The sequence below is a fragment of the Pelophylax lessonae genome (genome assembly GCF_965119305.1).
Source record: "Pelophylax lessonae genome assembly, chromosome: 4".
In the NCBI taxonomy this organism is placed as follows: Eukaryota; Metazoa; Chordata; class Amphibia; order Anura; family Ranidae; genus Pelophylax; species Pelophylax lessonae.
In genome coordinates this window covers 527936095-528080273 of record NC_138771.1, presented here as the reverse complement: position 1 = coordinate 528080273, position 144179 = coordinate 527936095, and the positions used below count along the sequence as shown (strand labels likewise).

General features: G+C 44.2%; 2 protein-coding genes across 4 annotated transcripts in view; both read left to right on the top strand.

The window, feature by feature from the left end:
- Positions 1-28726, top strand: part of SAMM50 (SAMM50 sorting and assembly machinery component) — a 34449-nt gene extending 5723 nt beyond the window's left edge. Inside the window, exons 3-15 of the mRNA XM_082257002.1 lie at positions 868-969; positions 3335-3422; positions 12899-13005; positions 13201-13331; positions 13887-13974; positions 17564-17692; positions 18802-18873; positions 20159-20245; positions 21778-21848; positions 21948-22015; positions 22985-23131; positions 24341-24482; positions 28521-28726. Of these exons, the coding sequence (XP_082113128.1) occupies positions 868-969; positions 3335-3422; positions 12899-13005; positions 13201-13331; positions 13887-13974; positions 17564-17692; positions 18802-18873; positions 20159-20245; positions 21778-21848; positions 21948-22015; positions 22985-23131; positions 24341-24482; positions 28521-28566 (1278 nt within the window). The 3' untranslated portion in view covers positions 28567-28726. The remainder of the gene's footprint in view (positions 1-867; positions 970-3334; positions 3423-12898; positions 13006-13200; positions 13332-13886; positions 13975-17563; positions 17693-18801; positions 18874-20158; positions 20246-21777; positions 21849-21947; positions 22016-22984; positions 23132-24340; positions 24483-28520) is intronic.
- A 13531-nt stretch (positions 28727-42257) lies between these two features.
- Positions 42258-135615, top strand: PARVB (parvin beta). 3 transcript variants are annotated; one of them, XM_082256873.1, is made up of 13 exons: positions 42258-42417; positions 77199-77288; positions 79357-79427; positions 98934-99036; positions 101497-101637; positions 110618-110733; positions 115766-115824; positions 120637-120656; positions 124194-124255; positions 124347-124415; positions 124820-124921; positions 127376-127448; positions 135076-135615. In XM_082256873.1, exons 1-13 carry the CDS (start codon positions 42300-42302, stop codon positions 135150-135152), a joined length of 1101 nt encoding a protein of 366 aa, XP_082112999.1. In that variant the 5' UTR covers positions 42258-42299; the 3' UTR covers positions 135153-135615. The 3 variants fall into 3 exon arrangements, with proteins under 3 accessions (XP_082112999.1, XP_082113001.1, XP_082113000.1); XM_082256875.1 differs by lacking the exon at positions 42258-42417 and adding an exon at positions 62601-62615; XM_082256874.1 differs by lacking the exon at positions 42258-42417 and adding an exon at positions 73638-74016.
- Positions 135616-144179: the final 8564 nt, after the last annotated feature.

Genomic DNA, 144179 nt, shown 5'->3' with positions numbered 1-144179 from the left:
TATTTTGTCATAACCCACACCAACAGAGTGCTCACATGACACGGTGGTTCAGGCATTGTCACACTGCATAGGTGTGATGCCAAATTCCAGCGTTTCACAAAAAGGCACAATTATTTAAAATGTACAAATATTTATTGTTTTATAAATTCAATACAGTTTTATATTTTTAGGTTTAGTGAGAATTTAGTAAGTTATGTTGTGTTTGTGTGTCTGAATAATGATTGAAAATTTCTGTTTTGATAAACATTTGCATAACTATTACGGTACCTATAAAATCAATAGCACCATCTTTTTATGCTCTTAGTCCTGTACTTTCCAAGCATGTATGGTTTGGGGGACTTTTGGTGCACAGTGGGGGACAATGCATGCTTGCGCCTGACACCCTCAAAAGTTGTTTGTCTACACAGAGCAATATAGTGGAATTCGGTAAATCTTGTCAGTCTTTTTTATTAATTGAAGCAGAATTTTACCTCAATTGGGAACTTCTGCTCCTTCCAGTAACACCCCCCCTCCCCCTCCACATCACATGTCCCAGGAGACTGCGGGACAATTAAGAGAAGTGCAGCACATCATTCGCAGTGGGAAGTCAGCTGTGAAACGCCAGGAAGTCCAAACTGGCTTCCCACAAGTAGGATGGCGACACCAGAAACCCGAAGACTGGGACCGCTGAAGAACCAGCCCAGGTGGTGACAGAGCTGGATCCCTGGACCAGTATTCGTAGTTGCTTACTTTTTTATTTTTATTTTTTTATAACTCTATAAGCTCCTCTTTTTAACTTATGTTAAAAGCCTATTAAATGGTTTAGCCAGGCAAAACCAGAAAATGTTATTTCCACCATTTAAAAACCTATGTTCTGTCTTTTTTCAGGTTGTGGTGCAGCGGGTGCGCTTTGAAGGTCTCGGAAGGACAAAGGATGACCTTATCATGCCTGAAATCAGTGATGTTTTTAAAGCAAAGAACCTGATTGATGTATGTATGGCATTTAAAAAAAAAAAACTTCAGCGGTTTCTTTTACTGCAGACACATTTTTTTGGGTATTTTATTGTTAAAAAAGCAAAGAAGAAGTTAGTGTATGCAACAGCAAAACTGTGATTGTGTCAGTGACTGCATTAATAGCCCCTGAGCATTGGTGTCTGTGATTGCAATAATAACCTCAGAGAATTGGTGTCTGTGATTGCAATAATAACCTCAGAGAATTGGTGTCAGTGACTGCATTATTAAACCCCAAGCGTTGGTGTCAACGACTGCATTAAAGTGATTGTAAAGACTTTTTGTTATGTAAAAAAAAATTTGTACTTGCCTGCTCTGTGCTGTTAGTTTTGCATAAAGCAGCCCAGATCCTCCTCTTCTTGCATCCCTCTTGTGTGCTCCTGGCCCCTCCCTCCTGTTGAGTTACCCCACAGCAAGCAGCTTGCTATGGGGGCACCCAAGCCGAGTCACAAATCCCTGTGTCTTTTCAGGCACGGAGCCTTGACCCGCCCCCTCTCACCTGATTGGCTCCGGCAGCTGTCAAAGTCAGTCAGCCAATCGTGCCGCGCTGTGGTCTCAGCCAATGAGGGGAGTTCAGGGCAGCTGAGACAGTTCTGCAACATTGCTGGATAGAGAGAGACTGCATTAAGATAAAAAAAACTGCTTTTACAATCCCTTTAATAACCCCAAGCATTGGTGTCAGTGACTGCATTAATAACCCCAAGCATTGGTGTCAGTGCAAAAAAAATCATACCTCCCCAATTTTAGACTTTCATAAAGAGCAAAAAGTGGGCATGGCTACATAGTGCTGAATATTGGGTATGGTTAAATAGAATCTGAGTCTATGCACAGTATGCAATGCACACATTTGCCACAGTGCTACTCAGTAACCAGCAACTGTTGAAAGAGCACTTTGGTTAGAAGTATATCGGGAGCAAAAAAACAGGATTGCTGTTCAGCAGTAAATTCACATAGGAAAAATAATGTTTTTGGGATGAAATGTATGTAAATTTTATTTAAATGAGTACCTTAAAGTGGTTGTAAAGGCACAAGGTATCTATGCATGAAGGTAAAAAACATTCTGTGTGCAGAAGCCCCACAATCCCTTCTTATACTTACATAAAATCCCTCTCCATCCAGCGATGTCCTCGAGAGCCTTGCCTCGCCTCTCCAGGGACTCCCACTCCTGATTGGCTTTTGACAGCAGTGGAAGCCATCGGCTCCCGCTGCTATAAATTACAGCCAAGTGAGCCAATTGGGACGGAGGGGATGGGACCGAACCGCGTCTCTGTGTGTGAATGGACACACAGAGCTGCAGGTCTGTAGTGCGCCTGCTTGGTTGTCTCAGAGCGCCACCTGCCTGTTAAGCCCCGTACACCCGATCAGATTATCGAACGATCTGTCATCCGTTTTTTGTGGCATGCTAGTCTGATGTGGAAAGTGAAGAGGTTATTTTCATACGAATTTTCCCGTACGACAGAATTCCTCTTCAGAAGTGATGTCATGTGTTGGATTGTTTTGTATGTGTTCTTTCGTCTCTGAGCATGCCTAGTCTTGCTTTTAAGATTTTTTTTCCGTCAAAAAATCGGACGTTTTATTACGGACGACAAAAAGTTTATAGCCTGCACATCAGGATTTTGTCAGCCGAAAAGTCGGAGTTGACTGTCGAAAGCACCATACTAACAATCCGAAAATTGGCAGGTCGGACACATTTTCCCTACAGATTTTCTTATCGCGTGTACGGGCCTTTAGTGTTAGGAAGCAGACTCTGCTCCCTCCAGCATGGTGCCCACATCTCAGTCACCAGCTGTCCCACCCCTACACTTTTCCTGCCCTTCGTTTTGGCTATGCATACATGTTAAAATAGTACTCAGGAGCCTATAAGTCTGTGTTCTTCCTGGTTGCTCTCGGTGTCCTGGTTCTCTGGTCCTGTAAGCAATTCCAGCTGTTATACATCTCACAGCACTGCCATGCTAACATGTTTTGGCAAAATCTAACCAGGGGGGGCTGTTGGGCAGCTTATAGTAGCAGTAGAGCAGACATGGATCCCCAGCAGTGTAATGATACTCGCATGATACAGAAAACTGCCAAGCTGCAGCTGTGAATAGTAGTGTTTACCTGCTGGCTGAATAGTGTGTAAATCACTAGCTGAAAAAAATGAAAAATGTTTACATACAGTATGTATTGCATCACTAAGATGCCCTGCACTCGCATACAGTGATGCAGAGAGCAGTGATCACATCAGAGCCACTCTCTGCATAATTTGGCTCGGGGATGGTGGGGGAGCCCTGAGTTCTGAGCTGGACTTTCTTTTATTTTTTTATCCTACCTAAAATTTAGAGGATATTTTATTTTTGTTTTCCAGGTTATGAGGAAATCCCACGAAGCCCGAGAGAAGCTCCTTCGTATGGGGATATTTCGACAAGTGGAAGTCTTGATTGATACCTGTGAAGGTAAGTACATCCCTAAGCCCAGTTAAAAACAAACTGAATACATAATTGCAGTGCAGTTTCAGATAAAGTTCTTTCTATAAAACTGTTTGTTTTTAGGGCTAAATCAATCACAAGTTTTTGGAGTAATCAAATATAAAACTGAGCCATTCTGTGGCTACACCTCCTCTTTAGCATGTCACAGCAGAGGTGGTCTGACTCAAGAACAACAAAAAAGCTATGCTTCCAGTGCCAGTAAAAGGTCCTGCACTGCCAACTGTGCCCCCTCCCAAAGCAGAGCAGGGGCCGGAGCTTATAGTGGCATATGCAGGGGCCATGTACTGACACCAAGCCAATGGTTGTAGCACACAACAGTGAACGGAAGAGTTTAAAAGAGGTGCTTGTACTGTCCCACAGTAAAAGATGCAGCTAACCGTTGCAAAGAAAGAAATGCTCCAGCATCAGTGGTATCTCTAGAAGGAAAAAAGTATTGTGTTATTGGGAGAAAACATGCAGTTGCATTCTAATAGCCGGTTCACATTAGCGCGACTTGTCAGCCTGACAAGTCGCGCTCCCTCACGGTCCATTGACCGCTACAGGAACCGTTCTAATAGGAGCGACACAAGTCGCTCCGACTTAGAAAAAGGGTCCTGTACTACTTCGGGGGGGCGACCTGGAGCGACTTGCATAGACTTCCATTATGTGAAGTCCCTGCAAGTCGCTCCGAAGTCGTGGTGCATGGGAATGCACAAGTCGCCCCCGAAGTAGTAAGGAGTCGTGTCGCCTCAGTGTGAACCGACTCTTAATCTGAACCAGGCAAACTATTGAAATGCATATACACAAGCCTCCCCACCCCCCGACTGGCTGTTTAAATAAGCATCCGTATTGTGTTCTTGCTCTCTATCCTATTGCCAGCAATCTTCTAGTGGTTGAGAACTGTGTGCTGTATAGTAGGGACTGACTGGCTCACATTTTATTATCTTTTTTCTTTTTATTAAAGTCACATCTTATAGTGATTCTAAAGGCAAAAGGTTTTTATCTTAATGCATTCTATGGATTAAAGTAAAAAAAAAAAAAAAAACTTTTGGGTGCGGCTACTTATACTTACCCAAGCCCCATTTCGATCCAGCGATGTACAGGAGAGCAGCAACTCTCCATGATCTGTCCTTATTTGCTCACACAGGAGTGGGAGCCGTTGGCTGCTGCTGCTGTCAATCACAGTAATTGAGCCAATAAGGAAAAAGTGGGGGGTTGGCCGAGCTATGCTCTTTGTGAATGGGCAATGTCTATTTACAGAAGCATGGCTCGGGAGTGAGTCTGCTTGAGTGCCCCCATAGCTAGGGGTTTTGCTATTTGGGGGCCCTTGGTGGCGGTGAGGAGCCAAAACCACCGGCGGGGGACCCGAGAAGAGAAGGATCAAAGGTGCTCTGGGCAAAACTATTGCACAGAGCAGGTACGTATAACTTGTTTGTTGTTAAAAAAAAAAAAAAAAAAAAAAGACAGCCTTCAAAATCACTTTATTTTAAAAGGTACAATTTTTATATAAAAAAAAAAAAAAAAAAAATATATATATATATATATATAACAACCACGTTATACTTGCCTGCTCTGTACACTGGTTTTGCTCAGAGCAGCCCTAATCTTCCTCTTCTCAGGTCCCCCACAGGCGCTCAAGGCTCCTCCCCTGCCAAGTGTTCCCATAGCAAGCTGCTTCCTATGGGGGCACTCGAGCATGCTTGCTCCCATGCCACCTCTGTGTTTTTTTTTTTTTTTTGGGACACATAAAACGTAGCATAGTCTCGGCCCCTGCTCCCTCCTCCATGGCTGTGATTGGCAGCTGCTGTGTCTCAGCCAATGAGTGGGCAGAAAGAGAAAATGACAGCGATTCTCGTGCACATTGCTGGATCAGGCTCAGGTAAATATTGGGGGTGTTGTGGGGGGAAGCTGGATGCAGAAGGTTTTGCCTATAGAACCACTTTAAATTCTTTTTTTCATTTTTTTTTTTTTTTTTTTTTTTTTTTTATTTTTGTTTATTATTTTTTTTTTTTTTTAACACATGCCCATCTCAGGACGGCATGCTCTCATTTCTTACCAACTTCCTAGCTACAAAGAGGGAGTGTTGCAGGAAGATTTTTGTAGGCTTATCCATAGCATCCTCTGGGTAGATACCCAACAAGCATTGTCTAGGGTCTAGCTGAAGTGGGGAGCCCATGGTATCATGCAGGAAGGCCACGACTTGCTGCCAATAGGCCTGAATTCGGGGGCAAAGCCAGAGGAGGTGGTGGCACGTACCCTGGGCGGAATGACACATAGGGCAGTCCCGGGAAAAATCAGGTCGGTATCTTGCCAGCCTGGCTGGAGTAAGGTAAGCACGGTGGACTATGAATAACTGAGTCAGCCTATCAGAAAGTTTAGGAGACACCTGCCGGCACGTCTCCAGCGCATCGCTCCAGTCCTCATCCTCAACGTCTCCTACCTCCGACTCCCAGCCAGTCTTCAGGGCATACGCTATAGAGGTGGAGGAGGGCGAGTGCAGCTCTGAGTACAGGATGGAGATCAAATGGCTAGGCTCAGTGCTTTTTTTTTTTTTTTTTACCAACTTCCTAGCTACAAAGAGGGAGTGTTGCAGGAAGAGGCATGCTCCCATTTCTGGTGCCGTTGTGGGATGAACACTAAAATATGACTTCCACTGGTATCCAGTGATTAAAAAGCAGGGTGGGCACAGATCTCAAATTATTTTCGGTGTCGGATTTAGGAGACCAACAGTATTGCATAATGCCAGACCTTCCAGCTTAGGAGAAAAAGTTACTTTTTACTATGTAAAGCTGTAAACTGCTCTCCTGGATGCTACTCAAATGTCCTTGTTTGAATAAAATTTTAGTATTCTAACTTCTTCAAGATCCTTTTATAGTTCTGCACTGCAATGTTTTGCTAGGAAATGCATTAAAATATATATATATTTTTTTATCTGTGAAACGCTAAGGCCTCATGTACACTGCTACTTGTAAACGGACGTTTAGGAGCAGTTGGGCGTTTTTTTTTTCAGAAGCCCCTGAACCCTCCTCTATGTTATCTTATCTGTCCATGTACACGGAGTCGTTTACAGTCATTTAGAGGCTGTTGAATTCAGTGTAGTTTTTTGGGAAGCAATTATTTGCGTCCAGGATGTTCAGTACGTGTGTTTACCGGCGTTTCAAACGCAAAACGCTCACCCGCGTTTAGCGCTTGCGGTTTTCCTGTTTAAAGGGGAATGATTTTTTGACCTCCAAAAAAAGGATCTGAGCGCAAATGCCCGCTAAATGCCGCTAAACGCAACACAACGGACGTTTTAAACGTCCTTTACATAGCTGTTAAATTCCAGCGTTCAAAGGACTTTTTAAAACGTCCCGTGTACATGTAGCCTTACTTCTGCACTCTCCCTCCAGTGCTTTTGCATAGCTGAGTAACAGACACACCCTCGCAAGCTTGAAGTAGTGTGTGTGTGTGTGTATATATACGGTTTGTGATCTTTTTTTACATAAACTCAAACTTTTTAGCAAAAATAATACATATTTCGTTCATTGATGGACACCGCTCCAGAATCTTCTTGACCATTGGGTTATGCTGCCCCCTACAGGAGTAGGACACTAGGCAATAAAAAGCTTTACCACGCCTATGGGGCAGTCCCAGGGGGTATACTCCCACTTCCTGCTATAAGCATTCAGTTTTTTTTTTTTTCTGCCTAGTCAGGAGTAAGGACCTAGTTCCTTGCTGTGATCTCTGGTCCTAGCATTTATTGTCTATTTTAACTGTTTTTTATTTCCTCCTTTTTGTTTTCTGTTCCTGCAAAAACTTCAATAAACTTCTGGACTGGGCGACGGAATGGATATTCTAGATCCTTATGGTCTCCCCAGTCCAGGCCAGTGACCCGACCTCAGCTTTGCGCTAGGTCGGCCTCCACTTAACGGAGGCTGGCCGGTGAGTTAAACATCTTGTTAAGACACATAGACCTGGTCATGACCTGAGTGGCAGCGTGCCTCTGGTCTGCAGCACCCCCATTCTGATGGTGCGGTGGTCTGTCTGGAGTGGTGCCCATCCTGTTTCCATGGTGTGGTAAGTAGTGTCTCCCTCTTCCACTGGTGGTCTTTTGGGGTGGACGTGGGCCTCTCCCCAATACGGTTGGACCCCCAGATTCCCATCCTTTCCACAGAGCGTCCCCCCTCATTTATTGGGGTCCCCCTGTGGACCACCCCCCATTTACCCACACCTAGCTCCCACCTCCCCAGGGGTGGCCATACATGTAATTAGGGATGCACCGAAATGAAATTCTTGGCCGAAGCCGAATAATAATAAAATGTTTGGCCGAAGGCCGAATACCGAACGCGGTGTTTCACATTTTTTCCATTTATTTTGCCAATTTTTTGTCCTCTCTCTTGTCCTCTCGTGTCTCTCTCTCTCTCTCTCTCTCTCTCTCTCTCTCTCTCTCTCTCTCTCTCTCTCTCTCTCTCTCTTGTCCTCTCACTCTCTCTCTCTCTTGTCCTCTCACTCTCTCTCTCTCTTGTCCTCTCACTCTCTCTCTCTTGTCCTCTCACTCTCTCTCTCTTGTCCTCTCATGTCTCTCTCTCTCTTGTCCTCTCATGTCTCTCTCTCTCTCTCTCTCTTGTCCTCTCATGTCTCTCTCTCTCCCTAAATGTTACTGTAGGGAATGGGATTCAGTGCACACTGCAGCCTTGTACAATAGGGTTAATGTTAGTGACACTGTAGGGATTGGGAAGGATGCTGGGAATGGGAATGGAAATCAGGAAGCATGCAGGCAGCATTGTAAATTTTAATTGCAGATACAGGGCACTGGGCAGGTCAGGGTTAATGTGGTAACATCAATTACTCAGTGACAGTCAGTCAGTGTCAGTGTGGACTCGATCAGATTATACAGTCTCTCATAGTGGTGGTAGTAGGAGGTGGACTAGTTGTAACCTGGAAAGGAGCACAGCCGCATACATACATTACTCACTCGTGCACTGCAGCCCGCCCCACACATTCAGTGAGTCTTACTCTCCTCCCTAGTTTTTTCAATGGCACATTCAGGAAGCCAATCACGCCGTGAGTAGCGGCACAGCGCAACCAATCAGGTGTGCAGGCACGCGTGATTGGTTCGCTGTGCAGCTAATCACGGCGTGATTGGCTTCCTGAATGTGCCATTGAAAAAACTAGGGAGGAGAGTAAGACTCACTGAATGTGTGGGGCGGGCTGCAGTGCAGGAGTGAGTAATGTAATGTATGCTCACCGCTGAAGTGTCCCGGCTTCACGGAAGTCTGTGAGTCCTCCTGTCCTCCTCCGAGTCCCTTCCCCCTGTAAATATCGTGACCTCAGCGATATGGATATCGCCTACGGCCACAGAACGATAGTCGATATCATACCGACTATCGTTCAGCCCTATTATTCGGCACAAAATTATTCGGCCTTTTGACTTATTCGGCCGAACACCGAAAGTGCTATTTTTTTCTATTTTCGGCCGAATAATGTTCGGCCGCCGAACATTCGGTGCATCCCTACATGTAATGTCTGTGTGGGGGTGTCGAGCGGGGGAGGGGGGGGGGGTGGCGCTCCGCCAGCTGCTGAAAACGCAGTTTTTGGGGGGGATGGTCTTGGTGGGGGTTCCTGCCAGGGCCACTCCTTACTGCCCATTCGTTTCTCGGGGTCCCAGGAGCAGAGTGTAGCCACCATTTTGTCGTCAAAGGCTGCTATATATATCAGCAGCCATGTTTGTGTGTTTGTGGCCATTTTCTTGTAGTTCCCCATTAAAATAAAGCGGCGGCCATGTTTTTTGCAGCCTAAAGCGCAGTGATTCAGTGTTCTTTCCTGAACCTTTTCTCCCTGATCGCTGCACGGCGTGCGGCTTTGGCGCTCTGCTCTGTACTTGAGTCAGTGATGGGGAGTCCCTGTGGGTGCAAAACGGCCTCCTTCTTTCCACTATAGTAGCAACTTGGTGCACTGGGACTTGTGGTGCCGCTTGTGCAGCGGTGGGTTTTTTTTAGCAGTATTTTCTTTTGCTAGTGGTCCCCGGGTTAACCCATGGAGGCCTTCTGGGTCCCAGACCGCTTTGTCTGCTATGACCGCGGTCCTAGTGTCACTGGTGTTCAAGGTAGATATGGTCCTGCAAAAGAGGAAGGGCAGAAAGTGTCCCCTGCCTTCACCTGTATCCTCTGTCTCCTCAGGTTCTGGGGTTGATCTGGCCGCCGTGGATGCGAGTCTCCCTACTGGGTCTGCGTTCATGCACACTGAGTGCTCTGATAGTGAGGATGATTCCTCTTCCACTACGGCCACGCTTGAAAAGGCGTGGCCGTAGATCCAGTTTCGGTCTTCGCATCTGGCAAGGTTCTATCCTTCCAGCCTGCGATGGTCCCCAGATTGCCTGCGAGGTCTCCTCAGGGCGGTGCAAGACCTGCTCTTACAAGGGTTTTTTTTACCGGTTCCAGAATCGGAACGCTTTCAGGAGTTTTATTCAAACCTAGTTACTGTTTCCAGGAAGGAAGCTAAAGTTCATCCAATCCTGGACCCCAAGGCCTTGAATCGCTTTGTGCGGGTACAAAGATTCCGGATGGAATATAATCGCACAGTAGTGGCATCCCTTCGTCAAGGGGATCTTCTGGTCTCTATCGATATGAAGGACGCTTACCTTCATATCTCAATATAAATCGGGCATCAGCGTTTTCTTTGCTTTTCCATGGGCGAGGAGCACTATCAATTTCGTGGCTTTACCCTTTGGTCCCGCCTCAGCTCCTCGGTTGTTCACAAAAGTTTTGGCCCTGGTTTTAGCGTTGCTGCGGCAGAGGGAGATTGCGGTACTGGGGTACCTGGACGATCTCCTTCTGTGAGCAGGGTCTCTGATTGCCTTAAAAGACAACCTGGACATTACTGTGTGAACCTTGCAAGAGTTTGGGTGGAAACTAAATTTCCAAAATCTGCTCTGGTTCCCTCTATCAAGTTGGACTACCTGGGTCTGACGCCCGGGTGTTTCTTCTGGGGGAGAAACTGCAAAAACTGCAGGATGCGATTCAGCTCCTGTTGGACAACAGTCGGTCATCTCTGACTGTTGCATGCGGGGGGGCTGGGCCTCATGGTGTCTACCTTCAAGGCTCCTTTTGCACAGTTACACAAGACCTCTAGAGAGAGAGAGAGAGAGGTTCTTGCCAAATGGGACAAGAATTTGAAGACTCTAGACAATCTGATCCTGCTGATTTGGGGTACAAGAGGGTCCCTGATCTGGTGGCCTCAATCTCCGGCTCTTCGACAGGGAAGATCTTTCCTTCCCCTTTCATGAACGCTTGTCACCATGGATGCCAGCCTTTCCGGGTGGGGAGGTGTTTTGGTCATGGATTGTTCTGGGGGGGTCTGGACTCCAGACTACTAATCAACGTGCTGGAACTTTGGGCGTTCAAACGTTGTCTGGCCCATTTAGACGGTTCGTCTTCAGGGGTGTCCGGTACAGATTCAGTCGGACAATGCCATGGCCATGGCATATGTCAATCACCAAGGGGGCACAAAAAGTGTCCTTGCGTCTCAAGAAGTAACCGGCATTCTAAGGTGGGTAGAACAATTCGTTCTAGTTCTCTCTGCCGTGCATATTCTGGGGGTGGAAAATTGGCAAATGGATTACCTCAGTCGACAGGCATTGGACCAAGGGGAATGGTCTCTTCATCCGGAGGCATTTCACCAGCTGTGTCTCAGGTGGGGAACTCCCGAGGTGGACCTGTTGCCCTTTCGTCTCAACAGGAAGTTGCAGAGATTTGTGGCAAGGTCTCGAGATCCTCTAGCCGATGCCACAGACTTGGAGCCAGTACAGTATGATATACTATTTTCCCCCTCTAAAACGTCTGCCGAGAATTCTACGGAGGATCGAGGTTGAAGGAATTCCGGTCATCCATGTGGCCCCAGACTGGCCTTGCCAGTCTTTGTGCATGAATAGAGTACGGCTGGTCGCCAATGTCCCTTGGCGACTCCCTCTCGGAGAACACCTGTTGGCCCAAGGACCAATCTTCCATCCTGCTTTACAGTCACTGGCTTTAATGGCTTGGCTGTTGAAAGCCAGGTGCTGAAGGATAGAGGGTTGTTGGACTCGGTGATTCCCATGCTGTTTAAAGGCTGGGAAATATACCTCAAGCAAGATTTACCATCGCGTTTGGAAAGCATATATTGCTTGGTGTGAGTCTCTGGGGGTTTTCTCCCCGTTTATTTTCGGTGGCTTGCATTTTGGTGTTCCTCCAAAGAGGTGTGGAACAGCGCCTGGCCCTGGGTACCATCAAGGGCCAGGTTTTGGCCTTGCCAATTTTTTTTCAAACGTCCTTTGGCTACGCATTCCTTGGTTCGCCCCTTTGTTCAGGGGGTTCCCCACTTGGCTCAACCTGTGCGGTCTCCGTTGCCTCCGTGGGACCTCACGGTTCTTCAGAAACCACCTTTTAAAAATATTCAAGATTCCTCTGCTTACATTGTCCCAGAAGGTAGCCTAAACTCCATGTTACCTGGTTGGCTAGGTTTAGCCTTTGTGAATTTCTGCTGTGTTTTTCCCACCCCTCGTTTTGACACTGCTTTGGGACATCCTAATGGTCAAGAATATTCTGGAGCTGTGTCCACCAATGAACGAAAGAGAAAATGTGATTTTTGTCTTACCGTAAAATCTTTTTCTCTTATGTTCAGTGACGGACACAGCACCCACCCCTCTATTGAATTGGGTTATTTTTCTTCTGACACTGCTTGCAACAAAACTGAATATAGCAGGAAGTAGAAGTATACCCCAAAACAATATGGTGATGCCACCTCTCTCCTTCGCTTAGAATCCAAGCTCCCTGACCACACTTCCCACGGGACTCGGATATGGCGTCTCGGATGGCTAGAGTCTTGCTGCCCAAAAAGGACTGGGGTAGCCCAACAGTACTACAGGTAAAAAGAAACAAAAAAGGGTGCACCGACCTAGCGCATTATCCTCCATATGTTAGGAATAGTCCATGCATTAGTCCATAATCCTGTTAAGATGATGGCTGACGCGTTTCGAGGCTCAGCCTCTTCCTCAGAGCCACTGTGTCATGACCTACTCATAAGTTTAAATGGCAATCAATAACTCCTAAGACCTGAGGGAGGAGGTTCGAGTTATTTATTGCTATTTAAACTTATGCATGGACTATTCCTAACATTGGAGGGATTGAGCTTGATATGACTATTTTCTACCTTTTGTTTGTGAGTAGCCATTTTACATGTTGTACTAATAAAGCCTATTATTGAGGATAATGCGCTAGGTCGGTGCGCCCTTTTTTGTTTCTTTTTACCAGTAGAAGTATACACCCCTGGGATTGCCCCATAGGGGTGGTAAAGCTTTTTCTTGCCTAGTGTCCTGCTCCTGTAGGGAGCCACATAACCCAATGATCAAGAAGATTCTGGAGCTGTGTCCGTCAATGAACATCAGAGAAAAGGATTTTACAGTAAGCCAAAAATCCATTCTTTTTTTTTTTTTTTTTCATGTTTCCCAGGTGAAGATTCCCTTCCGAACGGCTTGGATGTCACCTTTGAGGTCACAGAGCTGCGGAGGTTAACTGGAAGTTATAATACGATGGTTGGCAACAACGAAGGCAGCATGGTAGGGACTGTGCCTAAATGACAGTTGTGTTTATGGACTTCAGAAAATGTTCCTTACAATCTAGCAAACAGATCTATTAGATGTAGACCATTTCAAAGTTAAAAAAAAACACGTTTCGCAAATTTTTTTTTAATTTGATTCACAATTTCTATTGTATACTTGGAGACGGATTACATGTCTATTATTCTTTTGTAGGTCTTGGGACTGAAATTTCCCAATTTCTTCGGTCGAGCAGAGAAAATGACTTTCCAGTTCTCTTATGGAACCAAAGAGACCTCCTATGGCTTATCATTCTTCAAACCTCAAGTTGGGAACTTTGAGAGGAAGTAAATATTATAGAAGTTTTTGCTAATAAATGATTTCGGACTTGATGAATTTCCGCTGATAATTTAAGTGCAACTCCAGGTTTGGCCTTCCCCTTTTGACCACGCTCATGCCCCTTTGTTTTGTCTATGGTTCTTCAGTGACCAGTCCAAAGGTCACAAGTCGCATTCTTCCTTCACCAGTGGACTGGTCTTGGAACACTTTAGAGACCTGCACCATCCAGTGAGTCCAGGGTGGCTTGATGTCAAACCCCTAGAGGGTGGGTCCTTGACGCTCTGGGCTCATAGGAAGTGGGTTGAATGATGCTGGGCGTCATTGAACTTAGAAGACTGGTATTGGACTGCAGAGTAAGTCTTTGCAGAACAGTATTAGCAGCATTTTCTTGATTGGTTGATCTGGGTTATTGCCCTTTTGCTCATCTTTGGTATGTTTTATTGCATTAGATTGATAATGTGTATAAAGGTCTTAGTTTCTTAATTAGAACACATCTAGAAATCTAACTTCTTGGAAGTCGTAGCTTACAGGACCAATTTGATCTTGTCTTTCTTCTTGTTCAGTTTCTGCCTCAACTTGTACAAGGTAACCGGCCAGTTTCCATGGAGTTCCCTGCGAGAGACAGATCGGGGCGTATCTACAGAGTTTAATGTACGGAACTTTGAGTATCTTTTTTGTAGACCAGTTTATCAAATAAAATAGTGACAGACAGTTTATGGTGCGCAATATATGTAGATAAGCTGATCTCTGATTTATTACAGGATGACCATTCTAATTCACAGGCACATCTCTATTGTGATTTTTTTTTTTTTTTAAAGTTGGCTCCATAAGGTGAAAATATGGTTTGTAAATCAAAATTGCACTATCCAAAAAGTACCTTTCTCTGGTTCCAGATTGGGCTTGTTTGCACTGACTGTGTTGTCAGACTTTTACAGTGCTGGACTTTACACAATACATTATTTTATTTGGACTTGTTTCTGCTAATAAGCTCTATCTTGTTGGGGGAAAAAATCCTGCTTGCTGCATTTTGGGTGTGCCGCCCTGCAGGGTGCCAATCAAGTAATTGAAATCAGATGATTAAAAATGCAGCACAAGTATAAACACAGAGCAAAGTGTGCTATATATGTTGTGGTATGAACAAGCCCTCCAGCCTTTCCTTCAGTCTTACACATTTGTACCGGCTTCTTTCCTGTACTAAAGCTGCCTACTCTGACTTCAGTGCATACTGTGAGCTTCTCACAATGTGCATTAGAAGCTGCAGTAAGGTGGAGCATGCCTCATTTTCTGGCTGGAGGATGTCTAGTATCATTTTAATGCTTTCCTACCCAGCCTGATTGTTCCTAGACTGCTTATTTCATTCATTGGATTTCAGTTTTTAGCCATGGAGATGCAGCATTAGGTGCGGGCATTGTCTAGGGCCCACTCCTCCAGACTGACATCCACCCAACGAGGCATTTTGATACTTGCATAATTTTTCCCAAGACCAGCCCATTGCTTGCATCTAAATGTGTTTGAGAGAAATACTAAAGCAGAGTGCCGTGATGTTTTTCGGAAGCTGTGTGCAGCACTCTGCTCACCCTCCCACCAGCTATACTCTGTCTGCATTGCATAGACATGAAAATGAGAGGGTTTTTTTTTATTTTTGTTTAATAATGTATTTAGCATGTTGATGAGGTGGGAGGGGGAGCTAAGGAAGGCAAAGTGTAAGCAGATTGAATTGCAGCTTTAACATGGGCCTCAACTAAAAAATACTTCTTGTGCCTAGGCACCCCTGTGCCCTGGGCCTCATAGCCATGTATCGGCAGTATGAGATCATCTAAGGCAGTGGTCCTCAACCCTGGCCTACAGGGCCCACTAACAGGCCAGGTTTGCAAGATAACTAAAATACATCCCAGGTGATATCATTTGCTGCTCAGTGATTGCAGTACTCTAGTCTGCATCTCCCCAAGGTAATACTTAAAATCTGGCCTGTTAGTGGGTCCTGAGGACCGGAGTTGAGGACCACTGATCTAAGGCACTGTGGCTGTGACTGTTAGTAAGACCAGATTAAGAGTAAGATTTTGTGATGTCATTGCTGTTCCACTCATTGTACTCCTTGCTGAAGAGGAAGCTGTATCTGAGGACCAAGGAAGAGCTCGGGCATGTTCGGACATTAATCTGAACCTGCCTGAGCTATCCCGCCAGGTTGCTGTCAAAGCCAATCATAGGCATTCCCTGCCCCACAGTCGCACATGTTTATGCCCCCTCATACATGAGGCTGCGGGGCCAGGATATCTTAACCACCTATGATTGGCTGTCGGCTTTGACAGCTTCCTTTTCAGATAGCACAGGCCGGTTCAAATTCTTATCTGAACACACCTAAGCTGATCCCTACTAGGGACCTGCAGACAAGCATCGCACTGCGTCTGTTTCATTTTTTTTTTCACCCTGTGGGTCTGTACATTCTGTAGCTCTCCTACTGCAGTGAGATTATTGCTCCTCATGAGTGATCTCTGATATGAGAAAGCAAAGCCTCATACTAAGGACACCTTTGTGCAAACAAGGCATGGGAAGTCACTAAGGAAATACTGCAGGCAATACTGTTGACGGATCCTTAGTCTTTTGCATGCTTTATTTGGCACAGCTTTCACAGTTCAGGGCATAATTATTGTAGGCTGTAGTTTTCGGTTTGTGAATATAAAGTGTATCAAGAGGAAATGTTGAATTCTCCTAAAAACTCTTTCATCAGAGTGCAGTGCATCATTTTTTGCAATGATGGAGCAGATATTACTTTAGATATATCTTTAGAAAAGATATTTCTCTTCATAGGGACTTCTAGTTATGTTATATACAGCTCTGTACAGGGTATTATGATGATGGGTAGAAGATGGTGGGGGTCTGGTTTGGAGGAATCGGGAACACACCTTCAGCGTAAACAGAGTCGTCCGGAGGATTTAGTAACATGGTGCAAAGCAGCAATCCTATTCAACTTTTATTTATCCTTGGGTGAACATTTTTCCTAAGCTGTTGAAGACAGTTTTCTCCTCATTAGGGAAATGTTTAAGAGGGTTTTTGGGTAGGTGAATTACTAATTCCTATGCACAACCTACATGTTTTTCTGCCTGTTTTACCAGCTAAGGCTGGCCATAGACTGTAAGAATCTCGGCCAGTTCAGCAGAAATTGGCTGAGATTCGAGCCATGTATGGGCAGGCTGAATGTACCCAAGTTGATCGATCAACTTTGGTTCAACCTGCCTGCTGGATTTTACATGTGGTTATTACTAGCAGCTAATCTATCTGCTAGCAATTATCACTGTGTTCTGTTGGGGACGGCTTCCCCTGCCCCTCCACAGTAGAACAAAATTGCTTGGCAGGAGGGATCTCCCCATCAACACTGACCAGCCTGTGGTTGCAAGAAAGAAATTCACTCCATCTATGGCCAGCTTAAGGAACGTGTTTAGAATAAAGTTTTTTGTTTGTTTTTATTTTTCCCTTTAAGGAACAAGAATGTTGGATTGGACTAGACATCTGGTCAGCATACTTATGCTGGATCAGGAGCTGATTAGGCATTTAATCAAAAATTAAGATCCTTTCTTAAACTCATTGGTTGGGGGGCGGGGGGGGGGGGGGCTTTGTTGCTTGGCTTTGTTTGTAGATATGCACAGCATACTTGCAGACTATGGCATTTACTTACCTCCTTCTGTTCCGTCATCCAGCGATGGCTGGTTCAGGATCCTGTCACCACTGCATCTCCTGCCCAACTTTCTCCGTTGCCAATTCTTTTAAGTCCATGGGCAATCCTCTGGCCATTTGGGTGGTCACTGATGACATGCCTGCCGGAATTGCGTTTTCTGTTTCTTTTCTCAGCATGCCAAGAACAGATCGAAGCTGTATATTGCATGGGGCATGCACAGTGCAGTGTAAACGGAGAACAAAAAGTCACCAGGAGAGAAAAGGATACGTTTTTTTTTGTTTGGTTTGCTTGTCTCTTCTGCTGAAAAACTCTACCCTCTGATCATTTTTTGTTAAGCAAGTTTTGCTCTGCTTTAATGGGTCTTTAAAAACAATTAGTGACTGCCATACTCCAATTTGAAGGGGCAATGAAATATACAATGTACATCTTTGAAGCCTCTCCTCTGGGTTGGTCATATCCTACCCATGCAGAACTCCATCCTGGCTGATTCTCTTTAAATGGTTATGTTAAACCTTCATCTATTATCACTGAGTGTCTAATGGTGTTGTCTTGTTTCTCTAATAACAGTTCCCAATCTGGAAGACCAGTCACACATTGAAGTGGGAGGGAGTTTGGAGAGAACTTGGTTGCTTGGCCCGAACAGCCTCGTTTGCCATACGAGAGGAGAGTGGACACTCGCTCAAGTCTTCGCTAGCAGTAAGCAGCACTTTTCCTGAAGGCGATAGATCTGCTGTGTGCAACCTTTTTCCACTAGTGGACAAAATGCATGTTCTGGGGTATTTTTGAATGGAGGAATTCATCCAAGAATCTCTTAAGTGAGCAACTGCTCAGTGACTAATTTCCTGCTCTTATTTGGAAGAGAGGAGATCCATGTATGTTTCTGCTACACAGTTAAAGTATATCTAACCCCAAGAACAAAAGTGTAATATATTGTAGCTTACCAGCCCTCAGAAGCATTAGTTGTGGGTTTTTTTATTTATTTATTTTACCTGGCCTGGAATGACATTGCTCCCTCTGTTAGTCTGTTTGAGCCACAGAATACCTCCCCTTCTCATCTCTATAACAGAAGGATGGTCTGTAGTTCACAGAACGGAGAACTAACTTAACTGATAACATTCAGAGGCAGAGAATAGAAGAAGATATCAGCTCACAGGATATCTGGCAGGATCAAAGGGTATTTGGTGCCCTCGCTGAACAGATATACCAACATATTTTTAGAGGTTTATTTGACAGACCAAATTGGAGCAAATATGAGTAGTTCATTGCTTGGATTTCCATATACTCTAACCTGCAGCATTGTAGGATTGAAGAAAATTGATTGAGCAGTTTCTCTACTAAGAATGCACTTATTAAAGCTGAACTCCAGGCACATAAACCTGAATTCAAATGTATTCCTCAATAGGCGCAAAGGATATGAATCTACTTTGTGTGCACCAAATGTCTTTGCAAACCCAGATCTTGGAATGGAATCGGCAGGCTCCACCCACTACAGGCTGCCTGCTGAACACTGCAGGAGGGGAGGGGGCGGAGACTAGACCAGTCACTCTGCACAAGATGAGAGAGCAGCAGTGACTGGTCTTTAATACAGGAATCTGCTACACAGAGGTAAAGATTCACACTGGATTGCTGCACAGATCAAGATTAACACAAAGCACACCAAGATTCAAGGAAGAATACACAGGTCTCTCATATTTAAACAAACATTTGTTTATACCGGAGTTCAGTTAGTTGCATGCTGGTTAGAATGATGTACTTTGCTGCGGACTGTACTTTAATAATTATTAACCTGTAATGCTTCATTTCAGCATACAATGATGATTGATAGCCGCAACTCTACAATCCTGCCTAAAAGAGGTGCCTTACTGAAGATAAATCAGGTAATCATTCCAAATCGGTACAGTATAATCTAGAAGTAACTGACAAGCTGGCTAAAGACGGATATCTCCCCAGGAACCCTGTGAAGGGGCGGCTTAGCTATACTGTGCACCTGCCTATCACATTGATATAGGCTTGTTGGACATCTCGTTTTTAAACTTCTGGGCATTAATATGGAGGAGTTACCCCCTTTGTGACTATTATGACCTCCACTCTTCTGGGAAGGCTTTCCACAAGCTTTTGGAGTGTATCTGTGGTAGTTTGTAACCATTTTTGAGGTCGGTACTGATGTTGGATGAGAAGACCTGACTAATAATTGACATTCCAGTTCATTTTAAAGGTGTGCTATCCACTCTAGTTCCTCTACATCAAACTGATTAATCCACAGAGAAAGGCCCTTTCCCAAATAGTTATCACTAGATTGGAAGTGCACAATTTACTAACATGTCTTCGTATGATGTAACGTTAGAAGTACCCTTTGCTGCAAACACCCAAACTTGACCATTTGAAGGGGTTTCTTCATAGCTTTGGCCATAAAGTAAAGTTGTGGTGGTCCAGTGTCCATACAATTTTCGACCATATAGTGCATGCCTGTCCCCACACAGTACTGTGCCTTCTGCAATCCTGACTTGACCCTAAGGCACCTTTCATACAGGGCAGGCTCAGTTGGAGTCTGCTTGCTCAGCGGGAATCTGTCTGCTGATCCCCACTGAGCCTGCAGATGGCTGGTGCATGTCCTGTCTGCCTATGCAGAGTGGAAACAGACACAGCCCGCTCTCCTTAATGGGCTGTTTTGATGTAAACGGACTGCATGCCACCCTTATCCGCCATCCAGGGATTTTAAGATTGATTTCAGCAGGTGTAAATGGGCACATGTCCATTTACACCCACCATTCCATAGAGGAGACCAGAGGGACCGATTGGGTCCATCTGAAAAACGGACAGGCGTACCTAAAAGGTCCGCTAGTGTGAAAGGGGCCTAGGAGGCATGTGTAGTTCCTTGAATTTCTCTTGGAGGAGAACAGTATTGGTCTCTCCCTCTCCTCCAGGTTGAGGAAACCCACCAAAAACTGGGGAGGACATAAATACACAAACATTGCCAGTGAGCCTAGAACCCAGGTGCTACCATTTAAGAATGTAGACCCCTGCTGCTCCCATTTAAAAAAAAAAATGTGTTCATTACACATCTGCTAAAGGTGTATACAATTATGTTTACTTTGAATGATGACTTTGTATTGCTCTTTTGAGAGGTCTGTATTCCCTGTCATCCTGATGTTTGTCTCACAGGAGCTAGCCGGGTACACAGGAGGAGATGTCAGCTTCTTAAAGGAAGACTTTGAACTGCAGCTGAACAAACAACTCTCATGGGACTCTGTAAGTTCACTTTATAGATCAATAAAAACCTTCAATAAAATCAGATCCAAAACACAAGGGGTTTATTTGTCATCCAGGACCACGAAGATCACTCCTTTGGCCCAGGGCCAGCTGTGTATTTAGAACCACACAAATTCCATTCTAATATTCTAGTATTAGGTATTCAAATTTACATACAGTGGGTGTCAGGTTTGTTAACATTAATACAAGATATGGAAATCATTGCTTCAGTAAAATCAGTTTTGCAAGCAATAATACGATATCTTATCGTGTTTTGGTGAAAAGAGCAGAACTGAAAATCCAGTGGGGCAAAATGGAATGATAGGCGGCACTCCGGCCCCATAATTGCTTCCAAACCCTACTTATGTCACAGCGGTGTTTCAGACAAGTTGTTGCAAAAGCAGACATATTGGAAATTCCTTTATAATTATCAGTTCCTAATAAATTGTTCATCTACAACTAATTGGCATACATTCCAGATGACTAGTTAAAGGTGCAGTTCTGAGTGGAAGGTGGTTGTATTTTGAAGAATCCTTTCAACCAAGAAGCCAGTCTGAGTTGGAATGTTTTGTCTGTTTTTAACTGTATGATCAACTTTTTGTTTATTCATTTAAATCGCACATACCAATCATCTCCTACCTCTGGAATCAAATTGTTAATATTACAGAGGAGTTCCAGCCACCTGTGGAAAAAAATAAGTCCATAGCTACAAAGACCGTAGCTGCATACTTTTAAAAAACAGCCACGCTCACCTGTCCCACGATCCAGCGGAGGACTCAGCCAAGCCATCTTCACCCTCTGTCCTCCCTCAGCGGCGCTGGCATTCTTCACTATGGGCACCTGGCTGTGACAGCTTGCGGCTTCAAAAGTGACAATTGAGGAGCGGGGGACGAGTCCTTAAAGTGGAACCCTTTTTTTTTTTTTTTTTGGTAGAAATTGTTTGTTATGGAATAATTTATTGCAGGATGGTTTGTCTGAAATCTCAAGAACAAGTCTAGTGAGAAGTGCCCATGTCTGTGGGTAGATTAAGTCCACTGCTTACTTGGCCTTCAGTGGGCTCAAGCATATAAACTAGGCCCTTATGCAAACTCCACCCCTCCCTACCCCTGGTATCATGACTTTCCATATTTTCCTTCTCACTATACCCTGTATGAGTAGATTGTCTGTCTGTCTCACAAGCTCTACTGTCATAGAAGCCATGATTTCCGTACATGGCACCGATGATGATCAGAAAGTCTGAAAAAAAAATGGCTCTAATATTAGGCTTTATTTGCACTATACACCAGTGGTTCTGCATGTGCATCTGGCTGATCACAACAGAATTATTTGCATGGCTCCGCCCACTGACCAGAAATGAGGTAATGAGAAATATTACCTCCTTTTTTAAGAATACTTTACTGTGCTATGCATTGATTCAGTTGAAGAGCTTTTTGAGTTCCTTATCACTATAAACTGTATAGTTCTATTGTCCTATTTTATTTCAGTAATACGCTTTACATAGGTGAACCATAATTGAGGCTTTTCTCCAACAGGTGCTTTCTACTTCCCTGTGGGGGGGCATGTTGGTTCCATTAGGAGATAAACCGTCCAGTATTGCAGATCGGTGAGTTTAACAGATAATGCTCCATGATTAGGCAAAAAAAATAAAACATTTTTTAATGTGTGTGTTTTTTTTTTTTTTTTTTTCTTTTGTGCCTAAAAGATTTTATTTGGGAGGACCAACAAGCGTGCGTGGATTTAGCATGTACAGTATTGGACCTCAGAGCGAAGGTAAGCACATTTTAAAGGGCCAGTAAATATTAACCATAAGGGGTGTCACTTTAATTAACTTTATGACTGTAACGGAACCGCAACCCTCACTACTTCCGTCAGTATATGGCTTTCTCCCAGTTGTGAACATAGATATCAGATTTTCCCAGACACCCCCATACAAAGCTAGCCGACATCTTAGCTTGTACTGGAATCTTCTCCTTTATTGAACAGTTTCACACTCCTTTTATACACACATGAGCAAATCCCCCCTGATCAAATTACCCCATCAGGTCAGGGGTAGCCTGATTACATTATCATATGCAGATGAAATTGTATACAGAAATATAATTAACATATCTAAAAAAAACAACCAACACAAACAGTATACTATTTCCACTCAGCAACTAACAGATGACAATGATTCAATCAACCTGATCCAATTAACTAGCAGACGGTTGTCCTGAGCTCCTGAAATACAATACACAAATAGGGAGAGCCTGTCTCTGACATTGAAGTTCAATACACATTATCATAAGTGTAAACACTAACCACATTTAAAGCAATCCAAACCATTAGGTCTCTGTCTTTCACTCCCAGTGACGGTGAGTACCATCACAATGACCTAACAATGTCTGTTTACATTATCTAATGATAACATTTTTATCAATTCACTGGACACTAGGCTAAAAAGCAGAGGAACATTGCTCCTCCCACTGTGAGCCATTTTCTTTTACACAGGAAGAGGTGGGGTATTTTAAAGCTAAACTCCAGAAAATCTAAAAATTCTCCCTTGCAGTGGGAGTTTAAAGAAGACTCCCCTTGCATAAAAGCTGCTCTCCTGCTTTGAGATATGTTTATATAGAGTAGTTTGTATGTTTGTTTTTCTACTATTGCGAGTCTCTGTGACCTGTGTAGAAAGTTACAATAAATGCCCATGTTACAGAACTAGTAGTCGGTTATGTATTTAGTTATTGTCTGTCCTTACAGGTGACTACCTTGGTGGTGAAGCATACTGGGCTGGCGGTATTCACCTTTACACCCCACTACCTTTCCGTCCCGGACGTGGTGGTTTTGGGGACCTTTTTAGGACCCACTTCTTCGTTAATGCTGGAAACCTCTGCAACCTGAATTATGGTATGTATATAGAATAGATCAATGAACAATCAGTGTCATTTTGACCAAAACCAATTGAACTACGTTTATTATTTTAATTTTTTTTTTTTTACATTCAAGAGTAACTGACCCCCCTGATCAACAAGAGATTGCTTGCTAGATCACCTGGCTGCTTGTACTCAGAATATTGTTAAATTAGAGTTTATCGAAAGACAACAAAATGAGGGGTAGAGGACCTCCGCTATGAAAATTCATTACATAGATTCTCTCTGAAGGTCAGGAGTTTGGGGTTAATATAATGACAAAGTACAGATATATCAAATGTGGCTCCAAAAAACTGTAATAATCTCTTTAAGGTCCCTGAAGAGGACATGCAGCCACGATTTGAGTTTAGAAGAAAGGAGGTTTAACCTTAGATTACAGAAATGGTTCTTCACTGTTAGACCTGCCGTAGACGGATCAGATTTCTTTCCTGCGGCCACGGTGTTGACAGGGGAATCCCTCTCGCCGAGCTATTGTCTTCTCCCGGAAGGGGAGGGGTGGGGAAGCCATCCCCACCGAGAGAAGAGCGTGATTGTTGCTAGTGGCTACAACAGCCGCTTGCAATAATTGCATATAAAATCTGATAGGCTGGTTGTACCCAAGTTAATCAATCGCTCAACCTAGGTAAATTCCGCCTGCCCATACATGGTTCAAATCTAGGCCGGTTTCTGCTAAACTGGCCAAGATTCAAACTATTTATGGCTGGCTTTAGGGCAATAAAAACGTAACTCCCTCTCCTAGGACGTCAAGACAAGAAGTATGTCACCAGCACACCAAGGATCTCCAGAATGGCTCCAAAGTTTTATTCAGCGATCACATCATGGTTACAATAGCAATGTTTCTGAGCCTCACAAGACCCATTTATCAGGCATATAACACAAATTGTCACTATTGTAACCATGATGTGACTGCTAAATATAGCTTTGGACTCATTCTGGGAATCCTTGATGTGCTGGTGTCATACTTCTGGCCTTCAATGTCTTCTGTTTGCAGTCGGTTGATCGCTGCATCACCCATTTACATTTACAGTCAACTTCAGGAACGTGTGTGCTGGGGATATTGTACTTGGACTCCCCTAGGAAGTGGCGCAAGCTGAGAGTGTCGACCACTTTAAAAACAATTTAGTTGTCTTCCTGCTGAGGATGGCACCGTTCTCATCCATTATGTGTTCTCATCCACCATGCTCAGGTGAAGGTCCAAGGGCTCACATCCGAAGGCTGGCAGAGTGTATCCGCTGGTCGTATGGTGCAGGCATTGTGCTTCGGCTGGGAAACATCGCAAGACTTGAACTGAATTACTGCATCCCTATGGGCGTCCAGAGCGGAGACAGGTCTGTGTGCAGATGGCATTGGATTAAGACCTGACTTCTTGTATTTGTTCTGTGTTTTCCCTGAAAACAAAATAGCTCAGTGGATTGCCAAGGAAGGATGGCATGAGTAGCTTGAGCCAAATGGTGTCAGTGCTTTACTCCCAAAGAGAACCTGTTATGACAGAAATATGGGACAGCCATCAATACCTTGTAATGAAAGCTTAAGCAAGCTGTTGGGCAGTCATCCTTGTCCATTTTCCTCTCTTATTTAATCACTGGCTTAGGAAAATGATAGTTAGTCAAAGGGGCCTTTCCCCAGTCAGCAACAATGAAGCAAGGATGAGAATGACAGGCCCAGAGCCAAAACGTACTTCACTTACCATAGCGAGGGTAGGGGGTTAAAGCTTCTGTCAGGTTATTTTGCTGGCTCTGTCCCTCCCTACTGCTGAGAATACCCCTCACTTCCTGATAGCACAGGGGAACTGTCTGAGCCTCTCTATTCTAATGACCACCTCACCCTCCGTTTCTTGTACAGAGACCAGAAGTGAAGAAAAACTTCCTCAACGGGGAGAAGGAAATCAAACCCAACAGGAATTTTAAAAGCAGAACTCCAGTCAGCATTTGTTATTGTTAACGTTTGCTGACATTTTAATGATTTGTTCTATATATACTTTAAAGCCGAACTCTAGGCACATATAAAGGACACAAATTAATGCAGATCTGCAATCAGTGTATGTATCTGAATTTTACCAGGTACTAGCCTCTTGCAGCATGCTGATAGGAGAAGAGAGCTAAGTGACAAATCTCATTACTGTGCTGCTTCTCCTTTCACTGTCTCTTCACATGCTGGAGCGGGTCCAGGATGACCTGGGCTCAGCGGATTTAATAATTCTGGCAAGCAGACTGAGAATATCAAATGTCAGAAAAAAAGAATTGCAGGGAAAATCTCTGGATTGAAGCTGCATATTCTCGCTATATATATATATATATATATATATATATATATATATATATATATATATATATATAATCTCATATAAAAAGGTAGTAAACTCTGCTTTGCAACTTTTACCTACAGGTACGCTTTATACTAATGCTTATACTTAGGAGATATTCACATGTTTTGCAGCCGTTGTCACCGGCGCATGCACACTGTGCTCTGAAGGGAAAGCATACTGAGCATGCCGTCCCTTCAGAGCGCTGTGCCACAATCGTGCCTCACATGCGCGTGAGTGACGTCATCGTGGCTTAGCCATTCAAACAGCCTTAGCCAGTGAACCTGGAAGGAAAAACAAGTACAGATGGAAGTCCTGTCAGTTCAGACAGCATGCTGCTGGAGGGCTTACAGGTAAATCTTTCATAATGTGCTAGTATGTGTTGCATGCTAGCACATCATCGCATTACCTTGCTGGGGGGCCTGAATTTTTTTTTTTTTTTTAGGATTTACTACTGCTTTTAACCACTTAAGCCCCAGAAGATTTTACCCCCTTCCTGACCAGGGCCTATTTTGCGATTCGGCACTGCATAACTTTAACGGACAATTGCGGTGGTGCGACGCTGTACCAAAATGAATTTGACGTCCTTTTTTTCCCACAAACAGAGCTTTCTTTTGGTGGTATTTGATCACCTGTGCGATTTTTTTTTTTTTTTTTTTTTTTTTTTTTTTTTTTATCATGCGCAATAAACAAAAAAAGAGCGACAATTTTGCAAAAATAACAATATTTTTCACATTTTTTATATGAAATTCCCCCCCAAAAAATGTAAAAATCAAACTTTTTTTACATTTTGGGCCAATTTGTTTTCTGCTACATATGTTTGGTAATAAAATCGCAAAAAGCGTATTTTGATTAGTTTGCGCAAAAGTTATTGCGTTTACTAAGGGAAAGATTTTTGTCATTTTTATTGTTTGTTTTTTTTTAACGAGTAATGGCGGTGATCTGCGTTTTTTTTTTTTTTTTTTTTTTTTTTTTTGCGGGACTGCGACATTGCGGCGGACAGATCGGACCCTTGGCTGACATTTTTGACACTTTTGGGGGTACCAGTGACATTACTACAGTAATCAGTGCTATACATATGCACTGTTACTGTAAAAATGACACTGGGATGGAAGGGGTTAACTTTATTGGAGAGGGAGGGGTTAAGTGTGTCCCTAGGGGCGTGCTTCTAACTGTGATTGGTTGTGGCTGTGTGTGTAACAGCAGAGATCAACGGTTCTACATAGCAGGACCGTATGATCTGTGCTGTTACACAGGGAAGAATGACAGGCAGCTTTGTTTACATTAGCCGCCTGCCTTTCTCCCGCAGTAACCGACGATCGTGAGTGAACGGCGGACATCGGGTCCGCCGGTCACTCGCGCGGGAGGGTCCATGAGCAAATAAGAGCGGGAGCGCGCCTCCGGCAGCGCGCGCTCGCTCCCTAGAGCCTCACAGGCTAGCGACGTAGTACTACGTCGCTTTGCCTGTGAGGGGCTAACTGCCGACATAAATAGTCGTTAGGCAGTCGGCAAGTGGTTAATATGCTGTTCATTTTTATCTTGATGTCCTTGGCTGGGGTTCTGCTTACCTCTTAGGCCCGTTTCACACTGGTACAACATGCGCTCCGACTTTGAGAGAACATGTCGCATGACATGTAAAAATGAATGGTTTCCTGTGTGAGCCGTCTTAACTGGTCCAACTTGTGTCAGTCTGACTTTTGAAAAGGTTCCTGCACTACTTTGGTCCAACTTGGGTCCAATTTCAGCCCATTGAATATCATTGAAATTGTATTCAAGTCAGATCAGCATCTTAACTAATCCGACTTGTGACATTGAAAAAAAAAAAAAAAAAATGGCCTGGTATGGGTTTTGGGGGGGGGGGGGGGCAAAATTAAGGTAGGGGGGGGAGAAATGGAGTGGGGTCAGAGCCCCCCCTCCCCCTTTATCCATCCGTGGCCATTTTTTTTTTTTTCAATGTGGCAGGTCACAAGTTGGTCTCTCCCCACCCCAAAGCACCTTGTCCCCATGTTAATGAGACAAGGGTCTCTTCCCCACAACCCTGGGCTGTGGTTGTGGGGGTCTGCAGGCAAGGGGCGTATCGGAATCTGGAAGCTCCCTTTTAAGAAAGGGGGCCCCCAGATCAATTAATATGGGGTACCCCTACCAATTCACCCCCCAAAAAAAACAGTGTAGGTAACAAAAAACATAGGGTGGTTTTTGCTGTTCTAACAGTTCTTGTATAGCTATGGGGCATGGCCATGCAGTAACGTCACCCAGAGACCCCTGATCAGGGACGTCCTCGCCCTGGCACGATGGGTCTGTGAAGTCAACAAGGGGGCGGGTCTCCGAGTGACGTCACCACATGGCCACGCTCCATAGCTATATAAGAAGCTGTCAGAACGGTGGCAGTGTTCATCGGGGAAGCAACGTTTTTTCTCTTATTGCGGCAGCAGCGACTGCCATCGTGACTGATAGATCTACATTGGGGGACATTATTAATCCTTAATAAAGGACTTGTGAAAAAACACCTCATATTTTTTGCTACACTACACTGGGTTTTTGTGGGTGAATGGGTAGGGGTATTATGTACCTCCTACTCATTCATGGTGGGGGGGGGGCAGGATCTGGGGACCCCCTTTCTTAAAGGGGGCTTCCAGATTCCCATAAGACCCCTGGCTGCAGACCCCACATCCACAGCCCAGGTTTGTGGGGGAAGAGACCCTTGTCCCCCATCAACATGAGGGCGTGTGGCCTGGTATGGTCCAGGAGGGGGTTTCCCCTCAAGATTCAAGTCGCACTGATCTCAAAGTCGGATCCAAATCAGATTCTTGTTCATTAAAGTTGCATGGAAGTCGGATTGATGTCAGACCGACAGTCACCCGACTTTCATGACGCACCAGTGTGAAACGAGCCTTAATCTCCTTTTTATCTTTAGGCTATTCTTTGTCGTCTTTGATATACTTGTGTTAGTCTTTCTGTATATGGGATCTGGATAGTAGAATGCTTCAGGAGACATTTGTACTGGATGTACAGTATCTATTTTTTCCTTTTTACTATTGTAAATGTTTATATTTTTTTGCTTTAGGATATGTGATGGAGTCCAGTTTGGAGCCGGCATTCGCTTCCTCTAACCGTTGGCGGGATCTAATACAAAAGCACTTCAGATGGAAACCTCTGCACTATTTAAAAAACACAGTTCTGTTTTTCTTAAAATTCTTAAATTCTGTTTGTGTACCATGTTTTACCCACAAGTTTATGCAGAAAGCTGTTCTAATAAAACAAAAAAAGTGATTTTTTTTTTTTTTTTTGGTCTTGTAATTTCTACATATAAAAAGTGATTTTTTTTCCCCCTCCAGTGTTCTTTATAGTTTTGCACAGTTGTACAACTCATCTCCTGCACCAAAATTGCTTACTCTGATTTCACTTTACACAGTGAGTTATTTTACAATGTGTATCAGAAGCTGCAGCAAGTCAGATAGTCTGCCCCATTTCCTGTCTGGAGGATATCCAGCATCATCTAACCCTTCCCCCAGCCTAACTGCTCTTGGCCCTCTCCTTTCAGTCATTGGATTTCAGTTCTTTTAATCAATCATTCACATGATCACAATGTAAACAAACTGTCATGAATGAATTTCCATTCATGAACAGCTTGCTTATGATTCTAATCTGTTAATGGTCTGGCTACCTGTACCATGTGATTATCTATAGCCAATCACAGATCACAATCATAAGCATGTTCATGAATGTTAACACCATTCATGACTGCTAAAGCTATTGCTTATACAGTGATCATCAATTTATTAACAATAACAAAAAATCCCTGATCACCCCCAAGAGTAGTAGTGTCGCTATGGTGACACTGAACTACTCTGACAGGATTTTCAAAAACAAAAATAGTAAAAATAGAAAAAAAGGTTAGAAAATTAAATAAATAATTTATATACATTTTTTTTCTTTTACATACTGGCACCAGTCAGTGTCCCTGATCACCGTTAGACCAATCATATAATGACGCTGTAGTGCACTGGTGACAAAAAAAAAATGTGAAAATAACATTTTATTTTAATTTCTTCATTGTTTAAAAAATTGTGACAAATTGCAACTTCAAAAAAAAAAAAAAAAAAAAAAACTCACCATGCCTCTTTACTAAATACCTTGGACTGTCTACTTTCCAAAAATAGGTAATTTGGGGAACATTTGTACTGTCCTGGCATTTTTGGACCTCAAGAAATGAGAGGCCATTGGTACATCGGGATTGATTAATTTTTAAATATATAACGTAACTTGTAGACTCTATAGAACTTTTTTTTTACTAAACACATGTAACAGAATACACTGTGGCCTAAATTTATGAAGAAATTTATTTTATTGGATATGTTTTAAAACCAAGTTAGTAAGGTATATATGTGTGTTATATTTATATATATATATATTTATATATATATATATATATATATATATATATATATATATATATATATATATATATATATATATATATATATATATATATATATATATATATATAATTACAAATTTTTTTTTTCAAAAAAATAAACTCCGTTTTGATTAAATACCATCAAAAGAAAGCTCTATTTGTATGCAAATTAAATGTATACACTTTTTTAACACAGTGTTGCATGACTGCGCAAATGACAGTTCAAGTAGCACAGTGGTGAATAGCAAAAAAATGGTCTGGTCATGAAAGGGGTAAAACCTTTTTGAAGAATATTCTATTGTGATGGAACAAAACCTCCCGGGAATGCAGGAATTCTCAAAGAGCATGACCATGACTTACAGGGACAACTCATTTTTTCTTTTTAGGTGGTCATTTATATATTAAGGTCTTAGGAAGATCTCAGAAGATAGGAATGAATCTGTGCTTTGTAGGGCATTAGGTTTACTTTCAGATGACCCCACTAGCAGATTATATTTACATTCCCCGTGCTCTCCCGCTGCTCTATTTGGACACCCAAAGTAAAGTGAGGAAGTAATGTATGAGCTCCAATTAGCTGTGTGACAGCGGTGGTGCCTGAATGAAAAGCGCCAGTGCCGTCACATACTTCCCCGTACCTTGAAGTACTGGTAGCTCTTTAGCTTCCAACAGCTGATCAGATCATCAGGAGAGGGAAGGAAAGGTTAGAAAAACCCGGTGGCGACCCATTAACCACTTAAGCCCCGGAGGATTTGGCTGCTCAAAGACCAGGGCCTATTTTGCCATTCGGCACTGCGTGACTTTAACGGACAATTGCGCAGTCGTGCAACACTGTACCTAAATGAAATTGACGTCCTTTTTTTCCCCCACAAACAGAGCTTTCTTTTGGTGGTATTTGATCACCTGTGCAATTTTTTGCGCTATAAACAAAAAAAAGAGCGTCAATTTAGAAAAAATAACAATATTTTTCACATTTTTTTCTATATGAAATTCCCCCCCAAAAAAATGTAAAAATCAAAATTTTTTAAATATTTTAGGTCAATTTTTTTTCTGCTACATATTTTTGGTATAAAAAAATCGCAATAAGCGTATTTTGATTGGTTTGCGCAAAAGTTATTGCGTTTACTAAGGAAAAGATTTGTCATTTTTATTGTTTTTATTTTTTTTAAACTAGTAATGGCGGGCGATCTACGATTTTTTTTTTTTTTGCGGGACTGCGACATTGCGGCGCACAGATCGGACCACTGACTAACATTTTTGACACTTTTGGGGGTACCAGTGACATTACTACAGTAATCAGTGCTATACATATGCACTGTTACTGTAAATTTTACACTGGCAGGGAAGGGGTTAACTTTATTAGAGATCCAGGGGTTAAGTGTGTCCCTAGGGGCATGCTTCTAACTGTCAAGGGGCGTGGCTTTTGATGTAACCACAGAGACATAAGATCCTACATAGTAGGATCGTATGATCTCTGCTGTTACACAGGGGAGAATGACAGGCGGCTTTGTTTACATCAGCCGCCTGCCTTTCTCCCTCTCCAGCAGGAGATCGTAAATGACCGGCGGACATCGGAGTCGCCGTGAACGAGCGGGGGCGGGAGCGCGCCTCTGGCGGCGCGCGCTCGCCCCCTACAGGCTCCTGGGCGAGCGACGTAGTACGTCGCTTTGCCCAGGAGTGGCTGACTGCCGCAGTAAATGTACTTGCAGTGGTCGGCAAGCGGTTAAAGGGGACCTGTTCCTTTGTCCTGTGTGAGTAAAGAATGAATTTTTTTTGAGGTTAAAGCTTAAAGGGTATCTCCCACTTTCATGGGGGAAAAATAGCAAAAAAAAAAAATATATATATATATATATATATCATTCACAATTGCGACACAAGTTATATTGTAATTGAATGTTATTAAAAATGACCTTTTCAGTCCGCAGCTCTGTAATTTTTTGTAAAGTGCAATGCAATATGGCTATACCTGGAGCTGTTCTGTACACAGAATGTATACTGACCACACCCCAGAAACATAATTTCCTGCTTGTTTGATTGGCTCCCCAATTTTCCCAGAAATCTGCACTAAGATACAAGTCAGATTTCTGGCATCCCCTGCAACAAAAATGTCATTTTTGGTGAGATACTCCCAATAGGAACACGTCTAAAGGGATGCAGGTCCAGCTGATTTGCTCATTAGAGCCCTGATTCTGCAGCAGCTGGTTGATAATTATGAAACCACTCCCATTAGACCCACTTGGCACAGAGGAACAAACGGGGATTTCTTCAGAATAACAAAAGGAAGGAATCTGCAACAAAGTGTGTTAAAATCCTTGTAATGTACAGAGATCACCCAGAGGGGAATGTTTTTCTCTTAACCTCCTTAGCGGTATTCCCGAGTGTGGCTCGGGGTTAATTTTCAGTACCAAAAGCGGTTAACCCCAAGCCACGCTGCGATTCCCCCGGCGTCCTCACTGCCTCTCTCCGCTCTGTGCATGGCCGATTGCCGGCACTTGCCTTCCGGTTCCCTCCCTGCGAGCGTTGCGACGCAGGGGGGTGGAACCGGTGGCAAATTCAAAAGTGTAAATACACAAATGTCATGATACAAAGCTGTGATCCTAACGGATTACACTCAGGGTTCATACGGTCATGAAAATCCTGGAAAAGTCATGGGATTTTGACATGACACTTTCCAGGCCTGGAAAAGTTATGGAAAATGAGTAAACCCCACTAAGTTTTGGAAAAGTCATGGAATTTTGTGCAACAATTTAATTTAGAAAATGCCCCCTGTATTCTGTGGGAGCGGGGACAGTAAGTGGACTATTTTCTCTGTTTCGGGTTTAGGCGGATTAATCAGCCGCAGCGCACCGCACAGCTGAAACCTGGTCACTGGCCTCTTCAATATGAATAGACCGTGACAGGCTGGGAACTCTGCGGCGGATTGATCTGCTGAAACCTGAAACTGAGAAGTGCACTTACTGTCCCGCGCGCACTGGGGGGTGTCAGCCGGACCACCTGGATCGCCGCACTGGGGGGTGTCAGGCCGGTGTCCGCCAGGCCACCGCATCGCCGCACTGGGGGGTATCCGCCGGCCACCCGCATCGCCGCACTGGGGGGGTGTCAGGCCGGTGCCCGCATCGCCTCACTGGGGGGGGGGGGGGTGTCAGGCCAGTGTCCGCCGGGCCGCCCGCATCGCCGCACTGATGGGTGTCAGGCCAGTGTCCGCATCTCCGTGTGAAGAACTTCTTAGAAGGCAGCTGCAGCGACAGGAAGAAGGTCAGTGCCTGGGGAGTCTCATTTTGTGTGCTGGATAGGAGGGGGGAATGGGGGCAGCTGCATATAGATGAATTGAACTTTCCATATTTATTCCTCATGCTGTCGCTGAATGCTTGTTACTCCTTTCAGCGACTGCAGGGGGAATATGGAAAGTTCAATTCATCTATATGCAGCTGCCCCATCCCCCTCCTATACAACTGCCTTTGCTGCCCCCCCGTGCTCTTTAGCCCCCCCCCTCAGTGCTAATAACCCCCCAGTGCTATTAACCTCCTCTCTTTAGCCCCCTCAGTGCTCTTTAGCCCCCCCAGTGCTTTTGATCTCCCCCCCCCCCCTCCATGCTCTTTGGCTCCCCCAGTGCTCTCCATCCCCCTGTACTCCCTGGCTCCCCCCTCATTTTTTTCCAGTCCCCCCCCCCCCCAGACAGTGCTCTCCAGTTCCCCCCCTCCCCCTGTGCTCTCCATCCCCCTGGTTTTCCCTGTTTCCACCCCCCTGTGCCTTCCAACCCCCCTGCAATGCTTTCCAAACCCCCCCTTAATTCTCTCCAGCCCACCCCCCCTCCATGCCATTCAGCTCCTCCAGTGCTCTCTGCTTCCCCCTGTGCTCTCCGGCCTCCCTAGTGCTCTTCTATCTTCTATCATGTCCGCAGTTCTTGACCTTCTCTTGTATCACGTCCGCAGTCTCTGACCATCTCTTGTATCATGTCCGCAGTCTCTGACCATCTCTTGTATCATGTCCGCAGTCTCTGACCATCTCTTCTACCATGTCCGCAACCTCTGACCATCTCCTGTACCATGTCTGCAGCCTTTGACCACCTCCTGTATCATGTCCACAGCCCCACACTTTTTTTTCCCAGGACTTGACCCCTGAGTATAGACAAGAGTAAGCGCTGCATTTGTGCATCTGTGCCATCCATACCAGTCCACCTGCACCTCCATCATGACTGTGGCTTGGGCCTAAAGAGTAAGTGCTGCATTTTGTGCATCTGACTGTGCCATCCATACCAGTCCGGGTGCACCTCCATCATGACTGCCTAAACTGAAGCTTTTTCCCCAAGCAGGAGCGGCCATTAATCTTCTTTCTCCAGTTACAGTATATTGGTCAAATTACAAGTTAACTTTATGGGGGTAACACAGTTTCAGCTAAAGTTAGTATGTTCACAGGGTAGCAATGCCAGGGAAATGCAGCTTTAAAATGTATGGCTTCATGATGAAAAGTATGAGAGGTGGCTGGAGAAAGATCAGGACCCGGGACATGCTAAATGTACAGTGTGTGTCGTAAAACGTTTGACATTTCGAACATGGGAGAGGCAGCGCTGTCTAGCCACGCTAAAGGTGCAAAGCACCAGTCTGCAGCTGCGTGCTCGACAGCTTCCAATCCGATCGCTGGCTTTTTCACCCATGCGCCTGAAGTGACAGCTGTGGCAGCGGTGCTTCCATCTCATCCACTGTAAAACAAGGGACCATTTTGAGTCACGCTGTATCCAGAAACGAAACCCTAACTGCAGAGGTACTGTACACTACAAAGCTTTTCATTTATTTTAGTAAAAATATGCTGGGTGTGACATGGATTTTCTTCTTATTTACCCTGTATACATAGACATTTCATGAAACTTTAGGTCATGAATATTTACGTGAAGTCATGGAATTTTATTGGTAAAAATGTGTAAGAACCCTGTTTTCAGCACAGGATTTCACCTGGTGACTTTTCCAGTGCCCTGCCTGTGCTTTTCCAATGCTTTGTGCCTGGAAAATTTTGGACGACCACGGCATCCAAAAAGCGTATTTTATTTTTTGCGCAAAGGCGCTTTTAGACGAACTGGAAAACAGAGACAGCGAAACAGGGTTACTTAAAGAACTGAGCGATAGCGATTCGTGGGAAAATTCATCAGGTACGGAAAGTGACGACAGCGACGATTCTGATGCCTCTTTCTGGCACATAGCTCCGTTGGAAATTCTGAAGAATCATTTGATATACTTCCCAAATTCCACAAGCTATGTGCCAGAAAGAGACATCAGAATGGTCGCTGTCGTCACTTTTCGTACCTGATGACGAATTTTCCCACGAATCGCTATCGCTCAGTTGTTCAAGTAACTCAGTTTCCCTGTCACTGTTTTCCAGTTCGTCCAAAATCGCTTTTGTGCAAAAAGAATGCTTTTTGGGTGCCATAGTCGTTCTCTATTTTCCAGGCACAAAGCACTGGAAAAGCACAAGCAGGGCACTGGGAAAGTCACCAGGTGAAATCCTGTGGTGAAGTGGCATGATACAGTGTAAACTGTTAGGATCACAGCTTTGTATCATGTCATTTAGTGTACTTACATTTCTGAAATTGCCGCCGGTTCCACCCCCCTGCGTCGAACGCTCGCAGGGAAGGGAACCGGAAGACAGGTGTCGGCATTGGCCGAACACACGGGGAGGGCAGCGGGGGATTGCAGGGGAAGGTGAGAACTGAGCCTGTGATCTCTTCTCCACCTATAACTGAGCCTGTGATCTCTTCTCCACCCAGACCCGAGCCTGTGATCTCTTCTCCACCCAGACCCGAGCCTGTGATCTCTTCTCCACCCAGAACTGAGCCTGTGATCTCTTCTCTACTCCTCCCAGAACTGAGCCTGTGATCTCTTCTCCACCCAGAACTGAGCCTGTGATCTCTTCTCTACTCCGCCCAGAACTGAGCCTGTGATCTCTTCTCTACTCCACCCAGAACTGAGCCTGTGATCTCTTCTCCACCCAGAACTGAGCCTGTGGTCTCTTCTCCACCCAGAACTGAGCCTGTGATCTCTTCTCCACTCCACCCAGAACTGAGCCTGTTATCTCTTCTCCACCCAGACCTTAGCCTGTGATCTCTTCTCCACCCAGAACTGAGCCTGTGATCTCTTCTCCACCTATAACTGAGCCTGTGATCTCTTCTCCACCTATAACTGAGCCTGTGATCTCTTCACCTCCAAGAACTGAGCCTGTGATCTCTTCTCCACCCAGACCTGAGCCTGTGATCTCTTCTCCACCCTGACCTTAGCCTGTGATCTCTTCTCCACCTATAACTGAGCCTATGATCTCTTCTCCAACTATAACTGAGCCTGTGATCTCTTCTCCTCCAAGAACTGAGCCTGTGATCTCTTCTCCACCTATAACTGAGCCTGTGATCTCCTCTCCTCCCAGACCTGAGCCTGTGATCTCTTCTCCACCTATAACTGAGCAGGTGATCTCCTCTCCACCTATAACTGAATCTGTGATCTCTTCTCCACCCAGACCTGAGCCTGTGATCTCTTCTCCACCTATAAATGAGCGAGCCTGTGATCTCTTCTCCACCTATAGCTGAGCCTGTGATCTCTTCTCCACCCAGACCTGAGCCTGTGATCTTTTCTCCACCTATAACTGAGCCTGTGATCTCCTCTACTCCCACACCTGAGCCTGTGATCTCTTCTCCACCTATAACTGAGCCTGTGATCTCTTCTCCACCCAAACCTGAGCCTGTGATCTCTTCTCCACCTATAACTGAGCCTGTGATCTCTTCTCCACCCAAACCTGAGCCTGTGATCTCTTCTCCACCCAGAACTGAGCCTGTGATCTCTTCTCCACCCAGAACTGAGCCTGTGATCTCTTCTCTACTCCACCCAGACCTTAGCCTGTGATCTCTTCTCCACCTATAACTGAGCCTGTGATCTCCTCTCCTCCCAGACCTGAGCCTGTGATCTCTTCTCCACCTATAACTGAGCAGGTGATCTCCTCTCCACCTATAACTGAACCTGTGATCTCTTCTCCACCCAGACCTGAGCCTGTGATCTCTTCTCCACCCAGAACTGAGCCTGTGATCTCTTCTCCACCCAGACCTGAGCCTGTGATCTCTTCTTCACCCAGAACTGAGCCTGTGATCTCTTCTCCACCTATAGCTGAGCCTGTGATCTCTTCTCCACCCAGAACTGAGCCTGTGATCTCTTATCCACCTATAACTGAGCCTGTGATCTCTTCTCCACCCAGAACGGAGCCTGTGATCTCTTCTCCACCTATAAATGAGCGAGCCTGTGATCTCTTCTCCACCTATAGCTGAGCCTGTGATCTCTTCTCCACCCAGACCTGAGCCTGTGATCTTTTCTCCACCTATAACTGAGCCTGTGATCTCTTCTCCACCCAAACCTGAGCCTGTGATCTCTTCTCCACCCAAACCTGAGCCTGTGATCTCTTCTCCACCTATAACTGAGCCTGTGATCTCTTCTCCACCCAAACCTGAGCCTGTGATCTCTTCTCCACCCAGAACTGAGCCTGTGATCTCTTCTCCACCCAGAACTGAGCCTGTGATCTCTTCTCCACCCAGAACTGAGCCTGTGATCTCTTCTCTACTCCACCCAGACCTTAGCCTGTGATCTCTTCTCCACCTATAACTGAGCCTGTGATCTCCTCTCCTCCCAGACCTGAGCCTGTGATCTCTTCTCCACCTATAACTGAGCAGGTGATCTCCTCTCCACCTATAACTGAATCTGTGATCTCTTCTCCACCCAGACCTGAGCCTGTGATCTCTTCTCCACCTATAACTGAGCCTGTGATCTCTTCTCCACCTATAACTGAACCTGTGATCTCTTCTCCACCCAGACCTGAGCCTGTGATCTCTTCTCCACCCAGACCTGAGCCTGTGATCTCTTCTCCACCCAGACCTGAGCCTGTGATCTTTTATCCACCTATAACTGAGCCTGTGATCTCCTCTACTCCCAGACCTGAGCCTGTGATCTCTTCTCCACCCAAACCTGAGCCTGTGATCTCTTCTCCACCCAAACCTGAGCCTGTGATCTCTTCTCCACCTATAACTGAGCCTGTGATCTCTTCTCCACCCAAACCTGAGCCTGTGATCTCTTCTCCACCCAGAACTGAGCCTGTGATCTCTTCTCCACCCAGAACTGAGCCTGTGATCTCTTCTCTACTCCACCCAGACCTTAGCCTGTGATCTCTTCTCCACCTATAACTGAGCCTGTGATCTCTTCTCCACCCAGACCTGAGCCTGTGATCTTTTCTCCACCTATAACTGAGCCTGTGATCTCCTCTACTCCCAGACCTGAGCCTGTGATCTCTTCTCCACCCAAACCTGAGCCTGTGATCTCTTCTCCACCTATAACTGAGCCTGTGATCTCTTCTCCACCCAAACCTGAGCCTGTGATCTCTTCTCCACCCAGAACTGAGCCTGTGATCTCTTCTCCACCCAGAACTGAGCCTGTGATCTCTTCTCTACTCCACCCAGACCTTAGCCTGTGATCTCTTCTCCACCTATAACTGAGCCTGTGATCTCTTCTCCACCCAGACCTGAGCCTGTGATCTTTTCTCCACCTATAACTGAGCCTGTGATCTCCTCTACTCCCAGACCTGAGCCTGTGATCTCTTCTCCACCCAAACCTGAGCCTGTGATCTCTTCTCCACCTATAACTGAGCCTGTGATCTCTTCTCCACCCAAACCTGAGCCTGTGATCTCTTCTCCACCCAGAACTGAGCCTGTGATCTCTTCTCCACCCAGAACTGAGCCTGTGATCTCTTCTCTACTCCACCCAGACCTTAGCCTGTGATCTCTTCTCCACCTATAACTGAGCCTGTGATCTCCTCTCCTCCCATACCTGAGCCTGTGATCTCTTCTCCACCTATAACTGAGCAGGTGATCTCATCTCCACCTATAACTGAATCTGTGATCTCTTCTCCACCTATAACTGAGCCTGTGATCTCTTCTCCACCTATAACTGAACCTGTGATCTCTTCTCCACCCAGAACTGAGCCTGTGATCTCTTCTCCACCCAGAACTGAGCCTGTGATCTCTTCTCTACTCCACCCAGACCTTAGCCTGTGATCTCTTCTCCACCTATAACTGAGCCTGTGATCTCCTCTCCTCCCATACCTGAGCCTGTGATCTCTTCTCCACCTATAACTGAGCAGGTGATCTCCTCTCCACCTATAACTGAATCTGTGATCTCTTCTCCACCTATAACTGAGCCTGTGATCTCTTCTCCACCTATAACTGAACCTGTGATCTCTTCTCCACCCAGACCTGAGCCTGTGATCTCTTCTCCACCCAGACCTGAGCCTGTGATCTCTTCTCCACCTATAAATGAGCGAGCCTGTGATCTCTTCTCCACCTATAAATGAGCCTGTGATCTCTTCTCCACCTATAAATGAGCCTGTGATCTCTTCTCCACCTATAAATGAGCCTGTGATCTCTTCTCCACCCAGACCTGAGCCTGTGATCTTTTCTCCACCTATAACTGAGCCTGTGATCTCCTCTACTCCCAGACCTGAGCCTGTGATCTCTTCTCCACCCAAACCTGAGCCTGTGATCTCTTCTCCACCTATAACTGAGCCTGTGATCTCTTCTCCACCCAAACCTGAGCCTGTGATCTCTTCTCCACCCAGAACTGAGCCTGTGATCTCTTCTCCACCCAGAACTGAGCCTGTGATCTCTTCTCTACTCCACCCAGACCTTAGCCTGTGATCTCTTCTCCACCTATAACTGAGCCTGTGATCTCTTCTCCACCCAGACCTGAGCCTGTGATCTTTTCTCCACCTATAACTGAGCCTGTGATCTCCTCTACTCCCAGACCTGAGCCTGTGATCTCTTCTCCACCCAAACCTGAGCCTGTGATCTCTTCTCCACCTATAACTGAGCCTGTGATCTCTTCTCCACCCAAACCTGAGCCTGTGATCTCTTCTCCACCCAGAACTGAGCCTGTGATCTCTTCTCCACCCAGAACTGAGCCTGTGATCTCTTCTCTACTCCACCCAGACCTTAGCCTGTGATCTCTTCTCCACCTATAACTGAGCCTGTGATCTCCTCTCCTCCCATACCTGAGCCTGTGATCTCTTCTCCACCTATAACTGAGCAGGTGATCTCCTCTCCACCTATAACTGAATCTGTGATCTCTTCTCCACCTATAACTGAGCCTGTGATCTCTTCTCCACCTATAACTGAACCTGTGATCTCTTCTCCACCCAGAACTGAGCCTGTGATCTCTTCTCCACCCAGAACTGAGCCTGTGATCTCTTCTCTACTCCACCCAGACCTTAGCCTGTGATCTCTTCTCCACCTATAACTGAGCCTGTGATCTCCTCTCCTCCCATACCTGAGCCTGTGATCTCTTCTCCACCTATAACTGAGCAGGTGATCTCCTCTCCACCTATAACTGAATCTGTGATCTCTTCTCCACCTATAACTGAGCCTGTGATCTCTTCTCCACCTATAACTGAACCTGTGATCTCTTCTCCACCCAGACCTGAGCCTGTGATCTCTTCTCCACCCAGACCTGAGCCTGTGATCTCTTCTCCACCTATAAATGAGCGAGCCTGTGATCTCTTCTCCACCTATAAATGAGCCTGTGATCTCTTCTCCACCTATAAATGAGCCTGTGATCTCTTCTCCACCTATAAATGAGCCTGTGATCTCTTCTCCACCCAGACCTGAGCCTGTGATCTTTTCTCCACCTATAACTGAGCCTGTGATCTCCTCTACTCCCAGACCTGAGCCTGTGATCTCTTCTCCACCCAAACCTGAGCCTGTGATCTCTTCTCCACCTATAACTGAGCCTGTGATCTCTTCTCCACCCAAACCTGAGCCTGTGATCTCTTCTCCACCCAGAACTGAGCCTGTGATCTCTTCTCCACCCAGAACTGAGCCTGTGATCTCTTCTCTACTCCACCCAGACCTTAGCCTGTGATCTCTTCTCCACCTATAACTGAGCCTGTGATCTCTTCTCCACCCAGACCTGAGCCTGTGATCTTTTCTCCACCTATAACTGAGCCTGTGATCTCCTCTACTCCCAGACCTGAGCCTGTGATCTCTTCTCCACCCAAACCTGAGCCTGTGATCTCTTCTCCACCTATAACTGAGCCTGTGATCTCTTCTCCACCCAAACCTGAGCCTGTGATCTCTTCTCCACCCAGAACTGAGCCTGTGATCTCTTCTCCACCCAGAACTGAGCCTGTGATCTCTTCTCTACTCCACCCAGACCTTAGCCTGTGATCTCTTCTCCACCTATAACTGAGCCTGTGATCTCCTCTCCTCCCATACCTGAGCCTGTGATCTCTTCTCCACCTATAACTGAGCAGGTGATCTCCTCTCCACCTATAACTGAATCTGTGATCTCTTCTCCACCTATAACTGAGCCTGTGATCTCTTCTCCACCTATAACTGAACCTGTGATCTCTTCTCCACCCAGAACTGAGCCTGTGATCTCTTCTCCACCCAGAACTGAGCCTGTGATCTCTTCTCTACTCCACCCAGACCTTAGCCTGTGATCTCTTCTCCACCTATAACTGAGCCTGTGATCTCCTCTCCTCCCATACCTGAGCCTGTGATCTCTTCTCCACCTATAACTGAGCAGGTGATCTCCTCTCCACCTATAACTGAATCTGTGATCTCTTCTCCACCTATAACTGAGCCTGTGATCTCTTCTCCACCTATAACTGAACCTGTGATCTCTTCTCCACCCAGACCTGAGCCTGTGATCTCTTCTCCACCCAGACCTGAGCCTGTGATCTCTTCTCCACCTATAAATGAGCGAGCCTGTGATCTCTTCTCCACCTATAAATGAGCCTGTGATCTCTTCTCCACCTATAAATGAGCCTGTGATCTCTTCTCCACCTATAAATGAGCCTGTGATCTCTTCTCCACCCAGACCTGAGCCTGTGATCTTTTCTCCACCTATAACTGAGCCTGTGATCTCCTCTACTCCCAGACCTGAGCCTGTGATCTCTTCTCCACCCAAACCTGAGCCTGTGATCTCTTCTCCACCTATAACTGAGCCTGTGATCTCTTCTCCACCCAAACCTGAGCCTGTGATCTCTTCTCCACCCAGAACTGAGCCTGTGATCTCTTCTCCACCCAGACCTGAGCCTGTGATCTCTTCTCCACCTATAAATGAGCCTGTGATCTCTTCTCCACCTATAAATGAGCCTGTGATCTCTTCTCCACCCAGACCTGAGCCTGTGATCTCTTCTCCACCCAGACCTGAGCCTGTGATCTCTTCTCCACCCAGACCTGAGCCTGTGATCTCCTCTTCTCCCAGACCTGAGCCCGATAGATCCCTGTGTCCCTGGGAAGGGCAGTCCCGATCACACCCCTCCTCTCCTCTCCCCTCCCCGGCCGGCCTCTTCCTGTCCCTGCACTGAGTTATCACATGAGGACGATCCGATCCGGGGAGAGATCAGCCGGCAGAGATGTCCGCAGCCTCCCCGCTCCGATCCCCGACACTGCAGCGCAGCCGTATGAAGAAGGATGAATCTTTCCTGGGGAAGCTGGGGGGGACCCTGGCCAGGAAGAAGAAAGCCAAGGAGGGTGAGTTAGGGAAGGAAGCCTGGGGTGGGGGTAATGGGCAGGCTGGGCTCAGGGTGCGGGGAGGAAAGGGTTAATGGACTTTATGCTGGGGGTAGGCTGGGAAAGGTTAATGGGAGAGTGTACAGGGAGTGGGCAGGCTGGGAAGGGTTAATGGGAGCGTGTATTGGGGGCAGGCTGGGAAGTGTACTGGGAGGGGGCAGGCTGCGAAAGGGTTAATGGGAGTGTGTTGTGGGCAGGCTGCGAAAGAGTTAATGGGAGTGTGGACTGGGAGTGGGCAGGCTGCGAAGGGTTAATGGGAGTGTGGACTGGGGGCAGGCTGAGAAGGGTTAATGGGAGTGTGGACTGGGGGCAGGCTGAGAAGGGTTAATGGGAGTGTGGACTGGGGGCAGGCTGGGAAGGGTTAATGGGAGTGTGGACTGGGGGCAGGCTGCGAAGGGTTAATGGGAGTGTGGACTGGGGGCAGGCTGCGAAGGGTTAATGGGAGTGTGGACTGGGGGCAGGCTGCGAAGGGTTAATGGGAGTGTGGACTGGGGGCAGGCTGCGAAGGGTTAATGGGAGTGTGGACTGGGAGGGGGCAGGCTGGCAGGAAAAGGGTTAATGTAGTATGGGGTGGAAGGGGTTGATGTCCATGCAGTAGAGATGGAGGAGTGGACTATAATTGTGGCTGAAGGCACAGGGGAATGAATGGGAGGGGAGGCTGTGGTCAAAAAGAAAGTAATTGTGAGGTCTTCTGACAGGAAGGGGTTAATGATGTGTGCTGATAAGGTGGGTGGGGGTCAGGCTGGAAGAATGTAGTGGGGTCTGGTGATGGTTAGTGGGGGGGGGGGGGGGAGGAGTTTGCTCTGAGAAGAGACAGGAGAATGTATGGAGGACAGTTGGAAATGTCAGGACTGTATAGGACTGGTTGTGTCCTCTCTGATTGGAGCATCATACACTGAGTTGCTCTGGTTTGCTGGTATGAATGGTTAATGACAGATACAGCATTGACGGTGATGACTACAAAGTGACACTACACTCTAGTAAATAATAATAATAATAATTCTATTCAGGTATGTATTTGTTACTCCAAGAAAGTCCCTTCTATAAATCTCAGCTCCTCCAGATTCCTGGTGTATGCTGCTGTGATCGGACTTCCTGTTACAGGGTGGCTACCTTCCTTCTCCATGGTCATGGTATGTAGGAATGTAGCCACCCTCTCTTGCTTGCTCCTGAGATGGAGTGATATTATAGACTGTGAATAGTGTGCATGTGACCGCTACTAACGTGCGTTGCTCCTTCCAAACAAACAGAAGTGAGGGGGGAAGTGAGAGGTCCAAGAGATCACAGAGGATGTTCTAAGGAGGCAGAAAAAACATGCTAAGAAACCATTTCATGAAAATGACACATTAAGTAGTGGATGTGTGTGGATTGTTTTTGGATAATAAGGATTTTGTTTAGTGTCACTTTAAATATGTATGAGACATATTTATTTAGTTCTTTAAGTGCATAATCTGGGAGTGGAGGAGATAGGGGGAGGGAGACCTGTAATCTGGGAACGGTGGGGGGCGAGGGTAATCTAGGAATGAAGGAGATGTGGGGGAGGGGGGGGTAATCTGGGAATGAAGGAGATGTGTGTGTGTGTGTGGGGGGGAGGGGGAGAGAGAGATCTGTAATCTGGGAATGGGGGGGGGGATCTGTAATCTGGGAATGGGGGGATCTGTAATCTGGGAATGGGGGGGGAGAGATGTGTAATCTGGGAATGGGGGGGGGGGGGGAGAGATGTGTAATCTGGGAATGGGGGGGGGAGAGATGTGTAATCTGGGAATGGGGGGGGGGAGAGATGTGTAATCTGGGAATGGGGGGGGGGGGAGAGATGTGTAATCTGGGAATGGGGGGGGAGAGATGTGTAATCTGGGAATGGGGGGGGAGAGATGTGTAATCTGGGAATGGGGGGGGTGGGAGAGAGATGTGTAATCTGGGAATGGGGGGGGTGGGAGAGAGATGTGTAATCTGGGAATGGGGGGGGGGGGTGGGAGAGAGATGTGTAATCTGGGAATGGGGGGGGGGGTGGGAGAGAGATGTGTAATCTGGGAATGGGGGGGGGGGGTGGGAGAGAGATGTGTAATCTGGGAATGGGGGGGGTGGGAGAGAGATGTGTAATCTGGGAATGGGGGGGGGGGGGTGGGAGAGAGATGTGTAATCTGGGAATGGGGGGGGGGGGGTGGGAGAGAGATGTGTAATCTGGGAATGGGGGGGGGGGGAGATGTGTAATCTGGGAATGGGGGGGGGGGTGGGAGAGAGATGTGTAATCTGGGAATGGGGGGGGGGGGGGAGATGTGTAATCTGGGAATGGGGGGGGGGTGGGAGAGAGATGTGTAATCTGGGAATGGGGGGGGGGGTGGGAGAGAGATGTGTAATCTGGGAATGGGGGGGGGGTGGGAGAGAGATGTGTAATCTGGGAATGGGGGGGGGGTGGGAGAGAGATGTGTAATCTGGGAATGGGGGGGGGGGATGTGTAATCTGGGAATGGGGGGGGGGTGGGAGAGAGATGTGTAATCTGGGAATGGGGGGGGGGGGTGGGAGAGAGATGTGTAATCTGGGAATGGGGGGGGGAGAGAGATGTGTAATCTGGGAATGGGGGGGGGAGAGAGATGTGTAATCTGGGAATGGGGGGGGGGTGAGAGATGTGTAATCTGGGAATGGGGGGGGGGGAGATGTGTAATCTGGGAATAGGGGGGGGGGAGATGTGTAATCTGGGAATAGAGGTGGTGGGGGCATTTATTGGTTTCACAGCTGAAAAAGCAACACAGACCGACTGTACTGCCAGAAGCGGACAATCCACACTCATTGGACAGCCATTGGAAGTGAAATCTGTTAGGATTTATGTAGAGATTTATTAGGCCCCTTTCACACATTTTTCATCCATCTGTTGTCGGATGAAAAACGGATATCAGTGCATCTCTATGTAAAAACGGATGACAACGGATGATCATATGTTATCATCCGCTTCTGTCAATGTCCGTTTTTTGGAACGGATGAATGCCCTATTTTTCATCCGTCAAGTAAACGGATCGGACGAAAAATGGACAAACAGTCCGTTTTTCATCCGTTTTTGCATTGGTAGTGGATGAAAAACTGATACATTTTGACGTGACTGAACTGATGAACTGAACGGACCGTATGTGTGAAAGGGGCCTTAGAGCTCCATTTAAAATGGCAATAAACATGAGCAGATCGGTGTCTGGTCACTCATATAGAGATTTTTCTATTTCAATCCACTTTCCTTTACTTAGGCCAGGTTCACACTATTGTGTTGACAGCTATCACATGTGAGTCGCACCCCATTGCTGTGCAGATCACATGCGATGCAATACAGATTGTATGGCTGAATTTGCATCGCATTCAGACTAAAATGGTGCCGGAGCCTTTTTTTGGTCCACACTGGAATTGGATCACTTGGGTGTTCACACGTACATGATCCGATTTCAGAGTGCGATCTGCGAACCGATTTGGGGGTGTCACTAATTTTCCATTGACACAGAGGTCAGTGTGAACTTCCTGCGGGTGACATGCAATGTGGGAATCCGCCCTGAAATCGCACTGGTTCCCGCATCACACAAGAATGATCCCAGCCTAAATCAACTAAAATGAAGGCAGCCTCCCACCATCACTGCACAATACGTGAATATCCTCTGTGAATCTTACTACAAGCCATTTTATAAGGATTTCATGAAAATTGCTACATGTAGTCATCTTTAACCCTTGCATGCTGTCTCCCCGCAGCCCTTTAGGTGCTGTGATTGGCTCTTACAGCAATCACATAATCGGGAGAATGTCCTGCTGGTTCCCGATCAGAAACTGTGAGCTGTCAGTGTGAGCTCAGTGTGCGCTCTCATCACACCCTCAGACTGTGGGCGATGCATGTGTGTGGTGGTAGGGTGTTAAAGCCCGCTTATTCTGCTGCCCCATATATGCAGTCAGGAAAAGGTTAATCTGGTCATACACCCAGCAAATTTCAGGGCCCATTGACCATAAAGCTGGGTACACACGGATCCAAGTTCAGCAGGGACCAGCCAAATTTCATCCTTTGTTTAGCGGTTAGATTGGCTTCTGTTCAATGGGACTGCTGGAAAACGATGGCGGCTTCCAGCCAATCTACTGTACAATGTATAGAGGGGCCATTCACAATGGAACAGGCGTATTGCAGCATCACATTTTATCACTTGCATTTTAGTATGTGCTTCCACAGCGCACAAGTGTGACTGGCAATCTACCACCCGTGAGTTCAATCAGCCACCTCAATTTTAATTGATCAAGCTGGGATATAACCTGATAAATTAAAAAAAACTCAATCAAACCAGAAAAATACTTCAGTTGTGTTTAATGCGATTAGATCTTATCATAACAGCCAGCACCCCCGACCAGCCATGATCTGCCTGCATTGCATAGAGAAGCACAGAGACCCCATTGATGGCATCATTGGTCTGAACCAAGTTATGTAATGTAAATTAAGAGATTTTATTAAAAAAAAAAAAAAAAATTAACCTGTTTAAAAAGGTTGTAAACCTCAACGGGGGGGGGGGGGGGATGGGGAGGCAAAAAAACCCCTGTAAGACAAAGGCATATTAAGCTAGTATACATCGCATACTAACTTATTATGTAATACTTACCTTAGAAGGAAACCCTCCAGTGGCGCGCTGACATCATCTCCCCGCCCACCTTGTTTCTTCCAGGTTCGCAGGCTCTGGCGCTGTCATCGTGGCTCTGGCCACTCACATCACTCCCATGCACGCGGGAGCCGCCGTTTATGGCACGGGCTCTGTAAGCCTGGCACAGTAAGCTGGACCTTTACAGTGCATGTGCCAATGACATCATTAGCTGCATGCATTCGGAGTATCTCCTGAACCAGGGCTTGACGAGGGTTTTTTTTTTTTTTTAATCTAGGAGCCAGTTTTTCAAATCCACTGCCTGGCGCCCGGAAAAAAAAAGAAAGCAAGAAAGAAAGAGAAATGGAAAGAGGAGGGGAGGGAGGAGGAGGTCGTCATCCCCTCAGCTCTATGGTGTGTACAGAGGAATCCTCCACAAGTGTGGGACTCCCCTCCCCACCACCTCCACCTTCCTCACATACACCCAGAAAATGGCCTGCTCTGCTCCCCCACACACGTGTCTATGGTGGGGGGGGGAAAGTCTCCCACACCTGGCCAGTCAAAGGTAAACTGTGCCCCATAACTATTTGTAGGTGGTGCTGTTCCCTCAGGAAGGGCAGGATGGGTTCAGTCTGCTCTCCCACCTCCCCCGGGGGCTGAGGAAGCAGTGACACCCAGGCAGTGGGACGGGGAATGGCTGACAGGTGAAATTCTGTGCAGAGCCCGGGCCCAGCGCACCATTCCCCGCCTCACATACCACTTAGCTGCAGACCTGGCACTCTTACCTGAAGTCAGATAGATGTGTGCCGGGTAACCGCAACGCCGAGGGCTGACAGTGGCAGGGGTCGAGCAGTGCATCCTATGGATGTGCTAAAAGTGGAGAAGAGGCGGCTGGTTCTGATTGGTCAGAGCAGCGCCATCCATGTAATAGTGCTGAACAATTAGAATGCCTCTTGTCCGTACACTGAGAAGTATGGATGGGAGCCGTGGGGCTTTCAAATCTCTGGATCAGCGAAGCGGCGTCCCGATGTCTGACAGCAGGCGGCTGACAAAATCCTAGGTGCTCAGACTCAATTTCTAGATGGCAGTGTGACTTGGTGCCTGGGATTTGTCGAGCCCTGTCCTAGGTGCAAGTTTAGGAGATATTCACAGTCCCCTTATTATAGGCTTACCTATAGGTACAAATACAAAAAGGACTTCACTTCCTCTTTAGTAAGGGGACGGTGAAACCTAAGGATAAATTTCGGCTTTAATGCATGCATACCCCCTCACCCCTGCACCCTTCACCCTACAGTACCCCGGTTTTTTGGAGGTCTACATCCTTCCACGGCCTGTGGCAGCTGAGGATGCCCAGTGGAGACCCCTGGTGGTCCCTCATTGCTTATTGCCCGTGTTTTCATAATCGTTTTGTGAGTATAATGTGTATACATGTCTATTGCAATAAATTGATAAGATAATGCGCTAGGCTAGTGCGCCCTCTGTCCATTTCCCTTTTCCACCCCTGATTTTTGGGCAAGGATATCCAGAAGTGGACAGAAGAGTCTGTTTTCCTGGGTTTTACATCTGGTGTGTTTGTGTCCCCCTTTCCTCCCAGAATGGTGCCCGGCCCTCCTGTCCCCCCCCCCCTTCCTCCCAGTATGGTGCCTGGCCCTCCTCTTCCCCCCCCCCCTCTTTCTTCCCAGTATGGTGCTCGGCCCTCCTGCCCTCTCCCCCCCCCTTTCCTCCCAGTATGGTGCCTAGCCCCCCTCCCCCCCCTCTTTCTTCCCAGTATGGTGCTCGGCCTTCCTTTTCCTCCCAGTATGGTGCCCGGCCCTTCTCTCCACCCCCCCCCATTCCTCCCAGTATGGTGCCTGGCCCTTCTCCCCCCCCCCTTTCCTCCCAGTATGGTGCCTGGCCCTTCTCTCCCCCCCCCCCCTTCCTCCCAGTATGGTGCCTGGCCCTCCTCTTCCCCCCCCCCCCATTCCTCCCAGTATGGTGCCTGGCCCTTCATACCCCCCCCCTTTCCTCCCAGTATGGTGCCTGGCCCTTCTCTCCCCCCCCCCCTTCCTCCCAGTATGGTGCCTGGCCCTCCCCTTCCCCCCCCCCTCTTTCTTCCCAGTATGGTGCTCGGCCCTCCTGTCCTCTCCCCCCCCCCTCTTTCCTCCCAGTATGGTGCCTAGCCCTCCTCCCCCCCCCTCTTTCTTCCCAGTATGGTGCTCGGCCCTTCTCTCCACCCCCCCCCATTCCTCCCAGTATGGTGCCTGGCCCTTCTCTCCACCCCCCCATTCCTCCCAGTATGGTGCCTGGCCCTTCTCTCCCCCCCCTTTCCTCCCAGTATGGTGCTCGGCCCTCCTCTCCTCTCCTCTCCCCCCCCCCCCTTTCCTCCCAGTATGGTGCCTGGCCCTTCTCCCCCCCCCTTTCCTCCCAGAATGGTGCCTGGCCCTCCTCTCCCCCCCCTCTTTCTTCCCAGTATGGTGCACGGCCCTCCTCTTCTCTCCCCCCCCCCCTCTTTCTACCCAGTATGGTGCACGGCCCTCCTCTCCTCTCCCCCCCCCTCTTTCTTCCCAGTATGGTGCTCGGCCCTCCTCTCCTCTCCCCCCCCCTTTCCTCCCAGTATGGTGCCCGGCCCCCCCCCTCTTTCTTCCCAGTATGGTGCCCGGCCCCCCTCTCCCCCCCCCCCCCCCTCTTTCTTCCCAGTATGGTGCTCGGCCCTGCCCTCCTCTCTCCCCCCCCCTTTCCTCCCAGTATGGTGCCCGGCCCTCCTCTCCCCCCCCCCCCCATTCCTCCCAGTATGGTGCCCGGCCCTCCTCTCTCCCTCCCCCCCCCCCCCATTCCTCCCAGTATGCTGCCCGGCCCTCCTCTCCCCCCCCCCTCTTTCCTCCCAGTATGGTGCCTGGCCCTCCTCTCCCCCCTTGTAGTCACACATCGGAGTGTACATTATTTCATGTCATTTCCTTTGTTCTCTCCTTCCTGCCTCCATGTCATTCCATTCCCCTTCTTATATCATCTATATGTCAGGAAATGCTGCACCAGCCATTCTCATCATCAATTCCTTCCTATTTGACTTCATATGAATATTCTTCAAGTCTTTATATAGAGCTGACACATTGCTATTCTTATCTACTTCTCTGATTCCCATCAATCTCGTATTGTGCCCTATGTATGGGACTTGGCACGTATGAGCGGACTGGCCTATAGCAATGTTCTTGGTCCTGGATGTGGCTTGTCCCGAGTCGGATGATTCGGTACAGATCCATAACACCCAACTGTCCCTGATTTAAAACAAAGACCCTTTGTCCCTCATTTTGGTCTGATCTATATAGCTGTAAATAAACTGTACATTTTATCTTACAAAAAGTGTTTCCCAGTGCTAAACCTTTCATCCAATTTCTAAATTGCTTCAAAGGCCAATATAAAGGAATAATAGTGGTAAAAGCACTTATGGGTTAACTTGCATATTTTGTTTTTGTATAATTCTCCTTTAAGGGGGTGTGTCCTATGCCTGCATACTTTTGCTAATAGGTGTCCCTCCTTTCCTATCTTGAAAAGTTGGGAGGTGTGCAGTTGGGAGAGTTTGGGGACACATTTGCTTTGAGCAATGTGACAAAAATTATTCACAAATTGTATCTTTGTTGGATCAGCGGCGTCTGCTCGGTCAGTGTCCAGCACAGGACAATATGGTGACATTTTCATTACCTAGGGCGCTCTTCTGTTTTCAGGAAGCTATGTAATGCACCCTGCTGGCCCCTCCCACCAGCTATGATCTGTCTTCATGTCATACAGGAGCACAGGGACCCAGTGATGTCACTAGGTCTAAAATAAAATGTTTTGAAGATCAGTTAAAAAAAATGCAGCCTGTTGATTGGGGAGAGGAACCAGGAAAGGCCAATTATGCACAGTTTAAACTTTATATATGGGAATTAAATGCGGGTTTCCCCCATCCAATTCGCACCGGTCTGGGGTGGCTGCGTTTTGCATTGAAGAAGGGACCGGTGCGTCTCCTGGTTCCATTCTGACCTGATTCGCACCTGAACTGGTGAACAGGGACATCCTGGACCCCAGGCACGAACCCACGACCGCATATGTGTGAACCCGGCCTAAAGTGGGATTAAACCCAAAGCAAACACTTATTATATTGCAGCTCACCAATTCTTAGATGTGATGGCTGTATTCGTGTTTACCTTTTGATCTGCCCAGTAAGTGTTTTTTTTTTTTTTCAAAAGGACAAGCTTTTCTGCAGATGTAGAAGTTAGAAGGTTGAGACAAACCATTTATTACTGACAAGGGTGCTTACAATGATCACATTTTATTTTCATAAAACCTTTATCCCAAATAGAGGGGAAAAATACTGTGGCTGGAACTGCTTATAAAAAATGTTAGCTGGAGTTTGTTAGTATATTTGGGGCGGCTTTTTGTTGGGGGTGCTATTCAGGTACTGGAAGTATGAGCGGGGCCATAAATGCGGTGTGTGATGTGGGCGTGACCAAAAAGTGGGTGTGGCCCGCAAATGGATGTTTCTTCATGGACTATGGCTTGTAGTGTAACACTTTTCGCCCATTGTGTAGACCAAATAAGACCTGGAGTGAACTGAAGAGACTGTGGGATTAAAATGAAATGAAAAGCCCCAGCCTGTGTCAAGTTCAGCAATAGCCCCCAGCACAGCAAAATAATCTACTCCCAGCAAACCACAATAATTAACCCACAGTAGGACACAGAAATCAACCCCTAGTACAACACTGTAATTAACCAGGGCACATGGATCAATACTTAACCCTCAGCACGGCTGCTAGTACATCTAAACTCCCCCCGACTGACAATGTTGTACAGATGTGCCCCCTGTGTTCCTTCATCCAGAGTGGGGAAACTCCAATACAGATCACCAGGTGAAAACAAAAGAAAAAAAAAATGAATGTATTTACTACATCTAATGATTTCTAATCTGTATTCAGTTTCAGGTTTATTACCACTATAGGCCCCCATGTCAGTACATTGCGGTGTGTACCACAACCGACTGAGAATCAGAGCTGCAGCATTTTAATGCAGGGCAGGTGTGTTGTAGAGCAGTGGTCCTCAACTCCGGTCCTCAGGGCCCACTAACAGGCCAGATTTTAAGTATTACCTTGGGGAGATGCAGAGTAGAGTAATGCAATCACTGAGAAGCAAATTATATCACCTGGGATGTATTTCAGTTATCTTGCAAACCTGGCCTGTTAGTGGGCCCTGAGGACCAGGGTTGGGGACCAGGGTTGTAGAGGAGCATTGGGGTGCCATTGAAGATAATTGGCACTGCAACACCTGTATGGTGCGTTATCATGCTTTACGATAAGACATATTTTATTGTACACAACCCAAGGTGCTGCTGTGAATGAGCTCTAAGTGCCGGTCCACATTGGTGCAACGCGGGAACCCTGCAAATCTACTGCAGATTCCCGCATCACACCCAACTCGCAGGCAGTTCACACCGCCATATGCGAACTGCTGGGAGTGTCAATACAAAGTTAATGACCCACCCCCCCCCAGATTAGTTTGCATATCGCAGAGTGAACTATCAGTTCGGACAGGAATCAGATCACATCAGTGTGAATCACCATGCGATCCGATTTTGGTGCGGACCAAAAAAAGGGACCTGTGCGACTTTGGTCCGAATGCAATGCAAATTCAGCCATGCAATCTGTAAGGCTGAATTTGCATCGCATGTGATTTGCATAGCAGTGCGGTGCGAATCACAAGCGATGTCTCCCATCGCATATGTGTGAACCGGCACTAAAACTGCCATGGCGGATTTGTTCTAAGACAGATCCCTTTTTATGTCCTTTGTTCCACATTGTGTATATACGATTGGTATAAAAGCACACATGAATAGCGTAGGCTGGCACAGACTGAATGGACTTGTAATCACAGTCATATTTTTTGCACTGCTCAGCTATTTTTATATCGTCTCTCTGACCTTGGATGTGTGAGGGGGACCATGGAGGAGGAATATTGCGTGCCAAAAACTGAGTGTGATGATGTGTAGAGAAGTTCTCTAGGGAGCCAACACTCCAATGAATCATAAACAGTTTAAAGTGAATGTCAACCCTACCAATGATCTTCGATTTGCTCCTTTTTGGTCTGTTAGAACAAAACACTTCCAGCAATTTATCTGTTTGAGAAGTCAGGGCTCGGCAAACCCCAGGTGCCAGGTCGCCATTGCAGCCAGAAATTTTGACCTGGAGCCTGGGCTAATGCCTGAATGCTCCCCACACCCTGCACCTGCACCTGCCCCCCCCCCCTCTTTTTGCTTGCCCATCTGTGGGCCCAGGGCTGGCATAGCGGGTGCCAGTGGGTAGAGGGGGCTGGGAGAGGGAGGAAAGCGGACACACGTCGGCTCTCCTCCCCTTCTAGTTGACCTGGAAGTGACATAATTTTCACGTCCCCATTGACAGTTTCTCTGGCCATCAAGGTGTGCATTGTATTACATTCATTGGAGCACGGGAGACAAAAAAAAATGTAAAAATCAATTTTTTTTTAACATTTTAGGCCAATTTGTTTTATGCTACATATGTTTGGTAAAAAAAAATCGCAAAAAGCGTATTTTGATTGGTTTGCGCAAAAGTTATTGCGTTTTACTAACTAAGGGAAAGATTTTTGTCATTTTTGTTGTGTTTTTTTTTTTTTTTATAACGAGTAATGGTGACAATCTGCGATTTTTTTTTTTTTTTTTTTTTTTTTTTTTTTTTTTTTTTTTTCGGGACTGCGACATTGCGGCGGACAGATCCGACCCTTGACTGACATTTTTGACACTTTTGGGGCTACCAGTGACATTACTGCAGTAATCAGTGCTATACAAATGCACTGTTACTGTAAAAATGACACTGGCAGTGAAGGAGTTAACTTTATTGGAGAGGGAGGGGTTAAGTGTGTCCCTAGGGGCGTGCTTCTAACTGTGATTGGCTGTGGCTACTGGTGTAAGAACAGAGATCAACGGTCCTACATAGCAGAACCGTGTGATCTCCATTTTTGCACAGGGAAGAATGACAGGCGGCTTTGTTTACATTAACCGTCTGCCTTTCTTCCGGTGTAATGGACGATCGCGAGTGTCCGCCGGGCACACGAGGGGGGGGTCCATGACCGCGCGGGAGCGCGCCTCCGGCGGTGCGCGCTCGCTCCCTAGAGCCTCACAGGCTAGCGACATACATCGCTTTGCCTGTGAGGGGCTGACCGCCGCAGTAAATAGTCGTGCAGCAGTCGGCAAGAGGTTAAAGGAGAAGTTCACCTTCGGAAATATGTTACATGTTCCACCCAAAAGATTTTTTAGTTAAAAAAAAAAAAAAAAAACTGACTGCTAACTTTTTTTTGGCTGGCTCCTAGATTCAAAGCAAATTTGTCAAGCTCTGCGATAAGTGCCAAAAATACCTGTTGGTCCTGCCAGAATTCTTGCCAGCTGATAACTTCCTCTGCTGACTGTTATCAATTACATTCTGCTCTGTTAATCTCTGAGGACTACAGAATCGCCCCCCTCTCTTCTATAAACAATGTAAAATTGAGGGAGTGTTGTCACCGTAGAACCAGAAGTGTTACTGGTAAAATCACTAGGTGGAAATAAAAAAGGGAAGGAAGCCTAAAAAAAACGAATGCAGCCATCCCATCTAAGGACTGATAAGATATTACATTTTTGTTCTTGGGTATAGATAAACTCTAAGGCCCCTTTCACATATGCGGACCGTTCAGATCCGCCTGTCAGTTTTTCAGGCGGGTCTGAACGGATGCCCCCATGCATCTCTATGGGGCAGCGGATGTCAGCGGAGACATGTCCGCTGACATCTGATCCGGACGGATGGAAACCCTATTTTCCATCCGTCTGGCGGATTGGATCAGATGAGAATGAACAGGCGGTCCGTTCTAATCCAATTTCCCCCATAGAGGAGAGCGGGGATCTGACAGCTCCATCTCTGCACACAGAGCGGAGACGGAGCTGTCATATGCCTGCTTAGCGGGGATCGGTGGATCGATCCCTGCTGAGAAAAACGGGGTCCATCGGCGGAACGGACATTTGTGAAAGGGGCCTAAAGCTTAAACTCTAAGACCTCAACATCACCACATACAATAAAGGACCAATGATTGCTGATAGTCCTGCATTGTATGTGATGTCAGCGAGAAGGGAGCAACCACGACTGGTGGTCTGTGATGTCCTATTCGGGGCAAAGTGGCTCCAGAAATACTCACCTCTACTCCAATAATGCAACCTTTCCCGCCAGTACAGACCTCCTCTTCTCAGCATCTTCTGGGTCTCCAGCCATCCTGATTGGCCAGCTGGAGAATGTTGTAACTCCAGTGCATGCCCCGGGTGCATTATTGGTGTTCATTGATTTGTGTGCTGAGCTGAGCATACACCCATTCTAAAGACTGCAAACCGGCAGGTAAGTTGTCTTGTGCAATAAATATGTGCAGGCAGCCATGTAATAGGCAGGGCCCCCCCATATGAATTCACATCTCCTTAAGACTAGCAGTCGGAGGCAGCAGTGTCTTAGATGATCTCACACTGCAGATGTACAGCTTTGAGGCTGTAGGCATGGGAGACCCTGGGCACATACCATAACAATAATTACATTTTTTTTGTAGGGTACTGCTCAGGAACAAGTCACATTTCCAGAGGTTTCCCATAGCACAGTAAATCTTCACTTGTGAATTCAGGTCCACTTTAACTTCTTGCCAACCATGTAACGCATATATGCGGCAAAAATGGGGATGGGCATCAATGCCTGGCCATCGCACATATGCGTCCACGACTGCCTTGTTTTTTGAGAGCGCGTTCACCGTGTGTTCCCAGCACACTGACCAAGCTGTCAGTAACCGCTTTCAGTCATGGCTTCTAATCGGGAGCTAGCAGGACAGGCTCCCGATTTATATGACTGCAGTGAGAGCCAATCGCAGCAGCCATATGATCGTTAAGCCACGCTGCATCCTGGGCATTGAACAAGGCGTCCTGGGCGTTGAACAAGGCCTTATTGAGTCCCAGAGAGCAGTAAAAAACTAAGTTGTTCTAATTTTTTCCCCACTCTATTAAAAACAAATGAAAAAAGTTTTGCCTGGACATGCACTTTAAAGGGCATTTTCACTGCGAGCCAGCTGAGATGTGAGTACCCATGGAAGTATTGAAGGAGTTTTCTGGGGGTAATGGGAAATGGTGCCCTGATAACAGCCCCAGTGAGTGACTGTTAGTCACTCAGCTGACTTTTTCTTTTCTAAAGGAAAAGTAAATGGCTATATGTGTGAAAATATTAATCATTTAATTCATGACAGTTGACATATGTTTGAGAGCCGGTTCACACTACCACAACCAGAAAGTCGCCCCGTGACTTGGAGACTTGTTTAGAGACTTGGGCACTACTTTGAAGAGACAGGCGACTTTGTCTGTGGGGAATGCCTGGCTAATCTCTTCCTTCTTCCTGGAAAGTCTGATAACAAGTCGCTTCAATTAAGATAAGGAGGCGACCCCCATTGAAGTATATGGGACAGTCGGATCACAGGTCGCCTCAAAGTAGTACAGGACCCTTTTCTGAAGTCGGAGCGACTTCAGTAGTGCCAATTAAGACGGCACTGATTGATTAACATTGCTTTTGTTATGTCAAGCGACCTGGGGCAACACAAGTCGCCTCACAAGTCGTGCTAGTGTGAATGGGCTCTGAGTCTGTGTGTGTGTTTTTTGTTTTAGAATTTTGAGCTACTATTGCAGTGTTGTGGCTTTTACATTTTTACATGCATGTTATTGCTTTATAGTACATACTTGTAGCCTGACCACTAGAGGGAGCGCTCTAGCTGACACCGCCTAATTCACCCCTACATACAATTCTTGGTATAAGATATCGGCCATATAAGGGGTACTGGTTTGTTTTCAATGAGTGGAGCAGCTTCTACACTTGCGTTGTGAGTTTGTGGCTTTGTAAATAATTTGCACATAATGAAACCTATCTTAAAGTGTTCCTAAACCCACAACAGTAAAATCAGTCTGTCTGTATATGCAGTAAAGCATGCTTGCTGATGCTTTATGGAACCTATGGGGTTAATCCTGCACATTGTGTAAAAAGGCGATTTCATTCTGTCTTCTGTGATCCTCCTTCTTTTACTGTCCCCAATCCATCTGCTGATAGAACCGAGCTCTAGGAGGCACTCTGCACATGCTCAGTTTGGTGTGTTTTGCTAGAGAAGAGTGTGTGTGTGTGTGTGTGTGTGTGTGTGTGTGTGGTTTGTTTAGTTTTGCTTTTGGGAGGGTGCATGTGATCAGCACAGGGCCAATCAGTACTGTCCAGACAGAGGGTCAGGGGCCATACAGCGTCATAGGACAGTCAGAGGAGAATGAAATTCCTCCTACAAGCTTTAACCAGTGCTCTGCCAGACACAGATAGAAGTCATAAGATTGCTTTATACTGCTAAGAAAATGTATTAAGCTGTTCATATTTACTAAACTAATCGTATTTTCATGTTCTGTGTAATGTAGGATGCCAGATATAGTGAATGCAGGCTCCTGTAACCCTTTAGGATGGAGAAGTCCTCTCCTGTCAGTGCCAGCTGTTACTATTGGAAGCAGAATAGTGGGCCGTGTGGATGTGTTGGTGTGATATGGTGACAGGCTGTGTGTTGGATATTTACAGCTTGTCAGGGAGTCACTTCACTATGTTGTGAGGAATGTGAGACCGGAGGGCTGGGAGGGAATACAGCACAAATGACTGGGTGGAGAAGTTGCTGTATAAACACGCAGTAATTACTTTAGGAACTATAAAGGTGCAGGATTCCTTCAATGCTTTACTGCCCTTAAAGTAACCCTATCAGCACAGAGGTACATTGTATAGTGCAGCATACCTCAACCTACCTTTCTAATGACCCAACTATTGATCTGCCACCTATTTGCTCCTCCTCCCCCCGCTGCAAGTATTCCTGAAAACCTCGGTGTATAGAATTCTGCCCACCTCCCCAACTATGGTTTCTCCTGCTGGCTCTTGCATCATAACAGGGCATACAAGCCAGTGGGATGAACCATTTCTTGCAGCAGGGGAGACGGATATTTATCCAGGGGAATATTAGCAGTGGCCTAAGAGGCGCGAAGAAGTGACATACCAAGGAGTGGACTATCGAAAAGGTAAGTATAGGGATTATTTTATTACAGGAATGCTGTGCAATACGAAGTTACCCTGGGCCAAACACAATCTTCTCTAAGGTAGAGCAGAGATATGCAAACTGTGGCCCTCCAGATGTTGCAGAACTATATGTCCCACGAGGCATAGCAAGACTCTGATAGCGACAAGCATGACACCCAGAGGCAAAGGCATGATGGGACTTGTAGTTTTGCAACAGCTGGATGGCCACAGTTTGCATATCCCTGGTGTAAAGGATAAGTCCACCTTTCCTAACCATGTTTCCTGTTACACCCAAATGTATTGTGTAACATAAAACATGGTCACATTCTGCAGCTGCCCATCCTTAAGCCACCTCCCCCCTACCTAAATTGCAGGGTTTTTTTTCTTCTGCGGCATGCTGTATTTTTTTTTTTTTTTTTGGCGCAGCTCTGTATGGCTCCGCCCACCAGCTGAGCCATCCAATCAGAGATTGATTTAGAGTCTTGTAGAGCTATATGGAGCACAAGTGCAGCAATGTCATTGCACTTGGCATCCATTACTTCCTCCATCTCCGTAATGGTTGGTCCGTACTTCCATACAGACCTGGGACACCCTGATCCTTTATTGCAATGTTTGCAGGCTGCAAAATATAATTGCACAATCTTTTTATATTTTTATTTAACAAAATGTGGTAGATGCCTTTAACCACTTCCATACTGGGCCTATTCTGGCACTCCTCTCCTACATGAAAAGACATCATCAGAACACCCAAACATTATGTTTTTTTTTTTTTTTTTTTGCAGAGACCCTAGGGAAATAAAATGGTAGTCATTACAACTTTTTTTTTTTTTTGTCACGATATTTGCGCAGCACTTTTTTATTAAACAAACTAAAGTTCGCCTTATTTCTTATTTTTTGTATACTTGCAAGATGATGTCCTGCCGCGTAAATAGACACCTAACACGTCAAGCTTATAAGTTGCGCACACTCGTGGTATGGCGCCAAACTTCGGTACTTAACTGCTTGCCGACTGCTCACAGTATATTTACTGCGGCAGTCAGCCCCTCACAGGCAGAGCGACGTAGGTCTACGTCGCTAGCCTGTGAGGCTCTGGGGAGCGAGCGCGCGCCCGCGTGGTCACGGACCCCGACTCGGCGATCGGCGGGGTAGAGGGAGAAAGTCAGGCGGCTTGTGTAAACAAGCCGCCTGTCATTCTCCTCGTTGTAAAAACACTGATCACACGGTTCTACAATCACAGTAAGAATCACGCCCCTAGGGACACACACAGCCCCTCCCTCTCAAATAAAGTTAACCCCTTCACTACCAGTGTATTTTTACAGTAACAGTGCATATGTATAGCACTGATTACTGTAGAAATGTCACTGGTAACCCCAAAAGTGTCAAAAATGTCAGTCAAGGGTCCGATCTGTCCGCCGCAATGTTGCAGTACCGCAAAAAAAATCGCAGATCGCCGCCATTACGCGTTAAAAAAAACAACAAAAATGACAAAAATCTTTCCCTTTGTTAGTAAACGCGATAACTTTTGCGGAAACCAATAAAAATACGCTTTTTGCGATTTTTTTTTTTTTTTTTTTTTTTTTTTTTTTTTTTTTTTTTTTTTTTTTTTTTTTACCAAACATAGGTAGCATAAAACAAATTGGCCGAAAATGTTAAAACATTTTGATTTTTACATTTTTTTTTTTTTTGGGGAATTTCCTATAAAAAAAATGTGAAAAATATTGTTATTTTTGCAAAATTGGCGCTCTTTTTTTGTTTATAGCGCGTGATCAAAAAAATCGCACAGGTGATCAAATACCACCAAAAGAAAGCTCTGTTTGTGGGGGAAAAAAAGGACGTCAAATTAGTTTTAGGTACAGCATCGCACGACCGCGCAATTGTCCGTTAAAGTCACGCAGTGCCGAATCGCAAAATACCCCCTGGTCGTTTAGCAGCCAAATCCTCCGGGGCTTAAGTGGTTAAAATTCTCCATAGGCAACACTATAAAAGCTTTTACAGCTTACCTGTTAAGAGTTACAGAGAAGGTCTTGTGCTAGAATTATTTTTCTCGCTCTAAAGTTCGTTGTGATACCTCACATGTGGGGTTTGAACGCTGTTTACATATGCAGGCGTGATGTACGCTTTTGTGTGCGGGGAGGGGGACGCTTCAAATTTTTTTATTTTTTTGACACTTTCCCTCCTTTTTTTTTTTTTTTTTTTTTTTTTTTTTTGTGGTGCACTTTTATTACAAGGAATGTAAACATCTCTTGTAATAGGAATAAGGCATGCAAGTTCCTCATTACAGCGAGATCTCACCACCTAGGCTGGATTTCGATTTAAAAAAAATAAAATAAATAAATAATAAATAAATCTTGGCTTCCCAGCCAAGGAAAGAGCAGTGTTTATATGTGCCGGATGTGACGTCATAATGTCACGCTCGGCCTCCAAAGATCAGAGATGACTGGGGACCATCTGGCCCTCAGTCAGCTCTATGGTGCATGGCTGCTGCTGGCCAGTTCATCCGCTGGTTTGCAAATTGCACGGGCGAGCTGGTAGAAGCACCAGAGGGCGGCGGCATCATTCAGATTAAACCACCTAAACTCTCATATGACATCCAACAAGGAGAAGTGGTTAAAGAAACCCTTTTAATCTCCTTTAACAAATCCAAATGCCCATTCTCTGCAATAGAAGAGGTAGTATACTCGTGTGTGAAGCCTCCATCTGTGTCTAAAGCAGGGCTCGACAAAGCCCCAGGCGCCAGGTCGCATTGGCGACTAGAATTAGCAGCCTGGCGCCTGGGCTGCACTGTGGCAGGTGTCCTTTCCCCATGCCAGACATCCCAAGTCTCCCGCGAGATGCGGAAGTCTCCCGCATGCGGGCTGCGGCTCCCTCACATCCGCAAGTGCCATGCGATATCCTGGCTCCAGGCTGTCAGAATGCAGCCATTGCTTCCTGTATAGTTCCGGCTCTGTGTTAAATTGGGGGGGGGGGGTTGCCACCTCTCTCAAATAAGTTTTTTTGCAGGTTGGGTTGTCTAAGATGCCATGCCGGCTGTTAATTGAGGCTGCGGCCTGCTGGAGCAAAACTCTTCCATTGGAGAACTGGCGCCCTCTTATGGTGGCCGGAGCTACAACAAGTAGTCACTGGTGGCGCTGAGGGTTTCCCCTGCCTGCTCTCACTGCCCGCCCATCTCTTTTCAAAGAGAAGAGGTTGAAGTTGTTTTGGGCTTGATCTGGCGCCCTGTCCTTACTGGTGAGTGGACAGGGAGTGTGGGGCAGCTGGTTGAAACCGCCTCAGTTCCATTTACAACCTCACAAAGATGGAAACCATTTTTTTTCATTCTCTACCTGTCATGCCACACAGCCAAAGGCCCCTTTCACACAGACTGTCGGATCAGGTCCACCTGTCAGTTTTTCAGGTGGACCTGATCAGACCCTCCCACCACTCCCATAGAGGAGACCGATGTCTGCTGACAACTGCTGCTATCCGATCCTGTCTGCCAAAAACAGTTGGATGGTGGTCCTTTTTTCCATCCGTCTGGCAGATCGAATCAGATGGCATCAGCTGGAAATGGACAGGCAGTCCATTTCCATCCGACTAACCCATGGAGGAGACCGGGATTGTGTTAGTGTTCGCTCTGAATGACGGAGTGGACATGACCTGTCATCCACCTGCTCAGCTGGGATTACTGGAGAAATCCCTGCTGAGCAAGCTGGTTCCGTTTAGTGGAAGTGCCCATATATATATAAAAGGGGCCTCAGGTAGCATGAGATACTGGATCTCCTATCGCCCTCACCTTGCTCCTTCCCTAGTGAGCCACTGCCCATCACACCATCAAGCCAAGTACACACGGGCCGAATGCCGGGCAACATCAGCCGATTCAATAAAATCTTGCCGCCATTCGGCCCATGTGTATGGCAGGCGGTCCGACAGAAGCCGGCCATTCAGTATGTGCAAAAAAAAAAAACCTAGCTCCTAGATTCCAAGCAAATTTGTCAAGCCCTGGTCTAAGGCATTCAATGCTGTGGTCCCATCCTTTGACCCCCTATATCATTACATGACTTCATGATGCCATCGCATAGAGATCAGAGGAAGGAACCTTGGCCCACGGTGGGGAACATGGGCATCCCACATTCCCAGAAGTGTAAAATGTTGGGGACACTGATGGAGGGGAAGGTTGGTGACGTGGCCTCCAGGGAGGGGAGTATAGTGGCTTGTGTCTTGCAGGTTTCTAGTGGTATCATTAGAGACCTCATATGACTGTAGTTGGTAAAGTTGGATTGTAACAAGTGTAAGTGAAATAATGTGTATATGTTCTGTATATATTTGTACATTTTGTGATATATTTCCTGGTTATGCTATCAGCAGGAAGCAGATTGGCTCATACATGTGCTTTGTCACTGCCGTTTATATAAATTCTGAGGAAAGGCGTTGGGTTTATTTTTTTGCTTTTAGTTTTTTACCATCACGCCGGTCTGTCGAATATAGTACTTTGATGGAAAGAGTAAGTGTGTGTTCTTATTATTAATATATATATTATGCTTTTCTAAAGTAAATGTAAACCCAATTAATATTTTACTATACACATATTACAGGTCTTCTCATTCTTTCTAAATCTACAGCTTTGTTTACAGTTATCCCTAGATCTGTGTTCGGACACTTTTATTTCTGATATAGGGTGACCACAATCTGCCAGTGTCTCCCAATTCTGATCCTGTGTGGTCACCCTGACACACAGACTTTCAGTGGAGTTCTTTTTTTTTTTTTTTTTTTGCTCAGGTGTTAACTCTGTTGTCCAATCACAATAAGGAAAGCTGTGAAAACATGTAAATGTAATCCATATACAAAAAAACACTGCAAAACTTCCCCCTGCAGCCCAAAGCACAAAGGGGTAGTGACGCTCAAACAGGCGCATCCAGGCTAGCTGAAACAGGTAAGAAGATGGAAACGCGGCACATCGGAACCCAGCCACTATCGAGAGAGGTAAAGATAGATACAGCCTGAACTCCTCCTGACTATGCTCCTCTGACATATTTCGGCCCGCCTACGAGACTTAATCATATCATTGTCCTCAATATGATTACGTCCCATGGGCTGGCCGAAACATGTCAGAGGAGCGTAGTCAGGAGTTCAGGCTGAGGCTGTATCTTTACCTCTCTCTATATAGTGGCTGGGTTCCAGTGTGCTGCATTTCCACCTCTTGTAAATCTGGTTGAACTGCAGGGATCATACTCCCTTCCCCCCCCCCCCCCACTTGCCTACAGGGCACTTTTACCCCCCCCCCCCCTCCCTTCTCAGGCACATTTTCAGCTTTCAGTGCTGTCACACTTTGAATGACAATTGCATAGTCATGTAACACTACTCAAACTATTTATGTTGTTTTTTTTTTTTTTCACACAAATGGAGCTTTCCTTTTGTGGTATTCACTGCTGGGTTTTTGTATTTTTTTGCTGAAAAACTGACCCCCCCCCCCCAAAAAAAAAAATGAAAACGTTTTTTCTTAGCTTCTTTCAGTAAACTTTGTAAAAGAGTAATTTTTTTTTTTTAATCCTTCACTGATGGGCACTAATGAGGCGGCACTGATGAGGATGCACTGATGGCACTGATTGGCATCACGGATGGACATTCATTGGTGTCGCTGATGGGCACTGATTACCTTTACAGATCTCCCCTGCTAGGAGCTGCCGCTGATCGGCTCTCCTCACCACACCCTGTCAGAGTGAGCCGAAGAGAACCGATAAACGGCTCTTCCTTGTTTACATGTGACCGGCTGTGACTAGACACAGCTGATCACATCGGTAAACAACCCCATCATCGGCTTGTTACTGAGTTTAGGGGTGCGATCGCCCACCCCGCTGAGGGCCTGGTTCTGATGTCGCCCCAGAATGAGAGTGCATACCGCCCCCCATGGTTAATTTCTAAAAGGAAAAACGAAATGGCTATATATATATATATATATATATATATATATATATATATAATATAAATAACTGATGCAGCCACCATAACGAAGGACTAGTGAGTTGCAATATATTACATTTTTGTTTTTGGGTATAAATAGGCTTTAACGTAAAGCGTCAGATAAAAAGGACACAGCAGTGTAATCATTAATGCTACATTTGCGCAGGCGACCAACACTGGCAAATGACAGCGGCAGTTATCTGCTGACTCCTGCAGCTGTTTCAGCCACCAGTGAGCGGCTTATTCCGCATTCTCAAATGTGCATTTCATCTGTTTTAAGTGGTTTGCCTGTACTTTCAACTTTAAAGCGGAGCTCCACCAAAAAGGGGAAGTTCCACTTGTTTGCATCCATACCCCACCCACTGCTACATTTGGCACTTTTGGGCGGAGGAGGTACCTGGTTTTGACAGATGCCCGCTCCCACTTCCAGCTCAGAATGCCGCTGCGATCTGAGACAGAAGCTGCCCCCCCCCCACTCCTCCTTCCCCCTACAGGACCACTCACAGGGCAATTTGCGCATGCGCACTAGGAAACAGATTGTAAAGCCACAAGGCTTCACTTCTTGTTTCCAGTACTACAGATGCTGGCGCCTGAGGACATTGCATGATCCCTGGACAGGTAAGTGTCCTTATATTAAAAGTCAGCAATTGCAAGTAGGTGGGTGCCAAGGCTGATGGCGGCACAATTGCCACATCCCAAAATTATACAATACTAAAAGCGCAAAAAGTCCACAGAGATTTGTAGGGCATAGGGCTGGCCTATCCCTGTGGGACTTTTTGTGCTTTTTGTATAATAAGTCAGCAGCTACAGTATTTATCTGCTGACTTTTTTAATTTTTTCTGAAGGCGCTCCCCTTTAACCGGTTGCCGACCGCCGCACGACTATATACTGCGGCGGTCAGCCCCGGCCAGGCAGAGTGACGTATCGGTACGTCACTCGCCTGTCACTGACTTGCGAGCCTATCGCGGGCGGGCGCGCGCCCGCCGAGGCGCGCGCCCGCCGCGGCTCGTTCACAGGCAAGTCAGTGCGTGTGACCGGCGGACTCGATGTCCGCCAGTCACACTGCGATCGCTCCTGTGAAGGGAGAAAGACAGAGCAGCTTGTGTAAACAAGCTGCCTGTCAGTTCTCCCTGTGTAAAAGTGAAGATCTGACCGTTCTACTATGTAGAACGGTTGATCTTTGCTTTTACACCAATAGGAATGTCCCTGCACAGTAGAAAGCACGCCCCTAGGACACACTTAACCCCTCCCTGTCCAATAAAGTTAACCCCTTCCCTGCCAGTGTCATTTTTGCAGTAACAGTGCATATGTATAGCACTGATTACTGCAGTAATGTCACTGGTACCCCCAAAAGTGTCAAAAATGTCAGTCAAGGGTCCGATCTGTCCGCCGCAATGTCGCAGTACCGAAAAAAAAAATCGCAGATCGCCGCCATTACGCGTTAAAAAAAAAACACCAAAAATGACAAAAATCTTTCCCTTTGTTAGTAAACGCGATAACTTTTGCGCAAACCAATCAAAATACGCTTTTTGCGATTTTTTTTACCAAACATAGGTAGCATAAAACAAATTGGCCGAAAAAATGTTAAAAAATTTTGATTTTTACTTTTTTTTTGGGGGAATTTCATATAAAAAAATGTGAAAAATATTGTTATTTTTGCAAAATTTACGCTCTTTTTTTGTTTATAGCGCGTGATCAAAAAATCGCACAGGTGATCAAATACCACCAAAAGAAAGCTCTGTTTGTGGGAAAAAAAGGACGTCAAATTCGTTTAGGTACAGCGTCGCACGACCGCGCAATTGTCCGTTAAAGTCGTGCAGTAAAAAATCGCAAAAAACCCCTGGTCCTTTAGCAGCCAAATCCTCCGGGGCTTAAGTGGTTAATGTGCATGTATCAGGGTGACAACACAGAAGCACAACTGGTAGACAGTTGTCACCCCATAAACCAGGATCCTCATGGCAGCATCACCAAGTTTAGTATTTTAATAAAAGCTGAGCTTTGTGGCCAATCTGTTGCTGGGCTGTAATATTCAGTGTACTGAATATGCTATTAATTCAGTGAATATGCTAAGAAGGGATTTTATAGTATAGTTTGCAGCACAAACCTCTGACCCAATCAGGACCATGCTATATATTCAGGATTTTTTGGTATCGGGGGGAATTCGGTGAAGCAGGGCTCCTGAAAATCTTTGCTATATAGTTAGCAGCGTGCAGATTCCTTTTTTTCCTGCAGCTTATTATTACTGGCAACCAATGTGACCGTCACCTTCCTGGCATTGTGTATCTGTTTATATGCAGAATTCAAGGTTAGACCGGCGGGTCTTGGCTTTTAAAGAATCCTCTCCTTTCCTGATTTTCACACGAGCGCCACCTGCTGGTTATAAAGTGCACTTCTTCCTTTCCTATTGAGCTCTTGGTATCCTATGCTTGTCACCATTGAGTCACATTGTGTCATGCACTGTATCTGGGTGTGGACTCGCTTTGTGGTTAATCATTGTCAACTGATGGAGACATTCGGTTTCATGTCTCATTTTATGATCTTTAGTTACTGCACACAGACTCAACTGAAAAGTATTAAAGAAGCGGAATTAAACCCATCAAACTGTTTCCTAAAACAATTGCCTGCCGTGAATAACTGTTACAGTTGCTTGTGCTTTCAACTGAACTGCCAAGCCATCAAGTAGCTGGTGTCATAACTGACCACATGTGCAGAACCATGGCAACTGCAGACCAGACAGAGGCTAAGACAGCAACTTTCTTGGTTGTAAAGAACGGGAGGGTTTTAGTTTTAAATCTTATAAAACCTTCAACTTGTTAATGCCACTTCAAATGTCATTTTTAATATTTAAATCTAAAGGCAGAATGCCTCTTCCTTGTGTTATTTTTTTTTCTGGATGAATTCTATGCATTAGGGTAAAAACTGTGTGTCGCTCCCCCCCTCCCCCCCATTACTTATCCGAGCCCCATTTCAATCCAGCACTGTGCTTAGGAGTAATGGCTCTCTCCCTCCTCTCTGCAAACAGAGGCAGCAGTGGGAGCCATTACCTCCTGCTGCTGTCAATCACAGCCAGTAGGCAGAGAGCGAGGGGGGGCAAACCGTGCTGTGTGTGTCAATGGAGACACAGAGCAAGGCTCAGGATAGAGCCCATATGAGTGCCTCCATAGCAGAGGACTTGCTATGGAAGCATGCAGGCGGGGGACCCCAGAAAAGGTGAATGGGAGCTTCTCTGTAAAACCATTGCACAGAGCAGGTACGTATAACATGTTTGTAAACCTAAATCTTCTTCTTTTTTTTTTTTTTTTTTTTTTTAATTTTTTAAATTGCTTTAACATAATCCTTGGTGATCCATGAAGGTCATAGTTCAGGCACTTTCTGTCATAGGGTGGCAACTCCCTGTCACCTAGTTGTGCTCCTGTGCTACCACAATGTTACTTGACCTTCAGCTGGAGACTACAGATGGCTTCAACACACAGTATGAAGGCATGGTCCGCTGTTGTCATTATCAAGTAGGAGATGCCATGCATGCAGTAAGGAAGTGGCTGCAAGGTGGTGGTAAGAGATCAGCGGAAGAGAGATGAAACAAAGGATAAAGTTCCCTTCTCTGGGGAGCTGCAGAGATCCACAGCTCAGGTGGGAGAATCTGTCCACAGGACAACTATTAGTCATGCACTCCACAAATCTGACCTTTTATAGAAGAGTGTTTGAAAGAAAGCCATAAGAAGTCAAGTTTGCAGTTTGTAAGAAGCCATGTGGGTGGCACAACAAACGTGGAAGAAGGTGCTCTGATCAGGTGAGACCGAAATTGAACTTTTTTGGCCTAAAAGCAAAACACTATGTGTATCAGAAAACTAACACTGCACATCACCCTGAACACACCATGCCCACCGTGAAACATGGTGGTGAGAGCATCATGTTGTGGGGAAGCTTTTCTTCAGCAGGGACAGGGAAGCTGGTCAGAGTTGATGGGAAGATGGATGGAGCCAAATACAGGGCAATCTTAGAAGAAAACCTGTTAGTCTGCAAAAGGCTTGAGACTGGGGCAGAGGTTCATCTTCCAGCAGTATAACCCTAAACATACAGCCAGAGCTACAATAGAATGGTTTTGATTAAAGCATATTCATGTGTTCGACTGGCCCATTTAACCATTTAAGCCCCGGAGGATTTGGCTGCTAAAGGACCAGGGGTTTTTTTGCGCTTTTTTACTGCGTGACTTTAACGGACAATTGCGCGGTCGTGCGACGCTGTACCTAAACGAATTTGACGCCCTTTTTTTCCCACAAACAGAGCTTTCTTTTGGTGGTATTTGATCACCTGTGCGATTTTTTGATCACGCGCTATAAACAAAAAAAGAGCGTAAATTTTGCAAAAATAACAATATTTTTCACATTTTTTTTATATGAAATTCCCCCAAAAAAAAAGTAAAAATCAAAATTTTTTAACATTTTTCGGCCAATTTGTTCTATGCTACATACGTTTGGTAAAAAAAATCGCAAAAAGCGTATTTTGATTGGTTTGCGCAAAAGTTATCGCGTTTACTAACAAAGGGAAAGATTTTTGTCTTTTTTTTTTTTTTTTTTTTTTAACGCGTAATGGCGGCGATCTGCGATTTTTTTTTTCGGTACTGCGACATTGCGGCGGACAGATCGGACCCTTGACTGACATTTTTGACACTTTTGGGGTTACCAGTGACATTACTGCAGTAATCAGTGCTATACATATGCACTGTTACTGCAAAAATGACACTGGCAGGGAAGGGGTTAACTTTATTGGACAGGGAGGGGTTAAGTGTGTCCTAGGGGCGTGATTCTAACTGTGTAGGGACATTCCTATTGGTGTAAAAGCAAAGATCAACCGTTCTACATAGTAGAACGGTCAGATCTCCACTTTTACACAGGGAGAACTGATAGGCAGCTTGTTTACACAAGCTGCTCTGTCTTTCTCCCTTCACAGGAGCGATCGCAGTGTGACTGGCGGACATCGAGTCCGCCGGTCACACGCACTGACTTGCCTGTGAACGAGCCGCGGCGGGCGCGCGCCTCGGCGGGCGCGCGCCCGCCCGCGATAGGCTCGCAAGTCAGTGACAGGCGAGTGACGTACCGATACGTCACTCTGCCTGGCCGGGGCTGACCGCCGCAGTATATAGTCGTGCGGCGGTCGGCAACCGGTTAAAGTCCAGACCTAAATCCAATTGAGAATCTGTGGCAAGACTTGAAAATTGCTGTTCACAGATGCTGTCCAACCAATCTATCGGAGCTTGAGCTATTTTGCAAAGAAGAATGGGCAAAAATGTCACTCTCGATGTGCAAAGCTGGTAGAGACATCCCCAAAAAAAGACTTGCCGCTGTAATTTAAATACAAATGCATGCCACACTTTTCAGATATTTGTTTGTAAAACATTTTGATAACCATTTTTAATTTTCCTTCCACTTCAAAATTATGTGCCACTTTGTGTTGGTCTATCACATAAAATCCCAATAAAAGGAATTTTATGCTTTTGGTTGTAAGATGACAAAATGTGGAAAATTTCAAGGGGTATGAATACTTTTTCAAGGCGCTGTATATCCTCCCTCTGCCTGAGCAGCTGCCTTATAGCAAAGGTGCTGCCTGCAAAAGGTTGGGTTCTCTGGACTGACTGGAGAGTGCAAAATCAGCCTCACTTCTGCAAAGAAACCAATCGGCTACCCAATTTTATTGCCAAAGCTTAAAATAATTGTAAAGTCTATTATTATTATTATTATTATTATTATTATTATTATTATTACGATTTATTTTTGTAAATAACCTGTTATACTTGCCTCCTCTGTGCATTTGGTTTTACACAGGGCATTCCCGATCCTCCTCTTCTTGGGTCCCTCTACGTCTCTCCTGGCCCCTCCCACCTGTTGAGTGCCCCCACAGTAAGTAGCTTGCTATGAGGGCACCCAAACCAAGCTGCAGCTCCGTGTATCTATTCAGATACAGAGCTGCTGTTCTGCCCCGCCCCCTCTCTTTCCTGATTGGCTAACTGACTTTGACAGCAGCTGAAGCCAATGGTGCCGCTGCTGTGTCTCAGCTAATCAGGAGAGAGAGTCGAGGGACTCGTGGACATCTCTGGATAGAGATGGGGCTCAGGTAAGTATTGGGGGGTGCAGGGGAGGCTGCTACACATAGTAGGCTTGTTATCTTCATACATAGAATGCATGAAGATAAAAAAAACCTTCTGACATTACAACTCCTTTAATTGAACAAGCTCAGGTTAGAAGCTGATTGGTTTCTATACAGCAGTGAGCCTGATTTTACACTCCAGTTTTAGTAAATAAACCCCACTGTGTTCTCTCCTAGGGGCTCCAGCAAAGATTTCCCAGGACCATCTGAATGACATCGGTGGGTTTTAGCCCACTGTTGGCTTAAACGATCCATAGGAGAAGTATAGCCAGAAAAAGCTTTGCCTATACTTCTCTTTTAAAGTGCTAAAAAGAATAAATGTGTCCCCTACCTCCAATCAGAAGAACAATGTAATCCTTGCTTTAATCATAGAAACATAGAAACATAGAATGTGTCGGCAGATAAGAACCATTTGTCCCATCTAGTCTGCCCAATATATCTGAATCCTATGAATAGTCCCTGGCCCTATCTTATATGAAGGATAGCCTTATGCCTATCCCATGCATGCTTAAACTCCTTCACTGTATTTGCAGCTACCACTTCTGCAGGAAGGTTATTCCATGCATCCACTACTCTCTCAGTAAAGTAATACTTCCTCATATTACTTTTAAACCTTTGCCCCTCTAGTTTAAAACGGTGTCCTCTTGTGGTAGTATTTCTTCTTTTAAATATGCTCTCCTCCTTTACCGAGTTGATTCCCTTTATGTATTTAAAAGTTTCTATCATATCCCCTCTGTCTCTTCTTTCTTCCAAGCTATACATGTTAAGGTCCTTTAACCTTTCCTGGTAAGTTTTTTCCTGCAATCCATGTACTAGTTTAGTAGCTCTTCTCTGAACTCTCTCTAGAGTATCTATATCCCTCTGGAGATATGGCCTCCAGTACTGCGCACAATACTCCAAGTGAGGTCTCACCAGTGTTCTGTACAGCGGCATAAGCACTTCTCTCTTTCTACTGCTTATACCTCTCCCTATACATCCAAGCATTCTGCTGGCATTTCGTGCTGCTCTATTCCATTGTCTTCCCACCTTTAAGTCTTCTGAAATAATTACTCCTAAATCCCTTTCCTCAGATACTGAGGTCAGGACTGTGTCAAATATTCTATATTCTGCCCTTGGGTTTTTACGCCCCAGGTGCATTATCTTGCACTTATCCACATTAAATTTCAGTTGCCAGAGTTCTGACCATTCTTCTAGTTTTCCTAAATCCTTTTCCATTTGGCGTTTCCCTCCAGGAACATCAACCCTGTTACATATCTTTGTGTCATCAGCAAAAAGACAAACCTTACCATCAAGGCCTTTTGCAATATCTCTTATGAAGATATTAAACAAAATTGGTCCCAGTACAGATCCCTGAGGTACCCCACTGGTAACATGACCTTGTTCTGAATGTTCTCCATTGACTACAACCCTCTGTTGTCTGTCACTCAGCCACTGCCTAATCCACTCAACAATATGGGAGTCCATGCTCAATGACTGCAGTTTATTGATAAGTCTTCTATGTGGGACAGTGTCAAAAGCCTTACTAAAATCTAGATATGCAATGTCTACTGCACCTCCACCGTCCACCTAATCCAGCGACCTGCAGTCTTCCTCTCTATCCGTTCAGTTGTTCTGAGTGCTTCCCCCCCAGCCGCTCTTCTCCTCCCTAATCTCTGACCGGTCCTCCTCATCATCACATACAATGGAGGATCAGAGACCTCCACTCCTCCTGCATTGTATGTGATGACCTAGGAGCGCCGTCCATGTTACGGGGCTGGAGAAAAAAAATGATTAGACCACCAGCTTTCCTAGGACAGAAATACTGTTAAATCATCTTGAAAAAAAAAAAAGCGGTCCGTATATTTTGTAAAAAATTACCTGTTTCTAGTTGTGCAAGACCTGACCACAAAAAAGAAAAAAAAAACTGCAGCTGAGTGGGGGAAGCAAAGAACTAAACTTACTTTATATATAGTGTGTGTGTGTATATCTATCGACTTTTACATGCATTGAATAAATATGGCGGCCTTCACTTACATTCCTACTTGGTTTCTATACATAAACAAGGTTTTTAGGGGGAGAAAATACCCTTTTTTTTCCTTGTAGAACCTAAATTGGCCTTGCCACACAAGACTTCAAAAGTTTTGTTGCATTTGAGTTTGTTAAAGCGGAGTTCCAGCCGCAAAATCGTTCTTAGATTTTGTGGCATCCGCTTCCTTATTGTACCCTGAAAAAGAATTGGATATTCCCGAATTTTTTTTTTTTTTTTACTTTGTTTCAGCAGAAAATATGCTCACCTTTCCTTCCACTTCCTCCCTGTGCGGCCGCGGCCCGCGCCGTCACTTCCTGTCCTGCAATGCGTCCTGGGAGCTCTTACTGATCACTCCCAGGAGACAATGGGCAGTGACGTAGGCGGCCGGCCGCTCCTCTCATCGCGTTATTTCCAAACAGAAAATCACGCGATGAGAGGCGGAGCACAGTGCGGATGGCGCCAGCCTATTGCCAGTACTTTCCTTTGTACTTGGCATGCGCGAGATTTCGCGCTGCATTGATCGGCCCCCCTCCATCTACAAGCAGGGCGTATATGTGCACACTGCGGCTTCGGGTGACCATGGAAAAGATGGCGGCGCTCTGCAAAAATTTTTATAAAGTAAGATTTTAGTATTGTCAATCTATTATTTACATGTATAAAATCGGATTAGCGGATGTAAGAAGGGCGGTGGATCACTGTTTGGGAGGTATTTAAAAAAAAAAAAAAAGAATCTGTGGCCCGGAATTCCGCTTTAAAGCATAATAAACCCAAGAACAAAAATGTAATGTTTTAACGTGATTTGCAAACTCTTGGTACTATACAAATCCAGATTAATAATCATTTTAGTTTTTTTTTTTTTTAGTTTTTTTAGTTTTTTTTCACCTGGTGATCCTTCCATTCATACACATCCTGTCCTAGGGTGACAACGCTCACTGTACTGCATCTGTAAAGGAGCAGTGTTGTCAATCTAGGAAAGGAAGTGTGTAAGGACTATGGAACACCTCCATAACATAGGGGAGAGGTGCACTGTAGCTCATAGAAGAAATAGGCAGGGCTTTAGAAAGGACTGCAGAGGACAGCACTGGATTTCTGAGAGAATCAACATGTATTTTTTCCATTTACCAAACAGATATAACAAGAACTTTTAACGGAGTCTTTAACAGACCAAAAGAGTAAAAGAGAAGTTTATTATTAGGTGCACTTTAAATTTTGAGTGATGCTTAGTCCTTTTTATCAGTTGGTATTTTAATGTATTTACGCAGTGCAGACTAGAGATTAAAGGTGACCTATTTCTATACAAATAAATTATGCATGTATATAACCACACAAATACACTGCGGCCAGTGCAGCATCTCCTGCATTACACTAATGAGCCCGCTGAAGGGTTGGCACCGTTCCTGGCACTGCTGCGGGTGCAGCTCTAGTCTTCACAGACCAGGCAGATGTTTCATACTCACTAGCGAGACGAGAGCAGACGCTTTCATCGCCGATTGTCTCCCTTTTGTCCCAAATTCCTCTTTAGAAACGGTCGTTACATTCTCCTGTGCTGGATTCGGCTCCTGTTTTTACTGGACAAGACTTCCAGCTGTCCAAACCCTTCCACTGTGCTCAGCCCCTGTGTCATCCGATCGTCACCCTGTCAGAAATAACCTGGACCGTTGGCGTCTCTGTCGCTTCTTGTCCTACGCCCTTTCACTGTCGGCTGACCCCCCTCAAGCTGAGACCACCATGTCTGGGTTCCTGTGCGGAAAACGCAAGAAAGAAGCGATCGGTGCCGCTGAGAATAAGACAGGTCTGATTGTGTGATTGTATCGGGGGAGCTAATCTCAGGGGTGTCTTTTTTTTTTTTTTTATTTTTTTTTTTGGGGGGGGGGGGGGAGGTCGTTGGAAAAGGGACAGTCAGAGTTTTAAAACATTATTTTGCTGTCTGAGTCCCGGTTTGAGAGATTGAACCTTCCATTTGTCCAGTCATTCAAGAAGGGCACTTGGGACCCCCCCCCACCACCACCACGCTCTCTGTACAAAATTGGCAAAAAAAAAAGTAAGAATTCTAACTATGTCTTACTCTACCTAAAACTAAAAAACATTTTATGGTCATGTGACCATTGTGGAAGAAGTATCACAAGCAAAGCCGTGACTATGGAATAGCCTTGCAGCTCTCAGTTCTGACTTCAGATGCCACCAGGGATGCTCTTTACATGGAGTTTGCATGTTCTTCCTGTGTGTGGGCTTCCTTGGGGTGCTTTGGTTTCTTTCTTTGACCCAAAAACATACTTGATTAAAAATAATTTCAATAATTGGCCCTAGCATTTGTATGTGTGCTGCAGGAATATAGAAGGGCCTGTCAACCTAAACTTCTATTTCAGTGTTTGGTAGATACTGGAGAATTAAACTCCTGACAGTTTCTGATATCTCTTGTGGACTTTATTGGTGAGGTCTGTGCTGAGTTCCTGTATCTGCACACTTGCTGTGCCCATTCTGAGAAGTTGTCACCATCCTTGTGCTGAGTTCCCAAATCTGCAGATCTGCTGTACCCATTATGAAAGGTTCCTACCATCCCTGTGCTGAGTTTCTGGATCTTTTTATCTGCTGTACCCATTATGAGGGGTTCCCATCATCCATGTGCTGAGATTCTGGACCTGTCCATCTGCTGTACCCATTATGAGGGGTTCCCACCATCCATGTGCTGAGATTCTGGACCTGTGCATCTTCTGTACCCATTATGGGAGGTTCCCACCATCCCTGTGCTGAGATTTAGACCTGTCCATCTGCTGTACCCATTATGAGAGGTTCCCACCATCCCTGTGCTGAGATTTAGACCTGTCCATCTGCTGTACCCATTATGAGAGGTTCCCACCATCCCTGTGCTGAGATTCTAGACCTGTCCATCTGCTGTACCCATTATGAGGGGTTCCCACCATCCATGTGCTGAGATTCTGGACCTGTGCATCTTCTGTACCCATTATGAGGGGTTCCCACCATCCCTGTGCTGAGATTTAGACCTGTCCATCTGCTGTACCCATTATAAGAGGTTCCCACCATCCCTGTGCTGAGATTCTAGACCTGTCCATCTGCTGTACCCATTATAAGAGGTTCCCACCATCCCTGTGCTGAGATTCTAGACCTGTCCATCTGCTGTACCCATTATAAGAGGTTCCCACCATCCCTGTGCTGAGATTCTAGACCTGTCCATCTGCTATACCCATTATGAGGGGTTCCCACCGTCCCAGTTCAGAGTTCCCAGATCTGTACATCTCCTGCGGCTCAGTTCACACTAATGCGACTTGTCATACGACTTGAGACACATAAAGTTCCATGACATGTCAACCCATTATTTCAACGTCCCCTGATCCAATCTACGCAACTAAAGTCACAGCATCTTAAATATTTCCTGCACTTCTTTGATGCAGCTTGAACTTCAAAGAATGTAATAAGTCGCATGAAAGTCACTCTGAAAATCGCACTAGTGAGAACAGAGTCTTAAGCCTCGTACACGCAACGAATTTCTGCCGGCCGGTCCTCCGTCTTTTGTCCAGAGTGGTGTCTGTTGGTTGGAATGTGCTCTAGACTGCACACAAATTTTCCTGCACGACAGAATTCTACTTCATAAGTGATGTCATGTGTTGGATTGCTTTCTATGGGCTCTTTCACACGGGCGTTCCTTTTTTTTTTTTTTTTGCCCGATCAGGTCCTTTTTTTTTTTTTTTTTTTGTAACGGACACGGATGACACTTGTGTCATCCGGTCCGTATGTCCGTTTTTCATCCCATCCGTTTGCGGATGAAAAACTGACATAATGCATGTCTATGTAAATACAGATGTCAGCGGATGACACCACTGACATCCGTTTTTGCTTCCGTTCCGTTTTTTGAAAGGAAGAAAAAATAGGGTTCTCCTCCGTTCAAAAAAACTGAACTGACAAAAAACGGATGTCAGAGAATGATCATCCGATGACATCCGTATTTACATAGAGATACATTATGTCCGTTTTTCATCCGCAAACGGATGGGATGAAAAACGGACATACGGAACGCCCGTGTGAAAGAGCCCTATGTGTTCTTTCATCTCTGAGCATGCCTAGTCTTGCTCATAAGATTTTTCCCCATCGAAATCTGTACTAATGAGATGAAAATCGGACGTGTTTTGATGGTCGACAAAAATTTTATAGCCTGCACACCAGGCCGAAAAGTCTGAGTCGGTTGTCAGAAGCATCATACTAACAAGCCGAAAATCGGCAGATCGGTCGTCTGACGAAATTTCCCGGCCGAATTTCTACTCGTGTGTACGGGGCTTTAGAGGCAACCTGCTGTTAAATGTTAGCAGATGGGATGGCTATATGGTCCAAGTGGAGACCGGTAAATATTTGAACAATTCATTTGCATCTTTAGTCAGTTATTGGTGGTAATCCGTGCATGTCCTTTGTCATTTTCTAGTACTGCCTTGTGATGTTTAGCCTCTGACAAATGAGCAGTGTTCTGATTATTGGATGGAATGCATAAATCAATCTGTACATATAATATATAATATGACAGCTTTTCACAAGCTGTGAAGATTCTTTCCGATGTATACAGTTTTCTGATTATTTTCTTATGATTTTGTAGCTCTATCAACTTCTATTGATCCCCTGAGGAAGCAGATTTATAATCTGGGGAACAAATTTATGAAGTCTTCCACCCCTGCAGATATTCGCTTTCCATTCCATGCAAATGAATGGAATTTTCAAACCATTAAGTAGTTGTTAAATGTAGAAGTCATGCAGGGGGTTTTGGGGTGCTGGGGGTCAATATGTTCAGAGATTGTAAACATTGCAAGGAGAATAATTCTATGTAGCATGTTCTTAAAGTATATCGATTAAAAAAACAGTAGTTTTTTTTTTTTTACATTTCAGTATTTTGGTTGCATTTTTCCACAATGTTTGCCAAAGCAACAGCGTTGTTATTGGAAATGTTCTAGCATTTGCTTTCTTTTGTTGCAGTGAGTGATCTCCAGGAAGAAGGAAAAAATGCCATCAATGCGCCAATGTCCCCCGCTCCTATTGACATCCACCCGGAGGACACCATGCTTGGTACAGTATTATATGGGTTCTAAGAGTATTGTGACCATACCTTTTTTTTTTTTTTTTTTTTTTTTTTTTTTTATTTATACATATTACTATTTTTTTTCATTAAGTCCATCTAAAATGTCATGCCCATGTGGTGACAGTACTGCAGTGATTTATTTCTCTGTATTGCACTGCAATTTTATCACGATGCTAAAGGGAGTGGATAATCCATGGATCTATGGGAAGGTTTAACAGATACCATATTACAGGGGAACGTGGACAAAGGGACAAACAAAAATAAAAATTCCCAGTTCAATTTGCTAACCAGTTTGCTTACCAACCAAATTAACCTGTCTAACAGTTTGCATCAAAACAGGGGTTAGTTAGCACACATTTGCAGACGCATGTGTAAGCTGCAGGGCCACTTCACGGCACCCTGTATTACCTGCAGTCCTAACTCTAGTACATTTATGAGAGTCTTCACAGTGGAAGCACATGCATTCTAATGGATAGATCCCTAGGGGGCAGGTGAGCCTGGAGGTGGCCCATCCCTCCTTCTAATAGAAGCCGACGTGGACAAAGACTAAAACGCTGGATTATTACTATTTACAGACTGTATCCTACAAACCCTGGCAAAAAGTATGGAATCACCACTGTTGAAAAATGTTCATTCAATTGTTTAATTGCGTAGAAAAAAACTAATCACAGACGTTCCAACTTTTTGGTTTTAGGAAACACTTAAAAAAATTAAAGAAAGAGAAAACTGTAGTCCATTGAAACTGTTTTTGCAGATCAAGCAGAGGAAGAAAAAAATATGGAATCACTCAATCCTTAAGAAAATAATATGGAATCGCCTTGTACTTTGCAGTTCTAAAATAAACATCTGCATGAGATTACATTGGTTAACTAATCTCCAGTTTAAAAAGAGTGCTTGCACGCCTTGGTGAGCTGTTGCACCAACCTGATTGACCGGAATCATGGCTCCAACACGAGAGATGTCCGTTGAAACAAAGGAGAGGATTTTAAAAATTCTTTGAAAAGGTAAATCCTCATGGAATGTTGTAAAAGATGTTGGTTGTTCCCAGTCAGCTGTGACTAAAATCTGGACCAAGTACAAATCAAATAGGAAAGTTGTTAAAGGGAAGTGTACTGGTAGACCAAGGAAGACGGGAAGTGTACTGGTAGACCAAGGAAGACGGGAAGTGTACTGGTAGACCAAGGAAGACATCAAAGCGTCAAGATAGAAAACTTAAAGCAATATGCCTTGAAAACAGAAAATGCACAACAAATGAGGAGCAAATGGTCAGAAACTGGAGTCAATGTCTGTGACCGAACTGTAAGACATCGCCTAAGGAAAATTAGATTTACATACAGAAAAGCCAAACGAAAACCATCATCAACACCTAAACAGAAAAAAACTAGTGGTGTACTGTAGTGGTTTTTTTTTCCATGATTCCATAATATTTTCCTCAGAATTGAGAGATTTCATTTTTCCCCCTCTGCTTGATCTGCAAAAAAAAACAAAACAGTTGCAATTGACTACAGTAGTTTTTTCTTTTTTTTTTTTTTCTTTTTTTAAGTGCTTCTTAAAGCCAGAAGGATAGAATGTTAAATGAAAATAGTTGTGAAGCATGTCTGTGATTCGTTTTTTTTTTTTTTTCTAAACCATTGAATGAACATTTTCCAAGAGTGGTGATTTCATACTTTTCTTTGCCAGGGATTGTAGATGTCGCTTCTTTTTCTCCTTTGACCAATGTCTGCCCTTACTTGGTGTTGTCTACACTTGTGTGTTATTTGGGGTCTATGACTACATTTACAGTAGGCAGTGTTGATGAATAATTGCCGGCAGTTCCCCTCCCCCCCACACACCATCACTTTTTGGTATATATCCAGTCCCAACATACTTCCACTGGAAAATCATCCCTCAGATGAGCCTGATGACCTTCTGTGAGCCAGAATGTGTCACCTCTCAGCCAATGGAAATCTTCCAGAGGAAGTAGATATTTGTACATTCTATACATTTCATGACTATGACTGTTCAGACTGATTGCTGTCATGTCTCTGACTGCATCTACTTCTCATCGCTTTGCAGAGGAGAATGAGGAGAGGACCATGATCGACCCCAATTCCAAAGAAGACTCCAAGTTTAAGGAACTGGTGAAGGTAAAAAATACAAATTTTGGTCTCATGGATTTTAGCACCTATTTACACCTTCTGCATGCTTTATTGTGTATCTAAACCCAAGAAAAGGCAATCTGTTGCAGCATACTAGATTTGGTGGCTGCATTAGTTTTTATTATCTGGGGATCCTGTGAATATCACACCTCTGTCTTGGGGTGACCACTCTCCTTCACTGGACTGTATCCATAGAGAAACCGTGTTGTCACCTAGTACAAAGCTACAAACCCCCTCCCCCCTGCTCTTTTCCATAGGGGGTAAGTGTTATATAGACCTTTTTAAAGATGCCTAGGATAATGCTAAGTGATAACTACAAGCACAGGAAGTGTACTGAAAGCTTTGGGCTCACAACACATCTGTACATTGTGGCGTGCTATAGCATGGGCGTTCTTTTTTTTTTTTTTTTTCTCCTGTGTGCATTGGGACCTCCCTTTCTTTTGTTGATTTCTCTAGTCCTGACTTAAGATCCATAAAAGGGAAGTAGGACCTCTTTCCTCCTTCTGGTGATCCTCCTAGTTGTAACTAAAGGTATACACTCCCCGGCCGCTAAAGGTATACACTCCCCGGCCGCTAAAGGTATACACTCCCCGGCCACTAAAGGTATACACTCCCTGGCCGCTAAAGGTATACACTCCCGGCCGTTAAAGGTATACACTCCCCGGCCGCTAAAGGTATACACTCCCCGGCCGCTAAAGGTATACACTCCCCGGCCGCTAAAGGTATACACTCCCCGGCCGCTAAAGGTATACACTCCCGGCCGTTAAAGGTATACACTCCCCGGCCACTATCGGTATACACTCCCCGGCCACTATCGGTATACACTTCCCGGCCACTATCGGTATACACTCCCCGGCCACTATCGGTATACACTCCCCGGCCACTATCGGTATACACTCCCCGGCCACTATCGGTATACACTCCCCGGCCACTATCGGTATACACTCACCGTCCACTAACGCTATACACTCACCGTCCACTAACGCTATACACTCACCGTCCACTAACGCTATACACTCACCGTCCACTAACGCTATACACTCACCGTCCACTAACGCTATACACTCACCGTCCACTAACGCTATACACTCACCGTCCACTAACGCTATACACTCACCGTCCACTAACGCTATACACTCACCGTCCACTAACGCTATACACTCACCGTCCACTAACGCTATACACTCACCGTCCACTAACGCTATACACTCACCGTCCACTAACGCTATACACTCACCGTCCACTAACGCTATACACTCACCGTCCACTAACGCTATACACTCACCGTCCACTAACGCTATACACTCACCGTCCACTAACGCTATACACTCACCGTCCACTAACGCTATACACTCACCGTCCACTAACGCTATACACTCACCGTCCACTAACGCTATACACTCCCCGTCCACTAACGCTATACACTCCCCGTCCACTAACGCTATACACTCCCCGTCCACTAACGCTATACACTCCCCGTCCACTAACGCTATACACTCCCCGTCCACTAACGCTATACACTCACCGTCCACTAACGCTATACACTCACCGTCCACTAACGCTATACACTCACCGGCCGCTTTATTAGGTACACCTTGCTACTACCAGGTTGGACCCTTCTTTTGCGCTCAGAACTGCCTTAATTCTTCGTGGTTTAGACTCGACAAAGTGTTGAAAACATTCCTCAGAGATTTTGGACCATGTTAACCTGATAGCATCACACAGTTGCTGCAGATTTGTCAGCTGCACATCCATGATGAGAATCATCCGTTCCACCACATCCCAAAGGTGCTCTATTGGATTGAGATCTGGTGACTGTAGAGACCATTGGAGTACAGTGACCTCATTGTCATGTTCAAGAAACTGGTTTGAGATGATTTGAGTTTTGTGACATGGTGCATTTTGCTGCTGGATGGAGCCATCAGATGGGTACACTGTGTAGTCTTAAAGGGATGGACAGGATCAGAAAAATATCCCCCACACCATCACACCACCAGCCTGAACTGTTGATACAAAGCAGGATGGATCCATGCTTTCATGTTGTTTACGCCAAATTCTGACCCTACCATCTGAATGTCACAGCTGAAATCGAGACTCCTCACACCAGGCAACATTTTTTCCAATCGTCTATTGTCCAAATTTCATGAGCCTGTGGGAATTGTAGCCTCAGTTTCCTGTTCTTAGCTGACAGGAGTGGCACCTGGTGTGGTCTTCTGCTGCTGTAGCCCATCTGCTTCGATGTATTATGCATTCCGAGATGGTATCCTGCATACCTTGGTTGTAATAAGTGATTATTTCAGTTACTGTTGCCTTTCTATCATCTCAAACTAGTCTGCCCATTCTCCTCTGACCTCACTAAGGCATTTTTCTCCACACAACTGCTGCTCACTGAATATTTTCTCTTCTTCGGGCCAATCTCTGTAAACTCTAGAGATGGTTGTGCGTAAAAAATCCCAGTAGATCAGCAGTTTTTGAAATACTCTTACCTGCCCGTCTGGTACCAACAACCGTGCCATGTTACTCTTGCTGGGGATCCCTGTAGTGATAATGTAAGATGTTAGGGGAATCCTGTCCTCCATCCTTCTGGAGATCCCTCTAGTTGGAACTAAAGATCTGTACATGAGAATCTGTTCCTCCTTCCTCCTGCTGGGGGTTTTCCTGGTGATCACTAGAAATCTTTGCTGCCTCTGCTAGACCTCGCCATTCTCATTTTACAATCCTTAGAAATGTAGTTTTGATTACCACTGTACCCATTATTGTACTCTGTACCCATTATTGTACTCTGTACCCATTATTGTACTCTGTACCCATTATTGTACTCTGTACCCATTATTGTACTCTATCAGAGGATCCTTTTTTTTTTTTTTTTTTTTTCTTCCCCCCTTAAGTTTATTATTTTGCATACAGAAACATTGAACTGCAGTTTCCACTGCGTTGACCGATCACCCACCATTAACAAAGTACGCGCTGTGTAATCAACACCTCCACGAATATCCATCCCATGGCACAACTTTGTGTCCTCAGTATAATATACATTCGTCCAACAAACCTTTTATTATTTAATAAAAGACCCAAACAGATTAAATGAAACCCCATTTACAACCCAAAACTGATCTCCATCCTTGAGGGTAGATGGCCTACGAACTGCAGGGATATGGTTTCCAGTAATATATGGTTGAAAATATTCTGGTCACATGGGTCAGTCATTGCTCCTATCAGGATGGATTTAAAATGAAACAGGGGGGCAGGAGGGAGGGTGGCTGTGAATGAGTAGTGTACAGTGCCTTAAAGTATTCACCCCCTTGGCATTTTTTGAGTTTTTGTTGCCTCACAACCTGGAATTAACATGGATTGTTTGAGGATTTGCATCATTTAAGTTACAGAACATGTCCACAACTTTGAAGGTGTTTGTGTGTGTGTTTTTTTTTTTTTTTTGTAAATATGCATAACTATTCACCCCCCTAAAGTCAATCATTTGTAGAGCCACCTTTTGCGGCAATCGCAGCTCCAAGTCGCTTTGGACAAGTCTCCATGAGCTTGCCACATCTTACCACTGGGATTTTCGCCCATTCCTCCTTGCAAAATTGCTCCTGCTCCTTCAAGTTGGATGGTTTGCACTTATAAACAGCATCAACAACATCTTTAAGTCTGACCACAGATTTTCTATTGGATTGAGGTCTGGGCTTTGACTAGGCCATTCCAACACATTTACATGTTTCCCCTTAAACCACTCAAGTGTTGCTTTAGCAGTTTGTTTGGGGTCATTGTCCTGGAAGGTGAACCTCCGTCCTAGCCTCAATTCATGCACAGAGTGGTACAGGTTTTGCTCAAGAATATCCCTGTATTTAGCACCATCCATCTTTCCCTCAACTCTGACCGGTTTCCCAGTCCCGGCTGCTGAAAAACATCCCCACAGCATGATGCTGCCACCACCATGTTTCACTGTGGGGATGGTGTTCTTTGGGTGATGTGATGTGTTGGGTTTGCGCCAAACATAGCGTTTTCTTTGATGGCCAAAAAGTTCAGTTTTAGTCTCATCCGACCAGAGCACCTTCTTCCATACATTTTGGGAGTCTCCCACATGCCTTTTCGCAAACTCAAAACGTGCCATTTTTGTTTTTTGCTGAAGTAATGGCTTTCTTCTGGCCACTCTGCCATAAGGCCCAACTCTATGGAGCGTACGGCTTATGGTCCTCCTATGTACAGATACTTCAGTCTCTGCTGTGGAACTCTGCAGCTCCTCCAGGGTTACCTTAGGTCTCTGTGCTGCCTCTCTGATTAATGCCCTCCTTGCCCGGTCCGTGAGTTTTGGTGGACGGCCGTCTCTTGGCAGGTTTGCTGTTGTGCCATGTTCTTTCCATTTGGTTATGATAGATTTGACGGTGCTCCTGGGGATCATCAAAGATTTGGATATTTTTTTTATAACCTAACCCTCACTTGTACTTCTCAACACATTGTCCCTTACTTGTTTGGAGAGTTCCTTGGTCTTCATGGCAGTGTTTGGTTAGTGGTGCCTCTTGCTTAGGTGTTGCAGCCTCTGGGGGCTTTCAAAAAAAGGTGTGTATATGTAATGACAGATCATGTGACACTTAGATTGCACACAGGTGGACATCATTTCACTAATTATGCGACTTCTGAAGGTAATTTGTTGCACCAGAGCTTTTTATAGGCTTCATAACAAAGGGGGTGAATACATACGCACATGACAATTTTCTATTTCTAAAAAATAGTTTTATGTATATATTTTTCTCATTTCACTTCACCAACTTGGATCAGAACACAATAGTCTATCACATAAAATTCAGATTAACAAAACCTTGAACTTGAGGCTGTATAACAAAATATATGAAAAGTCAAGGGGGGGTGAATACTTTGCAAGGCACTGTGTATGTTGTCTTTTTACATGTGTTCTGTATTTTTTGTGCTATACATTTTTAAAGGGGGGGAACCTTTTGCACATGATTGTATTGTGATAGTCATGTGCAGCACCTAGACTACTAGACTACTGCAAGTGGCAAGCCAGTACAAATAGCAGCTACTTTACTGTGATCATCATCCTGATAATGATCATAACCACAGTAAGATGTGTCCTTTTTTAGGTATCATCTACACCTTCTTTTTTTTTTTGAGTTAGTAAAAATGTACGACTAAACCCCCCAATCGCTCCCCCCTTATGCTGCAGAGGCACTGCTACTATCATGTATAGTATAGCCTTGGCAGCGGGGGTTACACACACAGTGGCTGCACCCGCTGGGAGTATAAAACCCCCCCCCTCCCCGCTACCACCATACTGCGGTGGCAGTGCCTCCGCAGCATAAGCAGTCATGCATTTTTACTGCCTCTCCAATCACAAATGTAGATGATGCCTAAATAGAGAGCATCTCACTGAGTGTGTGTAAATCTGACAATTTGGCTGTGAGATGGAAGCAATCTGGCAGCAGTGCAGCCGCCGGATCACGTCTACAAACTGCCATGAGTGTCAGTCCCCCCTCCAACAGGCACCTCACCATGTTGCCCAGGTTCTATTTAATGAGAGCCCTGATGTAAAGAGAACGTGTAACCATAAAATTTGAACTTTTTGTAGAAAAAAGTTTATGAAAGAGTAAAAAAGTGGTACAAAAATAAAGTTACACCTAAGCACTTAAAATCCCCTCCCCAAGAAATTTTCAAGCTCCACCCCCACATGCACGCATTCAAAAATGTAAATGCGTCTCATTGTTGTCTACTTGCGAATTACGCTACCCATGTTGCGTATCACTGCACACGTCAGCGATCACAAACTCCAGGCCCATTTTTCTTGGTTCACTTTAAACTGATGACCTGTAGGGGCTTTTTAAGTGTCAAAATCAAAGAATTTTTCCCAGCTTAACCGCTTGCCGCCCACCCGCCATCATATTACGGCGGAGCGGTGCGACTATTGTTCTGGGCCGCTGTCATATGACGGCGGCACTTTCAGCAGGGCAGGCGCGCGATCGTGTGCGCGCCGCCCTGCACTGCCGGTGTCGGCGTGTCCCCGGGACACAGCCCGTCACCGGCAGGGGGGAAACAGCCAATGGGCATGGCTGTTTCCCACGTGATCGGCTGTGTTCCAATGACACAGCCGATCACAATAGAGTAGCCCACAAGATGACCGCGCATGCGCGATCGGGAGCGCGCAGCGCGGTCATGTCGGTGGCTCTGTGTTCCCTAGGAACACAGCTGTCACCGCCGGTAGTAAACAGTCACGGACAGTGACTGTTTACTATGTGATCGGCTGTGAATCCATTCACAGCCGATCACGAAATGTAAACAAAGAGCAGTAACTCACTGTTACTAGCTCTTCTCTCCTCATACAGTTTCCAGTGTGAGGAGAGCAGAGCCAGAAACAGTGAGTTACTGATCTGTGTACCTGTCAGAATGTTAAAGCACACCAGTAAATGTCCCCACACAGTCCTCAGCCCCCCCCAATGTCACCTGTCACCCAACAGTCACCTCATCAGTGCCCAGAAATTGACACCCATAACGTTCACATGTGAGCGTAGCGATCGCGGGCAGAATCACAGCGATTCTGCCCGCGATCCGGAAATCATTGCAAATAGTGGGGCGCCTGTGCGTTGCCCGTGATTTGCAATAGCACCCCAAACGCTGTGCGATGTTGCCGCGATTTCCGCCTGCCGAATCGCGGTAACATCGCGCAAACAACGCATGCCGCCCAAAAAAGGTACAAGAGTTTCTTTGGGGCATCATGCGTTGTTTGCGCCATGTTACCGCGATTCAGCAGGCGGAAATCGCGGCAACATCGCACAGCGTTTGGGGTGCTATTGAAAATCACGGGCAAAGCACAGGCGCCCCACGATTTGCAATGATTTCCGGATCGCGGACAGAATCGCAGTGATTCTGCCCATGATCACTACGCTCACATGTGAACGTAGCCTAAAGTTCAACGGTCACCAGAGACTGCCATCAGTACCGCCGTGCACCATCGCTCATCACCTGTCACCCCATCAGTCATCGTCACCTGTCACCCCATTAGTGATCATCACCTGCCACCCCATCAGTCATCGTCACCTGTCACCCCATTAGTGATCATCACCTGCCACCCCATCAATCATCGCCACTTGTCACCCCATCAGTCATCGTTGCCTGTCACCCCATCAGTCATCGTCGCCTGTCACTCTATCAGTCATCGTCGCCTGTCACTCCATCAGTCATCGTCGCCTGTCACTCCATCAGTCATCGTCGCCTGTCACCCCATCAGTCACCGTTGCCTGTCACCCCATCAGTCATCGTCGCCTGTCACCCCATCAGTCATCGTCGCCTGTCACCCCATCAGTCATCGTCACCTGTCACCCCATCAGTCATCGTCACCTGTCAACCCATCAGACCTGCCACCCATCAGTGGTCATCCGCAGTCAACCGTCACCCGTCGCACAGCCCATCACAGCCAGCACGTCAAAAAGGATGTACAGCAACGAGGAGGCCCTTCAGGTCCTCTCCATGACTGATGAGAGCACCGGGGAGCTCTCATCAGTATCCGAATCAAATCCCGAATCCGATTCGGAATTCGAAATCGCTAATAGTAGCGGATCGGAGATGGACTCGGACTATTCCTGTACACTTTCCTTTATACAATGTATTTTGGGGTGCAATTTTTGCTATATACATGCAACCACTTACCGACCGCCTAACGACTATATACGTCGGCCATTAAAAGCTAAATACTGGGGTTATGGCCGCAGATAGCTGCCATAACCCCGGTATTTTTTTTTAAACGGCGGGCGGTTGGCTTTCAGATAAGGGGGGTCCCAGTGGTGGATTCACTGCGGAATTACCCTTACGGTGCAGGGGAAGAGGTGCCCCCCCCTCCCGCCCCGTCCCAGACGTTTTCCCAGCTTACCGGACCTGCCGGCAGCGGGGAAAACTATCCGGTCCCGGATCCTCAGAGACAGGAAGTCAAGTGAGGGCAAGATGGCCCTCACTCGACTCTATGGTCTTGGAGGACCGGAGCTACGTCAAGTCGTTGCCTAGCAACCGGTTTAAAGGGCCGTTTTGTTTTTTTTTTCTTTAGTGTAGTTGTGAGGTCTTTTTGACCCCAGATCTCACAATAAAGAGGACCTGTCATGCCTATTTCTATTACAAGGGATGTTTACATTCCTTGTAATAGGACTAAAAATCAAAACATTTTTCTCTTACGTCCTCCGACAGTCGCCGCCTCTTCATATTCGTCACATATGGGGTATTAGACTTTGCTCCGAAGGAGTAGCTAGGCAACAGAATATGTTAACAATAAAGCTTTAACATATCCCACCCTCAAGGGGTGGTCCCCTCAGTCAATACCCTCCTACTTCCTGCAACCATATCTCAGTTTTAATGTCTAGCTTGTCAGGAGTGGCTGGCTCTCTCTGTGCTGGGACTTTCTGTCCCAGACTCTTTCTTCTTTTTAATATTTTGTTTGAGTTTTCTCTCTACCTTTACTTAGCTGTTATTTTTGTCAGCATTAGTTAGTTCTTCGGACGAAGAGGATCATGCGGACTGGGTCTCGGGCTGATCCCCCTGATCGCAGGTCGTGGGTCAGTGGCTTCCCAGTCTGCCATCGAGCGTTCAGCCAGGTAACGCTCCTGGCACGGTGAACGACCCATCCCTGTTCGGTGCAGGGATGTTTGGTGAGGTGGCTACCTCACCGGACGCTGTGCGGTTTCTTAACCGCCATTGTGTGCGTCTTGAATTGCGACTCTCCCTGCCTCATGTGCAGCGGCTTGTTCGCCTGTGCGGGTTCCCCACGCCATATGAGGTAAGTGTGTCTATGTGGGGACCTGTCTGTCTGGGGGGGGTCTCAGTCTGGGACTGTGTAACCTGCCTTTAAATCACACTGCTTGTCTCCCTATCTCTCGGCTGCATGCTGTGGGCTGCAAGGGGGGGGGGGGGGGAGCTGTATGACACTGTGTGTGTCAGGCTGGGCAGTGTGGGAAGCTGTGTGCTGTGGGGCATGTTTTTAATGGCATGTTGGGGCATATACAGCGATCGCTGCGGCGATCTAACATGTATCCATATAATGGGATGAAATTGTGTGTGTTTTTATGCACTGTGGAGCGGCGGTTTCGGCGCCAAACGACGCCATTTTACCGGCGCCCGCTCCGGCCGCATGGTTTACATGCACGGCGGCCATTTTCTTGTAGCCTCCATAGGCTTACATAGAGCGCCCTGGCAGCATCACTTCCTTTTTCCTGGAACACCGGTCGAGGCAGCAGCAGCAGCGGGGTCTCCTCAGGTTTTATCCTTCTATTCCTGTTGTCCATTGCCTGTATTCAGTCTGTATATTCCCTGTGGGGGTCTCATTGTGCCTGAGTGTGTGCGGTGGGCTGCGCTTACCGCGCTTGCTGAAAGGGGGCAGTTAACCCTTGGTTGTCTGGCGTACAGGGGCAATGGATTCTCAGGAGGGCAAGTTTCCCACAGTATTGGTGGAAAGCCAGGGGACCGCTGTTTCCCCCCCAGGGGGGGATTTAGCCACTATTGTGGCTGGCCTTGCTGCCCAGGTGCAAATGCTGGTGGCTGCTCAATCTACTAAACGGCCCAGAGTTACTCTGTCCTCCGATTCTGAGGGTGAAGGTGATGGGGCTGTTCTGGCAGGGACCCCCCTATCGGGGTCCCGCTCCTCTCTGATAGAGTGAGGTTGAGGGGGTTGATAATTCTCCCCCTGGCTCGCCTGAAGAGCTTGCAATCATGGATGAGTTGATTGCTTCCATTAAGCAGACGCTACGTTTGCAGGACGAAGTGTGTCCCCCCGCTGCCTTGGCGGCTTATGGGACGCAGAGAAAACGCAGGACGCCGCAGGTTTTTCCCTGCAATGCTGATTTTCAGCGCGCTGTAAAGGATCAATGGCGCGATCTGCGCAAACCTTTTGCGGTACCAAGTAAATTCAAGCTGCGTTATCCTTTCTCCCCTGCCACTGATGAACGGTGGTGTGTGCCTCCACCAGTGGATCATGCAATTGCGGTTTTGAACAAAGCCACTGCGATTCCTGCAGAGGGATCCCCTGTTTTCCGTGATGCCACGGATAGGAGACTGGAGTCTCTTGCCCGTCATACTTATTCTGTTACGGGTTCTATGCTTAAGGCTCTATTTGCTTCTCTCATGGCGGCCCAGGCGATCGCAAGTTGGACGCAGATGCTTAGGCGCGTCCTAGTGGCCGATTCGGCCTCGGCGGCGACCCTGGACATGGTGGATCAGATCCACCAGGGTGTCATGTATCTGTGTGATGCGGACCTGGACCTGATTCCGTTGGCTGCACGTGTGCACAGCGTGGCGGTGTTGTCTCGCCGCCTGGTTTGGTTGAAATGTTGGTCGGTGGACCAATCTTCATGTAAAACCTTAGCCAATCTGCCTTATGATGGGTCTCGCCTTTTTGGGGAGTCCCTGGATGTGTTGATTAAGGGGATCACCGGGGGTGAGAGCACTCTCTTGCCCCATTTCCCCAAGGCTAAGGGGGCTTCTGGGAAGAAGCATGCGAATTTTCGGCCCCCTCAGGGGTCCTTTCGTGCCTTTCGGCCGCACTACAAGGGCAAACCGTTCAAAGGCCAGGGCTCTCAGAAGAAACCCTGGTCTGGGAAACAGAAGTCCGGCCAATCCGGACCTGCGGCCCATAACAGTTCGGCCTGAAGGGGCGCCCTCACCCAGTTTTGGGGTGGGGGGACGCTTGCTCGGTTTTCTTCAGCCCTGGTTGGCCCGTGTGCGGGACAGATGGGTTCTGGAAATCGTTCGATCTGGTTACAAGATCGAGTTTCTCTCTCGGCCAGAGAGCAGATTTTTTCCCTCAAATCTACAACTGTCTCCAGAGCGCCTGCGGGATCTGCACCTGGCGGTGCGGGACCTGAGGGCTCAGGGAGTGGTGGTTCCGGTGCCTCATCGGGACAGATTTCGGGGGTTTTATTCCAATCTGTTCACCGTGCCCAGAAAGGAGGGCAAGGTTCGTCCAATTCTGGACTTGAAAGCTCTGAACCGCTCTGTGCGGGTTCGCAAGTTCCGCATGGAATCCCTGCGCTCGGTGGTGGCTGCCCTGGTTCCGGGGGAATTCATGGCCTCCATCGATTTGAAGGATGCGTATCTTCACATCCCCATATTCGAGGGTCATCAGAGATACCTTCGATTTGCCATTGCGGAGGATCACTACCAGTTCGTGGCGTTGCCCTTTGGGCTCGCCTCGGCTCCGCGGGTCTTCACCAAGGTGCTTGCACCGGTTCTGGCATTATTGAGGGCCCAGGGCATTTCTGTCCTGGGGTATCTGGACGACATTCTGATTCGGTCTGCGACCAGTCAGGGTCTGGAGAAGGACCTGTCTGTCACGATGCAAACTCTGCAGGAGTTCGGTTGGACGATAAATGTTCCAAAGTCGACACTGAGTCCGTCGGTTCGTCTTCCCTATCTGGGAATGATGCTGGACTCGGTGCAGGCGAAGGTCTTCCTGCCGGAAGACAAACTCAGGACTCTTCAGGAGGAAGTCAGGTCCCTCAGGGACGTTCCGAACTCGTCTCTGCGGACGTGTATGAGATTTCTGGGATTGATGGTCTCGGCTTTCGAGGCGATTCCTTTCGCGCAGTTTCACACGCGGGGTCTCCAGGCGGAGATCTTGTCCAAGTGGGACGGGCGACCTCAATCTCTGGATCTTCAGATCTCGTTGAGTCATCGCACCAGGGAAAACCTTCTGTGGTGGCTCCAGTCCCCGTTGGTGTCCGGGGGCAAGTCGTTTCGTCCGATCTCGTGGACGATAATCACCACGGATGCCAGCCTGTCGGGCTGGGGTGGTGTTCTGGGCGTTCTGTCCGCCCAGGGGACCTGGTCGGAGGGGGAGTCTTCCCTCCCGATCAACATTCTGGAATTGCGTGCGATAAGGCTCTGTCTTCATCGCTGGACGGACCGGCTGCAGGGCTGCCCGGTTCGGGTGCAGACGGACAATGCCACGGCGGTGGCCTACATCAACCACCAAGGGGGCACCAGGAGTGCCCGAGCGGCTCGAGAAGTGGCCGACATTCTGTTGGGCCGAGACTCATGTCCCGGCGATAACGGCGGTTCACATTCCGGGAGTGGAGAACTGGCAGGCGGACTATCTGAGTCGCCAGACCCTGGATCAGGGGGAATGGTCTCTCCATCCGGCTGTCTTCCAGATGTTGTGCGCGAAGTGGGGTCTTCCAGATGTGGACCTGTTCGCGTCTCGCCTCAACTACAAGGTGAAGAGGTTCGTGGCAAGGACGCGCGACCCTCGGGCAGACGCGTCGGACGCGTTAGTGGCCCCGTGGCATCAGTACAGGCTGATGTACGCATTTCCACCGATTCAGTTGCTGTCCCGGTTCCTTCGCAGGTTACACTCGGAACGCAGCACGGTGATTCTTGTGGCACCGGACTGGCCTCGCCGGTCCTGGTACGCAGACCTCGTGAATCTGGCGGTCGACGCCCCCTGGCGTCTGCCTCTTCGGGACGATCTACTGTCTCAAGGACCGATTTACCATCCTGCTTTACAGTCGCTGGCTTTGACGGCCTGGCTGTTGAGACCGAGGTCCTGAAGGAGAAGGGTCTCTCTCCAGAGGTTGTTCATACCTTGATCAACGCGAGGAAGTCTTCCTCGGGAAAGGTTTATTACCGTACTTGGAAGGCCTATTTTGCCTGGTGTGAGTCCAGGGGGTTTTCACCCCGCACGTACTCGGTTTCCCGTGTGCTGTCTTTCCTTCAGACGGGTGTCGATCAGCGTTTGGCGCTGGCTACGATAAAGGGTCAGGTGTCTGCGCTGGCCGTTCTGTTTCAACGTCCCGTGGCTTCCAACTCCTTGGTTGGCACTTTTATTCAGGGTGTGCGGCATCTGGTTCCTCCTAGGAGGGATCCTTTGCCCCCTTGGGACTTGAATCTAGTCCTATCTGTGTTACAACGTGCTCCTTTTGAACAGATCAGGGAGATCTCGTTGTCTATGTTGTCCAAAAAGGTCGCCTTTTTGGTGGCGATCACTTCGGCTCGCAGAGTGTCGGAACTGGCGGCTTTGTCCTGCAAGTCTCCGTACCTGGTTGTTCATTTGGATAAGGTGGTCTTGCGACCTAATCCTTCTTTTCTGCCGAAACGAGTTTCGGAATTCCATCTTAACGAGGATATTGTTTTGCCTTCGTTGTGCACGAAGCCTAAACATCCAAAGGAGGTGAGATTGCATTCTCTGGATGTTGTTCGGGCGATTAGGGTTTACCTTAAATCGACTGAGTCTTTTCGAAAGACGGACTCCTTGTTTGTTCTTCCAGAGGGTCCTCGGAAGGGCATGGCGGCTTCCGCCTCTACCATTGCCAAATGGATCAGGCAGACCATTGAACAGGCCTATGCCTTGCAGGGGAAGGTTCCCCCTGTGCCTGTGAAGGCGCACTCTACTAGATCTCTGAGTACGTCTTGGGCCTGTCGTCATGGGGCTTCTGTAGCCCAGGTGTGTAAGGCGGCGACTTGGTCGACCGTACACACTTTCACAAAATTCTACAAAGTAGATGTTCAGGCATCGGCGGATGCTTCCTTTGGCCGCAAGGTTCTTAGTGCGGCTGTTCCCTAGGGTCCCTTGTTGGGGACTCCTGGCTGTTGGGATAAGTTTTGTATCCCCTGGTTTTTTGTCTTTTCCTGGGTTGTTGCTCCTGTTGAGCACTTATTTTTGCTGTTGCCCAGCTGGTTTCCTTCCTTTGGTAAGGTTCCTTTCTTTGATGTGGAGACTGCGTTGCCTTTCGGCGCGGATGCGTTTCCCACCCCTCATGTTTGCACTGCTTTGGGACGTCCCCATATGTGACGAATATGAAGAGGCGGCGACTGTCGGAGGACGTAAGAGAAAACGGAATTTTTGTAAAATCTTACCTGTAAAATTCCTTTCTCTGAGTCCTCCGACAGTCGCCGCCCCCGCCCCTCTTTTGGGGTTTGAATGTATACTCTACTGCTATTCCACTAAAACTGAGATATGGTTGCAGGAAGTAGGAGGGTATTGACTGAGGGGACCACCCCTTGAGGGTGGGATATGTTAAAGCTTTATTGTTAACATATTCTGTTGCCTAGCTACTCCTTCGGAGCAAAGTCTAATACCCCATATGTGACGAATATGAAGAGGCGGCGACTGTCGGAGGACTCAGAGAAAGGAATTTTACAGGTAAGATTTTACAAAAATTCCGTTTTTTTTTTTTTTTTTTTTTAACTGTGTAAAATAAAAAAATAATAAATAAAATAAATAGAAAAAAAAAAAAAATGAACGCCCTGTCCCATTAGCTCGCGCGCAGAAGCGAATGCATACGCAAGTCCCGCCCACATATGTAAACGGTGTTCAAACCACACATGTGAGGTATTGCCGCGATCGTTAGAGCGAGAGCAATAATTTGAGCCCTAGACCTCCTCTGTAACTCTAAGCTAGTAACCTGTAGACATGTTTTAAATGTTGCCTATGGGGATTTTTAAGTACCAATGTTTGGCGCCATTCCGTGAGCGTGCGCAATTTTGAAGCATGACATGTTGGGTATCTAATTACTCTGCGTAACATTATCTTTCACATTATGGAAAAAAATTGGGCTAAATTTACTGTTTTCTTATATATTCAAAAAAGTGAATATTTTTCAAAAAAATTGCATTTGGAAGACTGCTGTGCAAATATGGTGTGATAAAAAATATTACAACAATCTCCATTTTATTCTCTAGGGTCTCTGCTAAAAAAAAATATATAATGTTTGGGGGTTCTAAGTAGTTTTCTAGCAAAAAAAATTATTTTAGCTTGTAAACACCAAGTGTCAAAAATGGGCCCAGTCTTAAAGTGGATAAATGGACAACTTTGTGTAAAGTGCTACTTGGATGTTAGGACTCTGTATGTGGCTAGGCTGTGTAAAAGTGTTACACATGTGGTATCGCCATACTCAGGAGGAACAGCAGAATGTATTTTGGGGTGCAATTTTTGCTATGTACATGCTATGTGTTGGAAATATTTCATAAATGGACAACTTTGTGTAAAAAAAAAAAAAATGCATTTTCATTTTCTTTCCACATTTTCCAAAAACTTGTGGAAAAAAATGACTCGTTCAAAAGACTCATTATGCCTCAAATTATACGTTGGGGTGTTTGCTTTCCAAAATGGGGTCATTTTATGGGGGTTTCCATTGTCCTGGTGCTCCAGGGCCTTCAAAAGTGCGATGGGTTGTCAGGAAATTATATGTGTAATTTATGCTCCTAGAATGCCGGACGGTGCTACTTGGATGTTAGGCCTCTGTATGTGGCCAGGCTGTGAAAAAGTCTCACACATGTGGTATCGCCATACTCAGGAGGAGTAGTAGAATGTGTTTTGGGGTGTAGTTCCAAGTATACATATGCTGTGTGAGAGAAATAACCTGTTAATTTGTAAAAAAAAAAAAAAAAAAATCTTAATTTTGCAAAGAATTGTGGGAAAAAATTACAACTTCAAAAAACTCACCATGCCCCTTATTAAATACCTTGGAATGTCTACTTTCCAAAAAGGGGTCATTTGGGGGGTATTTGTACTTTCCTGACCTTTTTAGTGTCTCAAGAAATGAGATAGGCCTTCAGTACATCAGGTGTGATCAAGTGTGATCAATTTTCAATGAATAGCACCATAGCTTGTGGATTCTATAACTTTCACAAAGACCAAATAATATACACTTATTTGGGTTATTTTTACCAAAGATAAGTAGCAGTATAAATTTTGGCCAAAATTTGTGAAGAAAAATTACTAATTTGCAAAATTTTATGACCGAAACAAAGAAAAATGCGTTTTTTCACGATTTTTTTAGTCTTTTTTTGTTTATAGCACAAAAAATAAAAAACCCAGTAGTGATTAAATACCATCAAAAGAAAGCTCTATTTGTGTGAAGAAAAGGACACAAATTTTTTATGGGTACAGTGTTGCATGACTGAGTAATTGTCATTCAAAGTGTGAAAGCGCTAAAATCTGAAAATCGGTCTGGGCAGGAAAGGGGTGAAAGTGCACTGTAGGCAAGTGGTTAAAGCAGAGATCCACCCAAAAGTGGAACCTCTGCTTATATGCTTCCTCCCCCTCCGGTGCTACATTTGGCACCTTTCAAGGGGGAGGGAATGGGTTCTTGACAGGTACCCTTCCCCACTTCTGCGAGATGGCGTCCTTCGGAAGTTCGACACCCTTTCCTCTGCCGCCGGGCCAATAGTAAAGCACAATGCGCTTTGAGCATGCACAGTAGGGAACCAGCTGTGAAGCTGAAAGGCTTCACTGCCAGGTTCCCTTTCCTTGAATGGCAACAGCGGCACCCGAGAGCCGATTTCCAAAATCTGCTTCGGGTGCCGACACCATGAGATCCCTGGACAGGTAAGTCCTAATATATTAAAGTCAACAGCTACAGTATTTGTAGCTGCTGACTTTAATTCTTTCCTGAAGGGGGGGGGGGGTGGAACTTCTCTTTAATTTCAAAACAAAAAATATCTAACAGTTTGCATTTAAAACGGGTTTAGCTTGCACACTTTTTGCAAATGCATGCGTAAGCTGCAGAGCCACTTCATGGCACCCCAGTATTATCTGCAGTCCTAACTCTATACATTTTTGAGACCCTTCACAGTAGAAGCACGTGTAAAATAGACAGACAGAGGGCAGCTAAGCTTAGAGGGAACCCACCCGTAAAGGCACAGGGGTGCACTGGACTCCCAGCATATAGCAATGACAGCAAAGCTGTCTAGTGCTTCCCCTTACCAGTGTTCCAAAAGCACAAACAAATAGCCACTGCCACCACCTTTAATAGGACTTTGCAGCAAGGAGCACATGGCAGAGTGATGCATGTCAAACAAAACCAAAGAAAATTCCCAGCTCAACTCACCAACTAGCCAGGTATTTTGCAGGCTGGCTGGTGAGTTGAGCTGGAAATTTTCTTTGGTTTTGTTTGACATGCGTCACCCTTCCAGTATTCCTTGTATTCCTTGTTGTGAAGGCCAGTTATAGGCGGGGGCAGTGGCCATTTGTTTTTTCTTTTAAGTGTCACCTATGGAAAATATAGGGTACCATAGTTTGCCGCTGCAGGAGAGTTGCAAAGGCCACATGAAATGGACGGCCAAATTGGGCCTGCAGGCCTTGTGTTTGACATGTGCTATAGAGGATAAGCACCAAATGGATCCACACTCGTAAAAATTCCTGACATACTTAGCTCCTCGACTCCACTCTTATAGTAGGGGGATATACACTATATAACCAAAAGTATTGGGACACCTGCCGTAACAGGCACATGAAATTTAATGGCATTCCAGTCTTAGTCTGTAGCGTTCGATATTGAGTTGGCCCACCCTTTGCAGGTACAACAGCTTCAACTCTTCTGAGAAGGCTGTCCACAAGGTTTAGGAGTGTGTCTATGGGAATGTTTGACCATTCTTCAAGAAGCCCATGTGTGAAGTCAGGCACTGAAGGCCTGGCTCGCACTCTGCTCTAATTAATCCCAAAGGTTTTTCGTCAGGTTGAGGTCCGGACTCTGTGCAGGTCAAGTTCCTCCACCCCAAACTCTCTCATCCTTTTTTTTTTTTTTTTTATTTTTTTTTTTTTATTTTTTTTTTTTCAATTTTAATCTTTTTTATTAAAGGCATCATTGATAAACAAACATATATGGACAATAATATAATTCCATAATAATGAGAACATTGTAGTCACATCTTATTATCCCCAAAAAAAACCTGATGATGCCTTCACCTATTTTATCCCTCATTTACCCCAAAACAAACCATAAAACCAAAAGCAGAACAAAACAAAAAAAAAAAATTTGCTCCTTTTTCCTTCACTTCCCCTCCCCCCCACCTTCCTCTCACCCAATGGCACCTAATTTTTTTCCCCATAGGGTCAATACTCCATGAGAGCTTTTCCTTCTTCCGATAGAATAAATAGATTCCAGGCTTCCCAGGTTTGCTTATATTTTTTCCGATTATGTCTAGAGGTGAAAATTAAATCTTCAAACTTATTTCCTCAACCTTTATTACCCAATCTTTTACCGTAGGTGCTGACTCTTTCTTCCACTTTCTCGGGATACATGCTCTTGCTGCATTTAATAAATTATTCACTATCGAGCTCTTATATTTTTTGGTTGAAGTTTCCGACAATTGTAGGAGAAAGAAAGCAGGGTCTATTGTAATCTCTAGTTCAGTAAATTTTTGTTTCACTCTTTAACCTCTTCCCAGTAATGCCTTATCTTAGGACATGTCCAGAATATATGAATTAAAGTGCCCTGCTCTGTCCGACAGCGCCAACACCTATCCGATATTGTAGGGTAGACCTTATTTAATTTATCTGGAGTATAATACCAGTTTGTCAGTATTTTATAATTAGTCTCTTGGATCTTGGTACATATTGAAGAATTAAAAACTCGTTCCTGACATACTTAGCTCCTCGACTACACTCTTATAGTAGGGGGATATACACTAAATTACCAAAAGTATTGGGACACCTGCCTTTACATGCACATGAACTTTCATGGCATCCCAGTCTTAGTCTGTAGGGTTCAATATTGAGTTGGCCCACCCTTTGCATCTATAACAGCTTCAACTATTCTGAGAAGGCTGTCCACAAAGTTTAGGAGTGTGTCAATGGGAATGTTTGACCATTCTTCAAGAAGCGCACGTGTGAGGTCAGGCACTGAAGGCCTGGCTCGCACTCTGCTCTAATTAATCCCAAAGGTTTTTCGTCAGGTTGAGGTCTGGACTCTGTGCAGGTCAAGTTCCTCCACCCCAAACTCGCTCATCTAGGTCTTTATGGACCTTGCTTTGTGTACTGGTGCACAGTCATGTTGGAACAAGGAGTGGCCATCCCCAAATCGTTCCAACAAAGTTGGGAGCATGAAATTGTTCAAAATGTCTTGGTATGCTGATGCCTTACGAGTTCCCCTCACTGGAACTAAGGGGCCAAGCCCAACCCCTGAAAAACAACCCTACACAATAATCGCCCAATGGGGGTCCCATTGGAGATTTCTCTTCACTTCCTGTCCCATAGCTAAAACAGGATGTAAAAGGAAATCCCTCCAAAGTGAGGGAATCTCTGGTTGTCACCAGGGCCAATGGAGCTATTTCCCCCAGTGGAAGTTTTCTGCTCCATTCCTTTCCTGGCGTTAACCCAAAATTTGGGATTTTCTTTTACTTTTCACTTTAGATGATAACAGGACAAATGGAGAGAGTGACTCTCCCTAATGGGGACACAGACGGCAATGAAAACCTGAGAAGTGTTCTACTCCCTCTCACCTCTATCCAAAACTAAATGAAGAAAGTTTTGTCTTTTAGTTATGCTTTACGTTTTTAAGATTATGACAGAGTCACTTTAAAACATGATGACTCTAAATGAACGACCTTTTAGTTTGCTAAAGCACTGAGCGTTGTCATCCTATAAGAGGAAGTCGTGAACAAGGACTTTCATAGTTGGATCACTGGGGATTATTTTAATGAGTGTTGCAGAAAACATTTTGTTGAATTGTGAACATGTTAAAGCTTCTATTAGCATGAGAGACTCACAAGCTTTTCCTTCATCCGCAGGTTCTTATAGATTGGATTAATGAGGTCCTAGTGGAGGATAGGATTATAGTGAAGAACCTGGAGGAAGACTTTTATGACGGACAAGTCCTGCAGAAGCTATTAGGTGATGAACAGGGCTGTGTGAGCAATAGAACACTAATGGCTGTTGATTGTTACAGATGCTGGTGTGGAAGGGCTTTCATTTTAAGAGGTTTGCTTGTGGTTGTGTGCAGCCTTTATTTGCCCCAGTGTTTTTTTTTTTTTTTTTCCTGCAATAGACATTATTGCTGTGTGTGTGTTTTTTTTTTTTTTTTTTGGTGGGAATTGTGGTTGAATATTTTCTGCAAAGTCAAGAACCTAATTTTGGTTGAAATTTGCAGATCATTTTACAATGTAATGCACTTAATTATTGCTGAGCGTAAAGACCCCATAGATGGCTCAAATGTACAATTCCTGCTGAAATGACTGAAATTCAAGCCATGGATGGCCCTGCAGGCACTTTGTGACTTGAGAAAAGTCCATTAAAAATTTGACTGAGCTGGCTAAAGGAGAGAAAATCGAGCCATTTATATATTTAAACTGAGGCTGGACTTGGATCGTCCTCGAGCCAAAAGGACAACTGATGGTGGCACACAACTGTAAGTCTGGCCTGACTAATTAACCATCCGGAAGATTTACCCCCTTCATGACCAGGCCGTTTTTTGCCATAGAGCACTGCTGTACTTTGACAATTGGTCTCGAATTTCTTGAAGGGAAAAAAATATTTATATTTTTTACTTTCTGCTATAAAACCTATCCAATAAAACATTAAAAAATCCAATTTCTTTTTAAATGTAGACCAATTTATAATCTCCTACATATTTTTGGTTAAAAAAAAAAAAAATCCCAATAAGCATATATTGATTGGTTTGCGCAAAATGTATAGCGTCTACAAGCTATGGGATATTTTTATTTATATTTATGTATTTTTTACTAGTAATGCCGGAAATAAGCGACCTATAGCAGGACTGCAATATTGCAGTGGACATTCTGACACTGACACTTTTTGGGAACTAGTGACTCTAATACAGTGATCAGTGGTAAAAAAAATATGCACTGTCACTGTGATAATGACACTGGCTGGGATGGCGTTAACATCAGGGGTGATCAAAGGGATAACTCTTTGCCTAGCCGGTGTTTTACTATACTGTGAGAGGTGCTTTTACTAGGGGAAGAGATGGAATTTATTCCCTACTTTGCAGGGACACAAATTCCTTTCTTCCTTTCCCTCCTGTCAGAACAGTGATCTGTCTTGTTTACATAGGCAGACTGCAGTTCTGTCTCTCTGCCTAATGAGCGGCAGGTGCCTGAGGACATCGGGTAACTTGCACCAGCCGATCGGCTTCCACTGTGTGTAATCCCAGCGGAAGCAAGCAGAGCCTGCGGTGGCGTGAATGTGGGCCCCTACCCGGAAGAGTTGGACCGTGTGTGTGTGTGTGATCCGGCACACAGGTGCCTCCCTGTAGCAGTATAACTGCTATAGGGTGGACCTTAAGTGGTTAAAGTGTATGTAATGCCATGGGTATAAATGGAATACATTGCAGCTTACCAGCCCTTGAGTATGGTGGCTGCATTTTTTGGGGACTTTTTTTCCCTTTATTTACATTTGGCGATCCTGCTAACACCATTCTAGCCCTAGGGTGACAACACCCACTTAATTTATTTATATCTACAAGCCAAAACAAACCCAATGGGGCCCCTTCACATGATTGGACCGATCGGGCCTGACAGTCTGTTTTCAGGGGGACCCAATCAGGCCACTCATCCACCTCTATGGCGAGGCAGATGCCGCCTGGCATCCGATCCGACAAGATCCCCTAAAAACAGACAATCTGTCCAACGGGTGGTACCTTTGGTACCTAGTATTGATCGCCCTTTAGGTGGACGTGGATTGGAGGGTCTTTGGAGGGTCTTTCCTCCTTTACCCATTTCCCCTGCCTTTTTTCCTGAAATTGACATGAAATTGACATGAATTTAAAAGGCTTCCAAAACCAACAATATAAATGTGTAATAAATTTAGCAGTGACGTCACTTCCGGGGACTGGCACCAGATTTAAAAAAAAATGACAGGATTCAAAACAGCCAAACTTGGCGTTTTTGAATGCTTTTAAGTGCAGAGGAGGGGTTTGGGGTCTTTTTAGACCCCCAGATCCCTCCACAAGAGTACCTGTCAAGAAAAAAAAAAAAAAAAATATATATATATATATATATATATATATATATATATATATATATATATATATATATATATATATATATATATATATATATATATATATATATATATATATATATATATATATATATATATATATATATATATATATATTTTTTAAAATGTAAAAAAGTATCGGCCAATACCGATATGCATTGGCCAAAATATCGGTATCGGCAACGAAAAAACCGATATCGGCCGATCACTACTTTAATTATCTGGGGAGAGGTTACAGTTTGGTTTTAAGGAACCCGAATGCCGAATCAATTTATTTTGAAGAATGTACAATTTAACAAGAAAATGGTTTGTTTGTTTTTTTTCATCTTGCAGAAAAACTCGCTAATTGCAAGCTGAGTGTGGCAGAGGTGACGCAGTCTGAGATTGCACAGAAGCAGAAGCTGCAGAACATCCTGGATGATATCCAAGAGCTTCTGAGGCCGCAGGGGTGGGCAATACGATGGAATGTGGACTGTAAGTGTCTAAATAGTTGGACTATAATGTCATTGATTTAAAGACTATATATAGGGCAAGTGTTTAAAATTACTGATGCATGCGGAATGAAAAAAGTTTGCTTAAACACCACGTGAAGTTTTTGTTTCCTACAGCGTGGTCATACACATTCGATGCATAGGTTCATTATCGTTGTGTCCATGGACTATTCCTTGATGATCATATTCATATTTTATAGGGTAGTATCATGAATTTTTTCAGCCTGTTTATTACATTACTAGTTCAAGGCTTCAGTTGAGTGCAGGTTCTTCTTGTTGGTTTTAATTGATTTTATATTGTATGTTGTGTCCTTCTATGTGCACAGTTTTCTCACCAGGCACAAGTGCCAAATAAAAAATATACCTATTTTAGCACCACAACCACTTCCTTGACTCATTGGTACCTAGTATTGATCGCCCTTTAGGTGGACGTGGATTGGAGGGTCTTTCCTCCTTTATCCATTTCCCCTGCCTTTTTTCCTTTTATATTCCTGAAATTGACATGAATTTAAAAGGCTTCCAAAACCAACAATAGAAGTGTGTAATAAATTTAGCAGTGAGAGAACAGTAGAGAGAGAGAGATAATTTAACTGACAATTGCATGCAAAGCTGTACCTGAATAAAATCAATGTACTTTTTTATTCCCACAAATAGAGCTTTCTTTTGGTGGTATTTGATCACCTCTGGTTTTTATTTTTTGTGCTATAAACAAAAAAAGAGCAACAATTCTGAAAAAAAATATATATATTTTTCTTTACTTTCTGCTATAAAACATTCCCAATAAAAAATAAAAAAAAATCTAATTTTTTCATCATTTTAGGCCAATATGTATTCTGCTACAATTCTCAATAAGTGTATATTGATTGGTTTGCGCAAAAGTTATCGCATCTACAAACTAGGGCAAAGATTTATGTACTTTTTTATAAATTTTTTTTTTACTAGTAATGGCGTCAATCAGCGATTTTTTTTTTTTTTTTTTTTTTTTTTTTTTTTTTTTTTTTTTTCGGTGGACATTCACTGACACTTTTGGGGGGACCAGTGACATTACTACAGTAATCAGTGTACCTATGACACTGGCAGTGAAGGGGTTAACACCAGGGGCGATCAAAGGGTTAAATGTGTGCCGTGGGGGTTTTATTAACTGCATGAACACAGAAACCTGTGTTCCTAAAAAGGAGGGACACATTCCTGTGTTCATCATTGACAGAACAGCGGTTTGCCATGTTTACATAGGCAGACCGCTGTTTGGTCTCCATGAGGAGCGATCGCGGGTGCCCGGCGGACATCGTGTCCGCCAGACCTGCTGATTGGCCACCCCTCTAGCCAATGGGAGTGTGTGCCCGCCTCCAGTCGCGCGCCCCCACTTTCTGCTACAGGAAGCGATGTACAGGTACGTTGTTTCGCGTAACAGAGCTGACCTTCTGTATAACTATGGCGGCTGGTCCGCAATTGGTTAAGAACACTTACATTTGCAATGCTTGCCAAAATGCATATAGGAAACAGTCCTAGGGACGGTAAATCTCCTCCTCGGTGCCTTGGAGACACCGGAAGTATCGTCACGGTCTCCTGTGACTATATACCATATGTGGCAGATAGCCCTTGGATTTGTAAATTACTGAAGTAGGCACCACTTGCTTCCGGGTCCCAGTCCAATGAGTTGTCCTGCTGCATTGTGAATACAGGAGATTGGCCGTTTGGCATGAGCTCATTTAGGGGATTTTCTGAATGACTGCAAAGAGTTCCCTGATTGGACAAGGTGGAGCTGTGGCGTCGCGCTCTCCACCTTGTCCAATTAGAGAATGCTTTGCATTCTCTGAATGGCGCCCATGCTAAGTAGGTGTTCCTTCCTATGTTTAGAATGCAGCAGGCCAGCCTCTCAGCATGGGACCCAGAAGCAAGTGGAGATCACTGGAATAGCATTGTCTACTATTGTGGTTTCATACTTCAGGGGCACCAGCCAAGTATGGTATGTATGTGTGTGTGTGTGTGTACGTACATACGTCCGAGCTGAACCAAACTATGTATAAAATATCTATACCTGGAAGTCTTCTTTTTAAAGTGATTGTAAAGGATCACCTCCTGCATCTATTGATAGACCGTGAGCTGCATTCTATTGCCTTATGGTTTGCACTGAGATGCTATAGAAACCTCCTTGCGCTTTCTGTCTAGCAGACTCTGTAGCTTGAGCAGATTGAATAGAGGAGTACACTATGCTCTACCGAATTTGTGGTCTATGGAATTTCCGTTATAAAATCAACTTGAGACCTGTTGTATTTCTTTGCATTGTTTAATGTTAAAAAAAAAATAAAGCAAAAAAAAAAAAAAAGAAATGATCACCTAAAACAACCCAATCAGTTTTAGAATTGAAATGAAAGGCAAACAATTGTCCATAAATATAAAAAAAAACATTAGAAGTGCCCTTCCCCCCCCCCCCTTTTTTTTTATAAATGATCACATTCTCTCTGTTTTCAGCTGCATAAGAGCTAGGGTGAGGAGAAGCAATGGCACACTGATCTTCCCAGTGAGGAGGCTATGCACCCAGGGCATGTCAGAACAAGTCTGATCATTGGAGGAGAGCATACGGAGTTCCCAGTTCAGCCAGAAAACTGACCACGTTGAGCTCTGCTGCCTAGTGTGGTCAGTTTTTAACAGGAAAGCAGAGGGACTGGCGAGAACACCAGGGATTTTACATAAAGGAAGCCCTACAAATAGAACAGGATACTTTTGCATACAAGTACATGGTACAACAGGCACATACCAGGAATTTTAAATGCTGGGGTAAGAAGCCCTTTAAACGTTTTTGCAGTGCTCTTGTCCTCTCTACCCCATGTAAAAATGTAGAAACAAGAACCAGACAAATGTTCTAACCTGTCAGGCCTCTGCCCAAACCTTCAAGAAATAAGTGATCTACATTTTGGCTTTAGCTATAAGAATCGCACAGTGCAAGGATGAAATCTTTAGAGCCAAGATCCTGACACCGAGCTTTGTCTCTCTAAGACTGCTGTAGGCAGATCCGTTGCCTTTATGTTAAACAGAGGCTCAGCTCCAGGTCTCCACTTCAAAACTATTCTTCACTGTGGGTGCCAATATGATTACAAGTCTGTCCTCGCCAGCCAGCACATCCCATAGAAAAGAAATTCATACCTCACTCCAAAGAAACTCCCATCTATAAATGTGTGAAAGATAAAAGTCCCATTCAGTCACCTGAGATTCTCCCTCTAACGCTTTTTACCAACAATGGGGATTCATCATAGAGTAGCTTTACAATTAAGTCCTATTGTGGGTGAAACGCATTAGTAAGGGAGAAGCTCAGGTGGGCGGATGTAACTTCATCTTCAATGGAGTTCTTTTAGAGTATGGTATGCTTTTCTTTTCTATGGTATGTCTTTGTGCAGAGATTCACTTTGACTCTTATATGCATATGATCACTAACTCAAGGTCTTTTATATTTTTGGGAAGCAAGTTGTACCAGTAAGCTACTCTGCAGAGTAGTCTCTTGTCATGCAACATTTTTCATTAACTGAGTTTTTATACTTGGCATTATTTTACTTATTCAGGTATTGTTTAAAGTAATTATAAAAGTTAGATTGATTTTTTTTTTTTTATAAATAAGAAACCTGTTACACTTAAAGTGTTACTAAACTTACTAAACAGTAAAATCTGTCTATAGATGCAGAATAGCATGCTTGTTATATTCACTGTGTAACTTAAGTGATTAATCCTCTGCATTGTGTAAAAAGGCTGTGTGATCCTGTATGCACAGTAAGTGTAGTTCAGCTGCACATGCTCAGTTTGGTTTCTATTGCGGGAGAGGACATTTCCCGGTTTTAGCTGAGCTATTCAGGTCACATGGTATTACCATCACACATGTGGGCGTGTATACAGATCCTAAATGACAGCCCAGTCCCTCCCTCCTCCTCCGTGCCCAGTAACTAAAAAAGAACACAGTGGGTTGATTTTTTGTTTGGATGATCCGCTTCCCATAAAAGCATGAGGACACAGGCTGTAGTGGATTTCAAGAGGCAGTGATTCCATAAAGGAGAGAACACCACTGTACTGTACATGTTTTTGCAGTGTTCTTCTTTTTTTTTTTTTTACTTCTCAACAGCACCAATTACAGCCTGCAGAGGTGCATATTGAGGTCACAGATATTTCTAAACTTTTAAAAATACATTTATTTCACAATTTCTAAATTCATAAATACAATAAATATTTTCTCCCTCTCTGCTCTCCCTCTCTCCTCTTCATCACACCTGGCAACCCACTGATACTTTGCTAACACCCCACCCCCTGTCATCCTCCTCCTACCCCCCCCCCCATCTAACCCACTGCCAGCTTCCAAACACCTGCATTGAGAAAGCAGCGTATTCCAATGTGAGAGGACAAGGGTCTCTTCCCCACAAATGTGTGGTGGCGGCTAATGTGGTCTGTGGACAGGAGCATATTGACATTTTGAACACTGTTACCAATAAAGATGCTCGGTGAATGATTAAGTGTTAATAAACTCACAATGGTAAAATCAGACTGTATATGCATTAAAGCATGCTTGTTCTACCCCTTAGTGTGGATCCTAAGGGGTTAATCCTCTGTATTGTGTAAAAAGGCTGTTTGATTCTGTCTTCTCTGATCATCTCCCACAGACTCCAAAAAAATAACCTAATATTTACAGTCTAAAGAGCCAGGCTTCTCAGTTTGGTGTATATTGCTAGAGAGTTTTCTTTTTTTTGTGTCTTGGGGAGGGTACATGTGATCATCACAGGGCCAATCAGCACTGTACAGACATGTTCAGACAGAGACTTAAGGGTCTTGAAGACTGATAGGAGAATCATGGGAGAAATGAAAACTCCTCCTACAATCTATCAGCATTCACTGATACAAGTCACAAGATTGCTCTAATTGCTATATACAGCTGATGAAAAAAGGTATTTATCAGTTTATATTTACTAAAATCATTGCATTTCCATGTTCTGTATACGGTGAGAGACCAGATATAGTGAATGTGGGGTCCTGGGTTTAGTAACACTTTAACTGCTCTGTGCAATGGTATTGAACGCCCTGAGTCTCCTCTTCTGGGTTCCCCCATCAATGCTCCTTCTCCCTTCCCCTTTCCAAATGCTCCCATAGCACTTGTGCAGGCTCAATCCTGAGCCAGACTGTGCCACCTTTTGACACACACACACACACACACACACACACAGTGCGGCTTAGCCCCGTCCCTGCTCCCTCCTCCATAGGATTTGATTGACTGCAGCAGGAATGCAGAAAATGCATTGAAGTGATTGTAAAATTTCTTTATTTTATTAGCAAAAAAAAAATATGTTATACTTACCACCTCTGTGCAGTTGGTTTTGCAAAGGCAGCGCAGATCCTCCTCTTCTTGGGTCCCTGGCTGGAGCTCCTGGCCCCTCCCTCCTCTTGAGTGCCCCCACAGCAAGCAGCTTGCTATGGGGGCATTCAAGCCAAGTTGCAGCTTCGTGTATCCATTTAGACACAGAGTTGCCATTTGGCCCCACCCCCCTCTTCTGATTGGCTCCCGCTGCTGTCAAACTCAGCCAATCAGGAGAGACAGTCCCGACAGACAATGCATGAAGATAAAAAACCTTCTGACTTTAAAACCCTTTTAAGATGAAAATCCTTCTACCTTTGCAACCACTTTAATCACTTGCTGACCGCCTTTAGCAATTTTACTGCTAAGGGGCAGCAGCTGTGCACCGAATCAGGTGTGTGTATGAATATACAGTATCTCACAAAAGTGAGTACACCCCTCACATTTCTGTAAATATTTTATTATATCTTTTCATGTGACAACACTGAAGAAATTACGCTTTGCTACAATGTAAAGTAGTGAGTGTACAGCTTGTATAACAGTGTAAATTTGCTGTCTCCAGACCTAAACCCTATTGAGCATCTGTGGGGCATCCTCAAACGGAAGGTGGAGGAGCGTAAGGTCTCGAACATCCACCAGCTCGGTGATGTCATCATGGAGGAGTGGAAGAGGACTCCAGTGGCAACCTGTGAAGCTCTGGTGAACTCCATGCCCAAGAGGGTTACGGCAGTGCTGGGAAATAATGGTGGCCACACAAAATATTGACACTTGGACATTTCCACTTAGGAGTGTACTCAGTTTTGTTGCCAGACATTAATGGCTGTGTGTTGAGTTATTTTAAGGGGACAGCAAATTTACACTGTTATACAAGCTGTACACTCACTACTTTACATTGTAGCAAAGTGTCATTTCTTCAGTGTTGTCACATGAAAAGATATAATAAAATATTTACAAAAATGTGTGTCTGTATAAATACAGAGGCGTAACTAGAACCTTCAGGGCCCTGATGCAAGAAACCATGAAGGGCCCCCCTGGACCCCTGGTCGGGGTCCTTCCCTTCAAGCCGGGGGGCTTTTCCCACTGATCCTGGGGCCCTTTATTCTCATTGCGGGGGGCCCTTTATTACAGTCCCGCAGTGGGACCCTTTCACAAGTTCTGCAGTGGGCACCCTTCCTGCCATCTTGGGGCCTCCCCATGGTGGTGGAATGCCAGGGCCCGGTTGCAAGTGTAACCCTTGCGATCCTGGAAGTTCACCCACTGGTGTAAGTAGTTTTTATTGTTTTTATTTTTTGGTATTTTAATTGTATTTTTTCATCATTTTTTTAATTTTTTTACAGTGTCACTGACTATGACTCTGTCCATTCATAAAAGGAATGAGCTGGTAAATTTCATATTTATCCACCCCTTCCTTGTTCTCTATTGTGACACATCCCCTGCAGGAGAGGGAAGGGAAGAAGCTGGCAGCACAGTGGGGGGTGGGGGGGGGGGTCAGGGGGGCACATAGGGGCCCAGAGACAGCAGAACATAGGTGAACTGGATAGGAGGAGCAGCAACGACATACTGTGACAGTACTCTTCCACAGCAGGGAGGAGATTTCCATTCCCATTCCTGGAACAAAATCAAATCCTGCTGAGTGCTGCTCAGCTAGTCATAGGAAGCCTTGTATTTTTTATTAATTAATATAGCGCTTCCTATGACTGGCTGACTCCATTTTGTTCTGGGAATGTAATGGGAAGCCTCTCACTTCCTGCTTGGAACATGATGCATGCTGTCTGGCTACTAGGAGTACCTTGTTGGTGTTTGACTTCACTAAAGACCGCAAAAAGTCTTTAAAATAAAATTCATTGGTGACATAAGAAGAGGCTCAGAGGCAGATTTTGGCTGCCGTCATGCACACACAGTATCTCACAAAAATAAGTACACCCCTCACATTTTTGTGACTATTTTATTATTTTTCATGTGACAACACTGAAGAAATTACGTTTTGCTACAATGTAAAGTAGTGAGTGTACAGCTTGTATAACAGTGTAAATTTGCTGTCCCCTCAAAGTAACTCAACACACAGCCATTAATGTCTAAACGGCTGGCAACAAAAGTGAGTACACCCCTAAGTTAAAATGTCCAAATTGAGCCATATTTTGTGTGGCCACCATTATTTTCTCGCACTGCCTTAACCCTCTTGGGCATGGAGTTCACCAGAGCTTCACAGGTTGCCACTGGAGTCCTCTTCCACTCCTCCATGACTAAATCACAGAGCTGGTGGATGTTGGAGACCTTGCGCTCCTCCACCTTACGTTTGAGGATGCCCAGCAGATGCTCAATAGGGTTTAGGTCTGGAGACATGCTTGGCCGATCCATCACCTTTACCCTCAGCTTCTTTAGCAAGGCATTGGCCGTCTTGGAGGTGTATTTGGGGTCGTTATGTTGTAATACTGCCCTGTTGCCCAGTTTCCTAAGGGAGGGGATCATGCTCTGCTTCAGTATGTCACAGTACATGTTGGCAATCATGGTTCCATCAATGAACTGTAGCTCCCCAGTGTCGACAGCACTCACACAGCCCCAGACCATTACACTCCCATCATGCTTGACTGTAGGCAAGACACACTTGTCTTTGTACTCTTCACCTGGTTGCCGCCACACACGCTTGACACCATCTGAACCAAAAATGTTTATCTTGGTCTCATCAGACCACAGGACATGGTTCCAGTAATCCATGTCCTTAGTCTGCCTGTCTTCAGCAAACTGTTTTGCGGGCTTGTCTGAGTACTGGCAGGCTGACCCCCCCCCCCCCCCACCCCTTCAACCTCTGCAGCAATGCTGGCAGCACTCGTATGTCTATTTTCCAAAGACAACCTCTGGATATGACGCTGAGCACATGCACTCAACTTATTTGGTCAACCATGGCGAGGCCTGTTCTGAGTGGATTATGTCCTGTTAAATCGCTGTATGGTCTTGGCCACCGTGCTTCAGCTCTGTTTCAGGGTCTTGGCAATCTTCTTATAGTCTAGGTCATCTTTATATAGAGCAACAATTCTTTTTTCTTTTTTTTTTTTTCAAAACCTCAAGAGTTCTTTGCCATGAGGTGCCATGTTGAACTTCCAGTGACCAGTATGAGAGAGTGAGAGCGATAACACAATTTAACACACCTGCTCCCCATTCACACCTGAGACCTTGTAACACTAAAGCTGGATACTCACTATCCAACTTTTGTGGTTAGATTTCCTTCAGATTTACCTTTTCTATGTAGTGCAAGGGCCTGCCAGATTGCATACAAATTGAAAGTGTTTAGGTTTGACCTCATATTATATGGTTTTGGTAAGTCTAAAGGAAAAAGTCTTCAGAAAATCTTATAGTGTGTATGGCCCATAACGAGTCACATGACATTGGGGAGGAAAAATGGCTAATTTGGACATTATCCCTTAGGGAGTGTACTCACTTTTGTAAGATTCTGTATATCATTTATTTAACAAAATATTTTTTATACAAGACTTAAAATTTGGCAGTGTATATATTTTTTTGCATATGGATATCTAAAAAGAAACCAATAAAATGAAGGATATAAGTTCACGTGTAAAATAGTGATATTTTTCTTTGTTTTAGAATAAAGTTTTGATGTATTCCTGTACCTTTTTTGCAGCTATTCATGGGAAGAATTTGGTTGCCATTTTGCACCTTTTGGTGGCCCTGGCCATGCACTTTCGAGCTCCAATTCGACTTCCTGAGCACGTGTGTGTACAAGTGGTGGTGGTAAAGGTAATGTGGATGTTTGATATATATTATAGAGATTTTGGTATTCTATTTACAGCCACTGTGCCTGATGGTACCCAGAATCCTCTACAGTATGGTTAGTTTCTTCTCTATATCAGACATAAAGGAAGTAATAGCTGTATAGCATGCTCATTTATTTCTATGTTTACTCATATTCTTAAACCAGGAATATAGACTGTATTAACAAATATTTTGTGATGTCTGCCTTTACACGTATATGAACTTTAATGCCATCCCAGTCTTAGTCCGTAGGGTTCAATATTGAGTTGGCTCACATTTTGCAGCTCTAACAGCTTCAGCTCTTCTGGAAAGGCTGTCCCCAAGGTTTAGGAGTGTGTCTATGGGAATGTTTGACCATTCTTCCAGGAGTGCATTTTGTGAGGTCAGGCACTGGTGAACTAGAGCAGGGACTGCGAGCCAGGCCTTCTCTCCAACATCCCAAAGGTGTTCTATTGGGTTGAGGTCAGGACTCTGTGCAGGCCAGTCAAGTTCCTCCACTCCAAACTTGCTTATCCGTATTTTTATGGACCTTTCTTTGTGCACTGGTACAAATCATTTGGTGGAGGGGAGATTATGGTGTGGGGTTGTTTTTCAGGGGTTGGGCTTGGCCCTTTATTTCCAGTGAAGGGAACTCTTAAGGCGTCAACATACCAAGACATTTTCATGCTCCCAACTTTGTGGGAACGGTTTGGGGATGGCCCCTTCTGTTCCAACATGACTGCACACCAGTGCACAAGCAAGGTTCATAAAGACATGGATGAGCGAGTTTGGGTTGGAGGAACTTGACTGACCTGCACAGAGTTCTGACCTCAACCTGATAGAACACATTTGTGATGAAGCCAGTGCCCGACAAATGCGCGTCTAGAAGAATGGTCAAACATTCCCATAGACACACTCCTAAACCTTGTAGACAGCTTTCCCAGCAGAGTTGAAGCTGTTATAGCTGCAAAGGGTGGGCCAACTAAATATTGAACCGTATGGAATAAGACTAGGATGCCATTAAAGGTCATGTGCTTGTAAAAGCAGGCATCCCAATACTTTTGGTAACATAGTGTACCTCATTAAATTTGCGTATGTGAATATATATGTTCTGCTAATATTAAAATAAATTAATATTCAAAGCATGATACTCCATATGATTAAAAAAAACACTCCTATACATTAATATTGCATTATTATATTTATATAATAAAATATTATTCCAATTCAACTTTGTGCAAGCTTGTGGGAAAAAAATCCAAAACAGTCCAAATCACTTGTGAAATGATGGAACAATATGCACTCTCCACATGAGACCTTCACTGATCCCTCTTGGGTACTCTCTTACCACAAAGGTCTAAATACACGGACCATGGAAAGCCAGGTAAATGCAGCCAGCATCAACACCTCTCAATGGAGCTTGTTCCTCACTGAAAAGGACTCCCAGCATATTCCACTTTAGTCTCAGAACCAGATACCAGGCAGATTGTCATACCCAGCCACTCATGTGCATGTCAAACTATAAGGCTCAAGGAAAACAAAGAAGGAACCTAGTTCTCACCGCAATACATTTAGAAGTAAAATAATGCATTTGCATAAATACAATTGAGAACGTTTAAAATCCTAGCAGAGCATGTTTTGTATATCTCTACCATACAACACCCGCTGGCCAGCAGCCACTTTCCTTCAGCCCTCAGACACTAGACTCGCTAGACCCATAAATATCTCATATTGAAGCTGAATTTAGATCTGTTACAAAGCTTTCTTATTTATAAGCTAGTCTAGGGAACCATGCAATTTTATGCTGATTGTTTAGTGGGCTCTTTGCAGAGGTCTGACATTTTACCCTGCTTTGCCAGAGGTAGAACTCTCCAATGAGAAGGAAATCATGAGCTTTGCTGATTACATAGGTAATGGTCTAAAGCCCCGTACACACACGCAGATCGTCGTCATACAAATGTTCGTCTTTTCTCCCCGGGATGTCGGTGTCTGTTGAAAAGTGCAAAGACAGCACAAGGACAGCACAAGAATTTTGTCCGCAGACTTCAGCTGACTGCAGAAGTGATGTCATGTAATGGTTAACTTTCCCTGTGTTTTTTATTTTCTGAGCATGCCCAGTCTTGCAAATCTGCGGTCTGTCGGCTGATTTCTGTACTGACAGGCGAACAATCGTCCGTTCTGGTGTCTGCAGACAAAAATTTTCATGTTTGCAAGAAAGACTCTTGTCCGCAGATTGTGTGCAGACATCTGTCGGAGGCACCATACTAACACGCATACAATCGGCAGATCTTTCGTCGGCCGACGTTTGTATGACGACGATCTGCGTGTGTGTACGGGGCTTTACTCAGCAGGGATCCCTGCTTCCACACGGAAAAAGTTCTTCCCTGTAGCATGCTGGCAGGGAATAAGCAATTGTGCTCAGGCTGTGGTTGCTTTATAAGGAAAACAAATTGTAAAGCTCCCCAGCTGTGCTTACAATCCAGCTGTGCTCCTTTATATCTACTAAAAATGATGTATTACAGGGGCCTACCTGATTGGATACAAGTTGATTGGTTAGATTAGGTAGGTTTTCATATTATATAGTTTTGGTAAATCTAAAGTTGATTGTGCAGAGATGGCATGGCCAGATTGTAACCTGTTAGCTGAATGCTTACTGCAACAGGTCCAGGCGATCCTAAAGGGCCATACACACTAAGATTTTCTGAAAACTTTTTCCTTCAGATTTACCTTTTCTATGTAGTGCAAGGGCCTACCAGATTGCATACAAATTGAAAGTGTTTAGGTTTCACCTCATATTATATGGTTTTGGTAAGTCTGAAGGAAAAAGTCTTCAGAAAATCTTATAGTGTGTATGGCCCATAAGGCTTCCTAAGATTTTCAACACCTTCTTCTTTTTTTTTTTTTTATGTACCTGCAATGTATTTATTCAATTTAAACTGATATTTCAGTTGGGCTTTAATGTGTCCATTGAAATGTATATAGTTTACTTGTTGACATTGAGAAAGTGAAGATGCAGGTGTCTGTAGTGGGCAGTTAAAGAAAAGCTTGCTTGGCTAAAATGCTCACCCTCCTGGCTTTGATAATTCTGGAGTCCCTGACATGGAAGAAGTACACCGATTAATAAAGCCCTGAGAAATTAGTCTTTTCTGAATTTGTTGGGCTGTCTCTGAAAATTTGGTAGATCACCACAAGATGGCAGCAGAGCTCAATTTTAAAATCCCCTGCCTGGACCTTTTTTAGTAAGCGTTTAGCTGTCCTTCACCACTTGGACATACAGTATATTATGAGCACAAAGTGGTAATAAGTGTGCTTCTGTTATAAATAGGGGAGCACCACATTGCCCCTTCCACACTCCTGCAGGTTCTCACAGTGGTGCTCAGGCCTATAAGTGACCGCCTCACCCTCTGTGTTTGTGACTCATCACACTTAGTCCCTGCTGTTTTAAAACAAGTATATTTTATAATATCCTATCCTTGTATTTTAAACTGAGACTATGGCTACTATGTATGTATGAATGTGAGTTGGGGACCTTAGGTTGTACGCTCCTTGAGGGCAGGGACTGATGTGAATGTGCAATGTATATGTAAAGCGCTGCGTAAATTGACAGCGCTATATAAGAACCTGAAATAAATAAATAAATGGCTAGGCTTTAAACATTTATGTACTTGTTTTGTAACAAGCAGTATGAAGCGCTCAGCAGCAACTCATCCCTAAAGTTCACAGCAGATGCACCAAACTGCTTATCTCAACAGCTCAGCTTCCCCTCCCAGCAGTTACTCAGCAGTCAACCCACCCCCCCCCCCCATTACCCCCCATATCACCTGTGGTTCTGCCGCTCAGCTTTCTCTGTGCCCCTCTTGAAACAAGTAATCGGCTCCCCCTGCACCCGCTTCCCACAGAAGTGACTCAGCAGCTCAGGTTTCCCCTCCCCTGGCTTAGCTCTCCTTAATCTCCCATCTCCTTGGCTGCTCAGCTGACCATGCTTCTCTCCCCAACAGTGATTTAATGGCATATGAATTACCTCCAAGCAGTGAATCGGCATCTCCGCTCACCCTGCTCTTCCCCTTATCAGTGACTCAGCAGCTTAGCTCACCCGGTTCTTCCCCCTAGCAGTATCTCAGGAGTTCAGCTCTCCCTGCTGCCCCTCCCCTCATATTAGTGACTCAGCAGCTCAGCTCACCCGGTTCTTCCTCCTAGCTGTATGTCAAAAGTTCAGCTCTCCCTGCTCCCACCTCCCCTCAGATTAGTGACTCAGCAGCTCAGCTCATCCAGGTTCTTCCTCCTAGCAGTATCTTAGGAGTTCAGCTCTCCCTGCTCCCCCTCCTCATATTAGTGACTCAGCAGCTCAGCTCACCCCATTCTTCCTCTTAGCAGTCACTGTTGGGAGTGGGGAGCAGGTATGCTAAGCTGATAATACAAACTTGAAGCACTTCAGTTCTTTTGCTGCCTTTGAAATACACAGCTGGAATGAATGCACCAAAAGCATTGATGTATAACTAACTTTATTTTGTAGTTTTGGATAGAGTGGAGAGGGATTAGAACACCTATCAGTTTTTTTATTGCTGTCTGTTTCCCCCGGTAAGGAGATTCACCCTCTCTATTTATCCTGTTTACCTTTCTCATTAAAAAGTGAAAGTCCCAAATTTGGGTTGTCCCCAGAAAAGTAATGTTCTGTTTGAGAGGAGAAATCTTCGATTGGGCACACTAGTTCAGGTGACATGGGGATCCCCAAGAAATCTCCCTTAATTTGCAGGGATTTCCTCCCACTTCCTGTTTGGCTATGGGAAAGGAAGTGAAGGGAAATCTCCACGCGGAAACACGGATAATGAAAACAAATCTGACCGGGGTTAGATCACTCCTTTGCTCTATCCAAAATGGGGGGGGGAAAAAAGTTTCTACTTTACACCTCGCTTTTAGTCTAAGGTTGAAGGTTTTTTTTTTTGTTTAGTTTTGTATTTTTAAACCTCTGTCTAGATTTATTTATTTTTTTAATGTATTTTGACATTCGTTATTTCTTTTGTCATGTGCCTTGTGCTAGAAACGTGAAGGGATCCTACAGACGGCCCATGTGACAGAGGAGCTGACCACCACAATGGAGTAAGTGGTGAAAATATTTTGTGAGATGCAATCACTCACCCATGCTTTTCAATCTATTTTTCTGTTGCTGCCTTTTTTTAAGTTTTCCCCAATACAAAAAAAAACCCTTTTACTGAAAGAGACCTAAAGGCTGCCATGTTGCTGCTCATTTTGCTAGTTTCCTCGCTGTCATGTTTATTCACCTGATTCAGTCCTTTATGATGTCCCTTACCTGGAGCATACACAGTGTCAGATATGCAGACTTGTTCCAGGTCTGTGACTCCAACCATATTGACCCAAGGTGGTCAGGATATCGGACCGACAACCAGCGACTTCAGTAGGGGATTGGCATTGGCATTGGCAGACCCCATGGGCCTCAAGAAAGGCTGGCTTTTATGTTCCTCCCTGCATGTTAGTCCGCTTAGCCTGGGACTATATCTGTCCTATTACAGTCATTTAGCAATGGAGCAGTGCAATCACATGCAGCCATATGAAATACCCTGAGGAAAATAGGGAACAGCAAATGTATAAATATGGTACATTAAATTTTCATCAAAATGACTTTTATACACATCTAATGACCTGGAATATGTACTCCAATGAAAATACTTATGATTCCCTCTAACATATTTTGTGTTGATCCAATGAGCATATGGGGGGGGGGGGGTAGTTCCTCTACCCAAATTCCCTTATAAATCTATGTCTGTGGTCTCTACAAATCAACAGAACCCCCCCCCCCCCTTTTTTTTTTTTTTTTTTTTTTTTTCTTCAGGACAGCTCGAAGGAGAGTCTGATTGTTAAGGACAAGACTGTTCTTCTTTCAGAAACATCCATCCAGCAGTTTCATATCTATGTATGGTCTAAGTTTCCTTTTTCACCTCTGGTGCCCAATCTGTGGCTTAAGTTGGGACCCCTGCAGAAACCAACCTGTGTTTTTCTTATCTAGGTGTTTACTCAAGCCAGCGAAGGAAGACCTCCTTTATAATGTGTTCTAGTAGTTTAAAGGTTTTCTTTTTTTTTTTTTTTTTCTCTATCTTTTCTTCTTTTTTTTTTTTTTATTTATTTATTTTTTTTATTCTATCTCGATCTCGTTTCACTTTTTTTTTTTTTTTTTTCTTTTTTTTCCCCTTAACCTATTATAATGGACCTTGCTTAGGTAAAATATCTAATGTGGCACAAGTAATGTTGAAGGGTCTGTAGAAAATCGCGTTTCTGCGGTATTATTTCACTAATATTATATGTGGTCCTTTGGTGACTTCAGGGTCCGCACATGAGGCCCCCTATGTCAAAGCTGACCACCACCCATGGACAAAATAATCATTTCATTTTCTATCTCCGGCTCTTCTCTGTATTGTTTGTCACACAATAAATGTGAGCTTTGCTGTGACTGACAGGCTGAAAATGAACGCCTGATGAGCCCGTGGAGCCATTGAGACATGACTAAAATATAATTGCTTTATAACTAATCTCCTGCCAGCCGCAGCTCTGTAATAATGAGGATTTGATCTTCTAGTGTGAACTAGTTATGAGATCTGCAGGTTGCCAATTGCCGCTGGTGTCCGTCATGCGACGGGTGGTGAGGCTGCAGCTGGAACCTCTCAGAACAGGGTCCCATCCTCTCCCCGGACTGCGGAACACAAATAGTATGGTCACTGACAGGTCACATCCGATCCAACTGAGAGGTCTGTATTTACTTTTTTATAGGTTTCACTTTTCGTTTTGGTTGTTGATATGAAATTTAGAAGATGGTCCTCCATCTGGTGTAAAGAACCAATGTTCAGCCATTTTGATTGGGATCATAAAATGGCTGATATTATTGCAGCACATTCCAAGAAGCTAATTGGAGATAGAGATGTATATGTGTGTGAGATAGAGATGTATATGTGTGTGTGTGTGTGTGTGTGTGTGTGTGTGTATATATATATATATATATATATATATATATATATATATATATATATATATATATATATATATATTATAGTGTGTGTGTGTATGTGTGTGTGTATATATGTGTGTGTATATATATATATATATATATATATATAGCCATTTTTTTTCTCTTTCTTTGGCAGCTTTTAAATTTACCAGTTTTGAGAGTAATATTGAGGGATGCTGGTACCCCAGTGGAGATGAATTCTGAGTTTCTCCAACTTTCCATGTGCTTGTTCTGGATCTGTGACTTATTGGAGGCCAGACAGCCGAGCAAACGAGCAAATAGCATTTTCAGGAGGCAAGCAATGGCAGCCCACGGTGTTCTCTCTTTGGCATGTGCCATATCAAGCCTATTGTTGTGACATGTATTATGGCTTGTATGGGATGTTCCCCAAGTGGCTGGCACTCAGCCTGTTCTATCTTTAGGTTAGGTATTCCTCTTGTATGACCATCATTGCATGTGTTGGTTAACCGAACTATAACTCTATGGAGCATATTTATAAATCTGTAAGTTTGAATATTTATTTTTATTTCTATAATGACAAATGTGCAAAAATGTGACTGATATATTTTCGTTAATACTAGATGATTACAGTATAAAACTGCACCCTGAAGATGGCAGTAATAATCTTCTGGCTGAAAATGGTGGCAATAATCTGCCGGCTGGGGGTGCTTTCCCAGTAAATCATTCCGCTAAATCTCTAAGCCATCACTAAAACTGGCCATAGATGGATTGAAAGTTTGCCGGTTCAGCAAGGCCTTTCCAACTCAGGAGAAGCCAATCAATCTTGATGACTTCTCTTGAACGTGACTGTTTGAAATTTTACATTCGATCAATGCCTGCAGCGCTGATCAGTGTATTCTAACAGTGGAGGACTCCCCACTGTCAGGATACAATGACACAGTGGGGAGTATTTCCCCATCTGCCTAGTTTGTGTGGATGGGGGAATCTGTTCATCGTCCTTTTTTTTTTATTTATTTTTTTAATCAGCCCGCTGGCTGGTCCAAAAAATTGGTCCATCTTTGGCCATACAGTCATAGCTGACTAACTGATCCAGATAGCTGTCAGGATTGAAAGCCAGTAGCTGTGCAAAGTGTTGGCTGCTGGCTCTCAAAGAGGGAATGTTTCTAGACCTTGCCCAGTACAGGGCATTGTGCTCTGGAATGTTTTTTTACAGATTTCAGGCAATAAGGCATTACATTTTACTAAAAGTTAAATAAAGGGTGTCATAAAGTGTATTTTGATTTTTGCAGTCAAATTTCTGGAAAAAAAACCACTGTGTTTGTGTTCCTATTCACACATACCTGGGAAAAGAAGGAAAAAAAAAAAAAAAAAATATATATATATATATATATATATATATATATATATATATATAATATATATATATATAAATATTTAACCCTTTTGGATGTTTTTCAGGAGAAGTCCTTGAGGCTGACTGCAAGCTGCTCTGGACAATGTCTGTCAATTTGTCCCAATGGAAATGCTTAGTGCAGATCAAGTCTCCTCTCATTAATATGCAATGCAAGAAGTCCAGCCTCTATATCTTGAACCCTTAATTTAGGACACGGTATAAAAATCTAATGAGGATAATGAGATCTTCCAGCACAGTACATGCAGGTTTAATGGCCGGAATACACGATTAGAATATCGCCCGATCATTCGACCACCGACTAACGAAAAAGTGTTCGTTGGTCGAAGAACGTTGCCAACATACACGGGCTGAATATCGCCCGACCGTTGTCCGCTGACCATCGAAACAGTGTTCAGTGTGATGATCTACAGATTTCAAATGAATGACCTTAACAGAAGAATATCGTTCATTCGCAAACGAGACAACAGAATTTTTTTGTTTTTTTCAAACGGTATTTTTCGTTCACAATATCGATATTGGTCATTGATGGCTGGGCATTAACGAGTAGAATATCAGCCGATCGTTCGCTGAACGGAAATTTTCGGCCGGTTTTCTTATGTATTCCAGCCATAAGTCTAGTACGCACTACTGACCGCTCAGATCAGAGCTGCTGTACTAACTCTCTGATATTAGTACAGTGATTTCCCCTGCTGAGCTATTGTGTTCTGACAGGGGGGCGCCCCCCCCCGCCAGAACATTCCGGTCAGCGGTCGGCTGCTGTTGTTTTTACAGCATGCTTGTCTGACAGAAGCCAGCCGAGCTCCTGTCAGACTGGCTGCAATACACACGAGCCGAATGTTGGGCGGTTTTGATTGAAGCAGCCGATGTGGCTCATATGTAGTAGGCTTAAATTATGACAAACCTAGATCCCCAGTCCCATCATAAATAAAGTAGGTTTTTTTAGTGCTGGAGTCATCAGGAAAAAAAAAGCATTTTAAACGGTAAACAGAAGTTTTTAAATATGGAAGTTCTGCTGTGTAAATGAGAACATGTAACAAATGTAAAGTAGGGGTATCCCAGTTTAAGGCTACCATACACCACTTGACCACTAAATCAGCTGAAATCCAAACCATGGGGACCCCTTGTCAGCACCACCCATCTTGTCTAAAGTCGATTGTTCAGTAGCTGGCAGGGGGTATCCTTCATCCATGCAGATTGATGTGGATGGGGGCATCTGTTAGAGTTCTTGCCTGCTAGCTAAACAAAGGAAAACTGTAAAATAAAAAAAAATAAAAAATCATAAAATATATTTGTTTCACTTTATGCTTTTACTAGTATTCTTCAGTTTAAATAAAATGTACTGGTTTGTTGAATCTGAATAAGCAGGTATCATTTAATAAATCTTTACACATATGTTAATACATTCTAAAGGTAAACTGTAACACTTAATGCATTATTACTTTTTTGTTTTAAATAAATTGTTCGCTTCTATTGTATGGCCAAGAGCTGATTTTTTTTTTTTTTCTTTTTTTCTTTATAGGTTGATGATGGGAAAATTTGGTAAGTAATATGTTGTAAACATTTTATTCTTAAAGCCTACATTTTTTCTTAAAATGTTTTTAATGGCTCTTGTTTTACAGCTGTATAATTGGGCGTACTAGCCATACAGAGTAAAATTTTAGCTATTGTGGCTCCTGTTTGAAAAATACACGCATACGCATGCGCGTGTAAACAAGAGTGTTGATAATTTTGTGTGTGTATAGCCGCACACAGCAAATTTTGTAATAAAGGTCAATGGATAAAATGAAGTTGCAGCTGTTCTGAGATGCTGGAACAACAGGCATATATTACTCTATAGCTGTGTGGAAGTTTTCTGCTGCTGCTTTTATTTCTCGGTTTAGTAAAATATTTCTCCCCATTTCCTATCCTGGTGCTATTGTAATAGGGGGGCAGATAGACGTTTTATGGTTTTTAGTTTACTTTGTGTGTATTTATTTTATTTTTTACTTTTTCTTCCTGCCAGTGACACTTAGATTAAATTAGGAAGAGTTCGATTTTGTGTAATTTTTTTATTTTGTGATTGTTGTTTTTTTTTTTTTTGTTTGTAGAAATTTCCCACTATTCCCTAAGAGCTGAGACGCTAGGATTCTCTACTCAAATATTTTTAGTTTATTATATTTTTAGTTTATTATTAGTTACTTGTATTTGTGTACAAACATACTCTTAGTATAGTAATATTTTAAAATATATATATTTTTACCTTGTATTGTCATTTCCAAAAAATAAAAGTTTACTAAAAACTAAAAAAAAAAAGCAAATTTTTGCTCGAATTAGGCATTTAAGTGTATGTAAACACTAATCTCTTATTTGCTCTGTTTTGATCTGCTGTTAATCTCTTATTTGCTCTGCTCTGTTTTGATCTGCTGTTAGAACAAAACACTTCCAATGGTATATTTTATCTGTTCGCTCCATGATTTGTCAGCTACAGACTAGGGCTAGGGGGAAGTACTCCTGCATAGAGAATGGCTGTATATAATATGGATATCTTCCTTGCTTTTTGTACCTATATCAGCCCTACCTATAGCACTCCTGAGGGCTTTCTTCCACTTACTACGGTATATCTGGCCGAATTCCACGGCCAGGCTTCGCTATGACATTTTAGTAAAGCGGAAGACAGAGGGGGGAGCAGGTCTACCGTATATGGAATTCGATTATACAGCATCTATATTGAATAGAATAGTGAATTGGTTCTATCATAGTAATTCAAAACAGTGGGTAACTATAGAGCAACAAATAACACCTGTCCCTATGTCTTAACTACGTCCTCCTTTTAAAAAAAAAAAAAAAATTATATATATATATATATATATATATATATATATATATATATATATATATATATATATATATATATATATATATATATATATATATATATATATATATATATATATATATATATATATATATATATATATATATATATATATATATATATATATATATATATATATATATATATATATAATTTTTTTTTTTTTTTTTTTTTGTTTCTTCGTTTTTGTATTTGGGTAGACTTTTTTTTTTTGTCCAAGCAAAATAAGGGTTACCTAAGAATAGATGTTTTTGATGAACAGGTGGTAAGTAATATTTATATTGTTTGTCAACGTATCAGAAAGGATCTTATTCATGTTCCGCTAATGTTCTGATATATTGGATCAAAGTGTACCAGACTTTCTGAAAGGAACCTTGCAAAATATTTTTAATAAAAATTAATATATATAAAAAAAAAAAAAAAATATATATATATATATATTTGTTTGCGAAGTGCAAGAAATACTTGTTTCTGCAGAAATTGTCCAAATATCTACTGAAAGCACGTGTGTGTGTGTGTGTTTTTTTTTTTTTTTTTTTTTTTTTTTTTTTAAGCCATTGATCAGTCCCTGACTTGTGAGACTGAAAGGTATATTTTTTGTATCAAGTGGCTGGAAATTACAAATGTTTTTTAATGGCCACATTGGAACATTTAGGTGCTTTATTCCGATGAGGATAGCCTTGTGGGCTTTTTTTTATTTTTTTATTAGATAAAGGTTGAATATCAAACTGTCCCATGCCTCTATTTGGAACGTAGCCATGCAGCAAATGACAGAACTTAAGCCTGGCTTCCCTAGAATTAACATCCCTCAGAATACACTGAAATGTTAAGAAGAGCCCAGCCTTTAAAGATTTATCATTCATGTTTTTTTTTTCCCTCCCTATAGGACCAATGACAAATAACACTTGGTCCTGTTCAGATCTGTCCCCTTTGTTTTAAGCGATGTGGTGGAACAAGTTTCCCCCGCCCTGTCTAACACCGCTAGGAAGGAGATGGATTTGGGATTGACAGCACTGATCTGTGGCGGCAGGGGCTGCTCCAAAGACCAGCACTGCCATTAACAAGAAAAGATTACAGGATAAGGCCAACCATACATGGATCTAAATGTGGCTGGTTCAGAAGGGATGGGCACTGTGGTTGTACAGAAGTCAATCTACCAATCAACTTCTGTACAACCAGCCTATTGGAAAATCTCTGCAGGATCAGCACTACTGTCTACCTCCAACAGCACTGATCAGTGTATTCTGATGGTGGTAAGTCTGTCCGCTATTAAAATACAATAGATCAGCAGGAGCAATTTTCTCTCCTCCACATTAAGTGTGTGGATGTGGAAATCAAGTAAACTTTTATGCGTTCAACCTGCTGGTTGAACGAAAAAAAATTAATAAAGCATGTATGGGCTGCCTAAGTTCACCTTTAGAACATGTTACACGCCTATTTTGGGTGTTACATGTTCTAGCATTTCCTTTCCTTACCCCCTGAGATCCCTACCACCTGTGACTGCGGGTGGGGGTTCCTCTCTTGCGCATTTAAAATTATTTAAAAAGTCCTTTCTTCCACTGCAGCAGATGGCTTATAGTTCTCAATGTACTAAAAGTTTACTGATCATCATCCTTGTAGTTTACGCATGCTTCCTGCAGCGTTTTAACTAAAAGGCGGAATGGGCAGAAGGATGGATCCTGTAGGATCCTGACATTGTGCCCACCATCCACTAATCACAGGTGCAATGTTTTGCAGGCTTCTGTAGGAAAAAAATAATGCACATTTTTCCTGCAACAATATGTGCATATAATTTTTTCCCCCGAAGAATGTAGCCTTTAAACAGTCTGCAGCTCTGTGTGTCTATTGAGGCTGCATTTACACATACACAGGTCGGGCCGATCGATCAAAGAGCTGCAGCACTGTGTGAGCGTTTACACTTTATGAATGAGTCATCAGGGTGTTGGGCTGTGTTATACATGGCACTGGCCCAACATCACTGATTGCTCATTCATAAATAGTGAAAGCTCACACAGCATACCTAAAGAGCAAAACATAAACCACATATAATTTTCTCAAATTTGGCTGCAAAAGTAATAATACTCTTCATTTCTTTTTTGAATAAATCGGGGCACTTTAATACGGTAATCTGCCTTCTCAGCTTGTGTCTTTAGAAACCTGTTTAAATTTTTCAAGGAGTACAGATCAGAAACTCACATCTCCCATTCTTCCTCTCTGACCAGAGCGAGACGCGTTTGACACTCTGTTTGACCACGCCCCTGATAAACTGAGCGTTGTTAAAAAGGTAAAGAACACCTCTTCCTTCCAAGTCTACAGTCTGCTCCTCTAAAATAAAAGCATAGGTTGAACAGTTGTGTGTTCGATTTGTTTTGCAGTCGCTGATCACTTTTGTGAATAAACATCTGAACAAACTGAACCTGGAGGTGACCGAGTTGGAGTCTCAGGTAAGTTGGGGCAGACAGTGCTACACAGGGGTTGTGCTTTACTGCAACCCCCCATAATATAATATAATAGAAGTCATTGAGTAGGCTGACCCACTGAAACCACGATACTCCTTGTGTGGCAGATGGCTTATCTTAACAGTAATTGATCACTCAGTGTAATTGCACTGAGCCATTGAGAGCTCTACAAATCTCTATAGTTAATACAATCAGAAGGATATGGAAGAACAAGCTTTTAATTAACGAGTCCAAAAAAAAATGAAGGAAAATGGCAATAATAACTCAAATCACTATACTTCCCTTTTAATCTATCTTTGACAATCCTTGGAAAAAACAGAAAAGATGAATATCCTTTTACTATCCTTTTATTGTTTTTGCATCCTGTCTTATTCCTTCTGTCCTGTCAGTTTGCAGATGGAGTTTACCTGGTCCTTTTGATGGGACTCCTGGAGAACTATTTTGTCCCTCTGCACAACTTCTATCTTACACCAGAGGAATTTGAGCAAAAGGTAAGTTATAGTATGAGATGCATACATACACCTTAATTCATACAGTATATGAATGTGTGTAGAGCTATATAGATACTGTATGTGTATATCCATTTGTAGACTGATAGATGATGAAAGGTATATCTAGATTCATTTTATATTTAGACATATTGATAGAGGGGAAAGGTAAATACCAATTGGGAGTGGCTATTGATAGAGTAGAAGATAGCTATTGAAGGGGGGATGCGTATTAACCACTTAAGCCCGGGAAGACTTTACCCCCTTCCTGACCAGGGCCTATTTTGCGATTCGGCACTGCGTGATTTTAACGGACAATTGCGCTGTCGTGTGACACTGTACCCAAATGAAATTGACGTCCTTTTTTCCCCACAAAAAGAGCTTTCTTTTGGTGGTTTGATCACCTGTGTGATTTTTTTTTTTTTTTTTGATCATGCGCTATAAGCAAAAAAAAAAGAGCGACAATTTTGCAAAAATAACAATATTTTTCACATTTTTTTTTATATGACATCCCCCCCCCCAAAAAAAATGTAAAAATCTAAACATTTTAGGCCAATTTGTTTTCTGCTACATATGTTTGGTAAAAAAAAATTGCAAAAAGCTTATTTTGATTGGTTTGCGCAAAAGTTATTGCGTTTTACTAACTAAGGGAAAGATTTTTGACTTTTTTTTTTTTTTTAACGAGTAATGGTGGCGATCCGCGTTTTTTTTTTTTTGTTTTTTTTGCGGGACTGCGACATAGCGGCGGACAGATCGGACCCTTGACTGACATTTTTGACACCTTTTGGGGGTACCAGTGACATTACTACAATAATCAGTGCTATACATATGCACTGTTACTGTAAAAATGACACTGGCAGTGAAGGGGCTAACTTTATTTAAGAAGGAGGGGTTAAGTGTGTCCCTAGGGGCGTGCTTCTAACTGTGATTGGATGTGGCTTTTGATGTAACAGCAGAGATCTACGGTCCTACATAGCAGGACCGTATGATCTGTGCTGTTACACAGGGAAGAAAGACAGGCAGTGTCACAATCTGGATGGAGGCCAAAGTGCAGAGAGGGCTTCCCTTGCAGCTCAGTGCGAGTCACCCCTGGAAGTGGTACAGGAGGTGAAGCGTCCCAAGTAGCACAGGTCGCCTGTGGTGAACACCAGATGATTTCAGGAACTCTGGGTAAGGCAGGCAACTAGAAGAATAGTAAAAGCCAGGCCGAGGGTCAAACACCGGTGATCAGTCCAAGAGCAAGGTAAGTAGCAGAGCAGGGACGAGCCGGGGTCATACACAGGTGAGCAGGCAGAAACAGAGTCCTTAGGCAAGCCGGGCTCATACACTGGGAAAACAGGCAGGTAGTAGCAAGAGCAAAGTCCGAGAGGCAAGCCGAGGGTCAAACACCAGGAGGAGATCAGATGGTTCAGAAACAAGCCGGGTCACAACAGGAAGTCCAAACAGGAAACAGGAAGCTGAGATATAATCCAGCAATGAGTCTGCTCCTATGGCCACCTTTTATAGGCCAGCAGAGGGCAGTGTCAATTGAGGCTGGAACGACCATTGCTATTTCTGGCAATGTTGCCAGCTCTCCTACGGTCATTTCCCTGACGGGCCAGCAGAGGGCTGTGTCGATTGAGCCAGGAGCGTCCATGACTTGTACTGGCAGGAATGCCAGTACGGCTGTATCCCTGACAGGCGGCTTTGTTTACATCATCTGCCTGCCTTTCTCCCGGTAACCGATGATTGCGAGTGACCGACGGACATCGGGTCCGCCGCTCACACGTGCGGGGGGGGGGGTCCGTGAGCGGGCGGGAGTGCGCCTCCAGTGGCGCGCGCTCGCTCCCTAGAGCCTCACAGGCTAGCGACGTAGTACTACATCACTTTGCCTGTGAGGGGCTGACTGCCGACGTAAATCGTCGTTAGGCAGTCGGCAAGTGGTTAATGAAGATTTACCAATATTCAGGCGGGATGCGTATTAATGGAGATTTTCCAATACTTATAGAGATTGACTGATATTGATGGAGGCGAAGGTAGACATTGATAGAGGAGGGGGATGGCAACAGATTAACTAATAGAGAGGGAGATGGGTATTGGTGTGTGTGTGTGTGTGTGTGTGGGTGCTGTGTATTAATGGAAATTGACCAATATTCGCAGAGATTGTCTGTCTGCATTTTTGGTGTGAACCGGCCCTCCATCAATATCCAAATGTGAAAGCCACCTTCCCCACACAGATAAACGCTCCACCCTTGCAAGAGCTTGTCAATTTCCAGTGAATTGAAAATGGCACCCCACATGCATCTTGCAAACGGTGCATTTGTGGACACCAAATCACATGGTAGATCAGTAGTATATGGTGTGATGCAGCGAGTTTGGAAAATAAGGAGCGCTTGGTAGGTAAATATTGATCAATATAGATATACACCTATATAACAATTTTGTAAAAAAATTTTTTTTTTTTTTTATATTCTGCAGGTTCACAATATTTCCTTTTCATTTGAACTGATGCAGGATGGTGGGCTGAAGAAACCTAAAGCCAGACCTGAAGGTATAAAGTGTTTTTGTTTCTACAACCTATATAGCAAACCTCCGTATAAAAAGATAGCTTATAAAAATACAAATGTGACCTCATCAAGGTTGGTGGGCAACCTACAAAGTGTGGGTACCCAACAACCAAGGGCAGAAGTGATGGGAATTGCAATTTTTTTTTCAAGAGTTTTACTTTAAACCGCATGTACAAAAGCTGAACTGTTATGGATGCACAGAGTAACCAATCATTCTCTTGGAAACATAAAAATACACATGCATTGGACATCAAGAACTGGCCTTCCTCCAGAAACTTTGATGAGAAGCTGCGCAGGGCCCGGTACGTTTCTCTGCTCCTGACACCTGTCAGTATTTTGTCCCTGAGGGGCCAGTGCGCTTAGGAATAAAATTACGCCCTAAATTGGGGTTATTATACTTTGCACATTGCCTTGAGGTGAGGAGAATAATAAATCAGCGTGATAATGGACTCTGCTTCACAACAAAGCTTGACAAGTCAATTTCCAGGCTCCTTCAGAGTTACAAACATTACATTTAACACCATGGTGCGCTCGGATTGGCCCTTGCCTGTTACCATAGTTACGGCACTTTAAGTATTTCTTGCCTGTCAATACAAACTTTAAATCTTGCTCTGAATGTGGAGGTCACTATTGTAAAATGTGGAGTTATTGATTCATTTGGTACCTAATTATAGGGTTTCTGTGGATAAAATCCGGTAATATCATGCCTCAAGGCTCATTGGCTTCACCCAAGGTTTTAGGTATGGCGCAGGCCAAAATCCCAGCTGCCTTCAGGCAAATATCTTTTTTTTTTTTTTTTTTTTTTTTTCCTGCAATTACAGTTGGCTCAGGTATTCTAAATTCCAATTATGGGGCAATGACACCAGGAATATTGATATTTTCTTTAGTGTGAATATATTGCTGCTGAAAGGTTTATAACATGAAATAAGATTCAGAATAATACTCGGTGGAGGAATCCAGATTAATGTCTTGTATGCATTTCAGTAAATCAAGAAGTATCACAACCTCCGTTTTAAAGAACTATAATTTAAGGAAAATGGTTATTGCTTTTTATTAAGGAGGTACTGAAAATGACTAAATCCAATCCATGTTTTAATCGCTTTGCCATGTAATCGGAGGAATTAATTTGCCATCCTGGACTTGCAATGCTGGAAAAATAGTCCGTTCCCGCCCCCATGCTGTCCATCATGCTAATTGACAGCACAGTTTCTTCAGAACAGAGCTCTGGATGCTCCCTTCACATTAACCACCATGTCCGTGTTGTCATCTTTGGTGCATGCCAGACCTTGGAGCCTTCTCTTTTTTTTTATGTGACCTTATGTTTGAAATGAGCACCAGAGCTGCATTAGCCACTCAATGGAGTGTTAAAGGAGAATGCAGTTTTTTTTTTTTAAGACCTGTACATATTAGGACCAATGTACAAAGGATCCAGTTAACCTATCAGCATTTCTTTGGTGTGTGGGAGGAAACTGGAGTACTTGAAGGAAACCAACACAAGCACAGAGAGAACATGCAGATAGTGTCTTGGGTGGGATTCAAACACTGAACGCCAATGCTAACCATTAAGTCATTGTGATTGCAGTTTTTTTGGATTGCGGCCTATTCAGACTTGTATTGCTGTAATATAAATAACACACAACAGGGATAGTAGGGTCACCCTACTAAAAGTTGGGGTCCCGACTGTACCCATAAAAGAAAAAGGGATGGTGAGGAGGGTGTCTTGCACCAGCAAGTCAGAGCATCAAAATGTAATAATTCAAAAATTAAGAAACAATATAGTATAAAAATTCATTTTATTTATTAATTTAGTAAAACATACATGACGACATAAAAATGGAGCCAAGTCCAAAACCCTGACATTATTGTCTTACAAAAGGCAACAGGCACTTGTAATGTTAGCAACCGATAAGGATGGGTCTAACGCGTTTCGCAAGGGGTACGCTTTCTCAAAGACCGCTTGACAATCCTCAGTTGACTAGCACAGAAGAAACAATATAAAGAAAAAACACAAAAGAGAGAATTACATACAATGTTAATTCAAACAATGCATAAATATAAACAGGCATTTATATCAAAATAAATCCTATAGAACAAAAAAATTGATGCTCACCAAAGTGCTAGTGCTGCAAATGCATGGACATGAAGCCAGAGGAAAAGGCTGTACTGAGCACCCTAGAAGGGGGCCATGCGCAGGAGGGATACAACCAAGTGGGAGCTTCAGGGTAGACACCCCTAACACCTCCCTTCATAGAGACAGGGAAAGTGCCGAGTCCCATATTCTCGGGCTTCAGACAGGGAGGTACACCCTCTCACATCGGGGAACCCCACAAGTCAAAAGGGGAAGAAGGAGATCCCATCTGGGGAATAAACATAATGAGGATAAATTCCTTAAATCAAAGGGATAAATACAGCGCTTTTAAAGCAATTTGATATAGAAGATATAATTTGAAAATATATATAATGAAATATAATAAAGGTAACCCCATGTATCAATTGCAGTTATATGGGCATTTAAACAGGAAATGGAGAATGGGGGGGGGGGGGAGGGCGGAGGAGAAAGAGGGGAGAGACTGCCATGAGGCAACTATCACACCGGCTTACAACTCCCACCCCTTAATCACGTTTCCAGTATAAGAGGCAAAACAAAGACTTGAAGCATCCCTCTTGCACCTTGGGGAAAAATAATTTCCAACTTACCCAATGTATCTATAAGCAAGAGATCCTTGGGCTGAGCCCAAACTCAATTTCGTCCCCGAATGGATAAAGTTGTTCCCACAGGAGAGGGACCCCTCGTGCGTCCGAGGGGGGGAGAGAAAGACAGCCGCGTCTGAACGCAGGCTGCCTTCCCCCTAAAATACGGGACTCCACCGGAAGTGACGTGAACCGGAAGTCGTGTCAACTCCGGCGCAATAACTCCACCGGAAGTGACGAACCCGAAAGTGACGTCACCAGGCGCGACAGGATGAGGCACATATACGGACGTCGGAGGGCATACGGGATGTGATTTCATCACAGGCTAACATGATTAGCCAAACTGGGAGTCAGGATGACAGTTGCTCACCGGCTTTGCGCCCGAACACTTCCCTAAGACATCTCATAGTTGATCCCTTGGCCCCAACGCATGAACTGCAAAGCCCCCATCCGGGGAACCTTCCTAGCATTCCAGCAGAAATGAGCACTAGAGTAAAACCATGCACATATGACCATAACATGTATATTACATCATATTGATAAGGCAAATACTGCTATAGATGATTTTCTGAAATGCATAACAGATTAGTTATATAAATTCTTTGGAACGAAAAAAAAAAAAAAAAAATTATTAATAATGGATGGAAGGGAAGGGGGGAGGGGGGGGGGGGAGAGGGGGGGGGGGGGAAGAAATTTTGATTACTTCAAAAAAGGCTGGTATGAGATGACCGAGTTTAAACCAGGTGGAGTCATGGCATGCAAATTATCAATCCATCTGGCCTCCAATTTCAAAATCCTATTATCAAAGTCGCCCCCCCGAATACTAGGACTAATAACCTCCAAAACATGGAAGTTTTTTATATTGCTCGGGATTGGAGGGTTGTTATACCAGCTAAATCATAGTCTATCCAACAACCAATTTCTTTCCTGTATATTGGATTGCTGTAACATATGGTGTCTATAAAGCGCAATCAAACTCTAAAACAAAAAAAAATGCCAACAGGCAGGATTTTTATGACAGGAGAGACCCTATATAGGTCTCTTTGGTCATAAAGTCTTCTCTCTGCCTGTCAGCATCCATGTACACTAAGCTATGCATATGGAACTCAATGTACATTTAAGGCACCTCTCTGTGCCGTGATGTGACTCCTGTGATGTGACTTCATCACGGCCCAATCAAGCGGCTGAAGAATGTGAACCGAAAGGGAGATTGGGCTAAGATGGGAGTGCTGACAGCATAGCACTGGAGGGAATGATGGACAGGTAGGTTTGCTGTAATGTTATAGTATGCTCAGCATACTAGAACATTATGGGTAACACCTCCTGGGTCCTATCTAAAAAAATGCAGAGTTTATTTCCATTTTAATTTTGAATGATACTATAACACTAAACTAATGTCCCTGCATTGCAACAGATCGCAGCACACAGTGAAGCTCTACAAGGAGTTGTGGTGTGCTGCTTTGGAAGTAAAAGTGCAGATCTGATTTAAGGCCAAATGAATGGGCTGCCCTAACACAAAAGGACCAAATAGATCTGAATAGGCGGTTTGCTCAACTTGCTCATCTTTCTGCTAGTATGGGGGCAACAGGCCTTGTGCCTAGAAGTCAGTGATCACAAAGTGTTAGCAATCTCCTAAAAGGGAAACTATAATCTCTGTACAGTTTTTATATCTACGTATATGTAAATGTAATCAGATTAATGTACAGCATCTTCAGTCTGTTAATATTTTAACTTCGACCTATAGTTTCTTACTATATACATTATATTACCAAAAATATGCTTTTTCACACACATGAACTTTAATGGCATCGAAGTCTTAGTCCGTTGGGTTCAATATTGAGTTGGCCCACCTTTTTGTAGCTATAACAGCTTCAACTCTTCTGGGAAGGCTGTCCATAAGGTTTAGGAGTGTGTCTATGGGAATGTTTGACTATTCTTTCAAAAGCGTTTTTGTGAGGTCAGGCACTGATGTTGAGGAGAAGGCCTGGCTCACAGTCTGCGCTCTAGTTCATCCCAAATGTGTTCTATCGGGTTGAGGTCAGGACTCTGTGCAGACCAGTCAAGTTCCTCCACCCCAAGTTTGGGATGGAGTTTAGAATGGAGGAACTTGACTGACCTGCACATAGTCCTGATCTCAACCCGACAGAACACCTTTGAGATGAATTAGAGTGGAGACTGAGCCAGGCCTTCTCGTCCACATCAGTGCCTGACCTCACAAATGCACTTCTGGAATAATGGTCAAACATTACCATAGAGCCAATCCTAAACCTTGTGGACAGCCTTTCCAGAAGAGTTGAAGCTGTTAGAGCTGCAAAATGTGAGCCAACTCAGTATTGAACCCTACGGACTAAGACTGGGATGGCATTAAAGTTCATATACGTGTAAAGGCAGACATCACAAAATATTTGTTAATACAGTCTATATTCCTGGTTTAAGAATATGAGTAAACATAGAAATAAATGAGCATGCAAAAGTTTAAGCTGTTACAGCTGCAAAAAGTGGGGCCAACTCAATATTGAACCCTACAGACAAAGACTGGGATGACATTACATTTAATTTGCATGTAAAGGCAAGTGTCCAAATATTTTTGGTAATTTAGTTTATGTACATGGGGGGGGGGGGAGGCCATATTTGTTAATAACATATGCATATTGAAACTGCTCCCCACCCCTCCACTTTCCTGCCACTCGCTGCTATAATTGCTATGGTACTAAGTTACACCCTGCAGAGCTCCATGAGGAGAGCTGATTGGAGGAAAGGGACACATCTCCCTGCACACAGCAACAGTGCTGAGGCTGTCAATCACGGGCTGTGTGGCAGAGCTCCCTCCCCTGCCTCCATTTTACCACTTGGTGTCAGGAAAATTTGTCACAAGTGACTTCTACAGATTGGGGAATGAAGCAGCACATAGAAATGACACTTAGTGCTTTGAACGTACATGGGTTTACATATGCCTTAAGCATGGATGTCAGTTAAGTTACCTGAGAGACAGGTAACCATCAGAATAAGCGGTCACAAATCTGTATATTGATATCTTTTTTAATCTTTCAGGTAGGTTTTACAATATTTACTTAAAATATGTGCCATTTAACAGATCTCTTTAAAGATTTAATACCAGTACTCTGCAATAGAAGGCACTGTATACTAACCTCTCTGGAGGCTTATGTTTCCGGTTTCCCCTCTGTTCCTGTGATGTAGCCTCCATAGGCTTCCTTGATATTTAACCTCTTTGGGAATTTTCATTCCCTGTTCCTGCCCCTCCCTGGCCCAACGCTGTGATTCCTTCCTCTGATCTTTACATCAGTACAGGATTTTGCAGTGATGCATGGGTTGGGACAATCATGGGCTAGAGAGGTAAGTATACTGTCCTGTTTTTCTGGGTACTGGCACGTTTATATCTTAAGACCTGACAAGTTCTCCATAATAGTGTGTGCATGTTTTTTGTTTTTTTTTTAAATAACTATATGGCTATTGGATGCCAAGGATAGACTAGAACAAGCTTTTTCAACCAGGGTGCCCAGGCACCCTGGGGTGCCTTCTGGCTTCTTCAGAGGTGCCTTGGCAAAATGCCAACAAGTGGATCAAGCCTGCCTTTTTGTTACACAAATCAAGTTTTTCTGTGCATCAGTACAATTTTGGGCACCGAGGGCCAGCCGCTGGCATCCTAACAACTGATGATGTAATTGGTTGGTAAGGAGGACGTCAAGTCCCTGCATCTTTGTTTGCCTCACTTCATCAGCACTGGGGTCACTTAAGCTGAGCGAGGTAGAAGAGGAACACTAGAATGCTGAGCGAGGTAGAAGAGGAACACTAGAATACTAGTCAGTACCAGTGTGTAAAGGTATTTTTGTTTTATATAAAAAAAAAAAAAATGACCTCTAATGTTGGTTGTCCTACATGTGTGGATGTTGCTCCGTTATATAAATCTATTTGTTTAGTTCTCTTACATTTTAGAATGGGGTGCCTTAAGATTGTGTGGAAGTTTAACCTCCCTGGCGGTATGATTATGTCAGGAATTACATACCAAAAGCGGTACAATTCTTTTCATGGAAATTTGGCGTTGTGTATTATAGGCCTACAATTCTTAGTAATTACTGACTTAAACCTGACCAAAATAAGACTCTAGTAGACATCCCAGATGTGATAAATTTGAAACACAAACGCATGAATTATAATCGAATCAATAATATTATTTTATTATTTAATATATAATATATATAATAAAATTATATTGATTAGATTATAATTCATGCATTATATATTATATATAGATATATGTGTGTGTGTATATGTGTATATATATATATATATATATATATATATATATATATATATATATGTATATGTGTGTGTGTGTGTGTGTGTGTGTATATATATATATATATATATATATATATATATATATATATATATATATATATATATATATATATATATATATATATATATATATATATATGTGTGTGTGTGTGTGTGTATATATATATATATATATATATATATATATATATATATATATATATATATATATATATACAATATAAAATGTGTTTTGTGCAACGTTTTTTTTTTTTTTTTTTTTGAATTTCCCTCCCTAGTTCCGCTCCCATGCAGCATTGCTGCTGCAGGGAACGGAACTAGGAAGTGATCAGACCGACGGAGGAGCGGCGGGACTCTCGGCTGGCGATCTCAGCAATGAGAGATCATCGCTGGATCGCCAGGATAAGGTAAGAGAACACCGCTGCGCTCTCTGCAATCCACCCCGAGCGTGACTCGGGGTTACCGATCCTGATATGAAAAACCAACCCCGAGTCACGCTCGGGATCACCGCTAAGGAGGTTAAAGGGTGCCTTGACTTAAAAAAAGGTTGGGAAACACTGGTCTATAAATTGTAAGCTGTTTGTTTTCCTCTACTTCCAGACATTGCTAACCTGGACCTGAAGTCGACACTGAGAGTGTTATATAACCTGTTTACAAAGTACAAGAATGTGGAATGATTTCCCGCTTGGAAAAGGCCAGTCTGCAAGTCTTCCCCGTGCCTTACGTCTGCTATCCTAAAAGACCAGTTAGTCATGTTGGAAATCAACACAGAGACTTCCGCAGATCAGAACCACTTCTTTGTACACAAGGACATTTCACTAAAGAAACTGATTTGGACCTTCATATTATGTGGAGCCACAAACGTCCATATGTTGGGGTATGTTGGCAATCTAGGCTAAATCCAGTTTGTAAAATATCAAAGCACAAAAACGAGCGTGCCGGCATAGTGTAGAAAGTCTTCTTTACAGGTTCAAACCAACTTCACAACGGTGGCTTTGTGTGCTTTCCAAACACTGGACCCTTTGCTCTGCTTTTTCTGAATTCCAACATTGATGGCCACAAGTGGAGGTTCCTAGATTTGTCACACTTCTACCTACATGCAAGCTGTGCCAAGATTTGTACCTGTGAGTGCATTTCTATTTTATACAGTATAGAAGGCTTGTAACGCCATGTTGGTGTGCTCTTTATGGTGCTTTGATATTTATAGTTATAGGAGTGCTCCTCGCTGGTCTCCTATGAGCTGTAAGGCTGGATTACTTGGCTTCCTCTCCTATGAATGTTGGATTTATGTTCCATGTGGATTGCGTTTACTTTATAATGTATTTTCACCTTTACACCAAACATTTTATAGAAGAATTGCAAACCCCCTCCCCACCACTCTGGCTGTCATTGCATTTATCTGCTGTGCCGATAATCTTATGCTGCCCACGTGTGCCAGAAAACCAATCTGTATGCTTTTTTACTCTCCGTATCAGACTACAAAGGCGGTATAGCTGCGTATTGCCAGCAATGGCAAACAGTCATTGGTCAGCTCAGTTGACTGCACTGACCACTGACAGTCCTTCGCTTTTTTTTTTTCTTGGCAGTAGAATTGACAGTCATTGCTCAGCGCTGTCATGTGACTGCTAGCGATCGCTGGCATTATGCTACTATGCAGCTTCCAGGGCTGTGTATGGATCAGTACACTGGCAGACGTGGGCGATGGAAGATTATCAGCACAGCAGAAGAGTACAGCATTGATTGGAGGGGAGGGTATTTGGAATTCTTTACATTTTTGGTGTGAAAGTGAAATTACTTTCTAAGTTGTAATTTTTTTTTGGACTATGGGCAATGCGGTGTCAAGTGATATCACACTTGGATATATTAACATAATGTTGATACTTTTTATATACCTGGATACATTTTCTGTCTCATACCAGTATTTAATTTTTTTTTTTTTATTTCCTTCTAGCAGCTGCCATGTGGAAAGCAACCTCCTGTCTTTTCAATTTCTTGTGGTCTGCAGTTTTTATGGGGGTTGGTTAGTGTAGACTGGGACAAATAGCGCTGGTGATCAACCATTGATCTGCTGTTTTTTGACAAAAAAAATTTTTTTTTTATAATGTGCACCTGTGGTGAGAGAAAAATGAGGAGGTTTACCATTGCTGACCCCCCTTCTGAAGATGCTAGTTTTTCTGGCTGCGTCTGGTGTCCGTTTCTCAAACCCAGAACAAACGTACATCAAATTCAAGTCCGGAAAAGGCCGCATTTTTTTTATCTTTCTATACTTTCCTTGAGTCATTGACCCAGAAAGTATTGAAGATCTTGGATCAGCATGACAGCCAGTCAGCTAAAGTTTTCCGATAAAGGTAACAACTGTCTGCTTACATATTACTCTCATGCCAGTTTTCTATAAAGGGATGGATCGCCTCTTCCTTTCAGGCCAAATTGACAGGGTTTCTTTAGGGCCTCTCACACAATGCAGTTATATCAGACTTCCCACCACTTCTTCCTCTGTAGCAGCCACTGCAAATACCAGGTGTCTGAGCTTGCAGGGAGCAACAGAGTAATCTGCTCTGTCATGGGAGGAGGTCACATGCTTCTATTCCTGGAATCACCGAGCATTTAGCAGTAGCTGATAGGGAAGAAAGGATTTTCATTGGGGGACACCTGTTCTGATTGACAACTGTGTGAGAGGGTAATTTCCCTCAATTTGAGGAAACTTCCCCTCACTTCCTGTTAGGTATGGGGGACAGGAAGTGAAGGGAAATCATTCCAACAGGACTTGGCAAAAAATAACCTGATGGGGGGGGGGGGGTTAAATTTTTTGCTTGCTTGCTTTGATTTAAGTAAAACCAGTTTGGGCTATACATATAAACTTAGACCTTGTCCACTGAGGGCAAAGTGATTGGCTCTCCCTAATGGACTGCTTTCTAATAGCAGTGACCGATCACAACCAATCCGAATGTCCTCTTTTGAAGACAGACTAGTACAAGATGGATTCTGAGGCTGCTATTGGTCAGTACTCTTAATAAGAACTCTCTGTTTAAGAATGTTGTTAGTGTGGTGTTGAGAAAACAAATTAAGGAATGGTATTGCGGTTGGTCATAGCGCCAATTGACTTGCGGATCACGTGATTGGCTCCCCTAGTCAACAGCTTCCATATCATTAAATTTGGCAACCAGTTATGTGTACATAAAGGGAACTTTTCATTTTTTTTTCAGACCCTCCTTACATTTTTTATCAGTCTCAGGGCAGATTTATCCCCCTATTTTTCCCACTGAGCATTATCAACAAGACCAAAACATGGAAAATCTTGTATTGGTAACAACTGTCTAAGATGGAGTATCCCCTCACTTTTGGGAGATTTCTTTTCACTTCCTGTTGGTTCTCCAAGACAGGAAATGAAGAGAAATCTTCCCAGTAGGACACACAGTAGAAACAACTTGACAGTTGGGTTTTACCCCTTCCCTACTCTATTCAAAACCTCTATCCAGCATTATCTAACCCTTTCCTCCCCAGCCTGACTGACCCTGGCCCACCCCTTTCATTCATTGGATTTTAGTTCTTTAAATCATGGAGACTCCGCATCACATGGCATTGCATAGGGCAGTCTGCATGCAAAAAAAGTTTGCCTAGGAACACCCAATCTTTCCCATCAGTTATGATCTGCCTACACTGCATAGTGATGCACGGAGATCCAGTAATGACATCATTGGGTCTAAATTTGGGCATTTAATGAAAACGCAAAGGTTTTATTTTAAAATGTTTAGCATGTCAGAGGGGAGAAAAAAGAAATTGGGGAAAGGCAAAATGTAAGCAGATGAAAGTTCCACATTAAATGCCATTGACTTGATTACCCACAAGGTTATGCATCTCTGCCCAGTACCGAAAAAAAAGTAAAGCTGTTTTTTCTAAGGGCTGAATAACAATGTTGTATATTAACATGAATTAACATCAAACTTAGAGGACCAGATTCTGCCCTCAGCTAACACACTACCAAAGATTTCTCATTCCACTGACAGAACTGTTATCGAATTGCAGCTATTTGTTGAGGTTTAATGAAATGTTAATACTGAGTGTCAATCTAGAGAATTAATAGACTTCTTAGCCATTTAGAAGTCCTTTGCAAGGCGGATTTTAAAGCTGAACTCCAGTCAGATATAAAGCACACATATTAATGTAATTCTGTAATCCTTAAAATATAAAGTTGTGTTTCTCTATCGTCCATTGACAGACGCAGCCCTTATGCTTCTTAGACCATTGGGGTTATGCTGCCCCCTACTGGAGTAGTACTAGGCAGGAAAAAAAAAAAGTTTACCACGCCTATGGGGGCTGTTCCTATAGGTATAACCCCACACACCCTGCTCCAGCATACCAGTTTGTTTCTGCCTAGTGAAGGATGACGCTGTCCAGTCTTTCGCCTTATTTGGTGGTCCACAGAGATAAAGTGGTACTCCGACCTAAACCGTCTTTTCTCCCTAAGGTGGTGTCTGATTTTCATCGAAATGAAGACATTGTGTTGCCTTCACTCTGTCCTAAGCCTAAGCATCCCAAAGAAATTGCTTTGCACTCCCTGGATGTGGTTCGGGCGATCAGGGTTTACCTGACGGTCACTGAGTCTTTTAGGAGATCGGATGCTTTTTTTGTCCTTACTGAGTGATCTCGTAATGGTTTGGCTGCATCTGCTGCAACTATGTCCAGACGGACCAGGCAGATGGTTGTTCAGGCTTCTTCATTGAAGGGTCAGGTTCCTCCCTTTCCCTGTGAAGGTTCATTCTACTAGAGCACTGAGTGCCTCTTGGGCTTTTCGCCATCAGGCCTCAGTAGTGCAAGTTTGTAAGGTGGCAACTTGGTTGTCTGTACACACATTTACAAAATTCTATAAGGTAGATTTGTTGGCATCTTTGGATGCATCCTTTGGCTGCAAGGTTTTGCAGACTGCTGTATAAAGAGGCTCATTTGTTTCTCTTTAGGTGTTTTCTTTCATGGGTGTGCTCCTGTCGTTTCTGGTTGAGCTTCATGTTACCCAGTTGGCTACAATTAGCCTTTGGAGTTTGCGTTCTTCCCACCCCTCATGCCTATACTGCTTTAGGATGTCCCAGTGGTATAAGAAGCATAAGAACTGCGTCTGTCAGTGGACGATAGAGAAAACTGGATTTTTGTAAGAACTTACCGTAAAATCCTTTTCTCTGAAGTCCATTGACAGACGCAGCACCCGCCCCTCTATTATGGGGATAGTTTGTGTCTTATCACTGCTTGCAACTAAACTGGTATGCTGGAGCAGGGTGTGTGGGGTTATGCCTATAGGGATAGCCCCCGTAGGTGTGGTAAACAGTTTTTTTTTTTTTTTTCCTGCCTAGTACTACTCCAGTAGGGGGAAGCATAACCCCAATGGTCGTAGAAGCATAAGGGCTGTCTCTGCCAATGGACTTCAGAGAAAAGGATTTTACGGTAAGTTCTTAAAAAAATCCATTTTTTTTGTGGGGTGGTTGTTGCGTGAACTCAAGCTGTGGAAGTACCTGAATTTGGATTGGATAGGTATTGGCATCTAGCAGTCCCTGGACAGCAGAGCTCAGACTGGTAAAGGGGGAGGGGCAGTACTGGGAGCAATCACGTGTGCTTCACACAAATATGATGACCAGGAACATGCTACTAGGAAAAGAGCAGTGGGATTAGTTTATCAGCCTGTTGCTGCCCTGTCATGGAGTCATGACATCAGTGTAACTGGTGTCATCCGCCTGGCTGTGCTATGTGGCAGAGCTGTGTAAATCTCAGGACTGAATTGACAACAGTACAAATCCTTTGCCATGTAAAACATTTCTCTTGTATATATCTGTGTGCTGAGTTTGCTGGGAGTTTAGCTTTAAAGTTCTAGGAAGTGCATTTGGGACAATATAAAAGGTGCCACGGCTGATCTTTCCTCCTGGGAAGGCCAGTTGACTGGATGTCCCAGGCTTCTGTACTAATGTAGAAAAAGTATGCAGATTACGTTTTTGACTTCACTTGCTTCCTGCTTGTATCAGGTCAGTGGCTCTGAAAGTCTTGAAACCTGAGAAATGCATGTCTGGCATTTTCTGGCATACAGCCCAGTCTGAGTGTCTCCTGTGCCAATCATAGGGTTTCCCTAGGGGTGATAATAAGCCTTTGACGTTCCAATGTGCTTGGTATCTTGTGCAGAGTTTTTTTTAGCTTGTGGTATAGATCACTCTCAGTGCCTGGGGTATGTGGTCCTCTGACTAAGGGGTGCCATGCCATATTATTTTCTTATAACTAGGCAGCTTTATTGAACTTCCTGGATTACAGAACTTTATATTCCACTGGTAGCAAATTCAGAAATCTGAATCCATGTTTTTGGTTGCCTCATTGCCATGAGTCACATTCAAGCCTTTACTGGATATTGGCCACTGAATAAGGTTTATTTGAAATTCATGGGGCAATACAGACAGTTCTTATTTCAGATGTTTGAACAGAGAAATGATAGCGCTCATTAAATTCCATTATTCATGGGCAACCACCACAACCCAACCCAACCCCATTCCCACAGCAACAACCTATACTTTAAAATATATCTATCATACACAAATTAATCTTCCTAGTAGGCTGGCCTGGTTAGCCAGGGAATTTACTAGAAGCAGTTGACCTCATTGTAGTGTTTCAAGGTTGAATGTTTGACCTTATCATGGAATGATAGCCACCAACATGTATGGGTGACCAGTACTGGAGCCCTCTGTATGGTAAGAGTACCACATCCCATCTTTTTATACATAACAAAGTGCTTATTCCCATGAACAAGCCAGACCACAGTAAAATACGGGACTTTTTTTTTATGGTGCATATATGGCAATTTGAGTTGATCAAAGAATATAAAGTCTTTGATCAACTTAAATGATTATATATATATATATATATATATATATATATATATATATATATATATATATATATATATATATATATATATATATATATATATATATATATATATATGTGTACCATTAGAAGTCCTGTATTCTACTGTTTGGCCGGTTCATTAGAATAAGCCCCTTTTTTTTTAATTTTATGTATCCGCCTAATGGTAATTTAAGGTTTACCTCCGTCCTTGTGCTGAGACAAGATTTTGTTTTAGGGATCCATAGGACTATACGAATAAGACACCATATAGCTTAATGGCAAAGTCCACTGATCTCATAAATTTGCATTTACTATTTATTGTTATTGAAGTCTGTAGAGCATTGCATTGGTGATATGCATGTCACAGGTGCATTGCAACAGAGGTATGGACCTGTTTATGGAGTTGGAGGAAGTGTAGCTAAACTAAAATCTCTGGGGCGCTCTGCAATAGTCACTACCGTGTTGGTATTTGGGACTGGTAACGATTGCCATTGAGCAGTCCCAGACCTTGTTGACACTGTGTGTGACCCTGCTTAACTGAGATAACTAAAAGATGCAGCAGGCTTTTAAAAGCACCCCACAATTTATGGAAGTGGGAGGCATTTTGTAAAACCTAGTCTAAAGTGGATTTAGCCTTTAAATCAACTTTGTTGATAAAAATAAATAAAAAAAATAGACCTTGCAGGAGTTAAAGCTTTAAGCCAGCGTGATTCCCCTCTTCCTCTTTACACATTTATATTGCTTTTAGCACAAACTCGCTGAATAGGCTTCATAAATTCTGTTTAATTGACCTCGATAAAGCTTAGATTCACAAACTTTGCCCACTAAGGGTGTGCTGGTTTGCTATATGAAATGCTGTTTTTATTTCTCCAAGATGGACAATCCCTTTTTCTAGACCTTTAAGTATTTATTTGACCTTATTTTCAAGACTTGAACTTGTTCTGCTGTTTTTTTTTGCAATTTGCGTTCCAAACTTGAAAGAACATTAAATTGCATGTTGTGTTCTGAGTCATTTTATCTAAATTATACCAAAGAAATGGACATGACTGAAACTAAAAGCTTTCACTTGCTGCATTACTGTTGCGTGTGCCTGGAGAAACGTTCTGCTCTGACTGTGTGGACTTCTGATGTGTTTGAGCGTTGGATTAACCTGTACTTGACTTGCTATTTATACCACTTGACTTTTTGTATTACACATTCTTGTATTTATTGCACATAACTCTTTTTTGGACTTTTGTTTGATATAAATATCAATTTATTAAAATGTTTCTTTAACGGTTACAAATGGTCTTGTGGTGTTTTTATTAGAAAAAGTGAAACTATGGGCAAAATCAAAAATGAAATCTAAAAGCCTGCCACTGGCTGTATCACAAAATCAAAAATGAAATCTAAAAGCCTACCACTGGCTGTATCACAAAATCAAAAATTAAATATAAAAGCCTGCCACTGGCTGTAGCACAAAAGCAAAAAAAAAAAAACGGATAGGTTGTGTGTTTGATCCCTGTGCCTTAAGTGGAAGGTGTGGCCAACATCCCAAACAATAGTTTAAAGCAATTTTTGGTGCCTCAGGCCAAAGAGGGCGGGACTTTAAGGGCCAGTCAGGTAGTAGAACACGTAGTAAAATAAATGTTACAATTTATTGAGAAAATGTTGACAAGATAATATGTACAAAAAATAATAATTAATTCATGATTTGTGCCAATGGGTTATAGACCCATGTGAGAGAGTGAGAGTAAAATAAAGGAGTGACAAGGTGAATGGTGACTTAGAGCTCTGTCTATTCTTGCTCATGCATATAAGCTTATGTAGAGAGAGTATATCAAGTACTTCCGACGCGTTTCGGCATTATTAGTAGTATATTGCCTTTATCAAGGAAGAGGGGGAGTCACCATGTCTGAAAGATATATAGTTGATACATGTCAAAGAATTGCACTACTGGGGTGATAGAACATTATTTGTAATTGATGTGATGAGGTAAGTATACACATACATGTGACTAGGTAGTCAGATCCCGGACCTTTTGTATTTTCTGCTCTCCCAAAACTAATCACACAGGATTTTGGAGGATTTGCTATCTGAAATGTGAGATGATAAAGAGTGGTGGTAAAATGAAATTTGTCTGATGTAATATAGGGAGGTAATTTTCCACAGACTTGCATAGAGTATGAATACTGTCGTATGTGGGAGGAACCTTGCTTGGTTTGCCTGAAATGTGATAATGACACATTGTATCAAGAAATAGGTAAGTATGAGTGATTGACTTTTATGCGCCAAGAAAACAACCAGGGCTTGTAACTTACAGTTGTAATTGTTCCGGCAGGGGAAGCCCCAGTCTGAGGTTCCAGTGTTCCCAGTAAAAAATAGGTCTGTGGCGAGGGTATTCCTTCTTAATACAGCCTGCATTGTAATAATGATGGCACATTTGTACTGGAGTGATGCATGATTTTGCTTTAATGAAGCACTGTGTGAGAATATAATCACTTACAATTGTAGGTGTACCGAAGTATGCCACCAGGGGGAGCTCCGGTCAGTAGTTCCGGTGGGTCCCTGGTGAATGAAGATGTGCAAGTGAGCCTGAGGTGGAGGCATTTTAACACTTGAAGAAGTACATCCGACAATGCATAATATAGCATTGTCGGATGGGTGACTTACGATTGGTTGCAGGAGAGAGGAGATGTCCGGGGGTAGCGCGTCCTGGGCGTAATGACCGAATTTCGAATCATAAATCTTTTAATGGACATAAATGAATTCAGTTTGTCACATATACCTAGTGCAAACAGGTCGGCCGAGAATCACATTAACCTTTCAATTTATCGTTCGGCCGGCAGATT

Bases quoted from the DNA above. Each gene is read 5' to 3' on its own strand.
- PARVB (XM_082256873.1), top strand. From the start codon at position 42,300: ATGTCCGCAGCCTCCCCGCTCCGATCCCCGACACTGCAGCGCAGCCGT. The intron at 110,734-115,765 runs GTAATGTGGATG...GCCTTGTGCTAG, and splicing joins TACAAGTGGTGGTGGTAAAG to AAACGTGAAGGGATCCTACA. The intron at 120,657-124,193 runs GTAAGTAATATG...CTCTCTGACCAG, and splicing joins GTTGATGATGGGAAAATTTG to AGCGAGACGCGTTTGACACT.